This window comes from Apteryx mantelli, chromosome 1, assembly GCF_036417845.1.
Source record: "Apteryx mantelli isolate bAptMan1 chromosome 1, bAptMan1.hap1, whole genome shotgun sequence".
In the NCBI taxonomy this organism is placed as follows: Eukaryota; Metazoa; Chordata; class Aves; order Apterygiformes; family Apterygidae; genus Apteryx; species Apteryx mantelli.
This window is the reverse complement of record NC_089978.1, coordinates 186,660,111-186,804,289: the sequence shown is the minus strand read 5'-3', so window position 1 is coordinate 186,804,289 and position 144,179 is coordinate 186,660,111. Positions and strand designations below refer to the sequence as shown.

At 36.9% G+C, this 144,179-nt stretch overlaps 1 protein-coding gene and 1 long non-coding RNA gene across 4 annotated transcripts; one reads left to right on the top strand and one right to left on the bottom strand.

Annotated features, from left to right (window-relative positions):
* Window positions 1-48,262: 48,262 nt before the first annotated feature.
* On the bottom strand, window positions 48,263-57,478 carry LOC136994869 (uncharacterized). Of its 3 annotated transcripts, XR_010886697.1 has the most exons (4): window positions 57,220-57,478; window positions 55,732-55,910; window positions 52,649-52,764; window positions 48,263-48,709 (listed from the first exon to the last, which is right to left on the bottom strand). It is a non-coding gene; the product is annotated as an uncharacterized lncRNA (long non-coding RNA). The 3 variants fall into 3 exon arrangements; XR_010886698.1 differs by lacking the exon at window positions 52,649-52,764; XR_010886696.1 differs by lacking the exon at window positions 52,649-52,764 and having other exon boundaries at window positions 55,813-55,910.
* On the top strand, window positions 56,982-139,588 carry SLC16A7 (solute carrier family 16 member 7). The gene is made up of 5 exons (XM_067314258.1): window positions 56,982-57,205; window positions 109,336-109,578; window positions 133,685-133,828; window positions 135,412-136,224; window positions 138,880-139,588. The coding sequence occupies exons 2-5, from the start codon at window positions 109,365-109,367 to the stop codon at window positions 139,149-139,151; spliced, it is 1,443 nt and encodes a 480-aa protein (XP_067170359.1). The 5' UTR covers window positions 56,982-57,205; window positions 109,336-109,364; the 3' UTR covers window positions 139,152-139,588.
* The last annotated feature ends 4,591 nt before the right edge of the window (window positions 139,589-144,179 follow it).

Here is a 144,179-nt window from a genome sequence, read left to right as displayed (position 1 = left end):
CACCATGTTAGCCCGGAGAAAGCACTGTTCCCATTCTGGGATTTTTTTGTCCTTTGGCCAAGAATCGTGCTGTTGTCCAGTAAAAACCTAATTCATTTCAAATCCTATGGGACAGATTTTTTAAAATGTGTTTAAGACCTTGAGTCATTTTGTTGCCTCAGCCTCTGTCATGGCCTCTGAGTTTGTGGCCCAAAGTTCACAGGCTTCAGGCTTCTCGCCCACATTTCAGTGTCAGCACAGGGCAGTCTGGGTCAGTGAGGGCTTAAGAAAGGAAAAAAAAAAAAAGAAGAAGAAGAAGAAGAAGAAGAAAAATAAATGCCAGGAGTAAAAAAGGCCTGAAAGGAGGGATTAAATCGGTGCCAAATTGTACACAGCGTCAGGGCGCCGCGGCTGGGCCGGGCCGGGCCGGTCCTGGCCGCCAGATCGGTCCCCCCGCCCGAGGGAGCAGGGCCCAGGGCAGCCGGGGCAGCCCCAGCCCGGGGGGCAGCGGGCACCGCCGCGGGGCCGGGGCCGGGGGGTCCCGCGCCAGGGCCGGGGCCGGAACCGCGGCGGCGTCCCGGGGCAGCGGCTGATGGCCCCCGGCTGGGCCGGGCTGAGCCGGGCCGGGCCGGGCCGGGCCGGGCCGGGCGGGCAGGGGGGGCTGGCAGCGCCCTCGAGGCCGGGACAGCTAACAGCTCAGCGTTTGTGAAGAAAATATTAGTAAAAGTCTGTAGCTTGGGATGGGTGTATCAGGGCTTCTGAGATTTGCCATTCCTAGACCTGTTCAAAAGGAGAAAGGCCTGAAGTCTGGTGCATTCCTCAATTAATGGAATAATTGAGAGGGCAGCCGCAGATCAGTCCGAAATTTAGAGCAAGTCACCTACTGCTGGACCTGGGAGTAGTGTTCTCTTGAAAATGAGCCTTTGTTCCTCATAATTATCAATAAAACATATTCTATATTTTGTTTATTTTTGGTGAACAGTTTGAGAAATGGAGGCCTGGTTTCTATATACTTCTCCAGGAAAATTTTTGAATACCTCAGTGTATAAATCAGAGACTCCAAATATGCATCAATGCCAAGATTATTTTATAACATAGATCTGACAAATTCTTCTTTTGGAAAGAAACTGAAAAAAGCTAGAAGTGCTTGTAAACCACTTGCTCATATTCAAAATCAGCAGGTTAACTGATACTAAGAGAAGGACTCATCTCAAAAAAATCAGTTTCCTAACAAAGTTTCTTGTTAGGTTTAAGGTCACCTATATTCCCTTTGTGGTCAGTGGTATGGGATAGGCACCTGGTAGAGATACTTTTCTGGTCCAGATGATTGTCTTATAACTAGAATTTCTCTAGGTTGCCCACTTTTTGACTACAGAGGGAACCTAGACAGTCAGCTTAAATAGACTCTGAACTCTCTCTGCAGTAGCTGAAGAGACATGAGATTAATTCCCTTCCTCAGCATGGGGCTGACCACAACTCAATCCTTTCTCAGCATGCAGCGGCTGGGCTCTCTAGTTATTGCTAGGCTCTCCAGTTATCTGCTGTTCTCCAAGCATCTCAACTAACGTATGGTTTGTCAAACTCACAATTTAATTCTTTATCACCCTAAGGTACACCAAGCACTTTTCCTTTGCTCTAAAAAACAGTCATATGCTTACCTTTAAGCATGTGTATAGTTCTACACATTTGAATGGGATTCCTCAGGTTCTTGATGAATTATGAATGTGAAAAGATAAGGACAAGCTTAAGTGCTCAGAGATACTACATTGCTAAGCATACTGCAGAACTGGAATACACGATGCAGTGAAGAGCAGCTTTTTCTTTAAATTTTACAAAGGAGAAACTAACTGTGGCCAAAATGATTAGGCCATACGTTCAGACAAACAAAAAACATCATCAGGTTAACAACAAAGGTTTAGATGACACCTTGACCTCTTTCTACGTCTTCCACCATCTTGCTTATACACTACATACTTTAGAACATTGGTCCCACCATGAGATCTCTGCAGCATTGCACAGGATGCGTTCATGTTTTGTTTGTTTTTTCTCCTTTTGCAGAAAAAGGAGTGTTTAGTGTTTAAATTCTTTGGAGATGGGATAAACTCCTTGCATATGATGGAAAACACTGATTCTAGTTTCAATTTCAGTACAAATTAGAAATATTAGTATAAGTGGCCCTATCTCATTTCATTGTCCAAAATCAGGAAGCTGATGTTTGTTGTTAAATCAAATAATTTATCAGCCAATAGGTGGCACTGAAAGTATTTAACATTTATCTGTATCTTTGATTTTCTTATAGGAGACTTCACATTTCTCTCAAGTAAATGATATATTATGCACACAACTTAAAAGCCAAGACACATGTTGAATTCTGCCATTAAAAATATTACATACTTTTAAATAGTTTGAGAACTATTGAGAGTTTAAACAATTCCCTTGAAACATGAACAAGTGCATCATACTATTTCTATTTTTATCATAACCAATTGTAAGGCAGGATATCTTATTAGCATCCTGGCACTAATGACTTTCCAGGGAGTACCTTACTATGAAGTTTAAACTGTAAATACCTGGGAAAACTCTAACATTCCAGCAATTGGCATCTACCATAGCTTTTGCAGGCTATATATCAATTTGTAATTTTTTTTTCAAATTGTAAGTTTTTTCCAGCTGCTTTCATTGTTGCAATCCTGTGAGGAAAGAAAGAAGATTCTGTAGCTAATATAATGTAAACTTTCATCAGTAGTGTTCACCTGAATTTTATTAGGACAAACTTTACAAGCAACCTCTTCATTCCTTGTGGTAAACAAGCTCATAAACTATTCTACGAATAGAGTTAATGAGACATTTCAGATCAGATTTAAAAAGAAATGTACCTTAACATATTCATAAGGAAGCAAGCTTTCCTCAGTAAGTTTTTGCTAAATTTAAATGTTCTTTGACCAAATGTGATTCCAAAGATATTAAGCATCAGTGTTTTTGTTTATACTGAATGTGATGCATTACTTCTCTGCATTACTTCATTTGGTGTTTCATACATATACACACACTTCCTCAAAGCTTTTTTATTGGAAGATATGCCAAGATGGAGAAATGGGAGTCACTTCTTCTGAAAAAAGGAATGTTATGGTACAACATAGAATATAAATGTTATTCAATTTTCAGACTGCATCTCTACCACCTTTAAATAATGATCTGTCTTAAAGCCAATGTAGGCATCACAATTTTCGACTACATGAACCCAAATGCAGGAATATTCACTGTAGTGGCATCCACTACAGTGTTACATAGGACAAGAAGCAAATGGCATTGACATGTTAATATGTTCAAAAGAGGGTAAAAATAAGGTAAATAGTAATTTCTATGGTAGTTCATTAGCGTTACCTTGCTTGGAACTTCAGTACATTATGAATAGTGTTAACATTGGCATCAAAGCAGAAAACCCATTGTGCATCAAAATAACAACTATATTTTGCTAACTGTAAGAGCTCTATTTATGAGAGATTCTAATTTACTCAGCTGTACCAGTGTACCTTAATTACAAGCAACTAGGAGCTCTTCATATATTCCTGCCTTCTTCATTCCCTGCTAGCAGGAAAATTAAAGTGTCTTCAGATCACAGAGCAGTAGAACACAATAATTTACTGTTACAGCACAGGCCTAGGCAAGGTTTAAGACTTTCCAACTTTACCTGAATTGATTCAGGAGAGTTATGACACCACAGTTGGCTCATGGGAATGAAAGTATCGTATCAGAAAATATTTCAAGTTAAAAACATGAACCACTAATTTAAGGCTAGCCATTCTGTGTTCAGGGAACAAAGGGAGCCACTAAATCCAAGCCAAAGATGATTAAGTAAGGATGTAGTCTCCATTAACAATACTACTAAAAACATCATCATTCTCAGGTCACGTGGAATATGAATGGATATGAAAAAAAAAAAAGACCGACCAACATTCTGGCTATGAAGGTTTGCCTGGGTTATTTCTATTACATCACTTCTCTACCCTAAAATTAACCTGAGTTTCTTTAAAGTATAAACAAAAAGCGTGAGAACTTAGATTTTTCAGAAATCAGGATGCAGTACTGGAAGCTAAGCAGTGAATATTATGGGAAAGAAAAACAGGGAATTTTGCTCACATTTGTGTTTATGAATATCTATGTAACCACATTCTAGTCATGAAAGATAAATTAAAAAATTGCATTTCTTGAAAATTCCATATGATTTTTTAATGAACAATTTGCCACTAAAAACACTGCTGATTCTTTGCACATATATACTCAAAAATTCTACAAAGTGAAACATTTTGATCAGCCTTCAGATGAATGAACAGCTATTTATTATTTTGTTTATTATAAAGTCATGGATCCAATTTTATGAGAACCACATGTATTTCCAGTTATTGTAACACCTGAATATTTGAACGAGAACATTAATCTATTTTCCTCACAAGTTGTCTGGATCGTAAAGACATGTAATTTTCAAATGAAAAATTCTTTATCAAATGAAGAACTGCTGTGGATAGACACTTGAGGAAAGACTCAGACTACTTAATTTCTACCTAAGTTTTTTGCTAGCTTCCAAACCTCTCTCCAGCATTACTTACTTCTGGAAATCCTATACTCACGGTGAGCCTGAAAGTTCAATAGCTGCCTATGCCTAATTTTTCACTCATGCCCAAAAGTTCTGTCTGAAAAGACAAGAGTTTATCCCCAGCACAGTCCTGGCAATCAAGATGTAAGTATTTTTGTATCAAAATCCCATTACCACCCTGATCCAGATAGATGCCTAGCTCATCCAAAAAGCACTGAATTAAAAAATGAACAAAACAAGCACAGCTTATAAATACAGAATTAAAGTACCTGCCTTTTACATAATGGTTAATCAGCTCACTACAAACACATTCACCTAGGGTGTTGAAGAAATGAGTTCACCACTCTCTTCAGACTCAGAGACTGATCCTATAATACCCAGTACAGAGATGAGTGTAGGATTCTCCCATAATGTGCTCCATTTGCTCTCCTTTGAAGCAGAGCTTCTGTGCAGACAAGATTGGAGGGAAAAAAAAAAGTAAAAAAAAAAAAGTCAGGGCAATATAGTAAAAAAATGTGAAGTATAAACCAGTGATAAGTGCACTCACCTGGGAGAGGGAAAACGTGTTTATCTTCTCTTGGCAATTTCTCCTCAGCCTATTTAGTAATCATGAGATGGTAAGGCATCCTGTAATCACGTAATTTTTGTGTAATTTTTTTAATAGATGAAAAAAACTTACATTATACTTTTATATTATAAATGATTTGTGAATTTGCTTATGTGGGTATATATGTGTATATGCATACGCAAGCAAAGGACAATAGCACTCTTTTGAAATAAAATTCACTACATTTTTCTGGCAATAACAGTCAGGAATAAAATATTATGAATTATGGGTGCCCTGCTCTTAAAACAGGAAAAGGGAGAAGAGATTAATGTCATAATGTCTCTGTCAAGGTTATGAGATAGGTGTGATACAGCATTACGTAGGAATACGTTCAAGAGAATATCCAAAGTCCTGAGCTCTCAGTGAAAAACTGTGAATCGTGTTCTTTAAACTATTAAAAATAATTTTTATGGGAGAGCTGCAATAAGCCAGAGACCACCACACTAACAGAAGGATCAACTGTCAGCTGTGGCTGATACAGTCACTGATTTTTGTAAGTACAAATATCCACAAGTATATCAATAAAAAGAAGGGAATGATTTTTGTCCTTCATTTATTATTAAATTATATAATTCTATGCAAGAAAAGATCAGTGTTTCATTCAAAAGCCTAAATTTACAACACAACCTTATAATTTAGACATAGTCATTGGAGCTGTTTAACCATTTTCAACAACATTAAATCTAATTAGTACATGCTGCTTTTGCAATCCTCCCTAGCCATCCATATTTCTTGCAGGATTTACAAATTTTATTGTTTTTCCTATAACATGAATGCATGTGCACTAACGGCACCCTATGGAGCTTTCACTGGAGTAATGTGTTGGTTTTCTGTGAGTAAAGTTCAGTGATAACCACCAGCAGTGCAACTACCAGCTCAGAGTATTCCCTCTTAACATCACAGACTATCAAACATGCAACAGCCTCCTAAACTCCCTTTGGTCCTCTTGGTGGACATCAGGATAAGACTTCATAAAGCATGGGTAATATGAAATCACAATTGACACAGATATGCTGTGGATGGAAGACTGTCAAGAAATTGATGTGTAGACTTGCCCAGGTCCATACAGGCAATATTTATGGAACTCACTGCATTGTTCACTCTTCCCAGACATCCTCTTTCCAGGAATAACTCCCGGACATCTATAAGCACCTGAACAACAATGGAGTAATATTCTGATTGTATACTAGGATGTGCTGGGAATGGTGGTCATTCACTGAATATATTTCTACAACTGACTGCACCTCAATATATAGTCACCTTCTCAGATGACATCTTCATATCTGACATTCTGGCAGGTCTTGGAGATACTTTCAAGAGTTATTCTTTGTTTACATGGAATCCATGATAGCATCCCAGTACATCTGAGGCACACTGTAAGCAGTGATTTCTTGAAGATGAAAATCCATTATTGAACTTCTTATCCGATGCCATTTAAGTACTAAATTAAACTTTGTCTCCATATTTATTTCCTTCTTCATAGAAAAGATCTAATTCCAGAGCTGATATCCTATGCTTAACTGTAGCATGTGACCCTTGTCCAAAACAAATTGTCTTCTAGTATCATCTCTCATTAAACCTGTTCTTTCTGGTCTTCTCCTTGTCCATGCTAATGCAAAACAGTAGGATACAAAACTATAAATCAGAAGGTACAAACTCAGGATCTGGAACACTTGTCATAGCTACAAAGAGCACCACAAGAAAACTCAAGGTGGGACAGCAGCCTGCTTACGTTGATCGTGGATCTATGCAAAAGGAATCAGCTTATCATAAACTGGTAGAAAGTGATTGGATTTTTTTTTGGTAGAGACCACAATAGTAAATGAAAAATCAAGTCCTGGATTTAAATTAATAGTTTTCTCAGTAAGTAATTTAACCAGCTCTAATTGGTCTTACATACTGGTTTAGAAAGTCTAAAGTCATTACAAGTTCTTGGATATTTGTACCACAAATACAACTCTTCTAACTAGTGGAGGAAATAAGATCTTGCTATAATGAACAAACCATCAGGATGCTGTCTAATGGGGAGACTTGTTAAACTCTCGTTGAAACATCGCCTGCTGTGAAGTGAACAGGCTTGGCAGGCATGAATTACAGAGAGTAGCTATTGTAACCTGCCAGGGCTCTTTAGGATAGGATGATCATGCTGATACAGAGAACTACTAAGGAGAACTATTGAGAGTCTCCAAGTAACTGCCAGAGATGAGATTTCACCTTATGCTTCAGTGCATCCACTTTCTAATTAGTTATGGGAAATATTCATAGCAATTTGGGAATCAGCTGAAACACAGATGAGTAATAAACAACAACAGATCAGTTGTTTACACAAAGTGAGACAAGTTAAGCAGATAGCAAGGCCAGGGCCACCCTAGGCTACAACTCTCCATTTTTCAAAAAGAAGAGCCAACAATTGGGAAATTAGGGTGCTGACTAGGACTGCAGTATTCCACTGAGCCCAACACATCTGCCTGGGCTCTACTGCAGTTACTGCCAGTCACACTGAGAAGGACCCAGCCTGAGGCAGACACCAGTTGTCTCCACTCTCTTCTGTGCCATTCCAATGAGAAAGTGACTACTGCAGCTGTTGAAAGGGTTGGAGGGAGAAAGGGTGGAAGACCAGCTATGAAAGAGACCTAATAAGTATAAAAAAGGAGATCCAAAATGGCATCTAAAGCTGAATGGGAAGATAGGCAAAAGAAGGTGAAAGAAAGGAAAAGAAAAAAATATTTTCTTAGTTAATACATTGCAGAAAAAAATCTGTTCTATAAAATATTACAGATTACAAAATTATTCACTGAAATATATGCTTTAGCTTTATATTATAAAGCTCCATACTATTTCTCCATTTCACAATGCTAACAGAATGCAGAGGTGGCAAAATTAAGCACTGAGAAGCTGGGAAATGCCAGAATCAGTCTCCTACTGGAAGCACATTAAGATATACATTCTTTCATGCCATGATCCTACTTTAGACAAGACTCCTCTGAGGGCACAGTGCTCCATTCTTCAATATACGGTATTCTACTCTTTGTTCAAGGTGGACAAGCAAACTGAGAAGCCAGGTAATGAGTGAGTCAACACCTGATCTCAAGTTCATCCTCAGCAGTCCCTTCTGTGAAATTTCCAGGAAATGGTAAAGGTGCTTTGAAAAAAAGATCTCATAGGTCTCTGTGGGCTTGGATGCAGGCTCAGACCTTTTCTTGACTGAGAGTCTAGATACTTCCAGTGATCACAACTAAAAAAGCATGCTTTGACTTGTCTAAAATCACATTACAGTTCTAAGGCTAGCAGGATTAAATATTTTTCCTGCCCCCACATACCTTCTAAGTTCAGTAGTAAGTGATGCAGGAGTAGCCTACTGTATTTTATCGTTCTGAGTCATCCCGATACAGCTTACAAGGAGCACTGAATGAAAGAGATATCCACCTACCCTCCCCCCACCCAAAGCACACAAAACCAACACTAACTATAACAAAAAATAACCCTATAAAACTTAAAGTTGCATCCTAATATGTACACTTCAGGTTAACGTTACAAAAACAACATGAAACCTGTTATTTCCTAACTTTTCAGCACTTAACTTTGCTGCCTTAACAATAGACATTTTCTGATTTAGAAACAAAACAAAAATTCAGGAATCATTAGACATACTTCTGCCATTTGAGAGAATCAACAAAAGACTGGAAACACATCCATGGCAGAGATGTCTGCTCTTGGACATAATAGTACAACTGATAAAGAGTAATACAGATTTTTCATCCACCATGTTGATCTACACTACAAATTCAAGTTATGCCAGTGGGTTTCACAGATATTTGCTGGCAAATGGCACACTTAACACACAGACTTGCTTCAGTCCCAAATCTCAAGTCCCTGTTCTATACAGAGTTACTAGAGCTGCTCAGTAACACTGCTGCAGTGGATTATTTGTTTTTAGCTTGAAAGAGCGATGTAGTTTTCTTTAGTCTTATTCTAGGAAATGGCCATACAGTATTCACTGATGCTTTCCAGAGAAATTCAGCCTAAGGCAAATCTCTCAGATGGAACATTTCACTCCAAATGCTTAGAACCTGGCAAAGTTATGAGAAATCAAAGGCAAGCTCTTAAAATGCTAGTTAAAGTTCATTTCAGAAAATGCTTCCAGACCAATAAAAACTTGTTGGCACTGAAGTCATTTAGAACCAGAATTTTGTTATGATCCATGTTTCAGCAGATTTTGGGTTTTGGGGAATGTGTTTTTAATGCACATTTATAGCAGACCCCAGATTTTTCACACTATTGTATGCCAATGGAAACAAGTAGCCCCTCTTTCTTGCCAGTCTAGAAAGAAATTGGCACATAGCAGCATCCATCATAAATAATGAAAGAACCAATTTCAAAGTGTAATATTACATCAATATTCACACTTTTGGAATATTGATGTAAATTGGTTTAAATTGACCAGATGCTCTGAAGATGGCATAGACAGGTGCACATTACTTCTTTCCTGTCGGCAAATCCCATTAGTCTTTAGAAGATATTCACTATAAGGGAAAGCAGCTGATTGTTCCCCTTAGGGATTGTAGAGGAAGGCACCTCTAGTGTCCCCTGGGAATTTCACAGAAGTGCTGAAAAATGCAGAACATACTTGGGATCAGGTCTCTAATCAACCCTTTACCTTGACTGCCTACACTTTTTGCTACCCATTTCTCGGTACAATGACCCTGTCACAGGATTATCTGTGCTCTGACTCCTTTCTTAGGCCTATGATTAGGTCTGCAGAAGTAAATATAGGAGACTGGGGCCATTTTCTGACCCTGAGGCCAACTGATGCCCTAGTTCATATTCACCTGCCTGAATACAGGAGAAGCCAAACTACTTCCTGAGAATGAACGGTACCTGGCGTGTATTGTCTCCTGAATTGTGTCCCAGAAATGTCTGAAATATTTCTGTTTGGTTCAAAATCATGCCAGGTATTAACTGTGCTAACAAATTATACATATATTCACACACTAGTGCTTGAGTCCGCATGGTAATTCTGTCTTATTTACTGGTATGAGCAAAGCCTCTGACCACAGTAAAGATTTCCTCTTGAAGTCTGATCACTTACCATTACTTTTTCTGGTTTGCAGCTGCATATCCATCCCAAGGCTCTTCACCCTCTCTTTGTGAATCAGTGACCAATTTTCCAAAACAGGGTTCTTCTCTTTCCTCTTATTTTACAGGACCGTAGATGAACCTGAGTAGGAAGCAGTCTTCTCCCTTATATTTCAGGATCCTGGTTTCCCTCAAGAGAGTTTGTGCCCTTTTGTCAGCCCTCTCCTTGTCCTCTCCAGAGGAAAAGTGTATGTTTTCTGGGTGTACTTGAGTCTTAACTATAAACTTAGCATAAAAACATAACTAAATTGTGGTGTGAATAGAGCTGCAATTTAGTTATGTTTTTTATGCTTATTTATGTTTTTTATGCAATATTCTTAAGTTACAGTAAGGACAATTAGTGTACGTGGATAGTTAGCCTTGAAAATACATGTATGTAAGATAATACATGGGGCAAGGGAGTGCAGGAAATGCTGGAACAAGAAAACAATAATGGTTCAGAGTGAAACACAGCCACGGTCCAGGTTTGAAAGGGAAGGGGGAGGAGTGAGGCCACATTAAGGAGCTGTGGTATGCCATATCAGAGCTCTGGTGCTGACAGTGAGAATTAAAGCTCTTCCCCCCACCCCCCAAACCCATTTCCCCCTTCACCCAATCCTATCCTTGGTAAAGTATCATTTGTAATTTACATAATCTTGTAATTTCTTATACTATTTTTGCACCCTCCTCTCCACCTCAGCATGTACATAACAACTGTTTTACCAGATTACACAGATATCATTAATGTAAATTACCCCTTTCTGACTCTGTAACTGAATACACATTTTCAATATTAGTTTCTAGGTCAGTTTTAATCCTGTTTTGTATGCAGGGTTTGTTAGATAGGCTTTTTTGATTCCTTTCTGAAAATCCTTGAATACATCATACAGTAAATGATCGATTCATCTTTTCTTCTCTTTACTCCCAGCTGTGCCCGTTCTTAACAAAATTATTGCTTTACTTTCCCTCCAAAATCAAGGTTGTTCTTAATTGTTAAATGAATGCTCCTGTTGCTAATAGGAGGTGGTTGTATATTGTTTGCCTGCATGCATACAACATATACACATGGAAATTAGCTCTTAACAATGATCATACCGTTTGCATCAGATTGCTAAGCCTTTTGAAGCTTTTCCAATTTGCATAACTTAGTGGAAATAGGGCATAACTCATTTCTTCCAGTTTGTGTTGCTGTTCCTGTGTGTTATGGGAACAGCAACTTCCCTTCTGCTTTCCATACCAAAAAATAGGTCAATAAATGAAGGAGTCTATACGGCTGTATTTGCACCCTGTTGTAAATAATCAGGGTAGATTCACCCACCCGCCATGCTAAGTGTGACTCTTCTGTATGACTGTCTGATAGTCAGACAAATTCAAATAGAAACTGCTGCTGTTACAGAAGCCACGCAACCTCACGTAAGCACTCTATTTACATGGCAGCTTTGGCAAAGACATGGGCCAGGCTCAGAGGAGTTTTACAGAGGAGCAGAAATTGCCAGATATGGCAGTGTCAATAGAAATAGCAGGAGGAAGTAATATTATGAAAATAAATATTAGATAGGAACACAACCAGGAAACTGGATGGGGCAACTAATTTCAAATCTTTTCTCCTCTGCAAATATAAAAGCTTGGAGTCACATGTCTGTAATGTACATAGTGTAAACCTTCCCAGTCACTGATACAGCTGCCACTGAAAAAGGCACTGTGAAAAACAGTTGATTCAGAGCAAACTCGTGAAATTAAAGTAAATAGTTCAGGATTTACTTTTTTTGGCAAGTCCAGATGTAATGGAAAATGCAGATGCAAGAATGCTAGTTAACTGGCATCCCATCCAGTATTGTAGTAAAGTTTCAAGTTCCCAGTCTTTTTACTACTGTCACTAGGATGCACTGAGATCCTTCAGTGAACTCTATTATCACTTACCCTTTCCTGGGATTTATGATCTGCTAGACTGGTGTGATATATCCACTTGGAGTTAACTGCAACACTGAAGTCATTTCCAGAGTCCACACTAAGGGAACCCTGGAATTAAAATGTTAATATAGTTATTTATCAAATGATTTACTGTTTTTGCAAATAACTGATCTGTCCTGAATCTGATGCTGCAGTAGCCCAGTGTGATGAAAACACTTTCATGTTTCATAGACAACAGACTACAAAAAAGCCTGCATTGCATTCAGCTATATTCAACTTCCCTTTCCCAAAAATCAGATACTTCTTTGCGGCTAGGTTTATGGACAGTATGATTGTGGAATAGGGCTCAGACCCAGAATGGGAACAAACCATTGTGAATCACTAGGATTTCTAAGTAAAATAGATCAATTTTCTTCTGGATTATTTGGATTAGTTAATCTTCTGCTCATATGTAAAACAGTGTAAATAAAAGGTAAAGTAAAGCAAATAAAACAAAGCTATTCAACAATATCTTTAGAAAAAAACATGTACTCAGATTAATTGCAGGTTGATAAGGCTGGTGATTCCCCCCACCCACAATATAATCATTCATACCCAGTCGTTAGCAAAGGCACTTCTTATTGTCTGCAAGTATTTCACTGAGATCTGCTAAAACCACTCCCTACGTGTGAGATGATAGGTTTTATACTGGATCAGAACTCCATTGCTGTCATCTTCCACTCAAGAACATTTTAAACTGAGACTGAATCCCACATCAGGTAGTGATTAAATCAGGATCCCATACTGACTTCCTTTGAATTTCATCTTAATTCAGTTCAGCTGGTAAACAAGATAAAAAACTGCTCAGACCTTTGAGAAATTCAGATATAAATACTGCAGACTCAATCCATCTTTAATTATGAAGAGGAAAATGTGGAAAGATACATTTATTCTTTGGTAGCAACATCAGTGTGAAAACCTGGCCATAAAAACTAAAATGAAAACAAGCCTCATTTTTAAAATGGTAAAAGAAGAACGTATCCGGCCAAAGGAAAAACAAATACTTTTCTTAAGTAAAACTCATTTGTTAGATGGTAACTAGAAACTGCACACAGCTATTCTTGTTTTTATGGAGAAACTGATCACAGATTCATGAGAAACTAAACTAGTCATATGACTGGACATGAAATATAGTCAGATGATCAGAATGATTAGCTGATATAATTAGCAAACCAGAAAAAACAGATATCTAAAATAGAAGAAATCGGGGGAAGAAAAAAAACCAACAAAACAAACCTTCATTGAAATCTCATACTCTAGAAACAATACACTAATACCCTCCTACTCAAAACAATCAGGCAAAACAATGATCAGGTAACAAAGAATAAGATCACAATAATCAGAGTAGGAAGTGTGAGGGAAGAAAATTTTGCAGCTGTTAAAAGGCAAGGGCCTTCAGATATTAACTCATTCAGCCTTTCAGACAATCCATAGTTATACAGTGTAATAGATGTAAAAGATGTACTGCACACAGTCTTAAACAGAGATGCTCCTATATTCAGTATGCAGTAAGTGCTACTGTAGCTCAGTTACAAAACCAGTATGAATAGGAGCACTTCAGCAGTGACATTCAGGGACTCTGTTCATACGCCAGAAAAGCTACAGCTGAAGGAGAATTACAATTTGAAGGCATGTCCCCCTGCTCCCTGAGCTCCAGCTCCATGATCCAAGCTATAAGGGAAGAATCGAATTAAATGAAAAGCCCAAAAGCCAAAGGTCCAAAGGCTTCATTTTTTCAGGCAAACCCAAAAGTCATGTATTAATCTCAAACATTTTCTGTGAGAGAAATGATCCTGAACTGGCTAAAGAATTTAAAAGTACAACAACAGATTTTTTTGGAAGCCTGCACCTATTATCCATAAAAGGGAGTGTATAATTGAGGTCAGGACCCAAGTAAAGGGCTAGAAGGGTCAGTGCACTACAGGAAGTAGTACAACATTAGAAAGAAATCTGTCATGAAGACAAATACGTACTAGAGATATCCAACATATAGAGGAACTGCATAAGCAGCTAAATCTTCTAAGGGATGGAATTTTCTTTTCCCTCCCTCACCTACAGTTCCTTCCATAAATAACTTTCTCATAGTGTTAAAGCTACAGTGAATCTACATGTAATGAAACTCTGCAGGGAAAAAATATACCCGAAGATAAAACTGTATTATTTGTTATTGTTATAACAGTCTTTTGTTTTTGTTTCCCAGTTTTAACACTGGCATTCAATATTGTTCTCTTTTAACCTTCAGACTGGCCAAACTACATCTATGAGAACCAAATTGGTGTCACAGCACAGTGAGGGTCGGTTGAGGGAGCCCTCAGGGAAGGGGAGGTGGAAATTGAGGGACCAGCTCACCAGCTAGGACCCCCCTCACCGACAGGGGAAGAGCCAGGAGCTCCTAACAGGGTCTGTCAACAGCCCCGAACAGGGCCAGCAATAAACCAGGTCCAGGGTCCATCCAGGGGCAAAAGAAGACAGGGCTGGAGACAGGACTTGCAACAGGTACAGATACAGCATGCTTTAGGCTAAGACCAATGGCCCAGACTGAGCCTAAATGAAGGTCCAAAACCAATGGGCAGAGGTGTGGGTGAGGTCCCAGGAGTGGTTGGTCATGGCAGTGAAGGCCCATTAGGGCACTCGTGGCCCTAACAGTTAGAATTAATGTATGCTTAATAAAAACTTGCTAGAGAAATGACTAAGATCTCTAACGGTCTTGCTGACATTTGGCATGTTTGAGTTTCTTACAGCTCCTGTCCATCCAGCACAAGCACCATTTCTGCAGGGCAACTCACTGTGTTCAATCCCCTCATATCTTCTAAGTGCTTCTAGATTGTACATTCTTTCATAGCTTTTGCAGTAAGTCACAGGCTAGGCAGTGAGACCATATAGCCCTGCTGTAAACTAAAGCTATAGAGTCATTATATGTAAAGTCAGACTTTTCTTACAACAGGCTTTGCAGATTTTTCATGTTAGTCAGGAAAGTAGAGTGGGAGTGCACAGGTGCTAGAACTGAAAGCAGGGAATCTGTCTCTTCTTAGTTGTCTGTGGTAACTCCCACTTTTCAGAGTTGCAAGCAAAATGCAGAAGGAAGCCTAAGGACTGACTTAAAGTGGACACAGGAGACAAATCTGAGATTCAGCAGGGAAAAATGGGAACAAATGAGTGGATGGGGGAGGAGATTACGGTATAGACCTTGTAGAGAAGAAGGAAACAGGACTGGAGAATATCTCAGATGGGAAAGAAGTGAACAAGGAGAAAAGGACTGGTAATTAGCAGGGCTTCAGGGAATGGAGCTGGTTAGTCGAGAACAGTATATTTGATACTGAAGGAGGAAAAGAGGTAAGATGCAGGGAACAGTTATATTAGTTTGACTAAAACCAAATTAAAAGGCAAGGAGAAGACATACTATCAGGCTAAGAAGACAGAAGCTGGCAGCCCCAAGAGCAATGTCGTGTTCTGAGGTGGCTGTCAAGGACTGTCAACCAAGCAGCGATGCTGAAGGGCTGGTGGTGCCCCATTGCTCACCCAGGGTCCCATTCCCACCAGTCTGGATCCAGGACAAGACCTGGGTGCACACCATAAGCTGACACATGCTGGTTTCCTTGGAAGGAGAGGAAAGCCAGGTGAGCCAGCAGGGCGGGAGCTGTTGTGCTCACGCATGTGCCACTGCCTTGGCGATCCAGGAGCCAGGACTGTGGCCTGCGCTTGCAGCTATCCCGCATGCGAAGAAATTTCTGTTCCTGGCCTCATTTCTAAGGCAGGCCTTTGTTATTTATCAAGGAACTGCAAATATTATTCTAAGATCTAAAAAAGGAGGAGGCAAGGTCTGCATCTCTCCTATACAAACGGTTTCTGCTTGTGTACGGACATCCAGATTGGCTCTGCTTGTGTGCAAACGTCAAACCAGTTTTACAGGAATGTTCCAGAAGTGTTGCCTTGCAACACACAGTTACACATTACTTGCCCTTGCAACAGCCCTTTCCTAAGGAAAAATATGCACTACTACATATTTGCTCTGTGTTACGTTGCTCAGCACTTCCTTTAGGTGTGCTCTGATCCTTTTGCACTCTGCAGTTCATTCTTTCTAAAGAAAGACATGCAGCATACATCTCTTTCACATCTCCTCCTCATCTCCTCCTGTTGAAGACTCTGAAAATATGTTTTATATTCTGTATATGGGTGTTTTTGTTTAGCTACTATCTCCCCAGGATATGGCAAAATTCTACAATGACCACTATCTTCTGTGCCCATATTCTTACTTTTTAAATGTATTTAAGTAGCATATACATATGCCCCATTATACTTGTCCATCTATCTTTATTCCTCCCCTCCATATATATGTATATATATATATACATATACATACATGCACATACACAGAATCTCTTATAGTATTTACAGGAGTACACAATACCCTTATTTTTGGCTAAGTAATTGATTGGTCTGCTTTCTGCTTTATGTTGAACAACATTTGAGCAGGTGAAATGGTCAGATTCAAGGATAATACTATGTAAATTAACTACATATTACCACATTTGGAAAATAACAAATAATAATCTGGATTCGATGCAGAATACAATCAAGTGATCTTAAATGGAGTATCATCTGTGTCACAGAGATCTGCTTCAAAGTTATTATAAGGACAAGATATTAATAGCCATCACTATCTTTGGCAGTTTGATTTTATGCTGCAACTTCTGCAGTGACAGACCACATCCTGTGAAAGAGGACTGTCATACCTTGTGAAAAAGTTTCTGAGCAGGTTCATCTAGCTTCAATATCAGATTTCTGTGTCATCCTACTTCACTTCTACCCCAAGCAGAAAACAGGTTTTCAGTTATCAGTCTTTTCCTAGTTCATTTCTGCTTGTAAAACATACAATTGAAACTGAAAAAGAAAAGTTTCTGAAATCAAGAAGTCTTTTCTAACTTATTTTTTGTAGTTGTTGTTCAAAGCTCATGACCTTTTTCCTGATCTGCCTTAAAAAACAAACAAAAAACAAAAAAACCCCTTTCCTCACATACAGTACTGCTAGAGATTTTTTTTTTTTTCTATTTCTGCACACTGACGCTCAGTTGCAGCCTCACCTTTGGAAGCACACACTGCAGTTCTCAAGTGATCACTCTGTCTTTCTACAAGTGTGCTCCCAAGATGCTGCTTACAGGCATCAGGTGACAACTTTGTCTGGCACCTATTGTACTAGAATTTCAGGACAGGTGCCTTCTTTAAGAACCCTGTAAGGATTTCAAACTCCATTTTTTGATTGGTATCTCCTACATGTTCTGCATTTTTACAGATTAAGAAAAGCCTTAAGATAGCAGCTGGACTAGGTAAAAAACTTTCCCCAAAACATACCATTCCCATAAATTTTTGTACAGGTTTTTCTATTGGTCACGGATCCACCTCTATCCTATTGAGACTTTTATGTAACCCATAATAAGTTATTTTTTCTCCTTATTCTGTGATTTCTTTAACCCTAACTTTTCATTTATTGTTTGTGCTTTAAATCTGCAACATAAGACATTTTCAGAGCTTTTCTGGCTATGTTCCTGCATTGTTTCACCTTACATTAGAATATCCTCTGTGTAATATCTTAATGATTTCAACTGCATCAACTATTTAGATCTTTTGGGAATATTCTTCAGGTACAAAGTATAATTCAAACTGTAATCCAGCAGAACTATATGTCCCCAAACAAAGCATTAAAAGCATACAGATACAAATTTATTTTTAAGGAAAAAAGATGGTCATTATCCAGGTAACACAACCAATGCAGAAGAATATCAGGCACCTGTTGTTTGTCACAAGGTTTCTTCATTGATTCCTAGGGGTTGATTTTTTTTTTTTTTTCTCCCACCACACTGATTCAACTTATTTGTGACCATCTCATCCCATTCAAATCTAACTATTAAATAGTGAACCCATTCAGCATACTCTTGAATTTTCTCTAGAATATCTAACTTAACTGGTCTACCTAATTTCTCCTTAAGGTTGAAGGGTTTCTTTGGAGCATATTAAAAGGTTGTTATTATATGTAGTACAGGATAATTGGGTTCTCTCATCTGTTTCATATTTGCTGGCATATTACCTCTTCTATTAAAGACATCTTGGAAGATGTTTTATAACTCTATGACCTCTATGGATTTCTTTCCCACAGAATAGTCTCTTTAAAAAATATATATATATCTGTTTTTATACCATTTCCTGCATATTACTTTTTCTTAAACAATTATGAAATCTATCTTATCAAGATCTGATTTATCTTTACACCAAACTAAAATCACCCAAAGTAGGAATGATTCCCTGGCTGCCCAGTCTGAACCTTCTCTGTGTTGCACAAGAACAAGTTTGCTCTTCAAATTTTTTACTGTGACTTCAGACAGAGCATTATGTTGTGCCCCAGTGTTCATGTATGCTCAATATAAACAGTCAATTTTGGGGATGTAGCTCTCTATTGAACAATCTCCATTAATAAAATTGCTATGTTTTCTCCTGCTGGTGCTCTTTCTGTGTAAAAAAGGTATGTTTCATTACTTTATAGGCACATTGTGTGTTCTACTAAAACTTACCTACCTCTCAGCTGACAGCCCAATCTTCTAGCTCCCTGCTGGACAGAGCTAGGATCATCTCCCTCACTCCCAGCGGAGTGCCCTAATAACACACTGCAGTCAGGCTTCCCCTTCTCTTTTCCCTTTTATGTTCTCAAGCTGTTGAATGGCTCAGTTTTAAGAGAAGGGATGAAGAGCCTATTCACCCAGGATACTTTAGCATCTGCTCTGTAGGTGATACACCCTGTGTTTCAGTCCACACAGCCACCAGTATCTACTTCCTCAGATGGGCTAAATGACAAGTGAATAGAAGCATCTGCCATTTCCTGTTAGTTTTCTATACTCTCAAGAGAAAAGGCAGGCAGGCATCTAACTTAGGAGCTTAAGAGTGGATCTTCCTGGGGGAAGGCTGTTTTTTATGTTTGATAGAGAAAAACAAACAAACAAAAACAACAAAGAGTGGCTAAAGATAAGCTGATCTCAGAGCTTCCAGGGTGGAACTCCCAATGCTGCTGCATGGCTTTTACCAGCTCTGGAGTGTTTGGTGCCCTATAATATGCCTGTTTTGTGATAAAAATGTTAGGGAAAAAGTACTCTAACCCACAAAAATGTAAAAAGCTTTCTACCAGTATAGTTCCCTGAACTACTGCTGCAAAAAAACCCTCTAGAGCTAGCAGCAAAATGGAGATGGGACATAGAGGCCAAAGACAGGAAGCAGGATATAAGTCAGCTTACTTACACTATTAAATTCCACCCTCAGTAAACTTGGCTTTTGCAGATATGTTTCTCCCCCCACTGACAATATGTGAAATTGAAAGGGTTACTTTATCACTGTATCAGCATATACTGGGTCTCGTATACAACTTGCTCTATTTACCAGGTAAGACAGAAAATTGGATAGCAATTATATAATTAAAGACTATCCCAAAATCCATATAGTAGCCAAATTAAGGTTAGACAGTCAAACAGCTCTGGCATTTCTTAATTTTTGAAAGACTGGCTTCACAATCCTTAAAAGGTTCTCTTAAGTAACTGTCCATGGGTAATAAATGAGTAAATACAATATATTCATTTTCTTTCTCAAGAAATCTCTCAAGAAAGTTGGAGAAAGATTCTTCAAGAAAGAAAAAAAATGAATAAAATATTTAATGTTTGTGGGTTGTTTTAAATAAATAATGAAGCTTTAAAATATCAGTTACTTATCTGGTTTTGTCAAAATAGAAGTAAAGGTACCCTGAAGAATCCTGTAGCATCAAGAAATCTCTTTCAATATCTTGCACTGCAATGAGTAGATACCAAGATATTGAACCTAAAAGCTTTATATGTTAATAGATTGTTCTCTCATTTTGGTAGCAGCCAATCTCTCTTTTTCTTTTCACATTCACCGAAAAATCTTAGGTTATACTTCATATTCTATTTCTGACATTTCTTACATCCCCATTTCTGTGAGTCCTACATTTTCTTCAGGAGACCCTAAAGATTAATATCTCTTATGACCGTGCTCCTTCCCTGTTAAGGAGAATTAGATACTGTTAAAGAGTTATCGATGTCACCCCTCTTCTGGCTGGAATAGCTGTTGAATAAGCAAAGAAACTTGCTTGCATTATTATAGATGCACAAACAACTATCTGGATAAGCAATTAGAATCAGAATTCACTATCTCCTTTCAGCTATATAAAAAAGCAGTGTAGGAGAAGTGTCAATAAGGCCCTGTTCCTCTCTTCCCCTCATTCCTCTTTCTTCAGGGGAGGAATAGGTGCTCTCACAGCCCAGAATTCAAAATGCAATGCAAAATTCACAGGCCAGGAGAAGAGATGAGGGGGTATTTGGGGTTTAAAAGTGAAATTCACCTTAAAAACTTGGATATTCCTTTGTGGTCAAGTCACAGGTGGTCTAGTGTGGCCATTCCTGTTCGTTATAGTTAATCTCTTGAAAATGTGTAACTACTGACAAGATGATATTTCCAAAATGTTTTCATTTTCCCTTTTATAGGAAATCTGTCTTCTGAGAGGGCTGCAACTTGTCAATATGCACAGGTTGACTGAGCTAAAATGTGTGTATGCAAGGTCAGTTTTATAATGGTATAGTATATCTTGATTAGAAGTTTGCACTTATGTAGATAAGCATTCCACCATAGATACCTATCCCTGACAAATCCTTCATTTCCTGAAAGGGCTTTTTTGATATAAACCTTTCATTGTTCAGTACAGAAAAATGTGATTTGCCAAGTAGACTGAGCCATGGATCCCATTCTATCCACCTCTTTAATGCAGCACTGGTTACATTTTATTTTGATTACTTGATACAGATCACAGATGATGCACAACCACAGCAAACAGGTTACCTGAGCTTTGATTACCTCTAAAAATAGCTCCTACACTAAATGAGCAAAAGCTAAATCAAAGGAGCAACTTACACTTTCTCTCAGCACTCTTTCTTTTGCTTGAGGTTGCAGCAGTAAGCCTCAGTTAGGTAACTTCAAAGTATTCCTACAAGTCCCCATACAACCATGATCCATTTCCTTTTAGTAGCTGTTATCACTCTATTGTCCCTGATGATACACTCAATTCTGAAGACTGATAGTCTGTGGCTAATTGTGAAAAGAAATTTGTTTTCAGTGGGTTCCTGGCATTTAATTTCTGTTTCTCCTTCCGTGACTTAGGATATTTGGGTTCATTTCTTTCTTTGACATGAATCATAAATACTATTTGTTTATTTTCATTAACAGAATCTTAATATTAGAACTCTCTGAGATAACAGTAAGCACCTTATCTCAGCAGCATTTTCTCCACATATACATGTTCATTATGAAAGTTTAAATTTGTTTTATGTTGCTAGGTTTTCTTTAATAGAATGCATTAAAATCTGCTATTTCAGAATTTTAAAATAGTCACTAGTTTTATCATGAAGATTTTGTTCCTTAGATGCTCTTATAATATATGTGAAATGTAAATAAAGAACTGAAAGGAAATAACTTCATATTTTTAAGGTACTGGTTACATAATTTAGAACCTAAGACAGAAATACTTCATAAAATTTATGAAGGCACACTCAATTCCTTCTGCTCCTACTTGTTAATGACTAGGAACATTAATAATGTGTTATATGTTAATGATTTTACAGCCAGCCTTACCTGCTATATGATTTGATGAAACTTAAGCATTGGCTGAAATTTCTAGATGGAAGAGTAAACAAAGTTAATACAAGCTGTATGCACTCAAAGCTTCTTTTTTTTTTTTCTGTATGAAACTTTGAACTTTACTTGTGTATGTTATCTAAAAATAAACAGAACATTTTTTTTTCCTTTGTTAACATCACTGAAAAACACCATTAAGGAGATATATCAGATTAAAAGAAGGTAAAGAACAAATAAAACTAATTTCAACATGGAACACAAAGTATCAGCACAAAGTATCCATGTTGATAAATGGATACCGTGAACTCAGGGCTCTGCATTTGAGGTTGCGCATGTTCTTTCTTTGTTTTGTTCAGAATCTAAAGGAAAGAAGAGGTTACAAACTGAAGCTGAAAAAAAGTATATTGACATGCTGGTGAGATATTTTTATTCAGTGGCCACTATTCAAAACAAGAATCAAAAAAAAATCAATATTAAGGCTAATCTGATCTCCTTGTATTGCAGGTGAGGAAAGACTTACTTAAATACAGATAATGCTGATAATGCACCACTAAATAATAAATTAAATCATGGGAAAGATATTTTATATGAGAAAGAATAAATACATAGACTACATTATGAAAACTGCATTCCAAAGACGTAAGTTGTTGAAAACCCAAACTTCATGAGTTCACCTGGGACAGTGGGCTATTTATTATGGTGCATATCCAGTGTCATCCAGATCTGAAATAACTGTGTTACCCAGAAATTCTGAATATCCACAGGAGAAACCAGACACTGAGTTGGTAACACTTTTTCTGGGTAGCACCAATATTCCAGCCACACAATTAAATGTTCATAACACCAATCTAGTCCTACAGTCAGTTCCCTAACAGCAGCTGTAAAATTATTGTATTCACATGCAACCTGTGTGTTACAATAATAAAGGCTCCATAAAAAAATCCTATACTGGGGTATTTTTACTATTTTTTCAGATTCACAGTATTGTCCAACATCCACATCTAAAGCTGTGTTACTACAAAACAGTATTTAGAGGCACGATAGGGTTGTTGTGTAGGATCTAGAACTCTAAAGTTTTGTGCACAGTAAAATTAATCTCTAAAAGACATCCGCATCTTTTTCCTTTTTCTCCTCACAGTCAAAAGGTTTGGCAATTATTCTGTTAATTACAGCTGTGCAATTTCAGTTGCTGCTCCTTCAGGTAGAAACTGGAGATGTAGCTGTGATTAACCTACAGCATGAAAACACCTATCTCGTGTGTTAGGATCCAGACATTCATTTTCTTAATGTTATAAACTTTGAAAACTTGAACAATGTTGTCGTTGTGTCTTTTAAAAACATGTTTTTTCACTGTATAGTCCCTTTTCAAGGTGAAAATTGAAGTGGGAATTAGAATATTTATTATTGTTAATAGAAGAGAACTGGGAACTGGTTCAATTCCACGCTCCAGATATCTCAAATTTCCCCAAAAGGAAGCCTTGCACAAGTTTTAAAACTGAAATGTTTTCAAGGAGTTTCAGTTTTGATGAATCATGTATTTATGGCCTTTCTTACATATCTTTATCCATGGCTCCCTCCTGCCTTTTATCACTTCATCAGTAATCATCCCTTATACAATGTCACCGCATCAGTGCGGCCATACCAGAAATAAATGATGTTTCCTCTAACATGTATTCTATTTGTGCTTCTTTGAGATTTCTCTTGAAGGTCCTACCATTTCCTTGATATTAGAGTTATCTTACTCTTTTTTCATGTTTAGTTGGGTGACTGGTGGTTTGGCAATATGTTTCTCTGCCTGATCCCAAGCTTCTCTCTTAGGACAATTTGAGAACAGAGTATTCACTTACCTATACAAAATGCCATGGACATCTTCAAGTTCAAAAGAATTCTGTAAAACTGTATTTTATTTTTTGGGCTAAAATGTCAGCTGAAATTCCTGCAGATTCTGTTCCTGACCTCATTCTCTCTGGTATTCACAATGTTTTCTACTTCTTAGTGCCAGGATAGCTATGACCTCTCTTCCAGCAGAATTAGGCCCTTTGTGCCTGCCATCTACTTCAGATCTCAATCCCGGTGCTTTAAATCATTAAAAGATTTTCTGACCTTATCTTTCTTACTGAATCCCATGCACTCTTCTGACTCTCCTGTATTCCCTCAACTTTTGTTTGCATACTCCCACATATGCACAGAACCTCCAAGTATCCATGTAACCTCCCACATCCCAACTGTGTAAAATGTTTCTTGGCAACTTACCTTGGCATGCAGCGATTTTTTATTTGTTTGGATCTGGAGCATGCGGTACATAATATATACCTGACAAAAATGTCCTTTAATGAGGACTTAAAATGTCAGTACAGTCATGTTCCTTATCAGAATGTTTAATACAGTGTCCTTCAGATGTCTGAAAACCATGAAACAAGCAGTTAATGTGTATGTAACTTAAACTTGTGAATACCAGGAAATATAGTACTAAAATATATGTCAGCCCAGCATTAACTCTACTTTCCTTTCCCTCTGGCAAAAATCCCTGTGCACTACAGCTGGATTCACTGTGCTAGGTATAGTTGTATTGAATAGTGAAGGGATTAGCTGGAACAGTTTGGCAATATGAGGAGATCTGGGTCTGAGCCAGTACTTGGTGTGTTCAAGGAGATAGAAGCATATGTGTATCTTAATCCAGTTTGCCCTATAACAATGCAAGGAAAAGCAAGGCTTTTCTTTTCATGGAGTTTTTAGTGGTGTGAGAGTGGTTTGTGTACAACTATGATAAAAACTTGGAAATCTGGCAGAGAAATTAGCTTAATTTATGAAAGAGTATAATGAGATTGCAAAATAGAATAAGTTTCAGTTTACTTCTAGGGAGTAACACACATGGAGATAGCTTCAACTCATTGTAGTTCACCTAGCCACATGTTTTACCTTCACGAAGTGTGAGCCTGTATGTTGTTGACATGTAAGGACATTGCTCAAAAATAGCAGATTAACAGCTTCATATCCTGTTATTCAGAATTTTCTGGTTTTAAGAGGTTGAACATCACCGACCCTAACCCTAAGGCAGAGCACAAACCCACAAGCAGCCTTAACTCTGCATTAATGAAGCACATTGTCAGAGAATTTCTGTATTAATTTGAAAGAGCAATGTCTTTTTAAAAGACAAAAAATAGTAACTGTTACATAATAACTGCAATACCTATGAAATTGTACATGTAATTGCATATATACACCTGTATATAAGTTGCATATATAATTGCACCTGCACCACAAATGTGGCTAGGTAATCATTCTAATTCTTTCCATCATTCAAACAAAGCTTTCCTTCAGGAAAACTCACAGTAACTTTACAACAGAAGTAAAGATCATTATTTAAACTTTAAGACCAAAGGAAAATGAGATAGACAGCTGTAAAAGGCTATTAGCAGAACTGTGAATAGAGTCCAGATCTCTACAGTCATTGTCCAATATTTCCATTGATAAATTCCATATTAAATTGTGCTTGTCTTTCTGTTACATCTGGCTACTTATCAGGTACTAGGGTAGAGTCCCCACATTTGGAGAGTAGTATCTGAAAGGGCCTGTGACAAACACCTATATCACCTATATTCCTGGGATACAAGTCATATAGACATTACATAATGGGTCCAAGGAAAATGTGCAACAGGATAAGCTTATAATGTATAATTTCTATCCAGTTTCCCAGCTGGTCCTAGCCTATCTTTCACATTAAGAACACTATATGCAAAATGTGTTGGACTCCACACTTTGTCCAGAAGAGTAGACATCCCCTGTAAAACATTTTTCTGAAATCAAGGGAAGACCAATATATATTTTAAAGTAAAACACATGGAAGTTTCACAGTCACTTACCACAGATGCTTTCACAATCTCATCATCATGTGTCCCAGAGAGAGCACTTACATATGTTTCTTCCACAGGACAGTTTTTAATTTCAAAGGTATGCCAAGACTATCTTCTGCGTAAATCAAATCATTCCAAAAATAGTCTAAGAATATTTCCTGAGACCCTTTAAAACAGTATTTTCCTTAATTGTGGACCTCAATGCTAGAATGTCTCAACCTGAATTTTCCAGTAAAAATGCAACTTAAGATATACATAAGAAAGGTCATATTTAGATGGCAAATGCACTGTCATGCAAAGAAACAGAAGTACAGTGATCTGAGGAACAAGATATGTTAGCCTGGGCTGAGCAATGCACTAAAGTGATTATACTGCTTTCAATAAGCAAGCTAGCTCTTTCAGAATGCACTTGGGGACATTGCATGACATTGCATCATGCTTTTAAAGTTATCAAACAGTCTAGTCTGCAGGGAAGAAAACATCTTTATGGAGACTCTCTAGCATATTTCCAGTGGTACTAGAAAATGAGTGGTCCGTCACTTCTGACTACAACTAGATATAAAAACTGAAAAAAAAAAAAAAATAAAATCAGCATACCCTGAAATGTCAGGTGAAGTATGCCTCTCCTCACTATATTATTTTGACTGCCCTGGAGTACTGAAATATGTAACCCTACAGCTTAAGCGGCTGTATAAACATAGGTAAGAAGCACAATGACAACAAAAAATATTTCAATTAAGATAACCTTTTCTGCAAGTGTTAGTGTCCATCTTTTCCACATCATCACCCTCGTCAGAAGATAAGTCACTACTTTCAGTTCAACTTGAGTACAAAAATACCACAAAACACCAACCCTGAAGTGTTGTTTTCTCCATATAGGACTGTCACAATCTGTAAATCCTCTAGCAGAACAAGAACGCAACCTAAAATTTCCTACCTACAAAGGCTTGTTCTTATCATGTTGGTCACTGCTCAAGCTGAATAATTGTTCAAGAGTTTAAAATGTCTTATCTTCTTTGCTCACCACAGGTATTGATATATTTTCCCTGTAAATGAAAAGTGTACTAACACTGAAATTCATCTCCTTTCTCTCATCTATCTCTGTGTTTAAAACCTGAACTGGCACCACTGAACATTGCCCAACCCAAAGGAGCACGAGAAAAATGTAACAATAAACTTGGTAAATATCCTTGCTTTATATGGGATGCTCTCTCCCTCCTCAGTTTTTCAAAAAGCTGTAGAGAGAGCATTGGCATACAAGACCTACAAGTCATTAACAAGCTGCAGACAACGCAAGACTGAAGCCAACCATTAATAGGTTTCATTCTATCAAAAGCTCTGACCTGACACAAAACCCTAACTTACCTTTTCTGCTACTCTTGCTGACCAAATTAATACAAATCCATACACATCCATATCTCTTTCCTTGTCAGCACTGTCTCTTGTCCTGTATTGGTCCAGTATGATCACTATGGAAATAAATGGTTACAGACTACACTTTCCAAAATTACTCCAGCTGTTGTGGGACGACTGACTATCTTACAGTCCCGGCCCGTGTGGGTTTTGTGTGGCATGAGGGAGGGGAGGAAGGGGAGAGGAGATTTACTGCATGACTCCACAACTTGCTTCAAAGACCAAAATTTACTACAGAAGCTGCAATGGTACAAAGCAAGAATTCTTGTTAACAGAAACTCAGCTCAACTAGAATAGTTATTTCTAATTACACTAAAAGTTATGCTAACAGTAACTACTTAGTAAACAGAAAAAGATAGCTAATTTATACTAACTGTAAATACCCAAATGAATGAACTAGGCAAACCAATTCTGATCAATCTTACCCACACGTTGCCTCAGCGGCCAGCGCACACTCAATCCCAGGGAAGTAACTGCAGGGGGGCGTCCCCGTCCCGAGGGGTTCCACAAGCTGGCAGACCCGCTGTCACCCGCAAAGAGCCAAAGACGGCCTCTGGGGCCAACCTGTTTATACCCTTCGGGGGAAGGTGGAGGTGGAGTCGCTAGGCCTGTTACAATTCTCTTCACGCAGGCGCAGTCGCTGGCTCTTGGCTGCTGCAGGGTTCAACCCTCCTCCATCGTTGTTATGACCATTGCACCCACAGTCATGGGTTGGGGGGGGGGGGTGGCCGAACACCCCCAAGGGCAGGCTAGCTGCCTCGCACACTCTTCAGCACTGAAGAGAGGAGTTTGAGTGACTGCGAATGACTGCTTGACTCTTGCAGTGGGGGTCCCAAGGAGAGATCCCATAGCTGGGCTAAGGAGGAGTTAATTCCAGTCCGCAATAGGGTCCCAGCGGTGAAAGCAGGTGTTATCTCTCAGGGTCCTGATGAGGAGGAGACAGTCCTGACCACAGCAATTAGCGCTGCCCCAGCAGTGAGAGGAGGCTTTTGTTTCTCAAGGTCCAGGTGCCCAAGCAGGCCTTATCTCAAAGTCTTGACATCCTCCCTTTTGGAGTGTAAAACACAGGAATTCAGGCTACTTGTAACTGGCACCAAATGCGTATGGTGGGGGGGGGAAGCTGGGAGCATCCCCCCCACACCAGCATATCTACTCTTTTGCAATCTCCTAGGAGGCAACATTTCATCTCCTGTTAAAGGGGCAATATCATTATATTTCTTATTTATTTATTTATTTATTTAAACTCATCTCTGCAACAAATATCAAAAGGCTTCCTACAGAGGGGGCATTTGATGGAAGCATCACTGAAAACTAATGAAAAATGCATAGAAAGCTTTGATAAGTTTTTAGTCAACTTATCAGTCTAGGAAGGTTTCTTTTTCACTGCCAAGACAGCTTGGCAATGATTTTCCAGACTGTATAGATTCATAGTAAATTTATAACAATTCCATAATGTATGAACATAATCACTTAAGGTAAATACTTTTATTTTCTTTTATGGCTTTTTTCTTTTATGGCTTTTATTCTTTAAATAAATAAATAAATATAAATATACACACACACACACACACGTAACAGAAATACTTCCTCAGATGCTCCTCAATTTCCCCTTTGCTCTCTCAATATCTCCTGGCAATACCATTATTTTCCAGTCATTCTGGTTGTCTCTGTACTTGTGCAGCTCATCTCTCTTGATCATCTAAGACAATAACAGTACTATAGTGCTTAAGACAATATTTTACCAGTGTCTTTAATATTACTCTGCCTCTACAAGAAACATCTCCCCTGATTTCTCCTATTAGATTTTCTTTTCGCCCCCCAAAAAAATCATTTTGGTGACCTGATATTTGATTAAAGTACTCGTAGTCTTTTCTTTTGCCTATGTGCTCCACTGTGTAACAGAAATTATATGACCTACCTCCAGCTGCATCATCTGGTGTTTACAGAGCTAAATTCCATGTTTACTAACAGTTATATACAAATGCCCTGAAAAGAAGTGTAGAAAGACCAGACCTCTGCTTGGTCAATTCCCACCATCCCATCTGGGATGTATAGCATTCCTGAATTGGTTATCATTCCACAGTGACACTTTCAACCTTTCTAACTACAAGTGCATTATCAAGTAAACAAGTCTTTAGTTTCCAACAAGTCAAGCCGATAGCTACTATTCAGTATTTCCAGATTTCAGTTTGGGCCAGTCGATGGCTGGAGAATGCTGAAAGCTGTACGCTCATCATCTGATTATTGCAGCAACCTTCACACACTCTCTAGCCTATTGACCACTTGTTTCCTTGTTTAACACGAACATCTCTTTATATAAGGGTACCCCCAAGCATATTGTAACATGATGTATTGCTTTTAAATGCATTTCAAAAGCTTCCAAATTTATTTTTTGTTTCATTTTGTTTTGGGAATCTTTTAAGCTAAATAATTAACTGTGAAATAGAAACTGTCAAGTCATCAGCTTCAATAAGGTTTTTCCCAAATATGTAATCCTGGATAATATATCAGAGATGCCATTAAAAATTCATTATCATTCAGGTAAGTTCCACCACCCAAGATCTAGGAGCATAAGCAGTTCACTTATTCCAATTAGAAGTATTGGGCCCAAAAGATCAAACAGCTTTTTAACCTCCTACAATTTCTCTGATTCCCAAATTGTCAGGCTTACAATAGTTTTGTTTTATGATTTGTTCCTATATCCAAAGCCTTCCCCTTCTTAAGAATCTACTTGCCTCATGTAAGGCTGTTGATTATAAATGTCTGTGCATGAATGAATTATTGCCATGCCTTGAGTTTCTTGAGGAATATAGATTTATTCTTCAATTAAAGGGGGGGAAAAAAAGAAAGAAAAAGAAAGAAAAAGAAAGGAAAAACAAACTTAGGCAAAATGTTAAACAAAACCATTCCTCTATCCATCTTATGTTATCCTGATAATCCTGATGGCCTACTACAAGATCTTTGCATAACTGAAATGTTTCCCTATTGTTCCATTCTTGCAGACATCTATAAACATGCCTGTTATTCTACACACACTGCATCTAATGAAGTCCCTGTAGTCCTCAGTACTTTCAGCAGGAAACCTCACAGACAGCCTTGAAATTCTCAGCTGAAACACAGAGTCAAACGTTTGGCTGAATCTGGTCAAATAGATATAAAAAACAGTTGCTTCGAAATCTGCAAATACAAATCTCTATACAAGTACTGCATTCAGAATCTCAAACGGGAAAACAAAAGAATGTACTTTCATGATGGCAGAAGACTAAATATTCTTTGAGGGATGGTTTATCCCTCTGAATTTACACCTGCAAGCTTCCACTGGCAGACTATCCTCTGATTTTATAGAAATTCTGTTCATCTGCAGTAGATATTCTTTAAATAACAATAAATCTTCTAATCATTCCAGATTTTCTTATTCATTCAAAATATGCTCCCTAGGGTCTTGCACATAATTTTACAATGGAAAGACCATAAGGATTTCCTTCCTCTTTAAAATCTATAGCTCTCCTTTGATCTGTTTCTGAGCTCTAAACATGGTGATTCCAGAATACCTAGTAACATACTGCATTTATTTCTTTAGCAGTATTTTATGGCCTAAATATTCAACCATAATATTCACAGAAAAGTGATATTCCAAAAAATTAAAAAAGTATATGAAGACATATTGCAAAGGGGATTTTGTCTCTTGCCTGTAATAACATGGTTAAAATGTTAGTTTTTGCTGTCATGAAAGTTTATGATCATTGTAGTTTGCATATTGATTATTTTTTGATGCAATAAGAATCGCTTGCACTTTTTGGAGAAGTTGTATGATTCTATAATTCAAATTGACAGATTCAAAATTATATAAGATATATATGAATATAGGTCTATACCTGTATGAATGTATATGTGAGTGCATAAAAGAAAAAAAAATTGTAACATAAAGACTAGGTAACACTTGTAATTCACATTCTGGTTCAATGTTTTTAATGAAAAATGAAAAAACATTACTTGGAATGGAAATAGATCTCTTTATAATATGAACTATGTATTCACAGAAATATTATAATAGCCATAACAGTGATACCAGCATACTAAGAGCAAATTGTACATAGGAGTGAGGCTGACCTAACTTGTCACAGATTTATTTTTCATTTTCATTTTTGCTAATAATAGATTTTCCAAAAAACAGAAGAAAAACTGTCAAACTGATATTGTTGCTAATCAAACACTAGAGAACCAAACAATCTGTAAGGGGGTATTCCTTCTTATTGACACTACCCGAGTGTCTGAATTAGGAAATATGCAACAGAAACAAAGGTGTTCAAAGCAGGCACTCTTCTTTGGGGAGGGACACGGACAAAAAAATCTTGACAGACAGCGTTCTGGACTAAATGCCCCTCAGCATAAATGGCTGGTTTCTGGGAGACTAGGGCTGTAAACTCCATTCTGAAGATGGGCATTGCAAATTAACCTTCTTTGTCCTGTCCATTGAAAGGGAAAGAGAATATCTATGTACAAGCTTTTGCTCACAGCCATGCTTGTGAAGCATAGGTATTTCATTATAATGTAGAGATGGAGCATTCTGCCAAGGAAGAAAATAAATTATTAGAGCTCAATTTGTAGGGCTAATCTGCTCTTTAAGAAAGGACTTGGGAGAAAACTGTTTTTTATTGGGATGTTTGTACAGTTTGCATTATGGGAGGATGAAGAATGGAGCAAAAAGAACCAAGCTGGACAGGTCACGTGCATATCAAAGAAAATGCTTGAAAAGTAAGTGGAAATGTCAGGTGTTCAGAGAAAACTCCTGTTGCACAAAGAAAAAGTTTAGAAAATAAAGCTGTAAAGATCTCAGATAATGTTTAAGCACCATGAACATAAAAGATGAGGAAACACAGCACAGGGTGTACGGCAGCTCATTTTATGTTCCCTATGACAGATTCTCTTGTTTGATCATGGCTGACAAAATCTCCAAGTTCCGACAGCCCAGTCTATGCTGGCTTCACAGTACAGCTAAAATTATAAAACCTTGTTCGTTAATCAGTTACGTGCTATCTCCCAGTTTATTTGAGCTTCTAAACAGAAATAAAATACTTCCCCCTCCTCCATAATTTCTCAGATTGTTGTGTAGCCACGGATTTCTCTCAATAACACATTATACATTGCTCCATAGGTTACTTTTCCATGCTTTCAGCACTATTTTGGCTATATCCAGCCATGTTATGGCCTCTTGACAAAGCAATGAATTTTTGGCGATCCTAGGTAATACGACCAAAAGGGATCAGATAGCTTTCAGAATGAGTCCATTCCCAAACTGGCCAGTTTTCCTGAACTGGAAGCCATAGTTAACTATGTAAAACTGTAAGTTTTTCTTTCAGTTCTTATAAATAAATGTCTACTTATCTTTTTCAGTTCAGTATAACTTTTTAGGAGAAAAAAATAACATAGTGTGAGGATATTAATGTTCTGAAATATGATCTGTGCTAAAAAAACATTTTCTACATTATGGTCTCATGCATTTATAGCAGTTATCTATGATTTGCTTTTAATAAAATTGTAGAAAGAATTGTCTCTTCCACAATTTCCTTCCAAAACAGATTTTCATAAAGGATTTTCCAAAATTTCATTTTCAAAAAATGTACAATATTAATACAGGCCTGATCCTAGAAGCAATCTTTATTGAGAGTCTCACTGAAGGCAGCAAACTTCCATCTACAGGGCAGTGGACTTCAACTGCTCACAAATATGTCTATTTAAAGGGTTAAATCAACAGCCCACAAAACCTTGCTACTTTTACAATTTCATTTAATATTTCATCCCCGACTTCACAGTAATGTCCCGTGCCGCCTGCCCTCCCCCACCGCGCCCGGGCTCCCCCCGCCCGGCCCGGCCCCGTCTCGGCCCAGCCCGGGGCCGTCAGTCGCTGCCCCGCGACGCCGCCGCGGTGCCGGCTCCAGCCCCGCCCCGGGCCCAATCCCAATCCCAATCCCAATCCCAATCCTGATCCCGGCCCCGCGGCGGTGCCCGACGGCCCTCGGGCTGCGGCTGCCCCGGCTGCCCCGGGGCCCTGCTCCCTCGGGGCGTTAATGGGTATTTCTATTAGATTTGTTATGTTTTGTGAATGCTAAACTGTAAACGGTGGTCTTTCCAGCGCATGGGCATAAAGCACTTATTCAAATTCCTCTCCAGAGCACAACTGCAAAATCCAAAGAGCAGATCCATTTTCTTTTAGTCTGGGTATGACATTGCTTGTGTATGCACATAAGTGTTTACTGAAAATGGGAATGAGAAAAGTCTTGACTCCTTGTTACAACTGTGGAAAAAAAATAAAAAAATCCAGATTCAACCTGTTTCCTAGGAGGTACATTTCAGTGTTTTTCATGAAAAGGTAGATATGTCACTCCAGAATGGGCAAGTCCCTATAGTTATGGAAGTCACCTAATATATGAAGGGTGTGTTTCAAATTCCCTGATATTCTTCACTCAGTGCAAAGTCTAGCCTGCCCTTTGCACATGCCAAACACTAATCTTTCTGTGCAGTTGCTCCTCTTTATAGTAGAAAGGGGGAAGCTGAGAGATTATTCTGTAACCAGAATTCATTCCTTTGTGATATGAGAGACCCATGTCCATCTCTTTTCTTCAGTTATTATTTCTGTATGGAAAATGATACACTTGCAGCAAGAGAATTGGAGACAGACCTTTTTTGACTGTACAGCTGTCTTATGTTTGGGTATTCACTTGAGAAAAGTGGCAGTCAGGCTCAAAAAATATTAGTTAGAGGAGGATGGAGAGGTGTCACTTTGGAAAGGAAAACATTTTCAATAGGAAAAATCTGGAATATATGTTATTTTGGAGTATTTTGATTCATTTGAACTTTGCAATAAACTTTCCCTCAGGAGGATCCTCTCCTGTTCCACTGTCTGCCCAAAAATTTAGTTCTGAATTCATGAGAGTTTACTCCCTCCCAGAAACAATTAGGAGACAAAACAGCATTTTTGCTTCCTCTAGATAACTCCAGAGCTGATGTATATCTTGACACCAAATTAATAATATCACCAAAAAAAAAATCACAAAAATACCAAAGATATCCTGTAATTACCTGAACACAGAAAAGTCTAGAAAAGAACTATGTTAAATAGGGCAAGCTTCGACTGACAAAATATACACAATGCTGTGGAAGGCATTTTTTTCTCATTAGCAGGTAAAAGAGTGAGACATTTGTTAAGATGAAAGATAATCTTTCTTGCTTAATAAAGAACAAATGGAATGGTTGCCATAACAAAAGGGACGCTCCAAGAATGAAATTACCACATATTTCATATTTCTGATTCTAGCATAAACATAACTTCTTTTCTGTGTACTACAAATCACAGTAAATTTTTCCTAGTTCTTACTAGATATAGAAAAGAATCATGGCTTGGAATAAAATAAATTTTATATTCACTACTTAGGAATAAAAAGGATTATGTTCATTAATTCTACTGAACATTCCTCCATATCTAAGCCCACGCTCACTCCTGATACTTTTATTTTTCTCCTTTAACAGTCCTTTCTCCTGTGCTTTCACTTGATCTGATCAAACTCCTATATTTGAAAGGTTCAGGTTCATAACCTTAGTATGTTGTGCAGAAATATGCAATTAAAGGCATGTTTATATGCCTCATTTCACATCAGTTTCACAAACTCAGTTTAAGATGCATGGTAATGCCAAGCTAAAAAAGGCCAAAATTAAAAACGTGATAAGGGAATATAGGAAAAAAGTCTCTCTGTTGAAATGTTATAAGGTGATAGTTATGATTGATAAATGGCTGACAAAGGAACACCACACTTTTTCTTCATCCCTTAGGAATACGATTGATTGATTAATTGATTAAATTAATACAAAAGTTCCAAACCATTAAGCAGTCTAAGGTCAACAATAATTTCATTAAACCACTTCAAAACCTGACATGAAGGCAATGAAGTATCTAAAGAACAAACCTTATGTATTTACAAAGGATTAGTAGCATCATAAACACACCACACACTAGAATCTGATTTCTCAGGTAACATAAATACTACAGCCTTAAACTGATGAACCATATTGCAAAATCCTATCTACATATACAATGCAATATTCTGGCTATAACTGGCTCTTACTAAAACTGATTTTTAATTTTAATTACAATCTTTACAACCAAATTAACACCCAGATTTTAACACTGATTTTTTTTTAAAAAAGTAAGAGAAAAAACACCATAACTTGCAAGGAAACTGTAGCAGAAACTATTTTTTTGACTCATAACCTGCTAGCCTTATTACTACTTCATATATTACTACTTCATATCTTCATATTCCATTCAATCACATTCCACTGAAAGCATGTTTTCCGTTGCAGCTATTGTTATCTACTGAAACAGCAGATCTTCTTTGAAATAAGCAAATTACTATGTTAAAATGAGATGAAAATCTTCTGTAGTGGCTAATTTTCCCAACTGATTAGATAGCATGGCTAAGGTGACTAGCTTAGATTTAGGTGTCTAATTTTTAAACACTTAATTTAGAGCAGATACATCCAATCCTGAAATGCAGCATCGAATATGCTAAATTACATGTCCTTTCCATAAGGAAACATGCCAAGCATGCATTCTGGAAACCATTTATCTGAAGGGAAAGCAAATAGAATTTTGAAAACCCAGGGTCTTTATTTCAATTTTCATTTGTCCTGAAGCAATTCCATACCTCTCGTCATGTCACACATCCTTCTCCATACTTTTTCCAGGTTTGTGGGGTTTTGAGTGTTTGCATTTCCAGAAATTCATGAAATATTTAAGCTTTGCAAGCACTTCAGTTTTATACAATGCTATAATTATGTTTTCTGTTTTGCTCTCCATTCCTTTCCTAATAATTCCTATTATTGCAATTGGGTTTTGACCACTACTGAGCATCAAATTCAGGTTGTCAGAGAACTAACCAAAAAGCCGCCAAGATCTCTTTCCAAGTAGAAACAGTCACACTGAAGCATGTCATTGTGTCTGTATAACTAGGGTTGTTTTTCTTTCCATGTGCATTACTTTGCAATTATTGGTGTTGATTTTCATCTGCCATTTTATCAACCAGTCACCTAGATCCTTCTGCGACTGCTCAGAGTCAACTTCAAAAATATTTTGGTACAGTGTTCATGAGTACACTCACATACTTTTCTTGTTCTTTTGAGTTTTTGATCTGTGCAAATAATTCACAAACAGAAAAATAAAAAATGGTTCTGGAATTGTTTGTTCAAATTCTTTGCTTGTCAGCAAGGTAAAAATGTATTTTATAAATTTTTCTATTCAAGTATCTGCCCTTCTGTCCTTTTATTGTTTTTATTACCCATCTGGTATAATGTTATTTTTACTATAGCCAGGCTCCATTATCATATTAGTGAGTTCAGAGATAAAAAGGTGTGGTCATAAAATACACTGATGTTTAATATGAAGTTTTGCATTCACAGCATTATGAAATATACTAACATCTTGTTAATATAGGTTAGAGTGATAGAAATTCAATTCTTAGCAATAGGAATTGTCAACCTGTTAACCAGAATAATTAGCTCTTTTCGCATTAATTACTGTTTCTGTAGCTTTCACAGATTTATTAAATAAATAGGAAGGGGAGAGTTATAGGGGTCACACAATCAACAAAACAGGGTTTAAGTGGGGGTACCTCAAGCATTTGCATGCAGGCAAGGAAGTGCCTACAGGACAAAACTATAGGGAAACTTCCTGCATCCCTTCTGGGAAATCAGCACCCCTCTCTGAAGTGCCTGTACACCAATGCGCGCAGCATGGGGAACAAATAGGAGGAATTAGGGATCTGTGTGCAGTTGCAGGGCCATGATCTCATTGTGATTATGGAGACTTGGTGGGATAACTCACATGACTGGAATGTTGCCGTGGATGACTAGAGGCTCTTTAGGAAGGACAGGCCAGAAAGGGGAGGAGGGGGAGTCGCTCTTTATGTGAGAGAGCAATTGGAATGTATTGAGCTCTGCCTAGGGGTGGATGATGAGCGGGTTGAGAGCTTATAGGTAAGGATTAAGGGGCAAACTAACATGGGTGACACTGTTGTGGGTATTTGCTACAGGCCACCTGATCAGCAAGAGGAATTCGATGAGGCCTTCTACAGACAGCTGGAAGTAGCCTTATGTTTGCAGGCCCTGGTCCTAATGGGGGACTTTAAGCACCCTCACATCTTCTGGAGGGACAACACAGCAAGGCATAAGCAATCAGGGAGGTTCCTGGAGAGCAATGATAACAAATTTCTGATACAGGTAATAGAGGAGCCAATGAGGAGAGGTGCTCTGCTCCTCTCCACCTTATACTTACAGACAAGGAAGGGCTGACTGGAGATGTGAAGGTTGGGGGCAACCTTGGCTGCTGTGACCATGAGATGGTGGAGTTCAGTTCATCCCTGACAGGAGGGAGAAACCAAAGAGCAGGATCACAACCCTGAACTTCAGGAGAGCAGACTTTGGCCTCTTCAGGCCAAAGCTTTGGCCACCTTTTGGGAAGAATCCCATTGGTTAGGGTCCTAGAAGGAAGAGGGGTCCAAGAAAGCTGGTTGATATTCAAGGATCACTTTCTCCAAGCTCAAGAATGGTCCATCCCAGTGAGCAAGAACTCAGGCAAAGGTGGCAGGAGACCTTCATGAATGAAGGACTTGGGGGTCCTGGAGGACAACAAGTTGATCATGAGACATCAATGTGCCCTTGTGGCCAAAAAGACCAGTGGTATCCTGGGGTGCATTAGGAAGAGCATTGCCAGCAGGTGGAGGGAGGTGATCCTTCCCATCTACTGTGGCCTGGTGAGGCCACACCTGGAGTACTATGTCCAGTTCTGGGCTCCCCAGTACAAGAGAGACATGGAGCTAGTGCAGTGAGTCCAGCGAAGGGCTACTAAGATGATTAGGGGACTGGAGCATCTCCCCTATGAGGAAAGGCTGAGAGAGCTGGGCCTGTGCAGCCTCAAGAAGAGAAGACTGAGATGAATATCTGAAGGGAAGGCATAAAGAGGATGGGGCCAGACTCTTTTCAGTGGTGCCCAGTGACAGGACGCGAGGCAACGGACACACACAGAAGCACAGGCACTTCCATCTGAACATACAGAAAAACTTTTTTACTGTGAGGGTGACAGAGCACTGGAACAGGTTACCCAGAGAGGTTTTGGAGTCTCCATCCTTGGAGATATTCAAAAGCCACCTGAACACAGCCCTTTGCAACGTGCTCTAGGTGACCCTGCCTGAGCAGGGGGGTTGGACTAGATGATCTTTCAAGGTCCCTTCCAATCTCAAGTGTTCTGTGATTCTGTGATTCTGTGAAATGTGGGTTCAACTGTTACTGTTCCTTTCCACTTTTTTCCTTAAAGAGTAAATTCTAATTCAAATTTCAAAATAAAGAGTGTTTAGAAAATAATTCTATATTTAATATCCATGAGAAGAAAGGTCAAAGCCATTTGTAGAATGTAATTATCTTGCTGAGGAAGCAAACAAAAGCTTCCTTATAAATTTCGGAAGTCAGGAGGGCCACTCCTTTGTTTAGTGAGAGACAACCCCTGAAATGTTTTCCTGAGTTGTGACCATAACATTAAAAAAAAAAAAAAAAAAGTTTTGTCTGACACTTCAACTGATTTATCAGCTATAATAAAAATGTTGTGGGTATATAGCTGCATAAGGAGGAAAAATGCCAGAATGATTACCACAGCTAGTTAGAAACTAGGTATGAGGCATTTATGTAATCAAAGAAAATATCTGTAGACAGATATTCATTCCCAGTTACTTGGAAATATGGCAGCTATTCAAATCATATTTTGGGCCAAATTCAGCTAGAGCATAACAAGGCTTATTTGCACAATTACACATACAATATTCATCTCTTCATCAGAGCTTCTCAAAATGGAATTTCTACTCTTGAAGCCAGAATGAGACCAATGTTCTAATTTCTGGCCTAAATCACCCAGAGTAAGAGTTTGAATGTGGCGCTCTCTCTCTCAGATAAATGTCTCTCTGGTATTGAGTACTGTCCATCCCTTTCTTTTTTATTAATCTGTTCTTTCTCTCTCCTCCCCCAAATGATTCAAACTTGTCCTGACAAAGGATTCAAAAAGAACCTCCCAAACATCTTGAGTGAAGTTATATGTTGTGTGAAATGTATTCTGTCCCTGATGAAGAGGCTATATGAAGGAAATTTCATTACTAAGTCTCATAGAAACCCTGTCTAATTTTAGTCAGCGTATTTTGGCCTTCTTTATTCACCCACTTTATCTGGACATGTTCACTGCCTTTTAAGATGCAAGGACAAAGGAGGGCTTTCCCAGTTTTACTCTCAGACTACAACACCTGGAGACAGTGCCTGATGACAGATTAAGGCTACCTGATAAGTACACACCAGTCTCTTTTGCTATCAGTGCGCTAAAAAAACATGCTAGCACCTCTGCCACAAGTACATATGATGTAGGGATAGTCAAAGGAATTAAATGTGTTGAAGTTATATCTCATCCCTCCCTCCCAGCTTGGGTTCTTGATATCTCAGCAATCATTTCTCACAGATTTGCCCATCCCCTTGAAAAATTAGAAAGAATAGTTCTCACAGTCGCACTATAAAACCATGTCCATGAGATTCTAAACATGGCAGGGTGACAATTTGCTTTGCAATGACAATAGGCTTGATCAGCAGTTTTCCACTTCAGGCCATTATTCTGTGAAGCACCTTTCACACTAACATTCAAAAACCGTAACTGAATTGAAAGGCAAAAACACTGCATGGAGAAAGAACTACCAGTACAAATCTTTATATATATATGCAGTTCCACTGCTGTCAATGTGCCTGTTTCAGGGGGTATTCTCAGCACTACGTTTGTCTTATTGAGATAAATAACATAAGAATGTAACTGGTAATCATCTATAATGTTTTAAAAAAGTGACTTAACATCCATTTAGATAGACATAGTACAAACCCAACAATATGGAGTGTTTTAAGGAAGATGACATGAAAAGAGCTCTTTTTTAAAGGAGTAACAATGATGTTCTGTATTTTTACAATATTATTGCAACTGAATTTTAAAATAACTAAGGCTATTTTACTTTTCTTTAGGTATCACTTTATGCAATATATACTGTTACTTTGTTTTGCAAATCTGCCACTGCCAACTGCAAATTCTCTTGCCATTTCTGCTGCCATTAGTGAATTGTCTACAGTCATTTTCAGCCATAGATCTACAAATAATAATAATAATAACTACAACAAGAACACAACAACAATATATTTTGGCAATTATCCGCAAAAACCTCATTTAGAATAAAGTGCTAATTTTAAAACCCTTAGAGTCAATAAGAAATAATTAAATTGTCATCTTTCCATGTTTACATTTTGAATGAATATAGTTAGATATTATTTTATTGTACTTTACAGAGATGTTATCTAAAGAAGAATTTTCAAAGAAAAAGGATGGCATTTATTTTCATAATTTCTAAGACAAATAGATTTGGCACCAGAATTGGCCAAAGATATGTCTTGTTGATTTACTGTTTCATCTCTGGACTCATTTATTCTTTTCACTTTCTATTAAAAACAAACACCTGAATAAAATGTTATGTCATAGTATTAACATCAACAGTCTTTCTTCTTAAAGATCTATTGTGTGACTAGGATCAAGGTGTCATTGCAACCTTTACTGTATTTGTGAAATTCCTATTTAAGACTCTGCAATCCCCTTTTCTGCTCTACTTTCTATTTCTGACCTGGTTTCCCTACAGTATTCCTATTTCTAATAAATTCCACTAAACTTGTATGTGCATCAGAGGCTAAAATCACAGTTTATTTCAACTGTGAGTGGGAAAAGCAAATATTTTCTGCTACCTTTGTTCATTCCTTGTTATTGGAGCTAGCCTGATGTTATCTGCCTCTGTCCCCTTATCTAGTCATGTTTGAACATTTTTTTGGATTAGGAAAAAACGAGCCCAGCAGTAAAACCTTATCTCACCTGGCTATGTCTACACTGCTAAATAAAATAGGACTAGGGAATAAGCTCAAGCCCTGAACCTCCCAACCATTCATACTACTTAATTATTAACATACTGTCTGGCACAGTTTTTACCTGTACCATCCAGCACTCTCCTTGAAAATGCTCAGGTTTGCATGAGCCAAGAGCCACTCCCATACTCAAGGCTTTCCCCATGCTACTGTTCCTTACTAATTTACTATCTATCTCACCAACTATCTCCAGCAGCATTCCTGCAGGTTTTGTACTTCAAATACACCCACATGCCTTGTCCATGACACCCCAGATCATGTAACAGATGCCCTCAGTTTTGTGCTTGAAAACTATGGGCTGCATACATCCTTTCAGCAGTACAAACATTTTCACTGAAAAAAAATACAAATAAAAAGAGACTATTATATCTGGAGATAAAATGATACCATCCCAGGCACAGACCCAAGATCAAGAATATTGTGTGGATGTGGCCAATCTACACCAGTTGGCTTTAGAGGTAGAGTGTTTCCTGGCTCTGAGCTGTTTTCAAGTTTTCAAGTACAGGTGTCATCAACTGTTGCCAGGGACTGTAAGTTAGTGCTAATGGTGATCTCGAAGCTCACTGAACTTCAGAGCAAGGTTTAGCCATTCATGGCTCACATATTCTGAGTATGCAGCAGTCTAGAGGCAGGTTAATAGGATATGCTAAGGGAAGGTATCTCTGAGCTAAACTATCATCCTTTTGAGCCTTGGCATCTAAAGTGGCTTCTCTAACTATTTTAGATTCAGGTGCTAATTACTTTCCTGGGGTTATATACTTAAGTAAGCAGGGCTCACCATTTTTTAAATGCATCTGATGCTCCCTACTTTTTGCATGTAGCCCATTTTGTAAGTATATTCCAGAGAAGAATTTATTTCCCTTCAAATCCAAGAAACTTAAATCCACAACTTCCATATCTCAGATAGTGTCCCACACCTAACCACAAGGCTATAGGTTGGCTTGGGGCTGACAGTGGTACCCAAAGAATCCAGAAAGAAAAGTTAGTTTTGCATCTAGTCCATACTAGGTGGATAATTTATGTTATTGATATTATTTTTTGTTTAATTCAAGATTAGTCTAATTTACACAAATCATCTAGGGAGCAATGATCAACACCCATGTATAGTGCCTTTCATCAGAATGCTGCAACCTATAAACAATGTGCAAAATGCACACACCACAATAATCATGTCTCTTTCCTTGACCATGTCTTCTGAAGGAAGTGATTGTGGTTTGATATATGTTGAACTCTATGCTGCCAGTTCATGATACTGTCCAAAGTACAGTTATTAGATTGGATCCTTTGGAAAACATTCTTTAGATCTCTAAATCATAATGGAATTTAGACACAAAGAAGGCAACCTGCTGCTCAAGACAAAGTAATTCTACAGGCATATATTTATGAACAAATCTTTAGACCCAAAGAGAGGTGCTAATTGAATACAGACACCTGCAGAGTTAAAAGTCAGTGAAGAGTGTGCCTTCTGAGATTTAGGTACCTTAATCTATTTTAAATGACTAAAGCAGGGAACCTGAACTTCATCTGAAGAGCAACGTAGAAAATTATTTCTAAAAGCCGTAGCAGAAAGCCACTGCTCTATTAAAATGATGTAAAGGCTACTATCTATATTAGAATAGGTGCAGGGAGTGGAGAACCTATCACTGGAAGAGATCAGAAGTACTTGCTTGGTTAGTATAGGAAGCAAGGGGAAGAAAGGGCTGTAGGAGAATCTGCCTGGCCTCTGCAAATGCAGCAAGTAGTTAACAACTTGGGAGGGAAGAACTGTTTGGTTTGGGGGGTAATTTTTTTTATGATATGCTTAAAAAGTAGTCTTGTGCATGAACCACCCCAAGTCTATTATTATTTCAGTGTCTGACTTCCATTGTGAATGGTCTTGGTCAAGAACCAGTATAAAAAACATACATTAACAAAGATATTTATATTAGTACACTGAACTTGATTGCCAAAGATGTCCTTTCAAATCCTGTTTCTAAGATCTAAAACAACAAACTCTGGTGGTCCTGTGTATGCACACTTCCTCTCATGTTAACAAAATTTTAGGTTGCCACTAAGACACTTTTTATGACTTCCCTAGAAACTTTGAAACTGCATAATCAAGAGTTCCTTTAGTTTAAACAAATATAATTTACATAATTCATGTGCTTCTTTCTGTTCTTTCTTTCAAAAGCAAGTTTATATAACATACTTTATAGGTTAGAATGACCTCTTGGTGCCTATTACTCACTTTAACTTAAGTCAGGCTCTAATTCCATCTAAAGAATTCTAAACCTTGAGGTTATTCAAAAACAATGTCTCTTAATTTTCTGTGTGCATGTGTAGGTGGGACAGAGGTAAGGAAGATTTTTATATTAAGTAGATACTAATGCTGCTTTATGATGAAAATATAACCTATTGTAATTCTGACTGATGTCCCTTAGATCAGACCAAGAAATTATGAGAGACATTTTAAATTAATGCTTTCTCCCAAGGCTATCGATATTTTGAGGTTGCAGTGAAGAGAGATGAGGCTTCTGTCACTTTTGCTAGAATTGTTCCTCTCTTTATAAAACCATTTACAGCTTGGCAGTTAAGATTAGAGAAGTAGGACTTAATTCCTCTGAGGCAAAATGAAAACTAAACCCATGCTCCACAACACAGGTGGCCTTTCTAACACTCTAAAAGAGAGACAGACATGACTTCCTCCAGCAGCTTTATCTGGATCTGGTCTGTCTTCTCTTTGCTTTTTCTTACCTATGTTCCAGGAAAATTGCTTATGGAAGGCTACACAGTATTTTGATCTCAAACTAATTGACAGACTTTTTTTTTTTTTTTTTTTTTCCAATTGGTCTGGATCCTAAAGTAAAACAAAAAAAGAAAAACAAAAAATCAGTTGCTTCTCAAAATAAAAATTATTTCTATTTAATTCAGAAGCTAGATCAAAAATCAATTCTTTACACAGCCTTAAAACATAATCAGTTTCATTGACTTAAATGTGGTGAAGTACACAAGTAAATTGAAAACTATATTCCTCTATTATTGCTGAGATTTGTCACAAGTAATTTTAGAATCACTTATTGACCGCTCATTATTAAGAGTTGGAAAAGAACTCATTTGCTAGTGTGAGCACTTCTGACTTCATTCACAATAAAACATTACCATAATACCACCAACATGAAACCCTCAGAAAAACACCAATAAGTTACCCAAAATATTACCCGAATATAGGAAGATTTTTTCCCCATTAGAACTTACTTTTTTTTTTTTTAACTTTTTAAGCTCTCTCTTTTTCTAACTTTTTAAGCTTCTTCTCTTCTCTTTAGCTCTTTCCTCAACTCTTCTGTTCAGGATATGCCAAAGAACTGAACAAACACAGTTCCGAAGATGCAAATTTCATCATATAGTCATGTATATAAAACAGAACGTGAGTCTTGGTTTATAAACAACAAATTAATCTCACTGTGCTTATAGGTGTCTATATCTTTTCCATCTTTTTTTTTCCTTTAAAAATTCCCACAAAGAAATAAATGGAAATTGAGTTTATTATATGTATATTCAATTTGGCCCTCTGAAAATCATGCCTTATTTTATCTGATAATTCTAAATTATCAGTATCACTACCAGAAGACTGATAATTAGGCTTTTTAAATACATATTACTTTTACTTAGGAAATACAATTTTATTCACACTGAAAAACTCTAAATAAAATTTTCTTTTTCCATCCAAGAACTTTAAGGGCTGATCATTTGAAATCAATAAGACAGACACAGATTTCACTGGTGTGTAAGAAGTAGCTAAAGCTAGCGTACCCTGCAAAGCAATTTTTGAGCTAAGTCTGGTTAGCTAAGTATTCGATGAAGGCTGTAAGGAACAGAGAACATAGTTTTAATATGTGAGAGAAAAAAAAAGTTTCCTATCAAAACAGAAAATAGCTGAGCATCAAATATTTCTACCTGTGCCAAATATGAATATACTTGGCAAAGAGATGTTGTATATAGGAGAAAAATATCTTTTCCATGAATATCAAAGATCAGCTGCCAGCTATGTGCAGGTCTATGGTAGCTGCATTGCCAGCCTAGGTTCATTAGCCATATCTTCAAGCTTGCCAATGCATAAAACACTCCTGATGCTGCAGAGCTTTATGGGAGTTCAAGCCATCTGTGGGTAGATTCGTTGTGTGAATGCAGCAAAATTTTGTTTTTGCTTTTTCTTCCTGTTGGCCATTACATCCGCAGTAGAGGATCTACTCAAAGCATGCTCTTCAAGTAGTCGTTGATATAGAGCAGATGAAAGTAAGAATCAGCAGTTATTGCACATTTAAGTGAATAACTTAAGAAGTTTTAAGTCTTTATGTTTAGGGGCATATGTTGATGGACAGGTAGCATCAGGATGAAATTTCTCTCACAACATCAAAAGTAAAAACAGGAAAGACAATAAAATCAATGTCTTCTCAGTCCTTGTCATTGTTCAGTATTGGAGAGTACAGCAGAAAAGACCAGTAGTCTGAAAATTCTTATGTTCTCATCTGTTACTTAATGGCTTTCTGTTTTCATTTTCTTCAGCTTAATTAATAATATAACAGAACTATCAGCCCAAATTGGATGCTTGTGGTAAGTCATTGTACTACAGGACAGAATAGAGTGGATGTAATGAACTATTGAGCTGTCAAAAATCAGCAAAAAGCAGTATGATAAATCTGTTATGAGTCCACTGATCAATTTTCGCTGAGAAAGGATGGGAATATGCAGACAGGGAAGATGTTAGGATGGGAGTCATTTCACTTAAATTTAGATATTTAGCTTGTAGATGTTTACATCCGTACTATCACCCCTGGGTTGTCTTTATAGTCAATGGAGACAATTGTTCAGTTCCAGAACACAGTTCATCTTACCCATTTTAGACCTTTTCAATAAGTTTAACTCTGCCCTTCAGGTGCCTATTTCCTTCCAAAGAGAAGAAGGGCAGCCTAGATGACTAGCTCAGAATTAGCTGTTACATTATAAAAGCTGCATTTGGTCATATGAATCTCACATAAAGTAATTGAAATCCAAAGTGTGCCTGTCACTGTTAACCCTCCAGTTGAAATCTTTAATGCATAGTGTTTGGAACCTAGCTGACCTTTCCTGTGAGCTTCCTGCATACACAGAGCACTACAAGCCTTTTGGAAGGGACTGTTGTAGCTCATTCTATCGGTCATTGCAACTGATCCATGTTTAAAAAATAAAGAGTAGGAACAGTGGCTTACAATCATAGATGACAGGTCATCTTATCCATTTTTTTGCCCTCAGGCAAGATAAAATATTTTCTATCAGATATATCAAAACACATTTTTACATGAAAGTTGTTAAATGTTTTCATGAATTATTTCTGAGAAAAAAAAACATATTAGAAAACCTAACTTTGTGATGTTCAGCTACCTTAGATTTGTGAATAGTTAGGCTCTTGCAGAACAAAAATCCTGACAAAGCTGTACTCAAAAGCTTTGGTCATTCTAACTGCAGTAATTGGAAAATGTGCCTACAATCCTTTTTATAGTCATGCTGATTTTATGTAAAACCTATATCTATTGTTTCAGTTATTTGTATAGGACAGAAGTATCTGTAGATCTATCTGGCCAATGTGCAGGCTAATGGGAACTACAGGGTAATAGTCTGCCCTTAAATCACTGAATTCTTTCAGAGTTCCAGTTCTCTGTGCATCTTATTACTCCACTAATGAGTCAAAGCAGTTCTGAAACATACAGGCTCTTCCAGGCTTGTTGGAATTTGTTTGAGTCTCCCTGGTTTTCATCAATGTCAATGTATTGTCCACAGAAGTACTTTGAGAGTGGATGCCCTTATCAGGAAAGATTTTGGGGTTTAATAGGAAATATTAATAGGAATATCATACCTGATACTATAGTGCTTTGGCATATTTCCATAAGGGAAAATACAAAAGATTTAGAAGACTGATCCTGACATGATCTGATCCATGGCTAATCCCAACTAATTAAGCATGTCCTACAAAGAAAACTAAAGGGTTTAAAACTATAGATAGCTATAGGTTCTATGAAGAGATCTTTGTGTACTACATTTCTTCTCCTCCCTTTTGAGCTATTTATTTGTCTGTTTTCCAATTGCCAGGCCTCTGTGGTAGAGTCTGCAACTGTGTTGTAAAGGATTACAATGCTTTACAAATAAGATGGAAAAGTAACCTTTTCAGCGAGTGTGGATGTGCACAGTTTATAGATTATATCTGAAAATGTACTTTCAGAAAGAAACAGGGCTTTCATAAATAGTTTTTGTTTGTTCAAAGGACGATTAACTTACACAAAATACAGCGTACCATTATGAAGAGTGGGCTAGTTTGGATACAAAAACGATACACCTGGGCTCACATATCTCAGTTCCCCGCTTGGGATAGCTTGAATTATCTTTGCATAAACTGAAATGTGCCTATGAAGACGTGGTCTTTCTTTAACAGCTCAGTATATGACATATTGGATGACAAAGACTGCTTATTCTGTAGCTAGTATATGGAATTTTTAAAAATAAATATGTCTCAAAAGCTAGTATTTCTTTAAATACTTTGGTTATGAGAATTTCTATATTAAAAGTTACTCTAGAAACTTCAAGAACTTTGTTTCAACGAACTGCTGTAACTCTTGCCATGGTATTTAAGGTTCTTATATAGCTTGTTTTTTCTGTATTAGAGCAGCTTATGTCTGAGATTTAAGTCCTCCTCTTTTGGGCTCATCTTCATCTGTTTAACAACACTGGCTGGCTGCCACTGCTCTGCAGCTGTCTAGGCTCTGTTTCTGTAGCTGTGCTGGGTCAGTAGCCACCCTATGTAACCTTAGTCCTACCATAAGTTGGATTGTGCTCTTTGTTATTGCATTCCATTTTTGTTTGATGGTTGCATCCAAACCCGCTCTCTGCTATATTAGCTGTTGATCCTTCAGATCAACCCTGCACTCTAAAATGAAACAGACTGGAGGTGCTACAGAAAGTGCCTTTAGACTAAGGGAGAAATGCTTTCCCTTCCTCTGATTCACACAATCACTACCAAAGTAAATAAACACCATGTTTACAGGAAAGTATTTTATTCACAGGGGACAGATCAGTAAGACCCTCAAACAGAATTCAGAAGAACCATCTGCAACAACAAATGCAGTTTCCCATTGTTACAGGCTACCAACTCAAATAATTCTGTTAATATCATAAATGTATCAAAAAAGCCCAAGAAATTCAAGAACTGACATCATTACACTGATACACATTTTCAGGATAAACTCATGCACAAGATTACCTAGAGATTGCATTTACTTGGCCAGATATGTGTATCTAGTTTAGAGTATACAAGTGTGTGATTTGCACAAAACACAGAAAATGACAAGAGATTTGATAACTTCATGACATGCCAGTTTAATTTTGGGAAATATTCAAGATAGATTTTTTTATTATTTTTGTCAGAAACTTCATGATTACAGGGGAAAATTCTTCCAGTTTCTAGGAGCTGCATCCTTTAGAGAACTGCAAAACACAGAAGATGATAGTACATTTTACAAATGTCATGTTTTTTCAGTGTTCAGATGGCACCTACAGAACAACCTAGCTCATTCTGAAATATATGCATAGTAGCTCATCAACTGATGGGTCACTGACTAGGTTCCACTGATTGTACTGACTCTGTTGTCCATAATGGGAATTTCCATGCACGGCTTACATTTGAGCACTTCTATATGTAGATGCCTAAGGTGTCTTAATCTCCACTGGAATCCCATCCTACACCACAATGAATTGCTGCAGAATTCAAGTTATTTGATGGCATGTGGATATTACAATACAAGACATCATACTTGTGTATCCAAAAAACATTACTGGCAGTGAAACAAAGACTGATAGTAAAATAGAAACATGAAAAAAAGAATTTTTTATTATTAATTTTGTGACAGTGGTACAGTCCCTCAGATTTTATGTAATGGCTCAGTACAAAGTCTCATTACCTATAGAAAAAGGAAATTTCTGCTTCCTATATAGGATGATCTACTGTATTTCTACAAGGGAATGACCAGCAGTACCTAGAGGCAGTAAAAAGAACAGAACACTCAGAAAACAATTTACTAAAACTAAGTAAAGGCCAAGGACTGAAACCTTTTCTAGGATGCTATAAAGAGTGGAATAACCAAAGCAGAAATGGGTTCCCAGGAGATCAGAGGAATCTTCAGCAGAGCTTAGTTTTTAGAGAATAAGAGAGTCACCAAAAAGAAATAAGAGCACATATAAGAACACCTGCAAACACACAGCTCTGCCATGCCATGTAGGTCTTAGGAGAAACAAGGTTTGGATTAGCAGTCTGAGGCCTTCTCCAAAGGAGAGTGAAATTCTACTGCTAATACCTTCCTGCAGAACCACAGAAATAAATATCTTGTGCTTTCTTCAGAATTCTCCCAGTGCTGATTTGCTGGTCAGGAGAATGCATGTAGCCCCCTCTTCCCCGCCAACACACACACACTGATTTTTTATTTATTATTTATTTATCTATATTACTACATCTGAAATCTCTTTTATAATTCCTTAAAATTGCAAGACTATATTTTTGACCTAATCAGTCAAGAAAGCAAATACACGATATACTGAGGATTATACTGAGGAAAAAAAGTGTCTATCCCAAAGGACAGTTGTAAAGAAAACTACAGCTTTAACAAGACACAGAGGCAAGAAGTAAAAGTTCTTCCTGAATGATTTTGATTATACAGTCTAGTGTTTTCAACACAATGAATAACAAATGAAAGTATTGAAGAACAATTGTACATGTCAGATATTCAAGATATTCAGTAAACCAAGTTACATTCAACTCAGGAGCTGGCTTTTCATGTTAACTTGAGTGAAGAGTGTGATCCCATCAAAGCAGAGTATGCTTATTTAAGTTTAAGGCTTCTGCAAAGCAGTCTTTTTAAACTTTAGGTCATGTTCAGACTGTTGCCACTGCCAGTGTTGTAACATCTGTCTGACAGGATGATTCAGAATTGTTATCTTGAGCATCCCAGCTCTCATCCAGCCAGTGAGTTAAGTGCCTCCAAGAGGAAATTCAGAAAGCTTAAGTAGGAAGCCTTTCTCTTTCCCCTGGCTGTACAGGAAGTGTCTTTGGGAATGCTAAATCATGTGTTTGTTTGAACAGTTATCTAACTCACCTATGTATGTAGAACAGACACCTTCATCTCTTTGAGATTCAGAACAAAGAATTCACTTTTGAGCACAATTAGATGACGAAAGATGCCTTCTTTCATGCACAGATTAGGGAACTTGACCAGCAAGAGATTCTTAGGCATCCCTCTGTTTATACCTTCTAAGGAAGTGCCTAAACCTCAGACAGTTAGATAGCCTGAGCCTGAGCTGAAGTATTTATTCTCCATTTTTCCCAGATTTCTGTTGAATCTGGATCACAGTGTAGAAAAAGAATGAAACATTCAAAGGATTCGTGAGAGAGAAAAAAGTAGACAAGACCTGTTTCTATCCAAATGGTAAGGATGATTGCCTGGGAGTGATGCCTTCTTACTTCTGGCTCCATATACTCTCTATGTACTTTTTGTACTGTTTAGGACAACAATTTGTCAACTTCTTGTCAACTGATAATTACTGATATACTGCAATCTAACACAGTAAATATTCAGACACACTCTAAAATTTTATCTAATAAGGTGTCTATATTTTGGTTATTTCTCTGTCATCTTCTTTTACTGTTTTTTTTCCCCTTAAAAACAAATAAAAATGCTTAAGTTAGAAAGAAAATTCTCCTGCTACCTAAAATGCTCTTTAACCTAATGAAGTTAGGTGTATCTTATAACAGCAGGGTAGAAACTTACAGTTCCATAACATCCGAACTGAGAGATTGTTATAAAAAAATGGATCTAGACTGGGCAGAGTCTATCACTAGAATTGTACTGGTACAACTGAAAGACCAATTAGGCATCAAAATAAGATGATACAATCATTTTAGACTTCTAATCTAGGTCAGCTTTGAAAATTTGGATTTTTAGTACTTAAGTGGTCATACAATGAAATATGAAAGGAAAAATACCCCAAGCAATCGCTATTTGGAGCTGGAATGTACAGGGGCACTTAATTATTATTCAGTAGCATACTAAAGTACATATTGTAACAGTACATAATAAAAATAAAAACACATACATCAGTTATTTTTTTATTCACTTCATACTCTTAAGAATTAGAGAGGTCTGTTCAAAGGACACACATTACTTACATAAACAGTAACATGGACACCCCTAAATGCTGTCAGTGGGTTTTGTGCACATAATGCGTAACTTTGTTGGTTAAGTTTTCTTTAATAGTGACAGCTAATATTCTAAAAATATTTGATGGGTGTATCTTGGGGTTATACTCTTTCAGTATAAACGTGCAGAGTGATTTTTAACTCCTGTGGTACAGACAGATTTTTTTTTAAAGCACCTTTCAAAGCAAATTGAGCAGAAGTCTTTTTTATTGCTGTTGTTCACCTCCATGGAATTCTGCTATCAAGAATTCACATTTCACTGACTTCAGCTACTTTGTGGGGTCCATCTGATTGGGTTAACATAATAAAACCAGATGTCAGTGGAGTAATTCTAGCACTTCTAGGTGCCATTTACAGACTTCTTTTCTGTGCTTACTCTCACAAAAAATCTCCTGACACTATCTCTCTACTACCAATAGTCCTACAACATCTCAAAGCTGGGCAAGAAGAGTTATCAAACATTATCAGTTTCCTAACAAGCTTGTGCAAGATTCCACACTCTTCATAGGTAGGAATTTGGGAAATATAAGAATGACTTGAATAGAAAGATATTTTGTAGGACTGTTTTAATATACAGCTACTAAAATCACCACATTCTTCTCCTATTCATAGACATGCGTCTTTCTCATTTCTGTGGCTAATGCTAGGGAAAATGGAATGGTTCAGCTGTTTTAAGACAACTAGCAATTATACAAAACAAAACAAAACAACAAACAAAAACATGCTCCAGTGAGGACCATGATAAATATGTCAAGAATATTATTTAATGGCTTCATGGACAGTATACATACAGTAGCATGTAGAATAAGAAGGGGGTGTAAGCCATTTTTTATTCTGGCAACTGTAATTTAACAGAGGGTCAAGCTGTCCCTGAGATTTTGGTTGTCTGTCTTTCAGTAGTATGATTCTTCTTCACTTTACTGTGATAGTGATTTCTATAACTGAATACATCAAACTGCATTTCCCACAGCCTGAATACTACTTCAGAGCTGACAGGCATGAAGAGTAAAACTGTTGTATTTTCAGTAGTATTAGACGCACAACTGGTCTGGGAGTTGAGTTGATCAGTGACCTACCTGAGTTGTTACCTCCCTTCTAGAAGAGAGGTTTATAATCTTTCCCAGGTTTTCAGATTGCTTTTCTATTATCTATTTATCTTCTACACCTCTACTGACTACCTGCTTCAGCTGATAACTGCCAGCTGCTTCAAATTCTCTGTGATGCCTGATAGAGATCTTTCGCAGTTGAGTCTATTGCTGTAATTACAATGTGCTGTGCTCTGTGTCCCCAGGAGCTGTAAAATAAAATAATTTTACTGGGTCTGGAATAGGCTTGGTTGTTGCTTATAGAGAAAACTGAGCTCAATAGAAAAACATCCTTAAGCTATTTTTTATCATTAGAATTCTGCAGTCTAGTAATATTTATATGAATTTTATCACAAAAATTGAAGTATACGTATCTGTTGTGCTAGCAGAACTAGGATTAAAGTTTTTTGTTAGAAACAGAATTATCTGTGTGCATGAATGAAGGTGGAGTGAGACACACACTGACAATGATTAGTTGTTGATACAAAGCTTACAGAAAGTGGCTTAGGTTATTTACCAATATAATGTTAATGACAGTATCCTGTATATTTGCTAGAGATGAGGAACACCCACACCACCTTGCATATGTACATGAGAGAAGTCTGAGTTACATTTTAAAGGAACAGAAATCATTAAAGAAAAAAAAATCAGAATATAATCTTATGTACAATGGAGGCCAGAATGACATGCAATCATAAATGCAGCCCATTTAGATCCAGACATTAGAAGACATAACATGTGACTTAGCAGAGAAAAATGTGAACATTAGCTTAGACAAGGACCTTTAAAATTTTGTGTTCAAATGAAGCTGCATGACGAGCGGTAAGTGGTGGAAATGGACTAATCCAGTAGAAGACTTACCCAAGCAATTAACACATAGACTCAAAGAAAATACCACTGGACATTCAACATTTACGGCATTTTCTTTTTCTCTAGTGAAAAATGATACTTACGAACCTTTTCCATTAGTATCATTCGAATGACCTCAAGCTGTTATCAACCCAAACAGGAGGACACATGCAACCTCCCAAGGGTCTAATCACACTAGAGAATGAACGTGAAATGAATAACCAGATGTGTGACTTGTTTTCACACATACACTAATTAGGTATCAAATTTCTTCTTTACAATTTGATCTCTGAAAAATACAGTGACCCCGCCCCCCAACATGTGACATACGTTCATACATGCTTGTATACACAGCTCTGAACTTTTGCCTCTTGAAATTCATACATAAATTATTCATCACTATTACTGATACATTTTTAATTCCTACTCTTGAGTAGTGTGGCTATGAATATTTATACTTTGAATAATGGAGTCCCCACATTCAAGGTGTTCAGAGAGACTGGAAGGATGTAGACCAGTGACTTTTTTTTTTTTTTTTTTTAATCTGCATCAGGGAACTAAATCACTTCAGAGTTGTCATTATGCAGTACTTGCAAAGGAGTGTATTCACTTTAAAACCCTAATGCCACAGCAAAAGTAGAAAGAGGTCTGCATAAAGAATAAAATTATCCATCAACTTCTAGTCTGAAGGTTCATGATATCTTTTGTAAGTTGAAGCAAGGCATAGACACGAAACTGCATCCAAACTTGTGCACACTGTAGGCCAGAATCACATACCATTATAATTGCAGCTAGCTTATGTTCAGTTTCTGTCTCTGACTAGAAAACACAAAATGTGATGAAGCACACAGCAACATGAAGCCCATTAAGATGCATGGACATTTCCTAGAGAGATTGTTCTGAAAGAAGATGTAGAAAGAAGCTGTATGGGGCATATATGTATATAGAGAGTATGTATATGTCTATATAATGTTTAACATATATTAATATAATCTACTATTTCTATACAGACACATTAATGTATCTGGTAATAATATAAATACAAATATACACACACAGAATACATCAGTATTGTACTACTGTATATAGTATATATAATATTTATCATATTACTATATAAAACTTACTATCTATAATGTATATTTATAAAAAAGAAAATCTATATATTTATACAACTATGTATTTATTCTATTTAGGGCACATCAGTGGAGGAAATAATACTATATAATGAAAAATGATTAACATATATCTTCCTGTATTTATTATTTCAACTCTCTTTGAAAAATCACTTTCTTGACATTCTACAAAACAGTATACCGACTCTGTTAATTCACTGTGAAAGACAATGTACCCATGTTTTGCATTTTACAGGAACTGTCTGAGGTTCTATACTGCCTAAGATTTTCCTGAGAGCATACAAAGTGAATAGTTTTCTATGGAAGACAGCTTAATACAGCTGTAATGACAAGTAAACAACTTTGTTTTCAGCATAAGCAGCTTCTCTAAGAAAGATCTTGCATCAGATTCTATTAGAATTTACACAGCCATAACCCCATCAGTAGGACCTGCCTGGAGGTGACAATGAGTTTGACCATGGGCATCTTTGCCTAAATCTTCACTTGTACTCCCAACAGTCCCTGCTTAATATTTCTTCTTCGCTCTGCTTGGTTTAGCTGGTCTCTCTTGTGTGCTTGTTGGTCTTTCGAAAACTGCAATGTGACCTCCTGCCAGAGCTGATACTGCAACTGTGGGGATTCTGGACAGAGGCTCCCTGCACCACTTGCACAATGGAATACTTGCACTGCACTGCTGCCTAAATTAATGAAATTGGGATTGCCATGAGTTGCCCTGGCAGCTGGCATGCATGTTTGCTTCTAAAAATGTCCCTGGATTCAGGTAAGTAACTCAAGTATGATTAAGCTTACATGACGTCACAATAATTATTCCAAATTGTTCAGTCTGTTTCAGGAATAAAAGCTAGTTTGCTGTGTCTGCTAGTGAACTGTTTACTGCTGCTTATGTAGTCCAGTGTCAGGATCTGTTTCGAGGCTCTAGTGAACCAGCTGCTCTAGAAACACGTGACAAAGTACTGTCTCCTTCTGAATCTGAAGAACTTGCAGTGGAAGAAGACGATACACAATAGCACATTATAACAATAAGCAGAGTGAAATGGAGGTTAGAGAAAGAAGGAACAATACAGTGTTACATTACTGAGATTTCTGCGTCTGTATCTTCTGCTTTAACAATGTTAGTCTAAAAGACAAAATAATTCCTAACATTTCTCACATAAGAACAAGTAGTTTCATAAGCAATGGAACCAAAGAAACCTGATTTCTATTAATTTGCGCTTCAAGATGACAGTCCTCTGTGAATAGATTCTTTGATGTCTCATAGGTATTGCCACTCACGCTGCAGCCTTTCTGTGGGGCGTCATGCTCCTTGCCAGATCACTTTTCAATCTTCTCTGTCCGTTCTGGCTGGTGCTAGCCAAGGAATTCAAATGTTGCTAACGGAAAATAAACAGACAGGCATATGAAGTCCTTCCCCCTTTCATTAACAGCTCAGCAACCTAGAATATTCCCAACTATAACACACGATCTATCTCCTCACATCTACACAAAGCAGTTTTAGTTCCTGAAATGTCTGTAAAGATCCTATTCATACTAAATGAAGTGAGTGCAATAAAGTTAGGACAAAAACATTCACACAATAACTACATTTACTTTTGTACATATTTTGCAACATAATTTCAACAACTGTAATTGGTCCAGTTTCCTCACACTACATTAAATGTTGCTCATATATGTGCAACCTTTACCCATGACTACAGGCATTATGATAAAAGCTTTAATTACATAATTATATGGTTATGTTCTTTTTCCCCACACAATTTCAGCCTAAGGGCAGATTTTTTTTTTTTTGAGAATTCAGCAGCCGTTCTCACAAGCTTGTTCAGGGCACGTATACAATAGTTCTTGGAACAAATTATGGGACTTTCTTTTTTTTGGGGGGGGGGGGGGCAGCCAAGTTTTGTCAGGTGTTAATCAAGAACTCATTTGTGACCCGGTACATTTCATTTCCTGCTTCAGAAAACGGCGTTCCTGCGTTTTGAAGAAAAAGATCCGTGTGTGTCAGTGTTTTTTTTCTTCCCTAACATGAGCAAACCTACGCACCTTTCCGTGGCCTCTTCGCAAAAGCAAGTGAGTGAAAATGGTCTTGCGGTGCGAAATATTTGGCACACTCGATCTCGCAGCGGAGCGGGGCCAGGGGAGGGGAGCGAACACGACATGTACTTGCCCGAGGTGCCCGAAACGCGCGACACGCGGCGAGACCCGCCGCGCCCTCCCCTTCCGACGGGACCGCGCGCGGCCCCGGGCCCGGGCCCGGCAGCACCCCCGTGCCCGGCGGGGAGGGCGGGGGCGCGGCCCCGGGCCCGCCTCCCTCGCCGGCTCCGTCCTCCCCGCCGGGCTGGGCCGGGCCGGGCCGGGCCGGGTCGGGCGCCGCGCCCCTGCCGGCCCGGCGGAGCCGGGTTGGGCAGCCCGGGAGGCGTCTCCGCCGCAGCCCCCGCCCCGCCGCGCCGGTGCCGAAGCGCCTCCGCCGCTCCCCGGCAGCACCCCCGGGACAGCGGCGCCCCGTCGGCCCCGCAGCAGCAGCCGGGCCTCCCGCCCGGCCCGCACTCTCTCTGCCGCCGAGGACACCTCATGGGAAATAAATAAATTAGTAAGCCCACTCACCCCCCCGTGGCAGTGAGAGGAGCCGGCGGCGGCCGCGGCATTAGATCCAGCCCGAGCTAGAGACCAGGTAAAGTAACCTACCCGCCAGCACAGGAGGGAGGAGGAGAAGCGAGGCCGCCGTGTTGCCCCTGCCGGGGAGGGCTCGGGGCGGAGGAGGGGTTGCTGCCGCCGGGGCGTGCCAGGAGCCCCCGTGGCTGCGTGGCGGGGGCCGGCAGCCCGGCTCGTGTGCGCCGCAGCGTCAGTCACACACACACACGCACAAGGAGGAGCCGCTGCCCACGCACGGGTGGATGGATGGAGGGTGCGTGGGGTGCAGCCGCCTCTCCCCCCGTGCGCTCCCCCCCCCCCCCCCCGGTACAGAACCAGCGCCCAGCCATTGCGGGGCGAGGAGCAGAGACCCCGGCCCGGCCGCCGCCGCCCCTGAGAGCGTGGGAGGCGTCGGGGGAGGCGGCGGCCGCCGCGGCATCCCGCCCCCGCCGCCGGCTGCGCGCAGCCCCGCGGGGGCGGCTGCCGCGGGCCCCGGCTGCGGCGGCAGCGCCCGCGCCTGCGCCGGTGCGCAAAAACCGTGCTCGCCGCCCCAGAAACGGGCCTGAAGGATGCGCTGATGTCACATGATGTGACCTTGGGGAAGGAGGGTCTGGACGGGACCCTCTGCTCCCGCGCCAGCTGTAGCCCGTGTTACTGTGGGCCGAGCTGCTCTGAGTCCCCCAGCGCTGACGTTATTATTCCCAAACACTGCTGGCCTTAGCTAGTCATTGTTTGCTGACCTCCTGGTGTACCTGGTACCACAGAGGAGAAGATACTTCTTCTCTATTGCTATTTTTACTTGATCTCTGCTAGCATGCAGTGGACTCAAGGTCCTTGAAGGAAACGGGCCCTGTCTAAGCCTCCATGGCAAGGGGCAAACACAGGCTGGTCCCCAGGTAGAAAAGGGGTTCTGCACGTCCAAGGAGATGTCTCTGTGCCTTGGGACTCTGGTTGCTGAAGTGACCTCTACAAGATACTGGAGCAGGGAAACAATCTTAGAAGAGGCCAAGAGGTTGCCCTTATTACCACCTGGGAGACCAGACTCTCCCCGGTGCTTCTGGGAGGACATGTTATCTCGCAGTCCTGCAGGCACACAGAACCGACACAGGTTCTCCACAACTTTTCAAATCAAAGATGGACAGGAAAACAAAACAAAACAAGAGTAACGTTTAGAGATAGCAGGTTTTTCAGATGCCAGCCTGAGCTTTCAGTGAAGAAGAAATCTTACTGCAATTATTATTGAAAATGGATTTGGGAAAAAAGAAACTGAAGGAGGCTGGTGCTTCATGGAGGATTCCATTCCTGTTTCATTGGTCTCTATAATAATCACTCATGTTTCCATAGTGACATCCATCTGTGGCTCTCAAGTTACTTATCAAATAGTAATGAAATAGGTGCTTGCAGCTTTCACTGCAGGAATGGGGCCATAGACTTAACAGCGCACCTGTCAAGCCAGCAAAATATTGCCTTGACTATGTCTAGGTGAATCATGATACCAAAGTTACTTTTAAAGACGGGGGTGAAGAGTCATAGTTAAAGGAAGCAGAAAACTGACAAGCAGTTCAATAAATATGGAAAATACTTTTATGTGTAAGTATTTGGAATTTTGGAAATTTGGGAATAATACATAAGTGATTCCCTTCTCATTTTTAAAGACAGGTCTCTCCCCTCTCCTCCCGTTATCGTCTGATAAAGTTGAATATTATACTTGAGAATGAGTGCTGAATACCTACTTTTTTCACAAAGTGTGTAAATTGAGAAAAGAAATTATATTTCAGATATTTCTGTTATTTGTGTAATTTATTACTGATGTGTAACTTCACTTATCTGTAAAGGCACTGCTAGCTTAATTTAGAACATAGTGTTTACAAAATAAGAGGCTTCAGAGCAAAATGGATGATCATTTGGCATAAGGCAAACAGTGGTGCCTGGAGGTTATATATTTTTTTACTGTAACAGTGAGTGATTTTGGTTCATGAAGTCAGCCTGATTTCATTCATATCATAGGGATGTGGGATAGATAGCCTAAGTCTCCACTATGATCTTCATGGAAGGTCTTCATGAAATGCAGAAAAATAAATTCACGCATTTTATGTAGGAAGACTTTCTGCATTATCTAATAATACGACTGACCTGAGCACAGGTATTTCACACACAAAATGGTGAAGGAGGGAACAGTAGATGTAAACTTTTAGTGGAACTTAGAAATATTTCAGAAGGAAATATCAGAGCCACAGAGTATGGTTAAACATTGTGTCTCTGAAGCTGCAGTGAAGAGAGGTTGAATTCTGTTTCAGAAATTTTCAGTGTAAGTTAATACATCATTAATAGTAAAAAATGTGTCTTTCCAGCTCTTTAACCTAATTCCATTGATCACTTCTCTAGGGTTATATTTGATTTAAACTTACTCGGCTCTTGCTATTGCTAAATCCTCATTCTAGAATCAGGGTTCTGTGGAGGCAGGAGAGCCCGTGGCAGCCTTAGAGGAGATGCGGTTCTTTAAGGACAGGCAAATTAAGGGAGAAAAAAGCACTTCTCCTTGCATCCCAAGTCCTTTTTTTTTGTGTTCTTCTTTCATTACTCTACCCCCTTGGATTTTGTTCACTATTTCATTCTTTTTCACTGTCTTAAAAAATATAATTCTGGTACCCAGAGATTTTAGTTTCCTTCATTTTTTGAAAAAAAAGTCCCCTTCAGTATACTTTGTTTCTTAAGTAAAGTGTCCTGTCCTCTTTGTACAATGAACAAGTGTTTTTTTGCTTCCAGTATCTCAAGTTATGTTGGGCGCCTTTCCAGTACAATAAAAGACACAGCTCACCTGATTTTTCTCCTTTTGCAAAATCACAGAATGCTTGTGAAGAGCTGAGTTTTTCTTGAGTAGATTCCTGTTCAGGAAAAATGTTCTCTAAGTATAATTCTGAACTAATTGTATCCCTTACAACATTTGCTGGAATAAAATCTGTCCATATTCTTATGCTATTTTTAAATGATAGTGGGTTAAAGAAAAAAGTTCTTTGGCTATGTTAATAATCAGTGCTATTAAATGAATTTTGCATGATTCAAGGTCAATATGGCTACAAAAACATAATTTTCTTAAATAAAGGTTAGGTTTATAATCTTACTAGTTTCTGTTTCTTTTCATTTAATATATATGGCCTAATGTGTGCCAAGAGAAGGGTACATAGGAAAATGGGACCTCACTGAGGCACTGTTGCATATGCCAACTGAAAGTTAGAAACAGGCTGTGTTCTGCATATGCATCTTTGAGCAAAGTATTGTAAGTACAAACCTGCATTCCATGACTTGCATGTATTTGTGAGCTGTTGTGCCAACTTTTGTAATTTTATTGTGAACCTTGGAACATTCTAAGAAGAGTTTGCAGTATTCAAACAAAAGTAATTGGCATCAATATAGGAGTAATGGGATAATATTCCATGAGGAATACAGGATGTCAGACTAACTGACCAGCCTACTTGGCTTTACAATCTATCAAATATTTCCCACATTTCTCATATCTCTGGTTTGTTCAGTCAAACAGTCAAAAGAGTCTTAAGCTTTTATTAAAGAATAAATTTTAGCTCACTATGTCAACAGTGGTTGATAAACTAGAAAGTGTCTTAGTTTGTTTGCTTTTTTTTCCTTGTAATCTCAAGATTGTTAATTCATAATATTTGGGGGGAGAGTGTGACTCATCATCATAATCTGGTTCTTTTGCTGATTAATTTTTTTTTTGGTTTTAGTTTCCACAGTGGTTTTAAGTACTTCCTTTATTTGCTATCTTTAGGGTCAAGCACTGAGTTACCTGATAATATATATTTTTTATTTTCAGAATAAAATATATATTTTTATTTTTTTATATATATTTTTATATTTTTTTATTTTATTTTTTATTTTCAGTGCTTTCCTGTCTCATGACACTTTCAGAAGCATGTAATCAGAGGTGTGCATTTAAGAGCATTTGCTGGGGAAAAGAGAATGAGCATTTCCAGAAAGATATTAACATAATTGAGATAATCAAAAAAGACAGTTCCCAAAAACGAAGGAGGAAAACTTAATGGAAAAGAACAGTGCCTTAGCTTAACACTTTTCATTATGTACTCTTTTCCTTGATTGGACTAAATTAAGATCTTATGAACTGGAATTGGTGTTAATACACAAAATCAGGTATTACTAGTGAGCAAACTTAAGCCTGAAATGCGTTTTTTTTTTTTTTTTTTTAATTTCTTTTAACTTGACGTCATGGCTATTGAGTACATTTGAGTCCCACCCCATGAGAAAGCAGCGTTCTAAAACAACAGTAGAAATTATACTGAATTGGCAAATAACTATACTATAGGAAGCTTGTACTTTAAGCCAGTTATTGACAAAACTGCAGCAAGCCCAAATATGTTCTAGAAGCTGGAATATTCCAGAATAGGTGGATTTGACAGTTTCTTCATTTATCCATATGGTTGCCATGAAAGACAAGGGAAGTGTGTGACTGTAAAAAGCACAAACCTCTGTGGACTAGAGTCACTCAGAGGTGTGCAGGATTGTTTAAGCTGTGCTTCCTTTGCTCCAACCTGAACACTTGTACCCCAAACAAGAGCACTTTCCAGTTGTTTTGACACAAGAGTTTGGTAGTTCTTTTATCTATTCCAAGTTTTCCAATGGAGGAATAAGCTGTAGGGGGTGATCCAAGTGCTGTGAGAATATTCAGAAAGCACATGCTCTACAAAAAATAGCACAGGACGTCTCCTGTATTTCATGGCTTTTCACATCTTCTCCTACATTTTTTAAGAAGTTCTGGTCCTTAGGAATACCTCATCTTCCCATACCTGCTAGCAGACTCCTGTTGCTGCTTCAGACATGTCCATGGCCTAGTGCCCTCCCATCATATGGCCTCAGTGATAACAAACTGCGGGCAGCACTCCCATGTTTGGCACTTAGGGTTAGCACATACGACAAAGAGCTGTAAAATTTTGCTGTATAAAATCTATTTGACATCAAAGAACTTTAACCACTTGCTGTCACTACAGTGGTGGCAATGAACGTGGAATGATGCATGTTGCCTTATCTTGCATGTGTTCTATGCAATAGAAATTAGTAGAATCAGTCACAAAACAGTATTACAAAATGCATAAGTATATTTTTCATAGAAATAGATTTTTAATTTATGTTTTGGCGTTCGTGCTTATCAACATATAAGAAGTGTAAGAAGTCACCCATCATTTAGACACTCTTGCAGTCCATGGTGCAGGCACAAAAGAGACAGTAAAAGGCAAAAGATTAAATTGTCTCTTGTATTAGTTTCAGACTTGCGCTTCTCACTTCTTGTTTTCTGGTTTCACAGGAAATACAAACTTGTACATTCCATCACTAAAATCACGTGAAGAAACAAACCAAAAAATGTTTACCATTTCAGTGCTGACAAAATTGGAAAAGTGTACGTGCAAAATGCATATTTGACTTTTTTTTTTAAGAGATCCTATGGTAAAGTATGTGATTAATAGTGCAGGTAGAGAAATGTGCTTATTTTTGAGAAATGCTTTTTAAATCAATTGCATTAGAGCACTTTTAATGTAAAAATGAAGTGTTTTGTGGCATTTTTTCAGTTCTATGGGATAATTATATAAATATTTGTGGATGAAGATTAGAACTTTCAAAGTGACTTAGGAGTGTGTTGAAACTACCAACAATATAAGGTTGGCTTCCTGGACACAACTACTTGTCTTTGCTGACCATACTGAGAGACAGAAATTGGAAACCTTAAAATGTAGGTCGTCTCAATAGTTTACCATGCTACTGAATTAAGATGCCATAGGAGTTGCAGTTACTAAATTGGGTTCCTATAGTTTGTATTCTTAATATGGCCCTCAGGCAGATTCAAAAAAGACAGGAAAAAAAGACTAACTTAATGATGCAGATAAGCTCCCCATGGGAATGCAGGTATCTGATTTCTCAACAACTGGAATTTTACTTGTTCAGTTCCTTGAAGATTCTGTCTTTGCTGAATATGCTCTGCCCTGAACAAGTTTTTCAAGCAATTACTGCTTTTGTGTTCCGTGCCAGGGCTGAATGTGGGTCTGAACCTGGGCGGTGGACCCTGGCTTCCCAGCTCTGCCTTCTGCTGATGTTAGAAATGGAAATCAGGGAGACATGAAGTGGAGCCTGGCACTGGAGCCTGGTGTAGGAGACAGAAAAAAATAGGCCTAGGACAGACTCAGGCTGACTGAGCAAGGGGATTGTATGTGGGAGCAGATGGAGATGAGAGAATAGATCATGAAAGGAAATTGGCACTGGAAGCTGAAGAAGGCAATGGGCCTATCATCCCATTACCAAACACTTTTGAAGAGGTACATCTTTATAATTATTTGTACATAGTGCTAAAATAAGGGCTTCCTTTCTGCCCTAAGGAATTTGTAGGATTGCTGCTCGTTGTATCACACGGGAGTCCTAACTCCCTGCCTTCCATTAGGCAGCCTGTTTCTCTCCTTACCAGTGCTATAAAAGGCTAATCAGGGGACTCAATAGCCCAAGATTAGAAGTCACAAAACCAGACTTCAGCAAGGAGTGACAAAAGCTTGCGTATTTTGAGAGATCCAGGTTGTATATTTAAGGAAAAAAGGTAGAGAAAATATGCCATAATAGCCAGTATTTGCAAAGCATGAAGTATGCATTGTGTTTGTGAAGAATAAGGAAAAAGGAGATCCTTTTTTCTTGTTTTTGTGCAGATATAAATATATTGGCTAGAGGCATAAGGATTTTTGTTCTCTTGTTTTTCTGATATAGTTATCTGGAGAGAGATGTTTTGAGGTAGTTACGCTGGATGCAAAGGTGCCTTATTTCAGTTTAGCTTACTTCCCTTCTCATACGTAACAACACTACAGCATTATGAGTGCCATACATGGCCTATTTCAGTTTTAGCTATATCAGTATAGTGAAAGACGTTTATAAGCAAAGCTAATAAATATAAGAGCCAAACTCGCATCAGGTTGCGAAATCCAGGAAGGGCATTTAAAATGGACACCTAAAAATCTTCTAAGAACACTGTGGTGTTTTCTCTCAAAAATGTTCAGAGATACACTCAGAGAATATGATAGTGTTGCTTAATTGGCATTTCCTCTGTGTTTGTGACTCCAGTTCTGAACTTTATCTCACTGACTCTAGTGCAATTGTATTGGATTAAAAAGGAAGTTAATCTTGATTTACACACAGTACTGGCTGAAGAGGCTCTTTTGATTGCTTCTCAAGGCTCAGTTGTTAGCCTTTTGGATCACTAGCTTTGACTTATCTTATTAAAGTTTAAACAAAAAAAAAGTCTATAATGATTATCAAAATGATTCTCTCTTTCCAAACAAATATTTTCACGTGTATCTTCTTTGTCCTTCTACTCCCCTCTTGCTTTGAGAGCATTTTTTCTCTCCCCACTTATTAGAATAAAAATACTGCTTAAGATAAAAGATCAAGTTTGTATTCTGCTCTGCTCCTCTTACTGCCATTCTGTGTGTTTTCTACAATAAAACTGGAAACTCTCAGAGGCATGCTCACTTTTAAGGTAGTTTGTATATTGTATAAATGATGCTTCTCCAAAGTAACCAGTATTTATGTTTGTTCATTCTATTTTTATCATTAGAGTTACATATGTTCACAGTTTTTACCCTTTTGTTTTTTAATTCTACTTTTCAGGTGTTATGATTAAGGTAAAAAAAGAATATAGCCTTAAAAGAAGAATGACAAATATAAGAGATGTAAACAAAATAGAAGGGCAAGAAACATTAACCTGAGGAAATATTATTTTCAGGAATTTCACAGGCTCAAATATCTTCAAGCTAGCAGAAATGGAATAATAGATTGTATTTTAGTCAGAGTGGGTTTTATTTGTCTTCAGGTTTCTTTTTTATCCTTTTATCCCGGAAAGAAATAGGATGTTGACTTTTGCTATTATTACTTCTGTGTGCTACATCTAGGCCATAGTAAGGTTTTTGCTGTTGATGTGTGGTTGTGTCTAAATGGACATGCAGTCTTGGCTGTGCTGTCTTGTATACCGATATATCTGTCAAACAAGATGTTAATAAAGAAAAGCATATCAAATATGATATGAGAAAAATTAGTACACAATTGATAGTACAGTTCTCAAACATTAACATTACAGTCTTGAAAATAAAAGACAAGTATTGAGTTTTACAATCATCACTTAGCCTGGTGTTTGAAAATATATTGAATTCCAGAAGTACTTTACAAATAATATAAAAGATATCTAAAGCCATTACACTGCAAAACTATGTAATTTAATAAGGGCTAGATCCATCATTTAGATTTGCTTGAGTAATGATGGCCAGTGGCTTCAGTGGGAAACAAATGGATGCTCCAGGAGGAATTTGTTTAGGTGCTTTAGCAATGAGTGGGTGAAAAGGGCATCGCTCCTTACTTAGTGCTTGGGCAGTGCCCTGAAGCCACACGCCAACGTGCTGTCTGTTAAGTCGCCCTGCTATGCGTGTTTGTTAAGTTGATCTGTACATGCACAGGTGACTCCCTCTCAGGTGTGCAATGAAAAATGAGCTCTCACATGTGAAATGAAACTGTGTTATGTGCACACTGCTGTGTCCAGAAAGTCCCAACTGCATAAAAGAGTGTGGATCCAGTGGAAGGATTCCAACTCCAAATTATTTTTGTGGTTAAAAAAAATAATAGTGACTTACAACATTATACCTAATAGTAAAGTTGATTGTTTCATGCAACCTGGAAAATAGTCATATTGCATTTATAATGTAGTGGGATCCAAAAGCCTGTCCTTTCCATGCTTAAAATAGATTCTCCTGAATCTGATAGCATAGAAAGCTGTTAATGTAACAAGACAGTCTTGCTTAACTGGGTAATCAGCTTGCACTTCTGCATATGTTTTAGTATTGCTGAAATGCTGTATATCTTGATTGGCAACGTAAGTTGTATTGTTCTCACTCACTACTGTGTTTTAGCTACTGAGGCCATGATTTTTCTTTTTTTTTGCTTTTTCTTGTACCTATTTCCTGAAAAATTAGCATAGCTATAGTAGTTGTCATGTACAAGCTTATTTTTAAATTATTATACTCAAATTGCTAGTCTAATAGAATAAGATTCTCACAGAATACTGGATGATATTTTTTATCAAGGGTCCACAATATGTTTTTAGCTTTAATAAGGTAGTTATAAAATTTATTTTTATTTTTTGCATTTACCAGCCTTGTCACAGATGCATTTATACAATATTTTTTTCTTGTAGTTAGCACAACAGTCTAGTCAAACCTAAATTATCCTTCTAAATTAGGATCTTTAATTCCAGTGTTACTGCATCCTGGATAAGTAGGTTGTTATATCTTAATAACTGAAGCTTAAATCCTACTTTCAAACCAATACTTTCTTCTAACTAACACAATTACAGGATGAAATCAGTAGTTATAACTGTGTGCTGAACAGCTTATTTTATAAGTACTTTAAATGGCAGGTATGGTTGTCTTGCAAGCTGAGAATCTTACGTTCTAGTGTAGTCTCACTGGAGCATCTACTTGCTTTTCAGTATGAAAACTGAACATATGTAAGTGAGGAGATCGTTTTCCAACAGAAATAATTATATGTAGATATACAAACATAGAGCAGTTGATACAAAAATAAGGAAGAAATATGCAGCAAATGCATACTGGGAGATGGAGGGGAAAAAGCACTGGAAAAAGAACTGCTGGTGTATTGGTATGAAGTTTCAGGAGGTGCTAGTGTTGAATTGTGGTCTTAACAGCCTGTATTGATCCACTGTTAGTACCATATATACATGTGGATGTATTTTCAGCAAGATCAACTGTAACAGTGAAATTATTTGTCTAGAGCTTTATGCATTTTATAGTGTTGTAGTGTAATGTGTGAAAATAATGCAGCATAAATGTATGGTTATTTAAGAGCTGGTGGTCATTTGTGCTGCATATCTAGGATTTTCATAGTAACATGAGACTGGTGTTTCGTTTCATAAAGTGTATTGATACACCCAGAGTGTGTTTAAAACAGGTGGAAGACTTCAGTCCCCTTATACATCACCGAGACAGAAGGCATCTCGGTGAACACTGTAGACTAGAAATCAAACTTTTTCATGACTAAAATTAGTGAATCTGTGTGAATCTTGCTCAAAATAACCAGAACTGGAATGTTCCATTCGTGAAGCAGTGAAGAAAGGGCTCCTTTCTTCTTCTGACTCTAATTTATGGATTATCATTGATTTATCAGAATAAGCATGTTATAATGAGATGTGTGAATGGTAGGAGAGGAACACGGCCGGTGAATATACAGAATTGTCCGTTCTATGAATAGGATCCAATCACAGCACACTGAAAAGATTCCAGGCTTTGGAGAAATTAGGCGATGTTACTTCTACCGTTCACAAAGTGAGCACTACCAGGAGATGCCTGACAGCAATAAGGTATTTTTACTGATATTCCATAGCCAAGATAGAAGGTTTCCTTTTGACTGTTTTGGAACGTTTCTATGAACAGTTGCATAGAAGGAATACTGGGTATTGATGGATTAAAAAAAGAAGACTTTCATATGAGAACAGTGTGAAAGAAAGTGTGAAAATTATATATTAAGAGTATAGGAATGGAAGGAGATATAAATTCTGGACCCAGTAAGAAATCAAAGGGATCAAATGGTTGGAGGAGACATTTCAGTGTCATTGCTTAGACCTACCCCATGAACTGTCAGAACTGAATGGATGATTCCTTGGTCAGGATAGTAATAGTAAATTTAATAGTAAATTAAGCCCCTTAAAGAATGAGGGACCCCTGTAATCAAGCGGTATTTGATAGGAAGGAAAGTTTTTATCCATCCAACCAGAGTTTTCCACCGTCAAGTGGCTAAGGTTTTTGGCTTCGTAAATATTCTCGCTGCTCGAAAGGGGAATTTGCACTCTGTGGTCAATCCCTGCCAGGTTCATTAAGCTTGTGTGTTTGTTTCTGTTACCCCATTGAGAAGGGAATGGTTTGTATTTGTGTTCCTAAAAAGTTGGACGTGAATCATTTAGCTAAACCCCACTGAGCAAGGAACGTTTTGTATTTGGTTGAACTCGTGATCCTGGGATCATTTTCATCTGCTCCTCTGACCCTGCCAGAAGGGAATCCCTCTGATTATTTCATCTTTTGGTAGAACTGTTTATTTGGGCCCTGCTGAGGAGAGAAATGGGCTCCCTTCTTTCTGCTGGAAAAGGGAACCGCGAGGAACCATTGTTTGTAGTAAAGAGAGAAAAGCTTATGTAAGCTGTTTTTTGATTTCTTTTTTTTTTTCTTCAGATAATTGGTAATTTCTTGTTTTGGAGATTGGTGCAATGATTCTTCAAGCAGCAGTAGGAAGGTTGGTGACAACAGTGAGAATATGCAAGGTCTTGAAAGTAGAGAAAGGAAGGAAGGGTATATTATATAATCCATCAGGCAGTTTGGCTTTCAGTCTAAGGCAGTCCAGCAAAGCACAGACTCATTTTCTGCCCTGCTTTAAAGGAAGGACACAGTAGTACAAGCTACCTAAAAAGCTCCGTGCTTCAAAATGAAGGGATATACAGTACTGTCAGAGCACTGGCTTTAGTTTAAATCCGAAGATGCAGCAGCATAACTTATTATATCAGACCGAACAGCTCTGTTGCAGACCATGGGTTGACTTTAGAGAGGCTTTTTTTGCTACCACACAATTACCATCTTTAAAAACACACATGTGCACAAAATGGCTATTGTAGAGCTGTAGCAAATCTGTACGTTGATCTGAATATTTTACCTGTGGTAGTTAAAAGAGCAATATTTGACTCAAACAGACTTAGTAAGAGTGACTTGAAAGGAGCTGATTAGTTCAGAGAGCAGAAAACAGCTGTAAAGGAAAGATGCTGCCGTAGCTGTATTCAGGCCAGCTGGGAGTTGCATAAAATTTGTCTGTCTCCTGAGGAGTCTCTGTTGGCAGGGCATATGTTGATTTCTGCCCATAAAAATGAACCTGCTTTACTCTGTTAAAAACTACAGCCAAGAATTGATCCCTCAGGGTGAAAGCTTCTGCCAGCCCAGCTGCCCCTCTAGGCAAAGTAGAGAGAAGTTAAACTCCACCTTTAATCACTAAGTGTTATATCTGTTTCTTGTCTTTAAACCAAATTACTTCATCAATTGCCAAATATTCTTGACACCGTACTTATATGTTAAAATAATATATACCCAAGTACCATTTTCATGTTCCCTCTATAATATACACCTACATCTTTTTCTTGCTTGTTTTAAATATTTCCCTTAATCATGGTCCAAATTTGGCTGAACGATTGATCCTACCTGTAACAAATATAGCACATATTTAGACACCTGTATGTGTATCATAAGCTTCTGGGCTGGAGACTGTCTTCTATTTTCTTACAGGCTGGAAACAAATATTTTTGCTTAACAGATAATAATTATGCAACTACAAAGCTTTGTTAACTGAAAGCTAAGGGTCACAGATGGCTTTCACAAGACTAATACCTTTAAAAATTAAGATGCTAGAAAAGGCAATACTGGCATTCAACCTCATCTTCCTTATCTTCTATATATCACAATATCTTCACAGCATCCTCTCCTCTCTGAAGAACACTTTCTTTTCTGATACTCAGCAAGTCCATGTACACATTCAGTTTCATGGAATTTAACTCACATACGTTATCTGACCTGGCTATGAAAAGATATTTTTCTATTCTAAAAAATACACTTTCCCACAAAAAAAAAATTGTGAAAGGGACATGAAGGGATTCAGTATAAGAATCTAAACTGATCTGAATATAACAGAAAAATTGCAGACATATATTACTGATTTGAGTATATTTTGTCTTTCATGAGCTGCAGTGTTTTTAAAAGGTAAGAAAGGTAGTGCTAAGTTTATACTGCTTTATTTAAGACATTAGGTGATATTCAAATAAGCACAGCTGTTAACTCTGCCCAGTAGAGTTAAAACCACCTGTAGTCTTAAAAGTAATTTTGAAGGTATTGCATTCTTTTACTGTGTGTGTGTAGTTAGGAAGATTATTTATTCATATAGATAAATTTAAATGCAAGATAACAAAGAGGATTAAAGGAAAATCAGGGCACTAGGGGAAACATGAAACATCAGTCCTGTAGTGAACAGGTCCTGTGGTGAACAAGCCTTAAGACAATTGTAGAGTAGTCTTTACTTACCTTGGACTTTGTATGCTGGTGTGTTTTTGAGATATTAGAGCTATTAAAATAAGAGGGGTAAGACTGTCAGCGTTTGAGGTAGGTGAATAAGGGAACTAGAGTGGACAGAAGTTATGCAGCAAGTATTCCTTGGAACAGGCTAAAGCAGAGTTTGGCCATTGCGGACGGCTGGTGGGGAGTAGTGATACAGAAACTACTGATATTTCTCTTTAGCCTGAGCTTTTGCAGCTTGGGCACAGATGCACAGAGCCCTCTGCGTGCTTGGAGGGTCGTGTAGAAGAGGAGAGTCATTACCGGTGTCCCTTTCAAAACCCTCCTCATGGAGGCAGGTGAGAAAATCACTGTGTTCTTCATAGGCTTGGTGCAGCAATTCTGCCTGGTCCTGTTGCAGTCCCTTCGTGATTCCTCATGGTCTTCCCCCTTCACCCCTTGCTATTCCTTGATGTTAATCACTGCAAGTGAGAACTTATGGAACAATCAAGCAACAACCAGCTCAAAGGTATAGATGCCTGTTCACACAGTGTTGGGCAATGTGACATACAATGTAACTTTCAGACTTGCATTTTCTTCATACCTAACACACTCAAACTTGTTTTCATTAAGTGCTGGCACACCCTATGGCATTTCTTACTCAAGCTGTTATGTATCTGCAGTTATCTAGGCCAATAGAACTTCAGGCCTGAATGATAATGCTTTTTAAATAATGCACAACTAATATTTTTAAATGAATTTTGACTTTTTTTCTGCAAACAGATCTACTAGGCAATTCTTGAGCTTATTCAAAAAGCCTTGCCAATTTCTCTGGCAAACAGTTGCTGTTTTTCTGGTCAGTAGTGAATTGTCCCTGATGAAAATTCCACATCTGTATCATCAGGGACAGCCAAAGCTATTTTGTTTTCTTGAGTAAAATATATTCTGCTGCCTCTGCTCCAACTTTCACAGGAAAGCATATTTAATACAAGGCATTTTTGTAGCCTTTCAGAATGCCACATATTCAGCTATTACAAAACAATCTCACAAAAAAACCCAGAGAAATAGAAAACAAAGTATTATACACTATAACAATTAATATCTTATTAGCTATTTAATGAGGGAAGTCATAAACTGGCTCCAAAATGCTTCCTCTCCAATTCTGCAGCTCTAGGCAACCATCCAATCTTTCCATATGGTAAGCTGCCCTCTGCGTTCTTCTATAAGGCATTGCACATTGTTTCAGTTTTTAATTGGCATTTATTTGGATGATTTGTGCAATGAGTTGTTTGGACAAATTATGAATTAAAATTGCATATATGGAATTTGAAATTGTCACTGTTGTTTGACTAACTAAACAACTAGGTATGTGCTTTTGCTATATAAAACTTGACTATCAAAAAAGGTAATATTAATTGGCTATAGTATGTGTGTAAAGCATGACATTGTTTATCTGTACCTTCCATAAATTTTCTTCTATGCAGCCACTATAGCCACAAAAATGTGCATAATGCAGCATTCCTGAGTTGCACTTTTTACAAACATAGCAAAATAAAATCCTGCACAAAATATGAGTATTGCAGCCCATGCTTTTCAGAGATTCATTCCTCAGCCAAACTGAACTTATTTTTCTCAGCACTACAGAAGAGATTGCAAAACTTCAGATTTCAACACTGTACTGTGTAGTCATGGATTTGTTTCAAAGAAGGTCACAAGAATATTTGTAGAATCCAAAACATTTATTTTTCAGTTTCCTGTTTCGTTGTTTAAAAACAAACAAGAAAAACAAGCCCTTACCCCAACAAAACTAAGATATAAAAATGTTAGACTGGAAAGAGCAACTGGGTTGCTACTTCCAATCCCCTGCAATACCAGGAAACCATATTATGGACGTTTAAGGCCTGGATTCATCTGATCAAATGGAGAGTTAAGCAGCATAGATATCTGTAACTGAGCTAGTTATCTAGACTCACTTTATATCTAATGAAGAGATATGGGCACTTTTAGACTATGAATCATTTCATTGTAACTTAGATATCTAACATGTCAGTGACATATGTCCCAGAAGTCCATTGACGATGTCAATTTCTGTCCATTGACTATAAATGGAATCTAGATATCCTGATCACATATAGATGTCAGCACTGTGGATGTCTAAAGATGGCTGTGAGGAATCCCTTCCTTAAATCAAAAAGAGTCACAAAGCGTGTGTAAGCCAAACAATATCTTCCAGGCCCCATTGCAAACTTAGATCTGTCCTAAAATGTGAACAGCTCCAGGTATATACTAGTGAAAAGCAGGAGAAATATAGACTCTTACTCAATATCTGAGATCTTTCAGAGGATTAAACTAAAAAAAATCACACCAACAGAAAACACTGGCCAAAATGCCATTCTTAGCACAAACCACTATATAGCTTTAAGTACTATCGTCACTGCTAGCAGAAAGTGTTCTTTCAAGAAAACCAACGTCCTTGGATTGTGATTGAAGGAAAAATTAAGCTGTGATATTAAAGACTTGGCTTTGTGAAAAAGAGATTAATTTTTAAATGTCTGCAAATAAATAGTGTATTGTACTGGAACAAACATTAGTGAGCAAGAAACCTGTTCCTGAAAAAGTTCAGATGAGCATCCAAATCAAATGATTATTGTGAACTTGCTTCAGCTTTTACAGTTTAAGCTCATGATCTCAGAAGATAATCTCAGCCTCTTTCTAGTGTCTGGCTCTATTCCAGAAACGAAGGGTTAAAATTAATGGACGTGTGTCAGTGGGCAGCAAGGTGCAGTAAAGCAACTACATCTAGGCATCTATCTCAAGGAGCTCTCGAGTAGCTGGATTCTTATGTTTAAAAATCCACTGCTGTTATTATTAAAACACACTCCTGCATTAGTCTTGTATGGTGAGTTGAGTAATAGCCCTACTGGTATCTATACATTTTTACAGGCAAGAGTCCATGACAGTATTAACTTTTAACTTTGCCGCGTCAAGCTCAAGCTGGCAATGAACTGCAAGGCAACCAACTGCCACTAGCGTGCCCTGCGCCAATTAGCTCTGTCACTCAGGAGCACACTTTAACATTAGCCCTGACCTCCTACCTCATGCTCAGTTTCCTGAAGAAGATTAGCCTTGGTATAGGCAGGGATTTAAGCCCTTCTGCTTGCTCTCTGAAGGCAATGGACAGAAGCTGGCCATGATCTGCAGCCGTGGTGCCAAGTCAGAGCTCTGCCGTGCTGGCCGCTGTTGACCCTGCAGTCGGTATCCCCTGCGGACGGCTGTGGATTCACGTAGAGGCATCGAAAGGATGCCCGTCCTCATTCCCTCTTTCCGTGCCTGCATTTTACGGATGCAGGGATCTCGAGGTCAGAGTGGGTTTTGCCTGCCCCTGCCCTGGCTCTGCCGAGCAGGACGGGAACAGGGATCGTGCGGCAGGAAGGGCCTGCTGCTGGCGGCCGCAGCATGGGGTCGTGTTTGCTGACACAAGTAAGAAGCTGTACCTCGAACTCAATGCGGGTTGTCGCAGTCTAACAGAGGGTGTCTAGCACGAAAAATTGCTCACTTCCCCTTTCTTTCCAATAATAGGAAACACACTATTGTTCTTACCACATGCTTTCTATCAGAGTTCAACAACCTACGTTTACTTCCTTTTTGTCCTCTTCTTATGTGCGTATGTCAGCAAACATGTTCCCTTCCTGCAGTTGTCTTCAGTGCTGAGATGAAGACCCTTTCAAAGAGTCCTTGCTGCAATTTTGTGTCAGAGGTTTACCTATCACTGCTACTTTTTATCTCCAATATATTTCATCCTTCTTGAAGGGACCATTCAGATTCAAATTAAAATTTTAGACAGTATGAAGATCAATTAAATGATAATATTTTCTCATGATTAGGCTAGTCTTTTTATTTAAAACACTCTCTTTGGGTGTGCTCATAGTAGTTCTAAAACTCATCTCACTTTTTATGTGAGATAGCCACAAGTCTTAGAAATGCTGATCATCATTAGCATCACTATTTTCAGATAAATTAAAAATTCTTCACTGTAAGAATTGCTTCTTCCCCTGTGAACATTCAGAATACTGGGCAGTGAAAATAGCAGCAGTTTTCTTACAAGATTTGTCCCAGAGACTGCTTAAAATTCCCAAGTAAAGTACTTGTAAGAGCTTTGAGGCTTTAATATCAGTTGCACAGTGAATATTTAGGACAAGTATAAGTTTCAACTTTTTTTTTTTAACCTGAGAATTCTTTTTTTTTTTTTTTTCCATTTCATTTGGACGTGTAATTTCATCCCTTGCAGCACTTATTCATCCTTATTGTATACTGAGTCAACACAAGTATGGTAAGTGAGATTGGTGAAAAATAACTATTGTAACAACACATACACGTTTGTTTGTTTGTTTGTTCCTCCAGGAAGACAGTCAAGGTCATTTTTGCAATTATGAAGGAAAATGTTTTGATATGAACTTGTAAATGAATTTTGCTCAGAATTAATGAATGAAGTTATGCTTTGTTCTAAGATACAATTTGTGTTTTATGTATTCATTTATTCTGTCATCAGTATTGCAGATGATTAGATTTTGCCCTATATAAAAATGGTAAGTTTGTGTAAAATTAAGGAAATAACATAAAATAAATTCTGCATCTCTGAAGTAAATTCTGCATTATCTCCAGCAAAATACAGCTTTTTTATTAATGTAGCAGCCAGCATTGCTTATTAATACAAAGAAGTTTCTAATTACTCTATAAAACCTAAAATGGAATTTTACTATGCCTTCAAATGGAGCAGTCTAAAAAAGTCTAAGTTAATTGCATATTTATAGTTAATTGCTGGACAATTTTGTTCAAATGAGAAAAAGCATTAGACTTCTGCAACACGTTAGCTGCACTGAATAGATGCATTTTGTTTTTACATTTCTGCCGATGATCTTTAGAACATTTTTATTGTATTTTTTTAGTTGAACAAAATCATGTTAATGCCAATTTTAACTTACTATATGTTTTAAAAGGCAGGTTAACACCCAGCATCTGAACTCTTGTAGTTGTAGGCATAATCCATGTTCAGATGTCCTCACATATTAGCACTCATTTTAGAGGCTACAGCATCTAAATATACTTTTAAATGTGTGCCTTTCTACAGAGGATGGTAAGGAAATGTCCTGTATGTCAGACAAAGAAACTGTGAAAGAAATCCTAAACAGGCAGTGTAATGTTCCTAAACCAACGTCCTTCTATGGGATCATGTTCTAAACATTGAGAATCATCATAAACTCTTGTGCCTCGGTAATTTGAGATGCTTGTTGATTTGGCAATTGGTCACACAAAATAAACCATACAAACATCATGTGTGTTCATCAGCCAATCAGGTCTCCAAAGAGTCTTTAAATGTTCAAACTGAACAAAGGCTCAGTGTCTTATCAAGTTCAGATTATTGTCTTGGACAACAGCTCTCTGCCAGGTAATGTGCTGTTTTTCTGTTTTCTTTTAGCTTTACTTGGTGGTAATAGGTAGTTTCAGATTACTGTGGTAATCCATGCAGAACTAATTGCCTAATTAAATGTAAGACAAGTCAATGCGCTAATACACATTGCACAATATTTGCTATCATCTTTTTAATGACTATATGGCATATATTGACAAAAGCATATTAAGCACATTACAGAAGAAATATTCTGACCCTCTTTCTACTTCTAAAGAGTTATAACAAGCATTAATATGACTGAGTGGTGACACTCTCCAGTCTTGTCAGGTTTTATAGATTTGGTTAACATTTTTTCATCATATATTTTGCTAACATTCTGAGGAAATAAAGATTTCAAAGATGAGTCTTCTAAAGAGGAGCTTTAAAAAGAGGGAAGCATCAGTGTAGCTCAGGTCAGATTTCAGAACTGATGGATGTGAAATGTAAATCAGAGTTTGAGTGAAGGATATGAGGAAGTGGTTATGTGGCTGTGTGACTTGGCTTGAGTTAGGAGAATGATAGGACAGTGATAAAGAGCACAAGCAGAATGTCTGGTAGAAACACGGCCACGAAGAAGCTCAAGAAGCTCACAACTAATATGGAAACATGAATGAGGTCAGGAAGAAGATTTGAAGATGAGTTGGACATGGCCGAGCCAACAGGCAAGGTAGATGATTTCCATAGCAGCATGTGGGAAGGAAGACTATAGCCTGGGCTGACAGGGGGAATTAATTCCATGTATCCTGAAGTAGCATGTAATTTATAAATGCAATACCAATTCTACTTACAGGTTTAAGAAAAGCCTTCATGGTAAACATCTTATTTTCATAAGGATTTTGGGAGGGCAGCAATAAGAAAATCCCCCTGTGTGAAACCAAGCAATGGAATGAAGACTATTTGGCCTCACTGAGCAGTTACACAGTTGGTTCTTCTGCAGTGCCAGAGATTTTTAAAATAAGGAGTGATAGGCTTCTTCAAAGCAAGCAATCAGGGTGTATATTTCACTGACACAAGTAGCTTATTTTGGTCTTTTGCAATGTCAAAACTCAATGTCCTATGACTAGTTTTAGCTGTAGACACTTTAAAATTGTTAGATTGCTTTGACTGAAGTACACGCAAAACTAATTTCCGATTCTATTTTTCATATATAACAAGAAACAAAAAACCCTCCAACCAACCCAAGCAGCTTTGCTAATGGTGAATGCATTAGTAATTTTACAGTGGCTGTTTATACATTATTTGGGGCTGAGTTTATTTCATGGAAATAACCTGCTGATTTTTGGTGCTGTTTTCTTGTCATCCTTGTTATCACAGTTTAAAGTCTCAGTGTCTAATTCTTTGCTTACTGAGCTCAAAACTCAGCCAAATTGTCTTTGATTTCTCTAGAGTAGGCTGACAGCTTAAAGGCCAGAATTTTAGCTGTCATCTTCACAGCTCTTCTGACGTCAGTAGAGCTCTGACGACTTACCACCTACTAAGGCTATGGACTTAAAATATGTCAAACTACAAAACTGAGAATGCCAAACCTTGTCAATAGCAACAGTTTTCACAATTATTTCCTATGAGTATTTTTAGACCTCTTTTTATATTCATTTTTGATTTGTATTTGCTTGTATTTGTTCGTTACATGCTTCTCCTTAAATCTAGAAAAAGTGTTATTCATAAATTATTTATGAAGCAAGCAAATACTTGGGACATAGATCAATAAATGAATGTTTTGTTTTTTCACTAGTGGCTGGAACCACAGTGGTTTTTTTGTATAGTCCCATCCTTAGGTGGAACTGGTGTATGATAGTTCTTCCACAATAAAAACAGTCACTTGCCTGTTCAAAAAAAATAGAAGACAACAGACAGGTATTACTACAGGATTAAGGTAGAGAGGCCCCCAAATCCTTGCAAAACCTCCATAAAGGAGGCCTGTTTGGACAAGCAATTTTTCATCAGGCTGCATGCAACCTTAGTGAAGTTTCCATATGATTAGAATTCCTTTTGCTTTTACTTACCTCCTGAAAAGCTATTTTTCAGATTGTCACACAAAGTTGACTTACCAGTATACCTCCCTATCCCCTCAAACAATTAGAAGGTGGAAAGAAAAGGAGGAGAAAAAACAAACAAAACAAAAAAAAACACCCAACAAATCAGCCTGTCCCTTCCCCCAAAAGTCAAAGAGAAAGGAAGCACTGTTCCTGACCCACATAACAGAAGAAAACAGGAGAGGGATAAGTGAGAGAAATGCGTGCAGTGTAGCTACAGAGATTATAAAATAATCACGGCACGATGTTTAAACAGTGCTTTATGATGTTTCCACTGAGATATTCCATTAGTATGTGATGATAATGAATCATGATCATACTTCAGTGACAGCTCTTGCCATGACTGCATACTTTTCTGATTTTTATTTTCTTTTTCTTCCTGTGGGTTGCACATAGAAGCAAGGGAGAGAATTACTTGAGGAACATGATAAAATAGAAGAAGAAAAATTATAGTGGTACTTAGAAGCAGACAAACTTTTCAACACTGTTTTATTTCATTTTGCCAATATTATTTTATTTGATCAGGACTGCAGCTTTAAGTACAGTTTCGTAGGTAGTGTGTGCCTTTAGAAAAAATGTCCCTGGGCAGTGCCTATGTTTTTGCAAATGTGGGTTTTTTTCTTCTTTTTTTCCACTTCTGTAGGCATAGCTTGTCTACAGCAACTAATTTAAGAAAGAATATTCTCAACTAAAGATAGAGATTAAAACAAAACAAACTTTTTACTGGTAATGTACTCTATAACATCTATACATGTGTACATCTATAAAGAATCTCAGTTCAGCTGACTGTTTCTCCCAGATCCAACTCCTACACACTCAGATGGTAAGTCTTTATGGCAGTGAAAAGTGCCATCTGGTGATTCAAAATAATACAAAGCTGATGGATTCAAATTCATGCACATGACAAGTGGAACTGGTCATCAACCTCAGATAAAATTGCCATATGTGATGTATGGTCTGTCATGTTCTTTGCAGTATATGGAATCCACTCTGAAAATTCTGGCAAAATTCAGTTATCTCCCTCATCAGATTTCCACTTAAAATTCTGTATTTTTATTATACTGCGACAAATTAGTACTATGGGTTAAGCAGCAGTAAAGTGTAATTGGATTTCTTTAATCAGAAAAATATCAGTGTATATGATGTACAATGATACAAAGGCTATATACCTTATATATGTCACTTACATAAATTCTGAAAATTATAAACTGTGTATACTTATATTTGTCCTCTTGCATTTTAAACTCTTGTTTAAACTCTTGATTGTGATTTACTATAAAAGTGGATATTATATAGTTCATTTTGTGTTTAAAACAGTAGCAATAATATTTATTGTATGAAGAAACTAGAGAAGCAATAGTAGGCTAGAGTAATAACCTATAATAATAGGTTAAAAAAGAAAAGAAAAAGTTTTGATAGCAATGTAACATATGAGCTGATGATATCCCTTTAACTGTAGACCTCAAGTTTAAGTCTACAAAGATCATAAAAAAGGTAAAGGGGTGGACTGTGACTTTGCAGAGAAAAAGAAGGCATTAAAATTTCAGTATTTTATTCTGCAACATCAACTCCTTTTTCTGTATAGAACCCTATCTGATTTATTTTCTAGGGTTTTGGGGGGGGTAAGAGACACTGGAGTAAGGTAAATTCAGTTCTGACTCACTGGATTCTGTTTACAGGCTCACATCTGTAAATACTTAGTCCCAATATTAATTCTATTCATATGAGTGCTGTGAGTATCCTGATGTTTTTTATAGAGCATATTATGCAAGGTTGTTTTCTTTTTTCAGCAAGACTCCCTTCAGAGGCTTGTCAGAGTGAAACTTGATAATGCTCTAGGGTCTAGTAAGAATATGCACAAGTACTAAAATGCTGTATAAGCATTCACAAGAATCGATCCTTTAGTTCGAATACTTAAATATTTATTGATATTGAGGCAGAAGCTTTAAAACACTCCCGTTCTCAGACAGATTCCCTTTGAAATCAGTAGGTATTTCAGTGAATCAAAGGGTCATACTGTATATGTATTTCTGCAAAGCTGGTCCTTCAGTTTACAAAATAAAAAAACCAAAAATAGTGTTTAATGAATATTAGGATTGTGTTTATACTTCACTCTTAATATATCTCTTTTTTACATATTAGCCATTTTAAAAGAGAAAAAAATGCATAAAGAAAAAAACTAACTGTCCTACTGAGCACTTACAGATCTGTATGGGATTGTATAGGTATCTTTTGCATAACTTTTATAATAATCTGCCACGTATGAGCCTTGGGTGTCTAGTCATACACTGAGAGTTAGAACACTTTTTGTCCAAAGCCTTAGCGGCACAGACAGTAGTGCAACTAAGCATTTCTTGGCCCGATCCTGTTTTGCAATCCCCTTTAACTTGTTTCTTGCATTTTGTGCGTTCAGGTGCAGGTTCAACTTTTTCTTTAATTTATATTGGGATCTTGTAATTTAAACCCTGATGTAAATCCATCACTACAAAGGATGAGTGTACTCTGATATTATGTGTATGACATGGTAAAGATAACTTTATCAATAGTAGACAGTATCTATATTTTAAGATGTAAGACAAGTTGGTAATTCTTTTAATTAGCAGACAATCACCCATGGAGTCAGAGAGAGTGTGGAAGAAATGAGGACCCTACAATTGCATCCAGCCACCTTGATAATGAGAACTGGCATAAATGTTTAATTTATTCATTTCTTTCCACTTGGAAGGTCAAAATGAACTGATATATTCATTTCTGTTTCTAAAAATTTTCAAACAAATTTTACTTTTTGGTTTTCAAGCAATATATAATTTGAAGTATCAAAAGAACATAGTTAAACTCTAGGTATCTATACAAAGTTTGAGAATGAATGAAAAATAAATTCTGTTCATTGTAACTTTCAAGAAAAAAACAGTTTAATCTTAAAGCAGTTTAACTATTTCAAAGTCAATTGACAGTCAAAGCCAGCATTACAGTAAGCAGAATGAGGAAGAGCAATCTTCCCAGTGGTAACTGGGACGGGTGATGACCTTTTTGCGTTTATCATGTGATTAGAAAAGCAAATAACTTCAAGGTTCTTCTCCTTCAAGGACAAGAAATCTTAATAAGCTGTCAACAGTTGTATCAAATTCTGTTCAACAAACCAGAGAACATTATGGCATGCTTCCACCTGGTCTTAAACAAAAAGGCTTTTAAGGAACTGACTAATTAATTTCCAGCACAAACAAGTGATCTGAACTGTAAACAACTGAACTATTTAAGGGATATATATTGGCTGTTTAAGAAGCACTTTGAATTCTAGGACTAGACTGTGGCTTAAAGCCAGGCCCCCTTTGGAAGAGTGGTGCTGCATTGAGTTCGGATTCCTTGTGGACAGCATGTGCTGCAACAGGAGCTGCACCAACCTGGGAGGAGGAACAGCCATCCCCATCTGGTGCTGTATATCCAGCTGTCCTTTATACCCTCCTCCTTTTCATGAGACTGGTGTGACAGCAGTAGTTATGCTCTCTAGCCATCATGCAACTGGTCTGCAAACAGGAAGCAAAAGGGGAACACGCACTTCTTAGCAGTGATTTTTCCTGTCTAGAATTCAGTCCGTTGTTGTGCTGGGCTTTCTAGTTTTGATCCAGAAAAAAATACTTAATATTAGGGTTAGGGTTAGAATTAGAGTTAGGGTTAGAGATATGCTTACCATTAAGAGACTGTCACATTGAACTGTTATTGTATCTTGTGCCACAGAATCACTGAAAAGTTTTTGGGGGGTTATTTTTCTAGAGGGAAGCCTACAGTCCTTGTTGGGTGAGATAATTAGATTGTTTGTTGAATTTATTTAGAGGAAATACTGTCTTTAGAAATGAGTATTTTCCTAGTAACTACTGTGTTACAATGCTTAATAGTGAAAAAAATTTTACATTTCATTAAATTTATGCCTTGTGCCAAAAAAGCACATATCACTTAGTCTCTAAAAACAAAATCCTGCATTTGGGAATAATAATAATTAATCTCCCTTTTTCAAAAGAGTTCATTTTGCAAGATGTTCAGGAAATAGATAAACCTCTGACAGTGGTAACCTTTCCATCTCTCCCTTGCTCAGACAGTCTCACCCTTCTTAAGGTACTGGGAAGTTCAAATAAAACATTATTTGGGAAGGACACTCTTCTAACTGTGCATAGATTTATCTCCTATCTAGGGACCATTATTCCTTTCTTTCCTGGACCATTATTATCCTTTCTGTAGGGGGAGGTTCTTGATCTTATCTAAATTCTAGTCAGGGAATCCTGCGTTAAGCAACTAAGTCATTGCTTTCCTGAGCTGCTTCCTGTTTTATAAACTTCTCTCGCTACATTTCTCTTTCTGCACATTCCCTTTCTCTACCTGCTGCTTCCATTTCACCTAGGTTACAGCCTGTCATAACAGACATTTCAAATTGTCTCCTTTGGTTACACTTTCAGGCCTGCGGTAATGTTGCATCACTGCATCACTTCTTCCAGCACTGACTGGCACATATGCAGAAGATATTTACCCCATAAGTAGCACAATGTACATGGTAATCATTAACCACATGTTATTATTAGATTTTATAAAATTTGTCACTCATTTATAAGGTCATTGATTCTCTCCGGACTAATACTGTGAATTCAAGATTGGGCTTGTTTAGGTATACTAAATTTATCTCTTTAAAGCTGCAAAGAGCAATTTAATCTGCCTGTAAAGCACAACTATTATTAATAACAAAATCCAGACAATGAAATGACCTTTGAATAATTCCATGGTGGGATGTCAGTTTGAGTGTGATGCTCATTTTTTCCTAGGTTTTAGGCAAGGTTCAAAGTGTATTTTAGGAAAGTAGAATAGGATACACTTCACCCTTTGTGGATTTCTTAAAAACATGCATCATTAAAGAAAAGAAGAAACCCTAGATAGTTTGACAGGAAAGAAAGAATTCAAATGTAGTAGGACATTCTTCTAAATTATCTACAAAAAGAAATTATTGTTCATTTCTATGTCTTTATTTTTTCCCTCCAAATCTTTTCAAAGGAGCACAAATAATTAGTAATAAGTAGTTCATTATTATCCTTAAAAATGTATACAAGAATAATTAAAAGAAACCTTTTACTAAAACTCTAATAACCAATAGGTTATTCAATCAAGAATCCTTTGGTTTATAGAAGTAGATAATAGAAGTCTATATGAGTACAACTGTTTTATTGAAACAGTTTGAGGCTAGTTTAGTGAAACTAAAATTAGTATGATAACATTTTGTGTAGTCTGTGACCCTTGCAAGAATGTGAAAGTTGCCATATGATGTCATATTAAAGTTCCAATTAATTCAGCATCCTATTTCCAGAAATAATGAGCTGGGTATGCATAGACTGTAAGAAACAGGGAATGTGTAGTATGATCTTGTAATACACACTTGGTTGTTTGACATCCACCATCTCCTGTGGCAATGAGTTCCACTGTGTGAAATGGAAAAGGGTTTTTATGGAAAAAATTCTTCTTTTTATTTTTTTTCATCTACTTGATCATTTCAGTGAAGGCCTCCTCATCCTTGTATTACATGAAATAGCAGATAGTTGTTACCTACTATCCTTCTCTGTATCATTCAAATTTTATAAATTTACAAACATAAAACAGCAACCATGTGTGATTAATACGATCACATCATCTTTAGATTCATTGGGAAGAGCTGTCCCACGTATTCCATTTTACCCCTTATCCTGGGTAGCTATGTGTGGTGGCTTTATGAAGTGTTAATTTGTTTTTCCATTTCCCCCCATTGCTTTCAGATTTGTTAAAGCTGAAGCACTTGCCCTGACTGAAAGTAAACCTCAGGTGTTTGTGAAAGTGGAATAAGATACAAGTAAATTTTAGAAAAAAGGAAATACACAGTAGGTAACACAGTGTGAACGTTTTTGGCTTGGTCTTTATGTTTGTTTTGCAGCCTGCATTTCCTTGGGAAGGCAGACATGGAGAAATGGTGGTGCAGCCTTGGTATGCAGGTTGCCATTGGAAGGGGGGGCCTCACTGGCAGGCTGCACGCAGCAAGCCAATGGTCCCAGAAGAACAGTTGGAGGTAACTCTCACATGTGATTATGCTGCTGGCTGGCCTTGTCTGAAGACATCTGAATTAGGGCTCCAGTAGAAGAAAAACGTAATCTACACTGTAAAGGGTGTAAAAATTGTTGATTCAGCCTGAGGTCACTGTAACTTCAGCTGATAGCATCATGGTGGTGTAGAGCTCAAACAGTCAGCATTGTTGGTGAGCTAAGTCAAGAAGAGGAGTTAGAAAAGCTAAAATAGTGCAATTGGTCTGTGAGAAACTCTCTTTGAGCTGCTTGTGCTTTTGTCAAATTGTATTATCCAGTGTAAAGGGAATGGTGGCAGGCATGAAATGATGTGAGACCTTAAGACATGCAGTAGAAAAGCAAAAGGACTGAGGAAATAGCTGTGATGAAGTAGTATGTTGTAGATGACAGCTGACCATACAGCATGCAGAAGACTCCATGAGAGGCAGCCAAAAATAAAACTTCTTGTTGGTGTTTTCTGAGTTAGGACAATCGAAATGGGGCTATAAGAAAGAGAATCTGCGCTTCTTGGGCATGGTTACCTTAGATTAGAAACCTAAATGCAGAAATCTTCTCTAAGTTCTGAGAGGGAAAGCCATCCCCATTCTTTCCGGATAGTTTTATACCAGCCATCCATTTAAGAGTAGGTGCCTTTAAGGTGTGTTTGAGTGAGGGCAAAATTATGCCTTCTGCAAATCAGAAGACTAAACATAGTTTCAGGAGGAAGCAATTTTTCATTTTATGCACCTTCATCCCTACAAAACAGGCAGCTCAGGTATATATTGAAGTAAAATAAAGAATGAAGGAAGAAGAAGAAAACTCACTTAGCAACAAATTAAGAACCTTTAAAAAACATTTTAACTAAATTTGGCGCTACAGTGCTCTTACTCAGTAGTCATAAGTAGGCCATCATTGGTAATGTGCTAAAATGAATGGTGTAATGAAAGAAACATTTAAGTGTCTTGAATAATTATTTCTGTATTATAATTGGCTTGGATTCCTTTCCTTTCCTTTCCTTTCCTTTCCTTTCCTTTCCTTTCCTTTCCTTTCCTTTCCTTTCCTTTCCTTTCCTTTCCTTTCCTTTCCTTTCCTTTCCTTTTCTTTTCTTGTAAGATGGACTTTTAAGAGAGTATGAGTTGTGTTTTAATATCACTGCAATGTACAAAATTACTGACATGCCCTCGATCTTCAGTTCAAAATGACTCATTTAACTTCAATATAAGGAACAAGGTAATCATGAATGTATCTCCATAGATTAGGAATTATGCAGTAATCATGAACTCTCTTTTCAAATTACTGGGAAACTCATTTTTATCAATCAATATGACATATACCACTAGGCCAAATATTAACATTTAAGATTTTCTCTTAGTAGAAGAGGTTTGGGTTAGGGATCACTTACCCAAATTGGACATACACAAGTCCATGGGCCCTGATGGGATACACCCATGAGTGCTGAGGAAGTTGGAGGATGTCATTGCAAGGCCACTCTCCATCATCTTTGAAAGGTCATGGTGATCAGAAGAGGTGCCTGAGGACTGGAAGAAGGCAGTGTCACTCCAGTCTTCAAGAAGGGCAAGAAGGAGGACCCAGGAAACTACAGGCCAGTCAGCCTCACCTCCATCCCTGGAAAGGTGATGGAGCAGCTCATCCTGGATACCATTTCCAGGCACATGAAAGGATAAGAAGGTGATCAGGAGTAGTCAGCATGGATTCACAAAGGGGAAATCGTACTTAACCAATCTGATATCCTTCTATGATGGAATGACTGGCTGGGTGGAGGAGGGGAGAGCAGTGAATGTTGTCTACCTAGACTTCAGGAAGGCTTTCAGCACTGTCTCCCATAACATCCTCATAGGCAAGCTGATGAAGTGCGGGCTAGATGAACAGACAGTGAGGTGAATGGAAAAGTGGCTGAATGGCAGGGCTCAGAGGGTTGTGATCAGTAGTGCAAAGTCTAGTTGGAGGCCTGTAGCTAGCCATCTACCCTTAGCTAGTGGGTCAATACAGGGCGCAATCTTGTTCAACTTATTCATCAGTGACCTGGACGAAGGCACAGAGTGCACCCTCAGCAGGTTTGTTGGTGATACAAAACTGTGAGGAGTGGCTGACACACCAGAGAGCTGTGCTGCCATTCAGAGGGACCTGGACAGGCTGGAGAGATGGGCAGAGAGGAACCTCATGAACTTCAACAAAGGGAAGTGCAGAGTCCTGCACCTGGGGAGGAATAACCCCATGTACCAGTACAGGCTGGGGGCTGACCTGCTGGAAGGCAGCTCTGTGGAGAAGGACCTGGGAGTGCTGGCAGACACCAAGTTAAGCATGAGGCAGCAATGTGCCCTTGTGGCCAAGAAGACCAGTGGTATCCTGGGGTGCCTTAGGAAGAGTGTTACCAGCAGGTGGAGGGAGGTGATTCTCCCCCTCTACTCAGCCCTGGTGAGGCCACATCTGGAGTAGTGTGTCCAGTTCTGGGCTCCCCAGTACAAGAGAGACATGGAGCTAGTGGAGCGAGTCCAGCGAAGGGCTACACAGATGATTAGGGGACTGGAGCATCTCCCCTATGAGGAAAGGCTGAGAGAGCTGGGCCTGTTCAGCCTCAAGAAGAGAAGACTGAGATGAATATCTGAAGGGAAGGCATAAAGAGGATGGGGCCAGACTCTTTTCAGTGGTGCCCAGTGACAGGACGCGAGGCAACGGACACACACAGAAGCACAGGCACTTCCATCTGAACATACAGAAAAACTTTTTTACTGTGAGGGTGACAGAGCACTGGAACAGGTTACCCAGAGAGGTTTTGGAGTCTCCATCCTTGGAGATATTCAAAAGCCACCTGAACACAGCCCTTTGCAACGTGCTCTAGGTGACCCTGCCTGAGCAGGGGGGTTGGACTAGATGATCTTTCAAGGTCCCTTCCAATCTCAAGTGTTCTGTGATTCTGTGATTTATTTATTTATTTATTTAGTAATTCATCTCTGACGTATGAGGAAGATCTTCTGTAATGTAAGGAAATATAAGAGTTAATTACCCTTTAATAATAATATAAGTAATAATACAAATAATAATAGTAATTTTAAAGAGTTTTATGAACAAAAACTTGTGGAATGTTTTGCATCTTTCACGCAAGACACATTGTTTTCTGTCCCTTGGTAACTACTTTATTTGTTCAAAATGGTCCCATGGTATTCATTTCTAACTTTGCAAGGATAATTTATATCAGCACTATGTACTAACATCTGGCTGCATAGTGCAGCTGAATTAGTTTTGCAATCACTGCAAGAGAAGAAAATGGCAAGCAAGTGTACATAATTTTAGGCTCAAGGGCCCAGTATTCTTGTGCAATGCTGGTTAAGCAGACTGACAAAGCAGAGTCAGTCTGACGTGTTAATATGGGAAAATGTAATTAATTCCAAAATAAAAGTTACTGTAATACAAGCTGCAGATATAAACTGTCTGAGGAAAATAGTGCTAGCCTTGTGTAATCAAATCATACTGTAAGCCTGATGATTTGCTGGGGATTGTATAGTTAAAATCCAAGATTTGAAGAGAAATTGTAGAAGCGAATCTTTCACAAATACAAGTTTTACACATAATACAATGCAAAATATCAATGACAGAAATGCAACTTCATTAGTTGTTGCAACTGTCTATCAGCTGATTCACAAAATTGGATCTAAGGATTGGGGTAACTGTTGGTATCCATTCTCAAGGAGCCTTTAATTTCACATGTAGAGGTGTCTGAAGGGCAATTTAACCTTAAGTTCATAAAAATGTAGGTATGCCTTAATTTCCTTATCTCACTAGAGAAACATATTTCTTTAGCTGAATATAAATTCTTTGCCTCTCCTTCCCTGCATAATAGTCCAAAAGTTAAAACTGTTTTTCCTTGTCTGTCAATACTCAGTGAAGGGCAATTAATTTCCTTCTTTTTCGAGTATTGCTTTATCCATCTCTCACTCTGTTTTTCTCCCTCTCTCTCTCTTGCTTTTTTTTTTCTCCCTACCCTTTCTTTCTCCACCCTCATCTAAATACACACATTCATGATGTCCTTATCCAAACAAGATTTAATACTAAGGATCTATAGGTTTATTTTGTCTGGCTGTCTGTCTGCCATTTGGGGATTTCTTTTTAAGCATTCATACAGGGAAATCAAGAACCTCTACCCAGGGAGATCTTACCTGTTTTGGAGGCCCTGGGCAAATTTTTGTTTGGAGGCATCTGTGATTCGAGACAGATGAGCTGGGGGTGTGACAAGTGGTTCTGTATCGCGCATGCAGTAAGAGAATCCAGCAAGAGTCAAGTTTATGTTGGATGTATGGTGTGTTCACATATAATAACTATTTTTCTAGATGCGTGACAGCCCAGTGTGTGGGTATCTGATAAAGCAGATATGAAAAGAGGTATGTAATTTGCTTTTTCTACAAAACATGAGATTTTAGCATAAAGCACAGAATATCCTGATGTCCATATCCTCATGTCCACATATATGGCATATCAGACAAAATAAAGCATTGGCTGATGAATCTATGGGTAATTTCAAACTGGTGAGCTACACCTTGGCCTCTAAAATAGCTCAGTGTCTAAAATGGCAGGTTAGGGAGAGATATTCACAGGAAGGCTTGTTTCCATTATTTCCTCATTTTTTAGGAGGATAGTATTTGAATATAACCTTGTTCACCTTCTGAGCATTACTTATTCTGTCACTGTGAGTACTACAGTTTCTGAAATATATTGAATATGGGATGAACTGGAAAGAATATTTTTCTTAACCTGTCGCATGAGTCAAAAGTGCCTAGCTTTTTTAGCAACTTAGCCGTTTAGCCACTAGCCATTTAGCCACTTCTTGGTCTTTTCTGTTGCACTACTTGAGCAGTATAGATATGTGATTGAGCTTAATCAGAGCTGAAAAGGCTTCTCCATCATTCCAGATTTCCAGAAAATCCTCATATTTCCATAGACAGCACTTCTGGGAAGAGATGCTGGGGAAAAATCTTATAATGTTATAATTAAAAAAGAATACATTGCATTACTTTCATATTGCTCCAGAACTTACCTGTTGTTATATCAGCACATTTCCTCCATTTTTTTATTGCTGAATTTCATCTTTTAAAATCCTATGCTTTATTTTTCCCCTTCATATCTCCTTCTTCCCATGAGTTCACATTCTTCATATTAATAACCAGAAGTGCCTTACTTATTTAAACAATAGGGAAATCTCAAAGACACATCCACCTTTTTGCTGCTTTTCAGCATCCTAACATCTTTGTGAATAGAGAACCAACTTTGTTTCTTTCCTATGTCCTGTAAATATGGATGGAGTTCATTAAAGGTAATGGATTGATGCTATCACAATATAATAGTCAAAGATCAATACATTATTCTAGTCTAAAGCCTGCTTTACAAAATTCTCATTTCGTCATCTACCATCCTGTGCATACACCTGTAATACTAATAAAAAAATATTTTTTGCTGCGGAACCTATAGATTCAGAAACAGTCATGGAAATATTTGAAAGACTCATAGTAGGCCCAACTTCTGGAAAGCAGTTAAGCACCATGTTTTTCCTTTCAACTTTTGTCATCTGTGACTTTAACAAGGTTTCTTTTATTACTATGTACAGTTGCCATAATAACAGCATGTCTGTTGTTGGAAACCTCAAGTTGTATTTGTCACAGGCATACCATGCAAGTAGGAAAACTGTGCTTTAGCTTTGACATAGTATGGAATGACTTGGTTCATTTATTTGGATTCAGCTAGCTGAGGGTGATTCAGCAAGTTACTCTGTTCGTATAAAATGTACTTCCTTGTCAGTTTTTATGGACCATTAGTCACTCATTTCAAGTAGTAGCAGAGGGTTTTGTAGCTTGAGTCCAGAAACAAGTTTTGTAAAACATAAGATTATTTCTGAGGGGGAGTGGAATAAAACTTTAAGTAAGTACTGCTTGGTCCTCAGACCTGTAAGGTTTGACAGGATAAACTTTGAAGGATCTGAAACTATTGTCTGTTTCTTTTTCTAGCTCATCAGCTGATTGTTCTCAGTTATTTCCATTTATTCCTAGTATAGCTAGAACTTTCTTTTAACATTTTGGGGAAAAGATGTGCCATTGGGATTTGAAATGTTTATGGAAAATATGCTCTATTATTGCCTAATGAACTCTGTAATAATAGATAATTTCTAAATAAGATTCTTTTGCGGCTCCAGAAAAAGAAATTGTAAGAAATGTAAACTTATATAAGTGCAAAAATGGTTCTTTCTAGATGCTATTTATAATGTATATCATCATGCAGACAGTTATGTGACTGAGGAAGTAAGGATGAGTGAGGGTAAATGGGATTACCAAAAGAAAATAAAAACTCAGCTGATAACATGAAACATGTAAATATTATACAGGATATTAGAATAGACAGAGGAAAAGTTCATTTGTGTATTTTGTCCCAGCTGTGTTACGACTTAGTTGAGTACATCTATCAGATATTTATATTCTGATGGACAGGTCCTTGTTTCTCATCTGGAAAACTTTTTGAGTCATAATTTTAGGACTTTTAACAATTATCCAGAAATCTCAAATATGTCTATCGTGGATGCACAGTGATCTCTTGCAGTTCAGTTGTTTAGGCTTGCTGTTTCTTTGTCACATAAAACAGATGCTGATATTTCTGCCCGGAAAATCTCAGGCAGAAATATGCCAGGTCTAGGCAGCATTAATTCACAGTCTGGATAACCAACACGTAAATAATCAGAAGTCCCTCATAAGCCCTACAGCTCACATAATGTTTGGGATCAGATGATGCTGGGAGCTATTGAGATGCAAATGTCTGTATCCCAGTTTCTGCTTTCAAAATACACTGAATTTTGTTAGTATAAGTTTCTGCATGAGAGACTTGCTTGATGCCTTGCATACACAGAACCAGATTCCCTTTGCCTTACATCATAATTATTATACTGTGTTACTCTGCACAGCGTAAGCTTTCTACGGTTTCTGAAAGTGAGGCCTTTGTGTCGTGGCATGAGTTGATTATTAAGGAACTGAGATGCATAAAATCACTGGTCACATTTAAAAGTCTTCTTCTCCGAGTCCTAATTTAAAACTGAACTATTGAGAATATTCTCTTTTTCTAGAACTGCTTTCTTTTTTATTTGCATGCACAGGTGAGACTGACATGCCTCAAAGAGAGAATGAGTCTGGAAAACTAATTTTTAGGGTTTTAGTAACACAATTTTTTTTTTCAACTACATCAATCGATATCTTTAACTACTTTGGCATCAACATTAATATTTCATATGACTTTTGTCTCAGAGACACAATGGGGGAAAAACAAACCAAAAAAAACAATTTAATTTTCATTTAGTCATTGGAAACTGCTATTAAAGAGACCTGTGGAAATTTTTACATAATTTTGTTCCAAGAATAGAGAGTCATTATTTTTTTTCTATGTGTAAAACCTCAAAAATTGAGGGGAAGACAAAGGTTTACAGAAGTTATCCCTATCCCCTGAGTGCTAGTTAGAAAACTCCTCTGTCCTCCCCCTGTAGTTTGATTCAGGATTTGAATGTCTTTTCTAAGATAAAAGCCTTTTTTGCTGCTGAGTTTTCTTCATTGTACCTGATCTTCGCTGTGCTGACAGTACTCTTTATGGGCTAGCAGTGATCTTTAAAGGGGAACCTATGTAGGATCAAGCCCATGCAACCGTATCTGTTTCAGGAAATAATGAATCTGATCACTGCAAAGAGACAACTGCGTATGTGCTGGGTGCAGGGAACAAGCTAAAGAGTTAGAAGACAGTGACAAAAAATAGAAATTATGTTGCATGCTCCTTAAAATATTGTTTAATCAGACACCCTGATGAAGAACAAAACTGCAACAGCTCTGTGAAATTCTTTGTTGATAAGTTCTGTCAAATAGAAACCAGCAGTTTGGCCCAGATATACGTCCTTTCCAAAATCTGTTGAATGATTTCACAGTTGAAAATTGTGCAGTGTGCTAGTGCTTTCCCAGAACCACGGAAGCATGCTACATTGGTCATGTGAGGGGAGAATGGCTATCGGAAAAAGAGCAGGGTGATACTCTCTGCACTCTAAGTATATCCATCTATTCACTACCAGAGCTAAATAAAGATCTTTTGAAATATTTGTTTGTACTTTTAGAAAGTGTGAACAAGTAGTTCTGTAAGTATAGTTATACTTATTTACTTATTACTAATAATTATAAACTGAAGTTCCATAATTGCAGCTGTTTATTTCAAGGTGCTTTTCTGACTTCTATTGAAATCACTGCAAATATAGCTATTGGATCAGCCTCAGCCAGTCAGAACAACTCAAAAAAAATCTGGAATTTTTGGATTAATTTGCAATTTTATTAATTTATATTCATTTGTAATTTTTGTGTTTTAAAAATGTATTTTCAAAAGCTCAAACATTAGGAAGTGTTCTGTTCTGCCATCAGTCTCATTAAGGATAAATAGCAGCTCCTATCTTTCCAGAAGAGATTCAGAACACATTCAATTTGGAAGTGTTAAAGTTTTCAAGGATTCCTGGTTGTCACAGTGTACTAATTTTTTGTTGATAGTAAGCCATGGATAGTTTATTAAAATACCTGTGGTTGTGCTATACTGTGCAAAAGAAACATACCTTATTTTTTGTGTGAAAATGCAGATTTTTTTTTTTCTGAATTGACTGAAAAAGAACAAAAGGGAAGAGGAAACTAAATGGCCATAAAGTGAAGCAAATCCCACTGAGAAGGGAGAGCTGATTGCTTATTTTATAACAGGTGTATGTGGTTAACGTGAGTGTGCCTACATTTTCTTGCATAATAGTCGTCCCCATATTCTTGCATGGCTTAACACAGAGTATAAGTGCAGGCAGGGTCAATGAGGGTGAACCAAAACCTCTAGTCACAAGGCTAAAAGGTGACCTTTTTCTGCTGTGATGCCAAATATTTTCTCTGAAATCTCAATTAAGTCCTCCTGCTATATCGTTTGGTGTGAGCACAGATATTACATTATTAGAAAAATAGAGGACAAAGAAGAAGATGAGTGTGACGAGTACAGAAGGTAGAATAGATGACAAATACGACTGAGGCTTCAAGAAATATTATGCATGGCATTGTGATTCTTCAGTATGCTTTCCTGCATTGTTAGGGCAGCTTTTTCGTTCTTACGAGGGAATTATACTTTGGCATGGAAAATAGGCTGTTTGCCCTCCTCTTCCTGTTTCTTTTAACAAACACTCGTGTGTGCTGCAGAATACAAATAGATAATAATTTGGCTAGAGCACAATGTATGGAATTTGTGTATGTATATGATTTCAGCTAAGTGATGTATAACACCAAAGTTGTCATTGACCTTAATTTCTCCTCTAAATCCTTATGTTGGCGGGTGAATAGTGAGTGTTTTACAGATCACCTCTTTCATCTGCAACAACTAAAAGGAGGAAGTTACTGCTACATAATGATTTAGAATTTTCAAAATCAAGATATCATACTTTTTCAGTAGAAGAGTTTGGACATTGGATTCCCACTTGGCCTCCTGAAGATGGAATCTGTGGACTTCAGAATAATAAAAAAAAGATACATCTCTTTGTCTTGGTTAGAGAAATAACTGGGATGAACTGTAGAGAGACTGTTGCTATCACATAATTAACACTACTACTAGGCTTCATTCACTCTTAGTAAAAAATGTGACTGGCATTGAAATTGCCAAGTTTATACTGAATACAAAGCAGAATATTTTTGTAAAGTCTGAAACATTGGCTTTAATCTTTTATGAGATCTATATCACTAAAAATTCAGCTCAACTGAAATTTTTTTAATGCTTTTTGTCTCTTTTCTTGCTAAAAAAGACTCATTATTGTTTCTTCTGCAAAATATATGCATCCATAAATCTCAAATGAGAGTGCTAGACCAAATCAGAAAGTTGCAATTAAAGATCTATTAATGATTTTTTTTTTTTTTTTGGAAAGAGAGAAAGAAAGGAGGAAGAATGTTTCTGAATGAACCTTTCTCTCATTGCATTCAGGTTTTTTTCCCCACTTTTTATTGTATGGAATGTTTTTGGACATTATGACCTAAATTACTAAAAAGCACCAGGATATTTTTATAATTTAATTTTAAGTTTACTTGCATAAAAGAGCCTTTGATGCTTTCCCACAGTTTGTAGTTTAAAATCATATTGAACTTATTATGAATTAAAAATTAAATAAATATCTTTTTTGAAATTTGGGGTTCAACCTGTACTACCACTCTCATTTTAGAAAGTTTTGTGCAGTTGCCTAATCTTTTTTGTCTCTCTTGATTGTTCCAGAGATACTTCATGGTATCACAGTACTCAAAGCACATAAATTTTACTGCCTACCTGCAGGCAGCCTGCCTGTTGCTTTTTAATCTTTACACCACTCAAGTACAGCACCACAGTGATAAACACTTGAAAATGCAGATAGATTAAATAGATTTTGACATTGACTTGTGCAAAAGGCAGTTTTCAAGGGCGAAAATAATACAGTGTTAAAGACCTTGCCATTGAGAAACATACCTAGTTCTCTCACACTGAAGACTGAAAGAGAATAGAAGAAGCCAATAGACAATACAGTCTACAAAAGCCCCACTCATCATTGAATTCTTTTAATGGATAAAGTAAAGCTAACAGAATTGATTGTATATAAGCAGTTAAACTGAGAGCTTTTCATGACCCTAAAAAATGGCCTTGATTGCTATTTGCCTTGTAGACTGAACTTTCCATGATAGATTCTTTCCACTATTTGTAAATGAAGGAAAATATATTTGGCCAGTTCTTATCATCCCTTAATCTAATACAATAAAATTTGATGCAGAAAGGAATATAAGCCTCTAAATCCCAAACTTCAGTAGTTAGAATCTCAGACGGCTGCTGCCTGATCTTGAAGGCCATTAAATTTATTTTCCTAATTGTTTCAAGATTCTAAAATTCTGGGTTTTGGCCTGCTCAGAAATGTCTCAGTCTTGATTGTTCTAGATAACTCGAGTTTTACTCCCATTAGGATCCTTTAAGTAGACAAGATGAGGTCTTTGGCAGGTCTGAACAACTGGTTGTTATAGTTAAATTAATCATATGTAGTATTCTTCGTGAAGTCTAATATCTAAGAATGGATATAATAATACTATAAATATTTTGAATAGTGGTTTGTTGATATTTATAAGGGTAAAAACTCCATCTGGGATTGTATAGCAGCTATTTTATGTCAGTTCCCCAGTGCCTGTGTGCCCTAGAGCAATCACTGCTTTGCTTTGCTTTCCTCAAGTAAGCGCTCTATTTCAAGTGCGTTATTGGTGATTAACAATGCTTTTGTAGTTACATGGCAGCATATGTTAGAGTAATATTACATTGTTTCACATCAGAGCAGGTATGTATGATATATCAGAGCAAATCAATGAGTGCTTTGCTGTGTTAACAGGCAAAAGAAAGCATTTTCTTAAAGTAAGGTGCAACTACACATATATCAGCATTATAAAGTTTTGTAGATATATACTGCGTGTGAGATATGTGAGTTATCTTCCCCTATGTAATTATGGAGGTGGCAGAAGTACAACCTTATTATCTAGCTCATATCAACATCATTACTATTTCTAAGTCAGTTCACAATTTTGAATGATCTTTTGGCATTTTATTCTATTATTTTTCTGCTGTTTTATTGAATTGGCAGACTGTAATGTACAGAATCACCACTCCATCTCTTCCAGAATTATGACTGAAATAGCATACATCAGAAGATATTTGATTCTTTTTCATAGAGAATTTGTACATCATCTTTGCATTACAATGTCATTTTCATTTAAATAATTGTCAAGATATCTGAAATAGCATATGAAAATATTCTACAATATTCTTATTTAGGAATGTTGCTAGAAAAGTTCAAGATTTTGTTTAGATTAATGGAGAATTAAACAGTTATTTGTGTTAAGTTAGCATTAACAATATTCATAGCATTGTAGATAACAATAATAGCTGTTTTATTGTGTACATGTTTTTAGCACTATAAATGTATTCATGAATTTATAGAATGCAGCTAAATTTCTAAGGCAGCTTCAGGTCTGATACGTAACAGATAGAAGCCAGAGACAATTGAATAACTCATAAATCTCCAGAGCTAGACAGTGTCTCATGTGCTCCTCCTCAAAATCACATTTTATTTTGCAAAGATGAGTCATAGCTTCACTTAAGCTTTAGAGATGAAAACAGCACTATTTGCTTCATCCTTTTGCACTCTGGTATTTGCTCAAGAAACCTGAACAGGTACAGGCATACCTTGTTTTATTGCGCTTTGCTTTATTGCGCTTCGCAGATGTTGCTTTTTTTACAAATTGAAGGTTTGGGGCAACCCTGCATCAAACAAGTCTATCAGCGCCATTTTTCCAACAGCGTGTGCTCACTTCGTGTCTCTGTGTCACATTTTGTACATTGGTTTTTTTAGACTTAATGCTATTGCACACTTAACAGACTACAATATGGTGTAAACATAACTTTTATATGCACTGGGAAACCAAAAAATTCATGTGACTCACTTTATTGCGATATTTGCTTTATGACGGTGATCTGGAACTGAACCCGCAATATTTCTGAGGTATGCCTGTACATTCAGTCACTCTGTCCTTTCTCATTTCCCCATCGTGTTGGCAAAGTAAGGCCCAAAAAATCAAAGTTTATCAGTGTTGCATTTTTCCACATTCAGTTCTATTCTGTAGACCAGTCACACATTTCTCCACAATGGGCAAGTGAAAAATTCTGTACATTCAAATTGCATTTTGTAGACACTATCACCTACATAACATACATACATAACAGCATTTTCTGAGATGCACAAGTACAAAAATGCAGCTTAGGTTTGTTTTTTCATCATATGAGTTCTTTTGTCATGTAAATGTTGCAGTAAGTGTATGTAGCATTTTAGAGAGGAAGCTTTTGAGGCAATTAATTATTTCTACATGTGAAGGCCATTCAAATTTATTTGGGGTTAGTTAGGGCAGAGTTTGTTTTACCCAAACTTTGTCACTTAGTATAAACATTTTGTTGACTGAAAAGATGAATCTCACCCTACATAACTTACAAAAAAGAAAAAGAAAAAGAAAAAGAAAAAGAAAAAGAAAAACAAGCAAATCTGATGCTTAATATACAAAATACAAAATTTCATGAAAAGGGAAGCATAAAACTAAGGTTGAACAGAACAAAAATGCTGTGCTTGAATCAAACAGATCAAAATAAGTATAATCTCCACTGAGGAAGACCAAACAGTATATCTGGTAATATTTTGAGAGTGAAAGGAGATACTGAAAGTGTGTTAGGAAAAGAATCTGTGAAGAAAAAATGCTTACTAAAATCCAGTCATCCCAGAAGGCTATCGTCGTTTCATCTGCAGCTATTGACTGAGGAAGGCTCTAGTTAAATGACAATTAGAAATATGGATTTGTAGTTCAGGCCCTCAAACTGAGCCCCACTGAAATCAGTTGGGCTGTATGTGAAAGCAAAAGTCTGTGCATACTTATGTAGGATTATGGTTTAAGACTTCAACACAAATAAGTCAACAGTATGTCTTTAATGGTTTTATGAAAAGATACATACTCCAAAGTTGGGAGTTTTGTGTATAAAAAAAAGTGCTATTGCCTTGAAGACAGAAAGAATAATTTTCAGTGGTCTATAATGCTCTTAGGCTGTGAATCCCAGCATTGTATTTCATTCTCAAGAAAAAACCTTGAGAATTGTAAAACTCCACTGCTGCCTCTTTGTTTTGTTATCAAGACAAAAAACAGCTATGTGGAGTGCACTGTACATATTTTTATACATTATGAACAATTTTACATGTAAAAAATTCTGCTGAACTCTTATTTTTGTGTATAAGGTGACCTTCAGAGGAAATTATAAAGCAATAAAGCAAATACACAGCCCACTGTGTGTATGTATCTTGTTTGTCACTAGGAAAAACGTGACTCATGACTTTTTGCTTCTGAACTGATTAAACTTCTATCCTGAAAGTGACAACAGAGTCATTGCATAGATTGATGTGCCTAGTGCCCTACATTCAATATGGTTTGCTCTTGATTTATTAAGCTTCCAGGTAAATATGATTTACCTGGTTTCTTGTGTGAATATTTTCACAGTGCCCTTTTGCTAATTAGAAGCATGCAAATACTAGAGATATCTTTATATTTCATGTCTCATTTCCTACACATTTATGTAACCTGTACTGCTGTTTCTCCTGCAGCTATTATAGTGGAAGTTTGAGGATTTGAAGTTTTTGATCTGCAGTCTCAATAATGATGAGAGAGACTTGCTTTACAATATGTTATCACATGGAACAGGAGAACAATCTAAAGTATAAAGCTTTTCTTGTAATGATATAGAAAAATAAAAGCTAATATTCATGATCCTCTGCTTTTGCTTTTGGCAAGGAAGGGTTGTGCAGAGCAAAGCACTTTGGTACTTGAGATAAGTTCTAAAGTCTAGCATATGTCAACAAATGTTCATCTCATTGTGGGTTTGTCGTGTTGCTTTTGATAATAAAGCAGTGTTATTCCCTGATCATATTCTCTGCCAAAAATCAGTAATTTATCAGATAAAACAGAACAATTGCAATAGCAAGTTCATATCACATAATTACCAGGCTGCTGCACTTCAGGAATTCAATTTGCGGGTCTGCTTTTTGGGTACAAATTACAGTTATAGCCAGTGGTCTGTTTTAGGTGTCCATTTGTACTAAGAAAAGGAGCTCCTTTTGTCCGAATGTTTGAAAGGACCACTTTCATAACAGGCTAATAAAGTTGATAAATTCTAATCGAAAGACTTGCACTCTGGAAAAGAAAAAGTTGCAAAGAGCACACCACTCTAAGGTAGGGAAATAGGCTGTTATATAAGATAAACACACAGTGCTGGGCTAAATGGAAAATCTATAATGGGAGATTCAAATATGGAAGAATAAATATTTGATTTCTAGAGTCTTCAACAGTTCCTTATGTCAGTGTGAGAGGGGAGGAATTTCAGAATTATTTAGCCCTTCTCTTGCATCCTTCAGTGGCTGGCCACCTCCCAATGTCTCTTTGTGTCTACTAGCATCCAACAACTTTTCAATGACACTATGCTAGATCAGGACCACAGTCTTCACGCATATATTCTGGGCATTCTATCAGGATTTAACAAATTGCAGAATAAAATGTTAAAAATGATACAACTATAAACAGTATGATTAATATTAGACTCCTGATGAATTCTAGAGTTTGTGGCAAATTATTCAAAGATTATTTTAGTTGCAGCACTGTAGAACTACAGCAAGACTCTTCTTCTCTAAGAGAGGTACAGCAGTGTGATATGCTTTTTGGGAGGAATGTACTGTGATAGCAAAAAATGTCCTCCATAATAGACAAGAGAGGTTTTTGATCTCCCCATGTCCAGTTTCTCACAATGGGTGGTGGAATACACATTAGAATTTGATTAAACTGTCTTGGTCTTTAAAGTTTCTTTGTATATATATCAGTAGGTCAGCTTATTAACACTTGGACAAAGTACATAGTAAGGTTGCAATTAAACATCCCCTTCCTTCCCACGAAAATCAAATACAATCATAAGTTCTTCCTTCCCTGTATTTGTTTATGCTAAAACCTTGTCATTGCCTAAATTATATTAGTTTTGGTACATACTTCAAATAGATTTTTTTATCATCATGTTCCAGACTGGACAAATAAACATCATACATGTACTTATTTTACATAGCACAGAGCAGTGATACCTGAGTAGAATTAAGTTGCCTAGGTGGGATACTGAGCTAACATGGCTCCTGCGCTCCTGCTAGCCATCAAGAGCTGTGCCACACTGTGCCATGCAAATATGTACCTCCCCGTTTGTGTAGCTGTCTGTTTCAAGTCTTGTGCTATCAAATAAAAATCAAACTTCTTTTACAATCTTTCGTCAGTATAAATACCAACAGAAGAAAGGCTAAAACTTAAATGAGCTCCATATATGTCTACTTTAGTACTGCTAGGTGGTAGGAGATGTTACCTACCCCTGCAGAGTCCTCAAGATGCTCTGAAAAATCTGATTTCTGTACAAAAGAAATGCCAAGAAATGCGTCTTGAAGGATGGCCCCTGCATGGCCCCAAACGTGAGCGATGTGTTAGCGTGCTATTTGTGTGTTTGCAAGCATAGTCTTCAGGAGATCAAGGGGCATTCCTGTTGCCTTCCAGGGAACCAGAGGCACTTGTAGTGAGCAGTGTACCTTGCTCTAGAGTTTTGCTTTTTCAGAGCCGTTGGAGTGACTGGTTGTAAGATTTTTTTAAATGGCAGTTAATGTCTCCAGCTCGAGCAAACTCTCAGGTAAACTATGACTGTAAGAAAATGTGTTGACATTTTTAGAGTTCTTGCACTTAGTTTTATGAGGCCACACTGACTGAGCTCTCAAATCAATTCTTTATAAATGTATACAAAGTTTCCATCTCTGCTAAGTTCTGTTAAGGCACATGGATGAAATACTTATTTTCATTCTTTTTTGCTGGACTAATATGTTTTAGTAATTTTTGAATGATCTCTGGATTAATTTTTCTTTTGGCTGTATTGTGCTGGGAATCAGTGGCTCACATTTTAACCTTCACAGACAGAAAGAACTCACAGATCAAGCCTTTATGGGCACAGCTGTATTGATTTGATTTTTCATTTTGTATTATCTGTACGTTTTTAATTCTATTTTCATACAAATAGATGGCTCACACTCTCAGCTCTCACAAAGCATTTAAAATCTACATTAATCAAACAGCTTCTGACTTATGACTTCTCCGGCTTTTCCAAGCTATAATAGTTTCAAAGTAATTTCTTCTAAAAGGTATTTTCCTCATTGTAAGTTTTGATGGTTCTGTTCATTTTGTTTTTGCCTAGTTCTTTCTTTCTTTTTTTTTTTTTAATATAGTGCACAACTTACTGTAGTTTTGCTGACACTTTAAGGCACATAATTCTTTAGATCTCCCAGCTCATACTTTTAAAAGTTTCTATATCATCAGAAGCATTACCAACTTTTCCCATTTTATTAATAATATAGAAAATATTTCTTAAACCAGTAATAGTTTCCAAACTGGCAGGAATATTTGAAGTATCAACCCTGGATAAGGTTTTGTAGCTTGGAATTATTTTCCAGCCTTGACTTGTTATTTGATTCCAGTCATATGTTCTTAGGAACAGAATCTAGATCAGTTTACTTCCTATTATATAATCTAAGTAGTTTTCACTGAGACTTAAACATTAGTAACTATTTCCACCCATGGGAGCCATATGCTGCATGAGCACAGAAGAAAAATATTTTCTCAGTATGTGTGAGATAATACTTCCATGCCCGGGTTTAGGCCACTGGTAGGACATATGCAGAAAGCTCACTGAGTCATAAGTGCTGAAGCACAGAAGACAGCCAGGGGTTGGATTCTAATCTCAGAGCACTGCTATGAGGACAGAGTATCTTCAGTAGCATTTACGGAAATTTATGTCAGCAGATTTTGAATTGGAATCTAATGCATCTTCATAGAAACAAACACTAAACTGATAGACAGATGTGAATATTATCTGCAGCAATAAATAGATTAAATATTGCCACTTTCAAATTACAGTTGTATGTAGAAAGATATGAATTCTGATTCTGAAACATGAAATTTCTGCTTTGTGAAAACTGTAGCTAATTGCACAAAGAATAGACTAGCTTTTTCTGGAGCTTAGTATTGAGAGAGTGATATTAAAATGAATATCTGTTATTATTGATAATGGAAAATCTGCTGCTTTGGAAAGATTATGTTATTTATTTCTTGAGCAACATGCAGCAACTGTGCAGATAGCTCCATTAACACTGACTAGAAACCTTAGCTCTTCCATTTATAAAATATTATAAATAAATGAAAATATAATTTCCCTCCCTCCAAACATCGGAACTCTTAAAAGTATATATCAAACATATAACTCCAGATTACTTGAAGTCATTTCAGTTACTCTGGATATTCTTCTTTGTTATTAACATTCATACAGTGTGAGTGTCAAAGAAGCTGAATGCTGAGAAGGCTTATACTGTCAGTAGTTCAAAACTGGTCCGTAAAGGGTTGCAGTGGTAAGCTTATAGAACAGGTAATAAAGCTGGTAACTATAATAATTAAAGGTGATGGAGTACTCCTAGAAATTAAAGTATGGTAGCAGTGGTTGAAAATAAATAAGTGTATCAGTATTCTTGCAGTGCAGGCAGTCAACACTTTGAGCTATAAAGAATGAGGTTGGCTGAGCTTATTAAAACTAGTTTGGGGTTTGGGTTTGGGGGTTTTTTTTGGAAAGGTTGATTAGTTTGAGGGTTTTTTTTCAAGTGTAGGGAATTTGTAATCAACCTCGATCAACTTATTATTAAAACTGGCTAATTCTTCAGACTGGATCACTGACATTTTCAATTTAGCCAACAACATTTCATTTCAGTGCACTCCAATTTGTGTGGGGTGCCAAATTCTCTGGACTAGATATTCTATTGACTGCTTTCTTGAAGTAATTGAAACAGAATTGCAATCACCTTGGTTGGAATTCATTTCACTTAGATTTAGTCATCTAGGCCTTTAGTCATCCAGAGTAAGCTAGGCATTTAGATTTCTCTTAAAGTCAGGAACCATAAGGCCAGAAGACAGGATGAATGGAAGTCCAACCCTTGGCTGTGACTGAGAAGACAGAACAGTTTTCAAAAGTTTCAATTATGGTTTCCCAGGAGAATGCGTCACCACAACATGTGAAGTTAAAAACAAACAAACAAGCAAACAAAAACCAGACAAAATTCCAAGGAATTATAAATGATGCATTAGCATTAGTTCTGACAAGTTATTGTATTAGTCATCTGACTCCTGAATCAGCAGTCACTGAAAGTGAGTAAACCAGTAAGCCAGGTCAACATCGAGTCTAATGCCCCAAATGTGATTTCAATGGCATCACAACACTAGTTTCAATATCATTTTTTTCAGATGGAGGTTACAGTTCTGTAAAAAATATGACTTTAGTGGCTTACTTAATGGTAATAATCTTCAGCCTCTGTTTAAACACTGATGAAATGGGACCTTAGTGTGCACAGGATTTTAATTACACTCTCAGAGTGAATTTTTGCTTTTTATAGTCAATATCTTACAGCGCAGGACTCACTTCGGTCTCAGTAATCCTATTTTGTGTCCTTAAGGAATAAGTAATAACTTGAAATGAGCCTTTACGCCAGTCTTCTTGGTAAAGGTGAATTACACCTTTTGTTATTCCCACAGATATCAGGAACTCACATTTGTAATCATCCGTGTTTAACTCAGCAAACAGTTTTTGCTTTTACACCCAATTATCTACACAGCTGATGCTGTGACTAAGCATCAGCCAATTACAGCACCAAACCGTAAGAAGAAAGGGATTTTCATTGTTCATTTATTTTTATTTTACAGCATGTGCCTTTCCCTTCCTCCTGCCTCCCTCTACAGAGCCTGCCTCTGCTAATCTTCGAGGCGTTTGGAAGAATGTTGTTAATATGCCTGCTTTGGATGCGTGAGGAGATATTAATTTCCCACACGGTTTTCAAGCACATACTTGTCTTGTTACTGCTTCAGTGGAATGAGAAGCATATTACAATATTGATTCTTAACTATAAATTATTGATGGGTTGAATAATTTCATGTTTGTTTCATAGATGTGAGTTTTAGAAAGAGTCCCTTCATTCCCTCTTCAAGACAAAAAAAAACAAAAAACTTTTATCTTTGTTTTTTCTCAATAAGATATAACTTTATACTTAAAATACCTGTGGGAAAATATTTCAGTAGTGTTTGATGTTTTGCTATGAAAGACTGAAGTGAAATAGACTTTAAAATCAAGTAAAGCTAATGAACGTTTTTGTTGGGGGTTTTTTTAGATTTGCTTAGACTTTTATCAAAAATAATAAATTGTAACATAAGCCCCATAAACATAAATTAATATAGTATACTATATATGTCATATAGTATATTTTATTGTCACGTACATGTCTGGAAAGTATTCACAGACACAGCCCTGTCAGTCCAGAGCAAGTTGGAGAAACTTTACAAAGACCAGTGGCTTTCTGAAATGCTAGATAGCCTGGGCACATTTTGCCGATTTTGTTCTCAGAGAGGGTATGTTTATCCTGCAGGTTAGACCCTGGTGGCAAAGATGAAATAAAATCAGATTCTGAGTATTTCTTTAATACGCCTGTGTTTCACTTACCACAGTCTCCACCTCAGTCTGCGAATACAGACATTCAGACAAAATGTAGCCAGTCATCCTGTTTCAGGAAAATTAGCCGGTTCCTTAAGGCTGGATACTGGTGCTCATTAGGAGCTACTTTGCCTCACAACTGAGTAGTTAGAGATCAGAGCAGAGAACGAGCTCTCTTGAGCCCTTCAGTCAGAGTCTTTCTGCATCCTCTCTTTCCCCACAACAAAATCCCTAGCCACAGCAAGCCCATCTCACAAAACTAATAAGACATTTTTTTCTTTAAATACTGACTGCTGCTTAGAAGATAATGAGAATAGCTTGTAAGAGTACAAGAGGCAATACTATTTGGTGATATCTACTATAAGGATATCCTGCCTGGAACCTGTTAAAGAGCTGTTTATAAAAAATAAGAAAATTTAAATTTTTGCAGCTTTTAAGGAAGGCTCTTTTTCTTCTGTATTTCAAGAAGTTTAATTCTTATATAGCTCATTGTTTTGCTAATGCTATCACACAGTCATTGCTTTCAAAGATAGCAATGTAATTAATATTCATTAGGGTTAAGGTAGAGCAGCAGAACTATTCAAACCTATAAAGCAAAAAGTTCTACCCCACCTGTGCTTCTAACTCCAGTATTAAGCAGTACAATTAATCTGTATTTGTTAGTTAATGAGCTCCTAAATCCCACATGTACTTAAAAATCTCAGTAATAACTCACAGTTTACTTAGACACTAGTCCACATCCCAACTCTGCCACTGATTTGCTACAAGACTTAGTCAAGTTATTTAACCTGTTATTATATTTATTTCCCATGTCTGAAAGTGGATGATAATTCTGAATCATCTTACAGGGATATTATGAAACTAAATTTGTTCAAATTTGCCAAGCTCTTTGTCTCCTTGACTTACGATGTGGATCTGGAATACAGTGCACACATGCCAAATATTCCTACTATTCTAAAGCAACTACAGACAGATTTTTCACATACCAGCTATTTTATGCTGTAGACTAATGGCTGCTGAGTCAAGGGTTCATGGGGTATATTGAGGACAAGGCAGATGCAATGCAAGTAGGAAAGGAAATGTTTACTCTAATGTTTGCAGAGAAACAAAAATAAAACTCCTGGTAAAATCAGAGTATCTGTAAACATGAGACCTACCCCCTTTTCAGAATATTCTTTGACAAGCTGTTGTATTTGTAGCTGATTTTGGCAGCTGGCAACTCCAGAATATTAATGGAGCACTGGTACGAGAGCAATCTGAACAGGTTGATCATGACTGACTGAAGTCTACAGTGCATGTTATCAAGATACATTATTTGTCTATAGCATTTGCTCTTAGTTTGACCTTGTTGCTTCAGTCTCTCTCTCTTTCTTTCACTCTTTTTCTTTCCTTTTTCTTTTTATCTTTCCTTTTCCTTTTTTCTTTCTTTTTTCTTTGCTTCTTTTTTCTTCTTTCCTCTCTTTCAGTCCAGTGTGCAAACAGAAACCTATATAATAAAAATATTGCATATTAGATTTTTCAAAGTGTCCTCTTACCATCTTTCTCTCCTACTCTTCATTAGTAGATACATGCAGTTCCCAGTACAGCAAGCTGTGTTCTTGCTCACTGCTTACATAAATGAGATTTATACAGGGGAACTAGAAGGAACTTAGGAGAAAGAATCCTTGTGCACAGGCTGATGCAGGGTATGGAAAAGCTGAGCAACCTCTCTGTAGCGACAGAGAGAAGTGAGATTGATGGGATCACTCAGGAAGAGCTTCAGTCGCTATTCCTCTGTTTCTTCTCTGTGTGGATGGCAAGCAGCATTCTTCACCCATTACTTGCCTATAAAAGCATAGGTATGAGTAGTACTCACTTTCTAGCTCTAAGCACATGATGGAGCTCACATGACTGTTTAAACACACTGGTGGTGACCTTTATTTACGCAAGTGCTGCTTGCATTTTTTTTTTTCCCCCTCTGGCACTATGCCCTTCAAATGAAAAAAAGAGGCAATTAGACCCTTGCTCACATATGCCTGTTTTTGTATCTTTTACTATATTCCTTTCTTTCTTCAAAGATCATAAAATGCTCTGAGAGCTCTGAAAAGACATTTTGCTTGTCAGTGCTTCATTCCTCTCTCTTCCATCTCTTCCCTTGTCAGCATTTATATCCACTCATTCAAAATGCTATTTTATTTTGGCTGCTAGTAGTTTTTGCCCTTGTCTGTATACTCCCCCTACTATCCAAATCCTACCAGTTAGGCTCAAACTAGAGCTAGGGATATTATTGTGCTAGACTGCTCTGGGAGGAGTTCAGTTTCAGGGAGATTAAGTGAAGATTTAATAGGAGAAAGTTGCTTTTAGCTCCTGAGCAGGTGTGGGATGTTTGAGATGTTGGACTTGACATTTATGACATAATGAATATTTAGTTCCTCTCAGTGCAAACATGTATTTATTTTTTTTCCTTTTCACCTTTTATTAACTGGAGCTAAAATTGGCTATCCAGATCATAAAGGAATATCATGGAAGCTATTATTAACTGTACTCTGTAGGATCAACAGGAGGTGTGAGATGTGATGATCCAGACTCTGCTTTGTGACAATGTAATGTCTAGTGTAAGTTAACACACAATCTTTTACTGTAGCAGTGCTACAAGCTGGTTATGCAGTGAGCTTTGCAGCAGTTTGTAGATGCTAAAGCATAGGAGCAGCCAATGCTCCTTTTCTGTTTTCCCTAACACACCCTGAGTTAACTGTGAAGCTTTTAAAGAGAGGAAAGTGTTAACTGTCACAGCCTGTTCTACGCCCATAAAGAAACAATTGTAATGGGGTCTTCCCAAAGAAGTGATGTTTTAGTCCTTCAAGAACAATTTTCTGACTAATGTGGTGGTAGCGATTTTTCAAAATGGTTGTATATTATTTTTTTGGAAATGGAGTACTTTTTCAGTAAATTGATAGTCACTTTCCATTTTTATGGAAAGCAATACTTTGATATTGTGTGGCATTAATTAAACTTATAGTAAGGATAAAAGTATTGTCATATGACTATGCAAAACTTTATGCTTGAATCTTTGAAATATAGGAAAATAATAGTTAACATTTTTAGGAGATAACCAAAAGTTTTCTTAGATCAGCAAAGCAACTGTTTTCTGGATCAATAGAAATCTTTGTTGTTCACCATCACTTGATTAACCCACAGAAAAAGTGTTCCACTTTTCATGCCAATTTGTATAGTTGTGTTTGTGAAAGCAATCAATATTTGGTATGTGTGTTATAAGGTACAACAGGCTTTTTGAGATTCTCTTCTTTCAAATGTGTCCTTGTTCAGCAAAGATCAACCAAGATTTAACTGCTTTGCCAAAGTTAAGTCTCAGCAACCAGAATTATCTCTTCTTGTTCATCTTCTTCCAGTGACAGGCCCAGATTTTCCCTCACTGATGTAAATCAATGGACTAATATTAAGCTGAGAGCAGGATTAGCAGGAACAGAAAACAGGCCAGAGGTTTTTTTCTGGACATGGATATGAAAAGAGTTATGTTCTCTATGTACTGAGCAAGAGATACCTATTCCTGCCAGCAGCAGATCTGTATGATATCATACAGAAGCCAAATTTTCTGGGATTTTTTTAACCTTGCATAGAAGCCAGTTGTCTTTGTGGTTTATTTACCCACCTGGCAGAGGTCTGCCATTATAAGGGTGATGTTTACAATCAGCTTCAGTAAAGTGGAGAATCCGAAATACAGTGGATTTCTATCACAGGGTTAACCTAATGATAGTTAATCTTAAAAGCAACACTTTGCTAGTTTTGTGGTATATATTATATGCAGTACTACATGCCATTTACCCTGAGAGTACTCCAGGCACTCTCCTGAGAGATTAATATAAGCTGACACAGTTAATTTTTTAGTTTTTGTTAAGGCAATCATATCACTCCCACCACTCATGCAGTTTGCTATTGCAAACTGGAATGTGCCATAAGTGGCATGGAAAAATCACACGGAGACTCACTGGTAAGCATAAGCATAATGGAAACCCACATACTGTTATGGTCCACAGATTTGGATACTGGTATAGCAGGAGACCAGTCGAGTGTAATAAGTTGCCAAAAATGCCCAGGAAAGAAACAGAGAGGAGGGTGGAATTTTCAGTTCATGCTGCCTGTGTAGGCTGGAACACGCAGAAGAAAACACAGGTGGACTCCAGCTTTGTGTTTTAAGAATAAGAGGATTTTATAGTGGAAAAATCTCAGAATTGCAAAGCAGTTTCTCACTACTACAGGTTTTTTAAAAAGGTAATGCAGAATGTAGTAAGCTTAAGTTTTTAGATGTCAGAATGATAATATAAAACTCATTTCAGGAGTTCAGGAGTTTTATGTGAATTACCTATGGTTTCTTGAGCTCCCTGAATTTCTTGGTTGCACCTCTCAGCAGGTCTGTAAGATATCACTTTGGAGGCCTCTGCTGTAGCAAATTATAAATAAGGAGAGAGCTGTGGAAAGTCTGTGAGGTAATCAGTGAATGATTTCCTGACATCATTTAATGTGTGAAAATAGAGTAAAAATATACTATCAGCATCCACCCTGTTCCTATAAGCAAAAACAACATAAGCTAATATGCAGACTGAAATTTTAAAAATATGTGTACAGTAAGGAATTGTAATATTTTTTATATATTTTATTATGGATTAACAGGGGATTTTAAATCTCAGTTTAAAACTTGCTTTTTAAATGTTCTCATGAGAAAAGGAAGAGCTTTCAACAATGATCAACAATTGGATACTGATAGCATGTGATAAAACGCTGTCAGGAACTCCTTGCTGATGATTTTGCTGCAGTATTTGTAAATGTTGCAAGTAAAATGGCATTTAGGAATAGTACATTGTAACTTTTTGTCACTGTTTGCTGCAAGGCTGATTTCCAGCTTTATTCTGTTTCATACCTGTGCTAAATCCACATTGAAGACAATACAGCTACATAAATTTACACACACAGATGTGTCACTTCCCAGTAAGTGACTAATTGCAAAATACAACTTCAGTGACTGAGATCAGTGATATGTAATAGTTATAACGTACAGAATAAGACTCTTGAAGGATTCTTGCCACATAAGCTTTTTTTGCCGCCAAATTTTGTTTCTAAACAAAAAGTATTTACACTCTGTGGTCCCGTGTAAGCTGGGAGTTGGTTCTGTGCCCTGAGGACACTTTGTAATCCATGAGGTTGGTGACTGAATACAGCAGTTTGATAAAGACAAAAGGGAAATTATTTGAAACACTGTTTCTGCTCTTCTTTTTCAGCCTCTTTGGGAAGGAGTCCTAGACCGAAAATGCCACCAGCAGTAACAGCGCCACAGTACCCACCTCCAGATGGAGGCTGGGGATGGGTTGTGGTCTTTGGGGCTTTTATCTCCATTGGATTTTCCTATGCATTCCCCAAAGCCATCACAGTGTTCTTCAAAGAAATACAGGAAATCTTCCACACATCATATAGTGAGATAGCTTGGATATCATCGATAATGTTGGCTGTCATGTATGCAGGAGGTAAGACATTTGTGAAATTGGCAAAATCTATAACTTTTTTGAATGGTCTTAAAGCACTAAAAGTTAATTATTACTTGATTTTTTTCATTATTGCCTGATGGATTTACCAAACTACACACTTTCTTACTGTATCATCATTAGTGTTTACTTTCCCTTTCAAAACTGTGTTGATATTCTCTTCCTCTTCATTTTCCCCTTAGGTCTTTCTGTTTGTTCTACCTAATTCTATTTAGCAATTTTGACCTTAATTCACAGTTTCTGAGAACCACATTTTCCAACAAAGTAATGTCCAGGTAACTTCTCCTAGGACTACGGGCACATTTGCTCAGTTTCCGCTGCCTCAGTCAGGTCTTTCAATAGATCATATGATGGAATTTAAATACATAAAATTAGTATTATGACAGTGAGGGTCCTGCAGTCTGCCACAGATAATCCTCTATAGGCAAGTGTTTCATATCTTGTCCTTATTTGTCCTAAAATAAAATCCTATGGTTACTTTCTGTTTAGGTTGAGAGCCACATTTCATGTATGCCATCTGTATGACAACTGAGCATAGTATATAGTCCTCTTTTTGGGCCCGAAATGAACAGTGAGCAAATATTCTCAGACAATTTTCTTCTTGGAGGAAGATCAAGACAGATGGAAAAGGATTTTAAAGCATAAAACTAGTTTAAAGTACTAAGTGTAATAAACCTACCACAGCAGCTTTTGTGTTTCTCAGCCTCGAGGACTAACTGTTAAATTCTGCTTTGTTTCTTCATTCATTTGGGATATTTTGTAAAGTATTAGTAGGAGCTAGCTGCTACTTAGGCAAACCAGTTTTGCAGGCGGTCCAGAGGTCTGGATAGGAGGTTATTTCAGGCAATAGATCTGACATTGTAGTTTAATGACCTTTCTTTGAAAGTTATGAGATACCCACTTGGAACATCTCAGGACACTGGCAATGATGGAGCCATTAAATACACAGACACACATACACGTACACACATATATATATTCTGAAAACACTGTGGCAGTAGCACATCCAGGTACAGTATCTTTAATCTGTATAATAATGAAGTACAATGTTGTCAGGTCCAGTAAACTTAATCTATTAAATGAAGCATGAAGTCTTTAGCATAGAAAACGCTTACCCTGATTTCAACTTACCTAAGTTTTGGCACCTGAATGACCCTCACTCCTTTAGCTGTAAGTGAAGAGACGTAGGTGCATAAAGAAGGGGATTCAGGCTGCCTGAGTTGCTCCCTGTAAGTACCTGTTGCTGTTATTATTTATATAGAATAAAGTTTCAAAATCTTGTTATAAAATCTTGTTATCAGTGATACTAGAAGCAAACTAATGAAAACTCTTTGTGATTATATCAGCTGATAAAGTCACTTATGCTGGCAGAGACAGAGACCCTATAAAGAGAACATGAGAAGTGGTGTCAATTTCAGTTAGAGCTTGCTGTTCAGATATTTTGATCCCATTTTATTTTCATATGCTAGTAGAGAATCATAAAGGAGTTTACAGAAGCAGCAACAGTCATGAGAAAATTCACCAAATGAAGAGGTAACCTGGAATGATACATTCAAGAGTGGAGTAAAAGAGCAGGTGCATTTGTACTATATGTTATGGGCATGTCACCCTCAAACCAGACTTGCTTTTTTGGATACCATGAGCTTGGAAATGTGTGTCCCTTTGGAATATGTGGCACTTCATGTGCTCAAGTGTCCTTCACTAGCACCCTGCCAGGCACTTCTGGACTGCCTATCTGCAAGCCCTCCAAAGGCAGTCCGCATGACAGTCGTGCACACGGAAAGCATGTCACATTCATGTCCTCTCTTCGGGAGCTGCTTCTTCAGGACACATACATAGTGCCCATGCTTGTACTGTAAAGCAAACACGGGTACCTATGGAGGCCCCAGAACGAGTGCTGGACCTGTTTGGAATAAAGAAGGAGTACGGATGTTAAAAAATGTCATTTTAATTCACCATTTCTTGTTCTATGACTTTTGACCTTGACTTTTTAACTGCTTTTTCTAATCATAGCTTAATTTTGTAAAAGAAGATTTTCTTTGTAACACAGCTGCTGTTCTTTAATTTTCATCTTTGAATAACATGCAATTTATGCCATTTCTGTAATCTCAAAGTTCACCCCAGTTTTATTAACAATATAGATGATAACAAGAGGGTGTTCAGCTGTGATCATTTTTATATACTGGTTTCAATGTGCACAACATTTAATGTAAAATACAAAGCACTCAGCACTTCTGCCTGTTCTCTAATACTTCTTTCACTATTATGAATGCTAGCTTACTAACTTCATCTGTACATTGACATTAAAATTACAAAATGGTTTACTATTCATTCTTGATATACTAACACCTATCCCATTGACTGTAAAGACTGTCAGCACAGGAACAATAGGCAGAGTTGTCTGAATATCTTGTTATAGAATCATGGCTTTAAAATGCTGAGAATGAGCGACTCTGGCCTATATAAACATTCTTTGAAGCCATAGCTTCTCTAGAACCACTTCCTAAAAAATAGGCCTTTTAGACAATCACTGGCAGAATATGAAATACCTATCAGGAAGAACATTTCTGAAGGAAATCACTCCATTGTTTTTACTGTCTGAAGGTGGTTTGATTCCTTAGCATTTGATGTACTGCAGTGTGAAATATGCTTTAAGAACATGAGTACAAGGTGCATTGTTTACAATGAAGTGTGATACGTATGTCTGTGATGAACACTCTGTTCATCATACTACTAATTAAGGTAACCTGAAAACATCTAAGATCTGTCACCCTCATTAGAGCTTAGCATTCAGCCTATTAATCATTGCAGTGGGGTCAGTGAATAAGTTAGAATCTGTGCAGGTGCTCTTTGCTTTGGAGGCTGCAGCCTCTTGCAGTAATTAGCTGGCATCTGTGTTTCAGTAACAAGGTATTAACTTACCTTTCAAGGCCTGAAAAAAAAAAAGAAAGAAAGAAAAAGGGAACTAATAAAAGACATCCAGTAAGGAGCTAAAAGAATGTTAATTATGTTTATCACTTACTTCATACTTAGAATAAATGGCATTAGATTGTAGCAGACCATCTGGCAATCCATATGGTCTCCTGGAATCCTGGTTAATTCCAGCAAATAGGTCAAGCACAGCATACTCCCTGTTAGGAAAGCATAAGCAGAGGTGACAAATCTGATAAATCAAATCAATATGAAACTCTTTTCCCCTCTCAATCTGGTGTAATATGCACTTTCATACTGTTTTTTTTTTTTTTTTTTTTTTTTTTTTTGTGGTGGTAGTGGTGTTTTTTGTTTTCTCAAGCAGTAAGCCCAGATTATCTCTTTTTTCCCCCTCTGGTCTCCTATATGTTTGTTAGAGTTTACTTAAAAGCCATCCCAAAAAGCAAAATCCTGTGATGTGATCAAGGTTACAGGTATTGGACAGCCTCTCCTGTTCAGCAGGTGCTTGAAGGAATCATCCTCTGGAGAAGAGCAGTAGTTCAGTCTCCGTGGCAACTCAGTCTTCTGCCTCTCTTGAGCAGAGACTGACAATTTTTTTAAATTAAGGGTGATGATTTTGTGGCGGACTTCTACACGCAAGGAACTGTGACTGAGACCACCAAACTTTTGTTTCTGGAGGACAGAATTTGTGATAAGATGGAAATAGCTGAGTTAAATGGACAGGGCAGCTTTCGTTTGCATGTGTGTATGTACACATATGTATCTAAAATGTGTGTGCATATATGTACTTTTATATATATATTTAATATATGCATACATATACTTATAGAGCACATATATGCAACACCCAAAGAATTAAAGAATTTAAGAAAAAGACCAAATATATTTGACTTTAAGTTCTTTCAGTTCATTCTTCTCTTTTTCCTTCGCTTTTCACTTTGCACAGCATTAACAAGCCAAGGGTGATTAGAAAGATTCCTATCCAAGCTCAATCTATTTCTAGTAAAAACATTTTCATTGCTTTCAGTTTAAGTTTGATAGGGCCCTTAGTGGCAGCCGTGAAAGCCATGTGACAGGTCTGTTCATTTCAGACACGGATCACCTGTGTTGTAGATTCCTTAGGGGAGAAAAAAAAACAACAAAAAACAAAAAACTTGGCTTTCTTACCCATGTTTAACTCTTTTCTATCATTTTTCCAAGGGCAATTTCAGTTGATTTTGTTTTATTTCAAAAATAACTTTTTGGGTGTGATATTGGGTTACAGATTAGCTTGAGAGCTTTTAAATCCTTTGGGAAATACCCAGCTGTGAGATGTGGGACGGTCTTGCTGGTCTGAATCTCAAAAGAGAAATTCTGGATGATCTTTCTAAATAAATCATTTGAAAACACTTTGGGACATTTTTTGATGAAAGCTGCTATATAAGTGTAAATAGTGACTGTTTTTCAAAATACTCTTACAGTTAAAAATACAATATTTAGTAGCTTCCTCCCTCTTTTTCTATATTTTTTAAGTTATTCAAGTTTCAGATGAACTATTTTCATATAGTAGCAGGCCCTTAAAGGATTTTTCAGGTGACAACTCAAAAGTAATCTACAGACAAGTTCTCCTTGTGACTTTGTCAAATATTAATTTGGAAAATAACATATCATATGGTATGTTCAAAATATTTGTGATTTTATCTCAGTGGGTGTTTCAGTGATATTGCTGTGAAGACGAAATGGTGTGCACAGTGGAAATGACAGTTGCAAAATCCATGTAACACAAACAACAGATGGCTATGGTTTTTTACTTTTGGACAGGACTTAGGCTCCTACACTTTCTCCCTCCCCAGTAACTTTTTTTTTTTTTTTTTGATTTTGCAAATACTGGCACAAGGAATTGAGTGGACATGGGTAAGGAGATTGAGAAGCTTTCTTGAATTGACCTGTGTCCTTTGTTGTCAGGGACAAACGTTTTTTCTCCATCGGAATATGCAATGTGTTGAATTTTAATAACCTCATTTAGAGTGTCCTTGAGAGCAGAACTTATCAACTTTCCAAATGCCTCATGGGCATGAGGGAATACTTCACATTTAGCTTAAAATATATGTAAAACATCTATGTCAGTTAATTTGAGACTTGCAGATAAAGAAAAAGAAGTCATAATGAGGTGACATAAGAACAGAACATTTTGAGTCTTACTAACAAATGGAGATAAGTACAAGAAAAGAAGTATCAAGAGTAACAAAAATACTATAAATTTACAATAGTTCCATTTTTAAAAGAAGACCTGAATGTTAAGGAAGCCTCATAAAGCCTCTGAAGTGTAATACAGCCACTTCTTACATTATTTAGTAACCTTTCAGTTTTAGTAAAACTGTACCTTGCAGGGCAGTGTTCTGTAGCAGCAATGATTGTTTTAAACACTCAGGCCTACCCTAAAATTATTCAGAAAATACTCTTAAAATGAACATGGGAAGAAAGTTGCAAAAAACACCCTTATTGTAGATGTTTTTATAATTTGTTTTCAAATAGTCCTTTTAGGTATGTAGGGCCAGGTTGCTTTTATAGTTAGGCATTTCTGTAAGTAATCAATATCAACAGCTTCTTCATCCTCAAATAAGATTCTTTTTTTTCTCTCCCACTTAGTTTCAAGTAATGGGTCAAAGACAAACAATAATAAATAGAATGCATCATAAAATATATTTTCTAAGGGACTAAAGCTTTGGGTTTGTTTAAGATAAATATCAAGGGACAAACTTAAGCCTTTGATATGTTCATTCAGCTTGTAAAACTTTGACAAAAGAATGCTTATTTTGTGTGTACTAATAAAGTTGGATTAGTTCCCATACGGTTTTTCATATCACTGGATCATACAATGGTTATATTCGTGATGTGTGTTGCAGAATTCAAAGGTAATGAAACAATGGTCTAGCACAACTGGGAAGCATGAGATACTTAGGCAGATACCAGAGAAGCACTGTGGGGAAGGAAAAGTCTATCTACTCATGCTGTGTATACCATTGTAATCATACCAGCACTTTAAATGAAATAATAAACCTAGCACTTTTCAAAGAACTTATTATAGGATTTTACTGGTTCATTGTTTTGGAATCTCTAAGAAATATTCCCTTGTTTATTTTGAAGGGTATATTCAATGGAAATAGAGCTGAACTAAGATAGTTATAAGATATTTCCAAACTGGAATCAAATGGCAACAGCTGAGATTTTTAAGGTGATTCATAAAGATACATAGATGCATATCTGTTTACATAGCACTGTGGACCATGGACTTAGAGGCAGGTTTGTGCTGATGCCAGTGGAACTACAGAATTCAAAGAATGAGATTGTTTTAAATTGTCTGTTGTAATTACTTTAAATGCTCTTTTAAGTAATTAACAGGTTTTCAAGATTTTTGCGGAGATCACATATGACGTGCATAGATAGACATATATATCATACAAAGACCTTTTTGATCAATCACAACCTTTTAATCTAACCGTCTAGCATTCATATTCTATTAAGATCACTGATGTCAAAAGATCAAATACAAATGCAGCTTTAGTAGGTGTATCTATGATTGAAAATTTAATTTAATATTTATCCATGTCCTTGAAAATTTTAGTGTAGTAGAAAAGTTTGCTTTTCTTTTCCACAAATTTTGGCAGTTTTTTTTTTAATAGTCAAGAAACAGTTAATCATTTTCACTGCAGTTTCACCTGACTTGTTCAGATGAGCGTCTACTATAGCTAGACAGCCAAACCAAAGAATGTGATTAAACTAGGAGACTGTATTGTGAAATAAGATGTTGATTTCCTGACCTAGTTCAAACACTTCTTGCAACACTTTTCCACTGAGAGCTTCTACATCTGATGTGCCCTGTTTTTCTGTGTGTACTGCTTTGAAACACTTACCATTACGTATTTTGACTCTTACAAAATTTTGAATGACGTAATGCTAACCTTGCAGCTTTTTAACAATAGTACATAGAGATTATATGGATGGGATTCATCTGTTTAGTTTTCTGCAGCATAGGTACCTACATCCGAACTAGTTGTCTGGACATCATCTTCTGTTGTCACTCAAGAAAAATAGGCATTTCTCATTCCTTCCTTCCTGAGTTAAATATCCAGAATGTATCAGATAAATCATGTTTTAGAAAGGCTCCTCTGTCTTTTGACTGCTAAAGGAACCTAGAAGAAGAGTTCTGATGTATGTTTTGTATACTTCTTAAGTAATGACACCCTACATGATTGTTTCCCTATACTAATGCAGTATATATTTCTCCCTTGAGATCTTGAAATCTGAGATCAAAGGATGGATAAAAAGTATTAGAAAAGAAGTCCTGTCTTTAGAGGTGCAGAAAGATTAAGGGAAACTCCTAAAGTTATGCTGTACTTTATTCCTGTTTAGGTGCTTAAATTTCCTTTGAAATCAGTGGGAACTTGGGCATACAGAGACAAATGAAACCTCTAAAAACCTCTGATTTTGAGCTTGTACTGGTAAAGGTTTGATTTTCTTTTTTAGCCTTCCCAGTTCTTTTATGCTGCACAGGTCATAATTCCATCACGTTTCAGCAACATTGTCTCAGTTGTACAAATTTTGGTATCATTAGAACTTCCTGGTAATCTTAAAACTATCTATTAGTTTATAAACCTTCCCTAATCTTGCAGTAACTTTTCTCGTACCCATAATTCCTCCTAATTCCATCACTAGATAAGAAGAAAACACAACTGGGAGAATAGCTGGTTTGTCTAATAATTAACAAAGTTTAAATTCTTTTGTAGCTGATTATGAACTGATAGAAATCTATGGATCTGTTATATTTTCTTCTGCTCTGTGAATGATTTGAAAGTTGAATACACTTCAAGCTCTTTTTAACAGAATCCCCAAACATTTCTCTATCAGTATCGGCTGGCAGTACCAGTTCTGTCATGGTGCAGATCTTACTTATGCTGCCATCCTGTGAGAGTACTCCTTTGCCTTTCCAGGAACAGGAATTATGTGACTGAAAATTTGTCTTCTTTTACAAGAATGAACTTCTCTGTCCTACACCTGCCACTTACAGAACTGCAGATCCATCCTCGCTTTGATCTTCTTGCTGTTTTCTACATAGTAGAAAATAATTTATTCTTAGGAATGGCTTAGCCTCAGGATTCTTTGCAATGACCATCAGGGTAGGGCTGGCACCGCAAAGGCAGGCAGGTGTCCTAGGTGGCCTTCCTTGGAAGACGAAGTAATGTTGTGTCCTTGGCAGTCAAATTTTATTCAGAAAAGCTTCAAGACCAGTTCTGTTCTAAATCATTTGAACTGTTGGCTTACACCCAACAGGCAGAATTAATCCTTTCCTATTGTGATGTTATTAAGCTTTGCATATCTCAAATTAGGTGACTGAATATTTGTCTAATGAGAATAGTTCTGTTCTCCAGAACAGCAAGTAAATCAGCAAAGTGCTGGAGGTTTTACTTCTAGATATTCTACCTGAAGACTCTCTTTACAAGAACTATTCAGTCCGTAAGAAAGCAAGACTCTATAACTGTTATCACGAAACATTTAATTAAGCAATATAAAGCTTTAAAGCTGGTGAGAAGCAGCATGACATTACTTATGGCAAGAATAAGGATCTTTCTTTTTTCCCCTGGACATCTGCCCAGCAGAATGCAGTAAAAGAAATGAACGCACAAGCACATAAATACTTTATTGATAAAGAAGTTCAGGTCATGTGCAACATACGGTGAATCTTAGGTCTTATTTGAATTTATAGCCAAGTATTCCAGGGTTGTAGTTTGGCTAGTGGCACTGGAAAAAATAAAAGATGACAGTAGGAAAATTTGCAACAGATCTATTCATATACATAGTGATGAACAACACTTTTCATTGGCAATGTTATGCTCTTATCAAAGACATATAAAATAACTGCCTGCAACTCACCTCCAAGAATGACCACTATGGTGCTAATCCTGGAATATATGTTTAATTTTAAATATGTAAGCGATCCCATCAAGTTCAAAGTTAAGGTAAATTTCTCACCTGTTTAAAGCAAACATATAAACATATGTTTATGTTTGTATACATATACATATGTTTATTTATATATATGCATATGTTTATACACAAGCATTTGTAATATCAAGGTCTTGTGACAATATATCTTCAGTGACTTAAGTACTTCCAGAGGTACTCATGAAAATCCCATTTTTCTTTATATCAACCTTAAAATGACATATCTATAAATGATTCATATCTTTTCCCCATAAGAAAATATAAATGAAGTAAACATTAGCTGTGAGGATGTATTTGAGCAAAACTGGAGCTATTCACTTTATTTAGATAATCATTTGATTAAGCTTTTTGATATGACTTTTTTGTCAGTAAGTTTATCTCTGCTTCATATTTCATTTTTCACTTGTGTCTTGAAAGGATTTTTTTTCCAATAAAAGGTATTTATTGAAAAAAAGCCTTCACCTTATCTAATGAGGTTTATGCATGTTGTTTTCTTGTTTATTTGTTTAGCATGGTGCTCTAAAACCATTTGATTTTTTATTATTATATTAAGGAAGGGAAAAGGAAATTTCTACCTTCTTTAAAAACCACACCGTTTTAGGAGACATATATAAAGAAATGAGAGGAGTACTGAAGGAGTATTTACTTAAATAAAAAGTCTCCCTCTAAAGAAGCTTTTGGAGACTTGCTTCTTAAGATGGCACTTAAAATAAATATGTTTTCCTGACCTTGTTAACAACAGTTAATCAGTTAATCAGTTGCTGGAATCCAGTTTATTTCTAACCTTTTTTTCAGAGACCTTAAAATGTGAAGTTTTAAAATAAAAATCTAAGGACACAGTACAATTTGACTCTAATTATGGGTCTTTCTCCTAACTTAAATTTGGTGCAAGTGAAAAGTTAATTTATTGTATTCCACAGAATTCCAGTACTGCAAAGTGGGCTGAGTAGAGTAGAATAAGAGACCCTGACTGTATGGCTTCTTCTAAATAATTATTGAAGCAACACACTACATAGCAAAACATTCACTGGTATTGACCTGAAATTGTATGATTCTCACATGAAAAGACAATGAAGACAATGTAATCAACATTACAGATGGCTGTAAGGGGCTGATGGACTCAGCAATCATTTTGATTAACATATTCTGATTTTTCTATAAATTTATGGAAAAATATAATGAGCTTGGGAATAAAATGGATGTTAAAGTATAAGAATGTTTCATGTAGTCCTGGTTCCAATTTTACATATTGTTCCTTAAAAATCAAATAGAACATCATGAAGTTAATATATGTGTGAGAGATTCTCTTGTCTTTCACAGTGTACCATAATTTATACTTGTGCAAAGAGTGTGCAAACACACATGAATCACTGCCATTCTGACTTAGATGCTTTTTCTATTTACTTCCTCAAACATAAGCAGTAAGCTGAGTGCAAAGCATTTGACTCTATGCTCACAGAAAGATTGAGCTGAAGTGGGATGTGGGATTAATACAAAAGAATAAATTTGTATCATATATTTTTGATCATTTCTCCTTGTGTTATAAAAAATTTACTTGACAAAGTGCTCAGATATACATATTGCCTAGATCAGTCAACTTTCTAACCAACTGCTTCTCAGTCAGATGTATTAAATCTTACCAGAGAAACATAGTTCCTCCTGTGGGAAGAAAATAATTCTTTTACTAGTAAACCTAAGTAATATTCTCATCACAAGCACACATGTTAAATCCTCACAGAGACGAGTATATTTCACTGGATGATTTTAATATGTTCTGGCTGAAGAATATCAACATAACTTCTCAGATGAAAGGTGGCTCCAGGAGTGCATGGTGTCTAGGCAGCATCTGTATTACAAATCATAAGAAGCCTGTATTTTAATGGCGACTAATTTATTTTGAATTTATGATGCATTGCAACCATTAGAAGTAAGCTGCTTTACATTAGTTCATGGAGAATAAGGTTTCTGTCAGTGGTGGCTTGTTTTATTTCTTGATGTCAGGTAAGAAAATATGCCTGTTTCAATAGCCATAAAAATAATGCCTGCAAGTGCAATAAGATGGCATTAGGTCACTAAGCCACTGATTGTTGCTTTTTTCAGCAGGGCTCAAATATTTTCCTATTCATTTGAGCAAACTTGATCTAGACTTTTTTTTTCTTTCTTTCTTTTTCTCCTCATATTCTGAAGTCATTGTCTGTGGGGATAAATCCTCTGCTGCTACAAAGGAAGGAACTATGGAGAGAATGTTTTGCATGTCGTTTCCTTTCTAGTCCATGCCATAAATACCTTTGTCCAGCTCTGTGGTAATATCTTTTTTCCACTGGTGAATCCCAGGCTTCCTCTACTGATTTTTCGTGACTCTTCCTTACTTGGCTGTATTTTATGAAATATTCTTTTTATAGGGGAAAGCATACTTTCCCTCTCATTAGAGGAAGTCATAATTTTTTCGTTGATTCCAATCTGCGGAAAGTGCATGTGTTGAAGAAGCAGCCCACAGAAGAAATAGCATATTAATATACATAGGAAATGGCTAAAAGTTTGAAAAACTCATCATGTGAAGCTCCTTTCATACTTGGAAATCTGAAAGTGTGTCTTTAACAATATTTTTACTAAAGTCATATATTTTGAAGAGATATGTTTGTGGGTCTCTAAAAAGACTCCAATGATGAAAAGTTTGTGAGATGGGTATGGGAAAATGCAAAGATAACTGACATCTACTCACTTACCATATGGATAATAAATATGATATATTCTGTAATGTTTTCTCTTTCAACTCTCTCTCCATTGGTTAGAATGTTACTCTCAGACGTGTATTTTGATGTAAAAGGTTTGAATAACCTTGAGAAGTTAAGGAGAAGCAGGTAAAATAGGACTAGGATCAAAAGGAATAGAATTTGTTCTTAAATTATTAATTAATTAATTGATTAATTAATTTGTCAATAATCCTTATCTTTTGTTCAGAAAACAGAGCTATTGATAAAAATTCTCCTAAAGATTAAAATTTTAAAAGAATTAGTTAAATTTTAGGGTCTAAAGTTTAAATAAATTGGAAAAATATTCTGTTTTGAAACCTGTAGAACACTTCCAAAATTCTGAAATTGTTCACTAAGTTGTCTCCAATCCTTCTACTTCCTCAAGGATATAATCAAGGCTACTGATTCAGTCACAACTGAAATAAATAACCTGAAAGATGGAAAACATCACATAAATATCGTTACTGGTGCTGATTCAGAGGATGATCTTTTGATAAATTCTGTCTTCTCATCATTCTATTTTTGATTTTTTTCTTCACATTTCTAACTATTTAACAGTTTATATTGCTTTTAGTCTTTTTGACTCAGAAGGGAAAATATTCAGTATCACCTTTACATATCATTCTGTAATTAAAAGAGATTTTCTCAGTATCCATACATCTCACTTTTTCACTTGTCTGAAAAGAGAAAACAATAAACAAAGAAACAAAACAGGTAAGGATTCTTGCTTTGAGTTGACAGCTGAATTTACTTGTGTCTTTCCTCCTCCTCCTCCCCCTCTGTATCCCCTTTTACAAATACTGGGAAAAATTAAAGTTCTGCACCTGGCATTATCCCATTAATATACTATTATTGCCTGCATTTACACTCTGAATAATTTAGGTGACAAAACCTAATGAATATGTTCAGTTCCCATTTTAAATGATATCTTTGAACCTCAAATAACAGAATTTAAATTAAAGGACAAAAATCACATCCCCAACTTGTATAAAATGGTTTAACTTCACTGAATTCAAAGAATAGTCAATGATTTACATCATGTGCAAATCTGGCTCTGTATTTTTGTTTTATGGGTAGAGTGTTTTTTTCCCCCCTTTCCCTTCCCCTTCCCCTTCCCCTTTCCTTTTTGCTTTCCCCCTTCTCCTTCGTTAAATACTCTTTGAACTCCCACAGATGACAACATTAAAATGTAGCCTCCTGTTTTGAATTTTATTATTATTTTAGCAATGTTTTCTTCAGGCAGGTAAGAGAAAAATAATCTTGTTGACAGAATCTTTTAATTCTTTGTGAGCCAGCTAAATTCATAATAGTTTTAAAAGGGGAAATATCAAAACACTGTTTCCTACTTTGAGCAATTGCAGGATCTCCCAAGTAATGCTGCAATTGTCAGATACGTTATTTAGATGTAGGCACTGTATCACCATATGAACAGCTTTATGCATTTTGCCTGTAATAATGAGGCAAATCTGTGACTCACTGCTAAGCTAACATTTACAGTCCAAGAGTATGCCTCTCTAAGCACTACATGTGCTTTGCTTAGGTAGTGAATCTTGTGGACAAAATATTTAATATCTCATTCTTCTTTCAAGTCTTAATAACACACCCAGTCTTTTGGAGGATGATGTCTTTCTCATACAGATAGCTATCTGCAAGAAGTGGTAGACTTCATTTGGAAATAATCTAACAATGTTATTGGCAGTGATCTAAATATGATGACTTTTCAGGACACTTTAAAATTATAAATACATCCAGATTTATACTTCTAGTTTCATATTCTGAATATGCAGATGAGATGTAATGATCCACTTATGGTCCATAATTCACAGTAATTGGTCCATGGAAACATCATAGGTAGACTGAGTGTTTTCAATTTGAAGTTTAATTAAATGATGTGAAATTAAGACTAGAAGAGGACTATAATAAAGTAGGGAATGGGAAGAGGAAAACAAAAATAATAAAGAAGCAAATAACTAAACAATGGACATATATAATTCCATATGTCTTGTGCTTTCTCTGAAATTACATATTGTTACCTGTAGCAATATAAAAGGAATCATTTCCAAGTTAAGTCAGATATAATATTATTTTGGGGAAAAAAAATGCCTGTAAGATGGTGTGCAGGGTAAAAAGGGGATATTTGTTTTGAGAACATTAATATGACGGGCAATTTGTAGAAGACAGAGAAATTCAAATGGTGATATTAACCTTAACTAGAATTGATTGAATTTTTCGCAGTGAATGCATTATCTGAAGGATGGGGGGTTTTTTTTTGCAAATTATTAGTGAACTGATCTGATTTGCAGAGAATATGTCTTATATTCATAAGAACTACTAATCTGTGCAAGATATTCATAAAATGTTTGCTTTGACTTTTTGCTCTCTGTGATGTCTGCTTGGTGTCCAAATGACAAAGTATTGTTCTGCTTCCAGGCAAAGTAGCCAGAGGTTTTTAAGAAGGTGTATAAAAGTCATGAATAATAATAGGGAATAATAAATAGGAAGCAATGAGCAGTGAACACTTATGAATATTGTGTTCACATGCGCACACGTATATTCATGCAAAAGACAGTCACTGCCCAAAGAGGAAGAAAGAAAAAATCAAGGGAAACATTCGTAACTAACAAATAACATGGCTTAGAAAAATGGCCGTGAAGAAATAATATTAGCTAGCTTTGTTTGGTTTTCCAATGATTAGTTCTGAAATTAACACCATATTTCTTACTTTCAAGTTGCTATAATTATAGCTGTGACAGTGCTATACTGTAATCTCTCTTTTTCCTTTCAGTATCATGAACTGCAACAATAATGAAAATTGTCCTTCCTTTGTAACAGCGGAATGTACAAAACTTGTTTGGCAATCATCTGGTTCACACAGTTAGCAAAATGTAAAGGCAAGTTTTATAGCTAAAAACTGTTGTGGCAAGGCACAATGTACCAAAACCTAAGTCTTCTGTATATTGACCTTTAGTTGCAAATTTTGAGGTCATTTGAACTCACTAGTGAGTTCAGACATTTCCAAGTATATATATCCATATATATATGTGCTCTATATTATTTCAGAAAAAGAAATCCATTTATGTCATGAGAAGTTCCACAGCCAAATGAGAAAAAAGGTTATAAATGTTATCATAAACAAACATTTAGATTTGTTTGTTTATATTATAGTGAATACCTCTCAATAAATATTGCTATCTCGGCCATGTTTATCTTTCTATTGCATGAATGTACAGTATCTAAGTCTGGGTCTAGCAGGTCCAGGCTTTTGGTAAGATTGTTTTGGAGATAAAAGAATGACTATAAATACTTGCTAGCTATAAATTACGCTTTAATTTCAGGATAGTATTAATTTTCATTCATTCCCTGAAAGCAGACAAATTAGGATTAATTTTAAGCTTTTCAGAAATATGATGCTTCTTTCAGGACAAGTGCCCAGACACAGATATTACCACACTGAACTAAATTTTTCACCTGGGGAGCACCCACAGAGGAAGAAGGAGCACTTACTGGAATGGATAATATTTCAAGATGAGACGTCTGCAATAAAACTGCTAAATGTTTTTGTTGGGGCATTTCTATACTTAGAGTTATGCCTCCTGAACCCCCGGTGGAATCCTTAAAACACATAAATTTAATGCAGTTTATTTTTAATATAACCTTCCTGTATTTTTGACTGTATAGAGGTGAAATTAGAGGATCTTTTTTTGATTTTTCATTTAAAGGAGAAGTAATCTTTTGTGGCAGAGGTTCATTGTGCATGTCACCAGTAATAATATTTAGCTGAAATCTCTAACACACTTTTGGGTTTGGAAAAAAATATGTTAACTTTATATTCACACAAGCACATGAACTCTAAAGGAGTTAAATTAGTTGCTGTTAAATTATAAGCAGGATAAAATTGATGTATTTTCTTCTGCAGGAACTTTCATTAATTTTTCAAAGTACTTACGTTTGCCATTGAATTTTCTAATGATCACATTGATGCATTTATTGCTTAAGTTGCAAGCTTATAACAACAATTTTCTCAGAAGAAAACAGCAGTTTTCCAAGAAACGCATTTGTGATTCATGTATCATGTGCTGATTCTATTTCTGGCGATGCCCCTTACAGAAGCATGCAGGCCACTTTGTGAAAAATATGTGCCTGGTGTTACATTGTGTCTATTTATACGCATCTCTTTTATAGGTGCTTTGGTTCCACCTCATCATTAACTTGTTCCCTCCTTTCCTCTTCCTTCTTTCTTTCTTTTTTCCAAGTGTAAAGACTATTTTTTGCAAATAGCTATTCATGTGCCCCACTTTACTAAGTGATACTGATATTAAAGTGAATACAAACATAAGTGCAGTTTAAAAAATGCTGTGGTGTTTTGTGGCATCTGACTTCTCTCACAATAGATGTGGCAATACCAAATTTGAACAACTAAGTTTGAAGCAGAACTCTTTTTCTGTTTTCTTTTCTTTTTCTTTTTTTCTTTTTTATCAATGAGCATAAATGGAACCTGATTCTGAGAACTGTTGAGTATTTAGCAACTTGTAGAATTACAGTTATTTCTGATTAAATATTATGAAGTATTGTATTGCTATCTTGAAAAGAAATGTTATAAATCAACTTAAAATCTTCTGCTTTGTGACTAACTGTTTTAGCTTTTCATGAAAAAAAGCTTCCATAGCAGAACATGCAAAACTTAATTAATATCCAGCATCAACATGTACTGATGCATATAACAATCGGCATGGATACACCTTGATTAAAAACTGGGCAATTTTCACACTTTTAAAGTTTGATATATATGCAGAAACTCACTAACCTGAAGTTAAGTTTTCTAAATTACATGGTCCATAACTCCATACACATTCACAGAACAGCCAACAAACAAACTAATAACCTGTAAACCAGTCAACAGCTTTAGTCGAAGTACATATTGCCCTTGGTTCATATCTCTGGTGTATCAATGCGGAAAACACCAAGACTGTAATTTCTCCATGAAGCAACACATTTAGAGCAAGAATCAGCACCACTGATCACTTATTTATGTTTCTTCTGAACATTTCAGGAGAAAAGACATCACTCAGCTCATACTTGCAGCCTGACATATATATTAGTGACTTGAGCATCTTACTGACATCAGTTTAAAATTATAAACTGTAACCTTTGGGGGGAAGAAGCTTTAGAGAAGCAGCCAGTGTGCTGAGGCAGTCTACCATGACCCAGGCTCCTGTGGGCTATCACACACACGGTTATTTTCTTTCTTATGAAACTCCTAAGAAATATCTGAAAATCAAAATAACCCTCATTAGTAATCAAAAGTTAAAAATGTAATAGAATTCATGGACAAAAGTGAGGATATGTGTATCCCAGGTAATGAAACTGAGAAAATGCAGTTTGAGAAGGAGAAGTGATGAGCAGGGGGTGATGGACTGTTTAACGACTGAGTGCTTCCCCCCAGCATGCTGCGCTTTCGGCTGCTGAGCTACCTTAACTCACAGTGTAGCTACCCTACCTCAGTGTTAGCCATTGCCTTTTGGTGATATTTATTGCAGAAGCTTTTTTTTTTTTCCTCTTTGCTTTCTGTCAAGGTTACTATATTATCTGATTTTATGAAATCAGTGCAGCCAGTTGTAAATGTTACATGAAATGGGGAAGGGAGGGGGGGAGGAATACTGCCAATTGCACGGAGGAAATAGAGAATTCTTTACAGCTGTTGTTGAACTATGTCACTTTTGTTGCTGCTGTACAAACACACAGAGTGTGTCAGAAGTGCAGACAGCCATTCCTAGAAATGTTATGAAAAGTATAATACAAAAATAGCTGTATGACATTTTAATATTTACCAATTCATACATACTTTTTGTTTGTTTGGTCTTTTTTCTGTTCCCTGCAGACTTCTTTAAAAGTACATACAAGACTATTAATACTATTTATCTAAAGGTTTTTGAACTAGAGGTAAAACTGTCAGAGAACACTCAGTGTTTTGACTTAGGCCTGCTTGAGAAAAACAGATTTTTTTTTAACAAATTTAAAACTTTATCAGAATCAGTTTTGATTTGCTTTTCTTCTGGATGCCAGAAAAGACATTCTACTAGCAGTACTGGGTACTTGTATAAAGCATTTGTAGTAAAAGGAGTAATTTAAAAATGAAAGATAAGGCTCTACTTCAGCAAAATCTTGGGGACTCTTTGCTAAAAAAGTGAATCAGCTCCTGTAAATGGATTTTGTATTTTTTAAAAGAAAAAAAAAATCTGACCATTATTAGCAAGTGGTTTATTATAATTTTAATGCTTAGAGTTCCTCTGGCTTTTACAGTCCAGTGGGAAACAGAAATAAAACTAAAGCAAGACTGGATGGATAGCTGCATTGACTCTGCTGAGCAGATGGCCAAAATTGTGAAATTGTACTTGTGCTTAAATCATTTGACTTGCAGGATACAATCTAAAACTTCATTAGTATAACTTGCACTAATGCAACTTCAAATATTATTATTGCATTTATTTTCATCTTCTTTCAAGATTTCACTTTATATAAAATGTCATATTGTTCAGATTGAGTCACTTCAGGTTGCTTTTGATTAGTGACACTGTATGAAGTACTAATTTTTAATATAGGTTTAGAAAATTACATTTATATTTTAAGCTAGCTCTTGTCTAGTTCCATACTATAGATAATGCAGATAGGAAAATATAAAGCATAAGTGGGCTGGCTGTATGTGAATAAAAATACAGAGATGAAGGGGGTTTAATTGCATCATGTATTATAGCAGTGAGAAATCAAACTAAGAATACATTAAATACGTGTAACCTAGTTTATGTACTTCTTAAAGAAACTGTAACTCCTTCAGTGAATATAAATGTAGAATAGACCTGAAGATGATCTCATTACAGAAATGAAAGACATTTTATGGCAGCTTGATGCTGCTACAAACCAATCCCTACTGTTATAACCATTCTGACTAGTTATTATACGTTTAAGTTGCAGAGCATTTTTCATCTGTTATACAAAACACTCCCTATTTAGGCGAGAACTGTCTAAGAGAAATATTTTTCTTCGGTGTTCGTATGAAAAAAAATGAGAGAAGGCAGCAAGAATTCTAGTGTCCTAGATTCTCTTCCTCTTATAAATTAATGGAGCGTACCTAATACATTTGGACTGATAAATGTTATTCTACCTGAGAGATGAGCAAGATATAGATTATATGCCAGATAAATCTTTATTCTATTTTGTGGCCTTAAAACTGATCTGCCGGTATTAATACCTCTAGGTATTATGAAATGGAAATATTGCTATCTGGTTTGCATCGTTTAAGCTTTTAGAGACGTTAGATATAGAGTTGCTGCATTGTTTCCAAAGTCAGAGCATTTTTTGAAGTGTATATTTTCTTAGGGCTGAAAAAAAAACCCAAATAAATGTATAGATATGTGTACTTGAGTGTATGTGTGTCTCTGTGAATGTAACTGCATGAGAAAAAATATTAAATATATTAAATATACTGTATTTGTAGTATTTAGTTTGAGCTCTGCATCTGTTTCCACAAAAATAGCAAGCCACACATTTCTTTAGAAAGAACTTTATTGTTCAAATTCTGTTTAGACAATATTAGCACAATAAGCCTATTTTAAGGGGAAAAAAAGTGATTATTTCTTCAAAATAAATCTACTTATTATTCAGTTATGTAGTCTTTTTATTGCTTTTCATTTGCAACAGCATGGCTTAGCAGAAGGAGGAAGATTTAAATGCTGATCAGAAAGTTAAACTTGCGAGAGGAAAACATAGATTATTGCTGCCTTAGTTATTTTAAGAAATAATAACTTTAATTTGTAAGAAATATATTATATTTTTACCCAGAGGTCTTGGTATTCACCAAAGACTAGTCAAAGCAGCTTTGTCCTTACATTTTTCACAGTACAGATGTACAAGTAAATGTTTTGCTTAGCCATCAAAATAGAATTTAATCAAAATAGGTGTTATAGGCTTTGTATAAAGCATCATAATCATCTCCCAGATGAATGAAGCAGTGTCTGCTCACATAGCTGAAACGACTTTTGCCATCCTCCCCTTGAAGTGTGATGAAGGACATGAAAAGCTTCTATTGTCTGTTGCCTTCTTCTAAACTATTTGTGTTGTGCTGTATAACCCCTCCCGAAACTGTTCTTCAGTGGCACCATTTACAGCTGCTATCTGACTCCTTTTCTGGAAGTCTGTTCATTACCTCATACAGAAAGATATGAAACAAAAATACAGCCAGGAGACTGTTAGCATATTATGGTAGTGGTCTTAAATTTGGTTTAGGGAGTGGATAGTCTTTGTGGCTAGTGGTTTGTAGGTGCTAAGGGAGAAATCAGAGTAAATATTCTTGTGAGCCCTTCCTGACTTAACATCTGTTATGTAGTTACTTTAGGCTTCAGGAGAGTAGACACACATATCCAGCAGGCCTTTAGTGCATTAACTTGAATTAATGTATAGCATGATTTTGCCAGTGATACATTACCTAAACAACTTAATTTTGCTTTGTCTAAAAAGAAGAAAAAATGCAAGGAATATAGATACATACTGGCATGTGAGCATGGCTTAAATAATTGTAGAAGCTGTTCAATGCCAAAAGAAAATTGTGCATGGCTATAAAAGGCATGATGACATGCAAACAACTGCAATTTATATAGATTCATATATGCTGAAGTATGAATGTGCATCACTTTAGGAGATTGCAAATCCAAGAATATACACAGATGTCACAAGGAAATGTTTAACATAGTCATCAGGTCTGAAGGGTTCCTAGATAACTTATGGAGTTGTCTTAATCTAACTTTATGGTTTATATAACAATTAATATTCTCCAAATGCATGAATTTTAAATAAAAATACTGAAATATACTCAAAAAAAAAAGGGGGGGGAGGAATGGAGTGGTGGTAGTAAATATGCATCACTAACTTGAAGAAAGCATCTCAAAGAGAATATTAGCGTTAAAAGAATGTTCAATTCATTTTCAGCTTATAATCCATTCCAGTTTTAGGTCATTTGTAAATGCAGAGCTTGGACCCATCAGACAGCTTTGACTTTCCTCTGGTATCTTCACCTACTATCTACCTCAATCAATACATCCATGTTTGACCTCTAGTTAACTGGTTACAATGTAGGTGAGGCTAGCATTATGTGTTTTGACCTGAAAAGCTGTATCTTATGGTCCTGGCCTAACTGCTATAGTTAAGATCAGCAGAGCAATTTTCTTGTTTCTGAGAAGGAACTGTTTGCAAAGCAATCTCCCTGAAAGAATTATACTAGTAAACTTGCCATTTCTGGAAAAAACAACAACAACAACAAACAAACAAACAACCCCCCAAATGCCCATCCCCAAATCTCTAAACAAACAAAAAAAAAAGGATAATTTTCCTGCCCTATCTTCTTTACTTTCTAGGAGAAGGAATTAAGGTTTGATGAAACTGTATTAAAGAATAAGGATATTTTCATTATAGTTAGTATTTCTTTGGGGGGACTATTACAACAGAACTTACTTCTGAGCTTGGTTATCATTTGAAATATTTGTCAGTGCTGTACAATGCTGTCTTTTTGATCCATAGTTTTATTTAAAATAAGTCAACAATATAGCAATATTGTACAATACTGTTTTATAATGGTTTTCCTCTCTTTCCAATACCTGATAATCTGCAATGTGTGTATTTACCCTCATCTTTTTCACACAGTCTCACACCCATCCTTCTGGCTTTTCCACACTATCATTGCTTAATGAGAAAAGAAACAGTTTGCTAGCAGGCCTTTCAATATCTGGATTATTACTTAAGTCTTCACATAAGAGCACAATTCAAGGTGCTGCTTCTAGTGAATAAATCTGTAAATAATATAGCCAAATTTTTCTCTATTATGATTCCTCTTTCCTAGATTTTTTTCCTAAGGATCAGGAAAAAAATATTTTCAGTGTCACTACAGAAAGGCAACATTTATTACTCCAGTAATTTTTTTGTTAACAAATGCTAAACAAACCTTTATGAGTTCAGATCACTTTTTCAAATACTTCCATCTCATCACATTCTAGCATTTTGGAAGTGAAATATTGTTATTGTGGATTTTTTTAGTAATGTTAATAATCAAAAATTTTTTTCAGAAAGTTGTCTTAAATTTAATTTACAAGATTTTTGCTTTGAATCAGACAAAGCATTCAAGGAACCTTTTTTTTTTTCTGATTCAAAAGAAATATTTTGTATAGTTCACACATTTCAAACATGTCTTTCTTTCTAATTCAAACATGAGCCAAACTGTTGATTGTTCAAACTTATTTATATAAAAGAAGTCATGATTGAAACTATGCTTCAGCACAAGTTTATTAAGACTGGAGAAGGAGGCATGATATATTTGGACAGTGCTTTGAGCATAATGTGTCAGTCTTTCGTATCTCATTGCCTCCTCCTATGGCCTCAAAGGAGGGGAATACCCCCCCTTATCACTGTTCTTCTACTCAGTGGTTCCCCCCAAATAGAAATAAAGAAGTGTTAGGTATCTCCTAACACAGGCCATCGGCTAAATGTTTTAGTGTTTCATATGTGTCTTAAAGTCTGTTAATAAATCTCTGTGTTGTTGTATATTTGGTAGGCCATCCCATGTCATCGATTTTTAAGGGAAAGTCATGTTGATTTTCAATATACAGTTGTGCTTAAACTGCAGCAGAACTAATAGAGCCTGGTTTCTTGCATTTATGTGTTTCCAACCTGAGCGATACTCACTTCAGTGTGAGCAGCCTTTACCTTCCCAGGATAATAGCTGCACTGTTTTCCTCCAGGTCTCCTATCTACTTTAGACTGCACAGCTGCTTGGACAAGAAGATACAGTGGTTTTGCTAGTGCAAAGCTGTGCATATTTGTCTGTGATCAGTGGCCAGGGAGTCCCCCTTTTTTTAAAAACAGGTGCTTCCCTCCACTGCTTGGGACCCAAGCTATTTAATGAAGACACAAGCTGTAAGATCTAAATATCACTGAAATCTTTGCTTTTCCAACAGGTTCATTTGGAACAAAACTCTGAATTCAAGAGTTATAGGGAAGATGGGCAGGCAGAGGGCAACACTGTCATATAAACTTATTTCTCTAAGGAAGTAGGCTAAAAATTGATCCTTTTGCATACGTTTAAGACTTGCTGTTGATATGGAAATAATAATTTAACAATTACAGCACATCCGTAATAATACTTTAGTACCTTTGAGGTAACTCAAACAGTGGGGCCTAAATAATGCCACATCTATAAAACATACACTTTTAAATTTGGTTGGATTTGGTTTTTTCTCATCATGGAAATTCTGGCATTTATTCCTTTAGATATTTATTGTGAGAGACTTAAACTGTAATCAGTACAGTGAATAATTTGCAGTAAAATCAGATGCAGTGCTTGACATTTCATTTTATGTCAGGTGCCTATTTTATCTTCATTTTGAAATTTATTACTTTTTATTGTGAGTGTTTTTATATTTGTATTAGATAAGTTTAGTTATTGCAAAAGTAAGACTACTCATAATGGTTTGGGCCAAATATAGTGTAATCAGATGGTGTGCAAGTTTACCTAAAGAGCTTTGACAACCTCTTAATCTTGATATGCAACGCACCATCTATTCTAGTCACGGTCGTTTAAAAAACATATAATGCATGTCATGCTAAATTGCACACTAGCTGTTTGTTTAGTATGGACCTAATTACACTATAAACTGAACTGCAGTTGAAACTGAAAATCAGACTTGTAAGCAATATTTTCAAAGCTTATACCATAGGTCTTTATGCTAAACCACATCTTAGATTTTCCCAGACAATCTATAGTCATCTTACTACCCATTAACACTCCTTTCTAGATCAGGTAAGGGAAAATGAGCCTCAGAGGCCAGAGATTTGTACTCTGATTTGACAATGTTCTTAAGCCCATGCATAGGTTTAAGTCAGGGTGCTGGATGTGCTGCAGTATTAAAAAGGTTAGTTATTAGTTGGCCTGCCTGGAGATTCCTCCTCCTCTGTTAACTAGAGTTTTGATGTCTTCCTGATACTTGAAATTCTTCAGTGCTTGCACTTCCAAAACTTCCATTGACTGAAATCGGTACTGATTCTTTGTGAACTGTAACAATCCCTCTTGCTTGTCTCATGTCTTTAATCTGTTGATCCATCTCCATGACTAAATATGTGTCTAAATATATATGTACATATACATACACATATATATACACATATATATGTACATGTACATACATACATACATAGTCAAGGAGGCAATATATCCACATCCAGGTTCATGTGTCTGCATATTCACAGAGTATGTTTGTTAGACAAATCAGTATGGAAGCATCTAAGCTTTTTCAAGGACTGAATAGTAATGGATTATAACCAGTCCTAAATACAAATACATATATGATTGAATACCTCTTAATGTATTTTCTCTGTACCAACAGGTCCCATAAGCAGCATTTTAGTGAATAAGTATGGTAGCCGGCCCGTGATGATAGCAGGAGGTATATTGTGTTCATTTGGAATGATTGCTTCCTCTTTCTGCAATAGTGTCCTGGAACTTTATCTATGTATTGGCGTTGTTGGAGGTAAGAGTCCTGTTTAAAATGTATTATTTATATTATATTATTTCTAATACTGTTGTACTGATGAGCTTTACTGACCAGGAACCTATTGTGCAAAGCATTGTACAAATGCAAAACAAGAGGGTAGCAAGACCAGTTCATTTCAGCTACCTGAACTATCTAATCCTTTAAATTAGCTGGTATGATGTTAAATTATTTCTTAGGATATTTCAGGAACAGATGATTATTTTATTCAGTAAATGCTATATGTATGTACTGTTCCACACTGCACTGTAATTATGGTATAAAAATTGATTGGCTCGTGACAGCACTTATTACAGTCGTTTGTATAGAATTTCACATTCATTGTTTTAGCCTTCAGTCATGCTACACTTCAAACGGGGTGGCAGAGGCTAGAAGAATTCTAGAAAAATGCTAAACCTGGTAGCAGCTTTCTGGAGGTTTGTACATACATACAATCTCATAGAAAAGTACGACAATTTTCAGTTTAATAGCTTTCTGTTTAAAATTCAAGTCAACCTCAAAATAAAATTATTCATGTATCATCAAAGGCCTGAAAATTACCTAAGGCAATGAATTAAAGTGATAATAAGGCCAGTAAATTAAATAACCTCTTCACCATTTTTTTTAAACCATCTCCTCAGAATAAGGAAGGCAAGTGAGATTAGAGGTCAAATAATGGCAGGCAATAAACGAATGAGATAATACTTGTTCCTATATGCAAGCTTATCTTTCTTTATACTGGGGCTATGTAGAAGTGAAAATAGGAGTCACTCTTTATTCAGGGTCTATTCTTTAAAGCTCCATTTTTTTACATCCTAAAATAATCTCAGGGCTGAGGAATGGATTTATCAGAGAAGACAACTTCTCTCCTGTGCAGATGCATAGCTACTTATGCTGTATTGCCTAGATGTCTTACTACAGAGAGGAGGTCTAGAGGTGTAGATCGTACACTTGGCTGACTTGTGGCGTGTCCTTCAGTTCTGCTCCTATGTACGTCCTCTTCTTCTACAACATTTCCACCTATAGTGGTGACTTCCGCAACTGGAGAAGCGGAGCCGGATATGCTGCAAAATTAGTAGCCATTTTAATATCCACTTTTGTACACAAGTTCTATTTTAAATTGGGCTGGAAATAAAAAGTGAGGAGATTTTTGCATTTAAATACACTCTGCGTTCTTTGTAGCTGAGGTGACATTTAATAACTTTTGTGAAATGAGCCAAGAGAGAATTATATTACAGCTTAGTAAAAACAAAAATGGTGTAGTCAAGGTTTTGATATCATCATTCCTCTGTCATTTCACTGTCTCTGTCACTGCTGAAACAGAGCGATGAGTTTCAGCTTTTATTGTAATGCTGCAGAGGGAAATGACAGAATGCTACCATGACATAGCCTTGGCATTAACTCCCATAGAAAGCAGTGAAGCTATATTTCATTCTCAAATGCTGGTTGCTTTTCATCTTCATTATCACTGGATTCAAAATCACTGGGTTGTATACTGATCATTTTAAAAATAATTTGACTACTGTGTGGTATGTTTTTTAGTGCATGACATGCAGTAATACTGTGTTCTATGTGTTGTTTAGGTCTGGGTTTAGCATTCAACTTGCAGCCTGCCTTGACCATGATTGGCAAGTATTTCTATAAGAAGCGTCCCATTGCTAATGGATTGGCCATGGCTGGAAGTCCAGTGTTTCTAAGCACATTGGCACCTCTCAATCAATTCCTCTTTAATGCATTTGGCTGGAAAGGAAGCTTTCTCATTCTGGGAGGACTTCTTTTGAACTGCTGTGTGGCAGGGTCACTGATGAGACCTGTTGGACCAAAACCAGTCCCCCCTGTGAAAAAAGATGTTGAGAAAGGCGCAGGAGATTCTACCTTGCACAAAAACAACAAGAAGTCTTTTTGGCAAACTATGAATAAATACCTAGATTTGTCCCTCTTCAAACACAGAGGTTTTCTGATTTATTTGTCAGGAAATGTTATTATGTTTGTTGGTTTCTTCGCTCCAATCGTATTCTTGGCTCCTTATGCCAAGCATAAGGGAATTGATGAATATTCTGCTGCTTTTCTGCTCTCTATCTTAGCCTTTGTAGACATGTTTGCTAGGCCTTCAATGGGACTTGTAGCAAACTCCAAATTTATCCGGCCAAAGATCCAGTACTTTTTTAGCTTTGCTGTCTTGTACAATGGTGTCTGCCATATCTTGTGCCCTCTGGCAACAAATTACACTGGCTTGGTGATATATTCTGTATTTTTTGGGTTTGCATTTGGAATGGTTAGCAGTGTTCTTTTTGAGACATTGATGGACCTCGTTGGTGCTGCCAGATTTTCCAGTGCTGTTGGACTTGTCACTATAGTGGAATGTTGCCCTGTTCTCATAGGTCCTCCTCTAGGAGGTAAGAATCTCTTTTATTTTCTTTTTTCAGACATCACAGTGTAAATTTGCAATTTAATATTGAATTAATCTAAAAATTGTTCTTAATGTTATTTAATGTTTTCTCTGTGATTTTGCATATACCATAGCACTGCACTACACTGACTATCTTAGCACTTTACAGCTTCAGATCCACTTGAAGCTCTGAAGGTGTACATTGTATGCATGAGTAATAGAGAGATTTATAGCATATCTCTCCTGGCCAATAAATCCAGGTGATAAATGTATATTTTCCTAGTACCACTTAGAGCTAACTTTGCAGCCTTAATCTGCATGTACTCACTTCCACTTTGCTCTTTGCCAACACAGCTCTTACTTTCCTGAATAGGCTGAATCCATTAGGTCAGTTTTCATGAAGATCTCACAGAAAGGCTTATAATTTCTCTAACTTAAGGGCAGTTAAAGAGGCACCCACTTAAATTAAAAATTTCAACTTGAGTTTGTCTAAACAGAGAGTATTTGCATGTCTAGTCACAAGAACTCAATCGAGCAGTGCCAGAAAGGAGAGGGGCCCTCAGCAGCCTCTGCCATGCTGCGCCGTGGAGCGCTGTGCCCTGCCACACATTTCATGCTGCATGTCTGAGCCAGCTGTTCAGCCTGTTTTTATAGCCGCTAGATAGGTGTAAGGGAATTCAGAGAGTAAATCACCCTGCATAGATTGAATGGTGATATTGCCTATTTCTCTCCTCTGAATGTAAGGGGAGTTTAAAGAGAGCCTAGGTGAATAGCTTGGACTATATCCATAACTTTTGGGCTTCTAGAGCCAAAAATGATGAAAATAGTCCTGAAGGATTTTCTGTTGGTTTTCAGTAAGTATCTAGTAATGCTATTAGTAAGATTACAGCCTTAAGGTTTTTTAGGACATAAGAGACTGAAGAAAATAGGTATTCAAATCTTATTGAAAAGCATAGGCTAAGTGTGTGTGTGTGTGTGTGTGTGTGTGTGTGTGTGTGTAATGTGAGCCCTACAATACAAAAATACCAATACATTTTCTCCATAAAAATACTGAGAAAATGACCAGTCCTGTGAACATACACTTGTTCCCCTACATTCAAACAAGCAGAGCCACAGAAGTCAACAGGATTAAAGTAATCACATATGTCCAAGTATTTTTAGAATTATGATCAGAATTTGTGTCAAAGTAGCATTCTTGAATGAAACTAAATAAAGCAAAATAATTCTCCTCATTTCAATAGGATAATATTTTTGCAATAAATGTTTAATAGTCCTCAAGATATTCCATATTTCCATGATCTTTTAATATGTGAATTCATTTTGGTAATGGCAGAACAAAATGTATTCTTCTAACACAGGCTCTTCCTATGCCACCTAGTGGGGGGCCAGGCTGGTGACTGAATCTAGCCTTCTCAATCAGGCTCTGAAATAGATATTAATATTAACTCTAAAGATATTAAATCTAATATTAATGGATCAATAGAGTATGCAACTATTTATTTTTCAATTTATTAGTTTTTCAGAAGTTTTGAAAAGCATGTTTATAGTATAACTGTATGAATAATTGACTTCTCTTGTTAAACAGAGACAACAGGGAATGAACACACAAAAAAAGTTAAATTGCATTTTTGACTAGTTCATATCTTTTAAATGTTATGCTGAAGTAATGTAAATGGAGAATTTCATTTTTTTAATCAGTTTTACCAGAGTGCTTGTGTATAAAACCCAGTAAATTTTGCTCTACACTAATAGACGAATTATACACTTTCAGTGCTATAGTAATATCATTCGAATTTTTCCTAATACAAGGCTTGTGAAATAAAGCAAAGACTAAAATAATTTGATGGTTTGTAAATGTGCATCAGGTGAATGTGTTGGCATTAGGGCTCCAATTCAGTAAAAGCATCTAAATACGCACTAAATTGATGTGTTCAAGTTACCCTGTGAATTTCAATGATAGTGTAGCTGGGTTCAGAGCTAAGTACTTGGATATGTACAAATGTTGATTTGGGAGCTGAGAAAATTCATAAAGAATGGCTCATAAAGTGGAAGAACAGTTATATTTTATTTTCCTTGCCATAACCAAATTAATCTCAGAAGTGTGCACATAATTTTTAGGTACAGGCTTCAGAGTTCAGAACTCAGCAGCTGCTTGTGATGGCTGAAGGGATAAGCCTTTCTATTTCTTTCACCAGGCACAGAAAAGTAAAAGTGAAAGGCAAGCAGTTGATGCACAGTGACAGCCGCCAGAGAAGGCACATACCTCTTCATCCTATTGTCTGTATGCAGCCTCCATGAGTGTCAGTCACTCCAAAACAATAGGAAACAAAATTAGGAGGTGAATAAAATAATAAGACAATGAAGGAATGAAAATGAAAGAACTAAGAACTGTCTGTCATTGCTCGTTAGGCTTTACTTACTTTGTTCTTCAATATTTTATTGTTGTCAGTGATTCCAATGGCAATTGCTAGTTTGACTAATATAAGTTTTGTTAGAGGTCCACTATATATGTTAGACAAATTTAATTTGTTGAAAATACTTTTCTGTTCCAACTTCAAAAGCATGCAATATATAGATATTTCTCCTAGGGAAAGATCTGGAATGTAATGCATATTCTATTCTCAAGTCTCTCTTTTTTTTTCCCTTTGTCTTTGTCTTTCAGGTTGGTTAGTGGATGTTACTGGAGAATATCAGTACATGTATTTTGTCTGTGGAGTGATCGTGATTGTGGCCAGCATCTGGTTGTTCATTGGCAATGCCATTAACTACAGGCTTTTGGCAAGAGAAAGGAAGTTAGAAGATGAGAAGCAGAAAGCACAGAAGAACGCCGACCCAAAAGAAGCCGAACCATTAACAAACAATGAGAATGAAGATGCTTCCAGCAGGGCCAACAAAGCTCTAGAAGATCCTTCAGAAAGAGAAACCAATATTTAATTTGCAGTGTAGCTCAGAAGTCAACATTTATGACTTCCATTAGAAATATCTTTTTCAAGACACAGGCCAGGTTTTGTAGTAACAATTATCAGTCACAATATTGGATGGGAACAGATTTTTGCCCCATGGCAAGACTCCAAGTTAAATTACCATTTGCAGTTTATTTACTTCAGTGATACAAAATTGAGGTTACAGAGGTAGTGATTCCATGCAAACGAGTCCATCCAAACTCTGGACAATCAGAGTCAGGTAAGCCAGATTATAAAGCCTTCCAAAGACAAACAGCTTTGTTTCAAAAGAACTTCTAATATAAAAGCATCTCTTAATCTTATTTGGGAAGACACTTTAAGTTCATCTTTAGAGTATTAGTAAAATCTGTTGAAATAATCTGCCCACACTGTATTTACAACTAATATTAAAAAAGAATATAAGCTCAAGGATTTGTTTCTAAAATCACAGAATCACAGAATGGTTGAGGTTGGAAGGGACCTCTGGAGATCATCTACTCCAACTCCCCTGCTCAAGCAGGGTCACCTAGAGCACGTTGCACAGGATCGCATCCAGGCAGGTTTTGAACATCTCCAGAGAAGGAGACTCCACAACCTCTCTGGGCAACCTGGTCCAGTGCTCTGACACCCTCACGGTGAAGAAGTTTTTCCTCATGTTCAGATGGAAGTGTCTGTGTTTCAGTTTGTGCCTGTTGCCTCGCATCCTGTCGCTGGGCACCACTGAAAAGAGTCTGGCCCCATCCTCTTGACACCCTCCCTTCAGATATTTGTAGATGTTAATAAGATCTCCTCTCAGTCTTCTCTTCTCTAGGCTAAATAGGCCCAGAGAGGCCCAAAGAGACAGAATAACTGAGTGAAGCACACTGGAAACACTTTTTCTTTTTGTATGCCCACTAGATTAAAAACATATATTATGTCTGTATAAAAATTTACAATATGGATGCAAAAGTTAGTGTTAGAAGGCAAACAGTTGGTGGGCTCTATATCTAAAATGCAGTAAATAGTTGAATTAAGATATATGCCGGAGGTTGTTTCCTCCAGTGATAGCTGACTACATTATACTTCAACATACACATTTGAACACAAACTACGTTCAGACCTCACTAATTGAAACTAAGCTAAAATCTGCCTGTACGTTAAAGGGTTTTAAACCAAGATTTACATTGCTAACAAGAGTGGCAATCAGTTTGTTCAGTTTTGTATTCCTGCATGGTTGAAGGAACTGCATTGGTCTGTGAAGCCTTCTTTCTCTAGGGATTTGATTCAGAAGCCACTGATGTTAAAAGGATATTTACCCCTGACTTTTGTGGCCTGAATCAGTTTCATGGCAATTACTTCAAATCAGATGTTTGGGTATATTGACAAGAAGTCATTAGTTCTTTGACAGTTTATGGAAGGGCGATTTAAGGTCTAACTTCAGGTCCTTGCAGACAGGTAGCTTCATACCAGTTCTCACCTGCCTTTCTCATGTACTTAGTGAAAACCCACTTCTTTTTTTCTTGCTGGTTTGAGCAAAAATGCTGCAAGGCACATCAACAGTGCCAGTCTGGGAGCCTTGTATTGATATATCATTTTTGTGCAGAATATTTGGTCTTGTGTCTACAATTTTACACAGACACTCATATTAAATAGCAATTAAAATGTACACTGCTGTTTTTCTTCCTTTAGGCAAAAGAAAACATAAGCCTACAATTTTACTTTACAAAAAATATCTAGCATTGCACTTGAAAGTCAAAAGTGAAAGCTCCTGAAAGTATTAAAAGAAAATATTTCTGTTTTATTTGTAGGTGAGGATAGGTGCTATTCATTTTGGAGAGATACATGTAAATGCCTCTGAAATTGTGAAAATTAAGGGTCTGATTCATAAAACATTTATGTACTGGTTATGCAGGATACACGCACATTCAGTTCAGGAAAATGAATATCTAATTTGAGCCCTTTTTTAAATCTCAAAAAAGTGTCAATATATGAACAGAAAGCTTTGTTAAACTCATCATGGAGTGCCAATATCAAAAGAAAAAAATGAAATGGTAAAGTATAGCAGGTGTGTGAGTGCTTTTAAGAAAGCCATGTCCTAATGGTAGTGTTCAATATGATTATTTATTATTATTTTTTTTTAATTTGGTAGTGCTTGCCTCTGTTTTGCTGGGTTATCACCTTATATACTATGAACTTCCACAGTAATATTGAACCTTTTCATTACCTTAGCACTGTTTTGGGGAAGCAGCATCATTAATCTACTATTAGCATGGTACAGAAAGTAATGTCTACATTTCACCTAATTATCTTCAGGAACACCAAACAATGTTTAAATTCAGAGTTTTGGGAGAAAATTTGAGTTTGAGCAGTGAACTCCGTAAGGGAGAATGATTGGCTTTGTAGCCCTGGTAAAATTGCAGCTCCTCTTCCAGCCCTCTGCTTTGGAGAAGAAATAAATACACTGCATTTCTTTCCAAGATGTAGGCACACCAGCACCCCATGAGGTAAAGGCGTTGTTCTCTTTTTCACTCTACAAATATACAGGGTTAGCTCCAGAATCCACAGTCTGTGAAGGCCCCACATGCCCAGAGAGAGAAAGAGGTGAGGAGTTTCATAAACACTAAGCTTTCACAGAGTTAGGAGTATCAGTTATAAATACTGGATTGTGAAAGATGAACTAAAACTTTAGCTAAAGAGTATTCATCAGGAACATCACTCTGCTTTTGACAGCAAGTGGTAGGAAGGCACAGATTATTTGAAAAGACATGAATACAGAGGCTGAACCAAAATGACTGAGACAAAATTTTAGGTGCTTATTATCTCTTTGCAAAAAACAGCGTGATTAAAAATACAGGGTAGAAGACAACTGGCATCAACTTTTGACTTTGTCTGTTAAATGTCTCTGTCAAGTAAATAAGGGACTCAGAAAAAAGAGGATAAAAAAAAAATGTTCTCAGGAACCACTCAGGCAATTTACCTGTTCAGTGCAGGATCACAGAATCAGAATACAATACAACATATCTTTGAGGGATTGAGGGAAAAAAAACCAGTTCCTTGTGCCATAGGCACGACTGGCCACAAATACCAAAAATTATGTTACTATCTTAGAAGAAATCAAAATTTATATAAACACAACCCTCTGAAGAGTTACTACTCTTTCATCTCCAGTCAATTACGTTAAAAAAAGTAATAGTAATGAAAGAGCTGGTTTACCACCACTGACCAATGTGCAATTTTTAATCACATGATAAGGTAGAATGGTATAGCAGGCACCTGAAACAATATAAAGTGTGAACTATCTGAAACATTTCTTTACACCTCTTTCATTATTTTGCTCTTAAATGTAGCAACAAAGAAAAAAATACTCTTGATATTACTGAATGTTGAGGAAGTTCAAATACAGAGCTGAATGAGAAAGATTGGGACCATATCTATGCAAAACTGCTTGGGATTAAAAAAGCTGTGTCTTCCAAATAACAGGTCCTGAAGGGGCAGTTGCTTTGTATATGTAGCTCTTATTTCTAAAAGTAATAATAATAATAAATTGCCTTGAATTCAATCAATATTGAGCAGCAAACTAGCTAAAAGCATATAACATACCCCTGTATATCATTCTTACTTGCACTGAGCTGCACCTTGTGCTGCAAGTCTTTTCATCATCACATTTCTGTTTTCAGGCTAAGACCTGGGTATACACCATCTCTCTATATCGCCCAGGTTTCTTTTAATTGTCCCAGGCAGCCCTCAGCCTGGACCACTGGGGCTACAGGACCAAGGGATGACCCTGCCCTGCAATCAGGGAAACTCTCAAACTTCAAGACATACCGCATGCATCTGTTATGCAGTATAGGGTCTTTGTCAGTCAGTGCCAGCACATCCTTAATTGGTCTTAATCTCATTTTTACTCATTTATCCTTCATCGTCTTCATTCCTCTGCCGTATTATCACTGAGCCTAATCATCATCTTGCTCTTATTTGATCAATCAAGAAAAATAATACTGAAATTTTAAAGCTAATATCAGATGGGATAATTAGCCTACATCAGTAATGTTTTTTCGTGTTCAACGTCAAGGTTAAATTTCAAATAGTTTCAGAGTACACATACATGTACAGTCACTTTTATGTCTTTAAGGTTTTGTGATAACTTACCTCTCTAGTAGCTGGAGAGTTCTTCTGTATTGCCCTTTTCCAACTCTGAAGACAGACTTATCACCAATAATTCTCAATTCTCTCAGTTTTCCTATAAAAGTTCACCCCTCCCACCTCTCACCACTGAATTGTTTGCAATCGGTGCCAATTCTGCATTTCTGCCAAGTTCACAAAAGCACATTTTGATATTAAATCATGAAGCATAAGTAGTCAGGCTGCAATTCTTTTATGTTGGGGGCATGAGTTGTGAGCTTTTTTGACAGAGTTGGGGAAAGTCTTATTTTACCTCCAGATAGGGTGGGCTTTTTTTGGGGGGGGGGGGTAATGATGCTCTCCCTTCTTGTTTTCTGCTGAAGTTAATGGCAGCAATTTCACTGACTTCATCATCCAAAATTCACATTGATTTTAATGGTCCTTTTGCATAACAGTGTGCTTAAAAACATTGGGCCATGTGTACCTAATTGGTCAAAACTTGGAGAAACCTATGGGAGTTTCACAAGCTCTCGTGGCAAATGACCAGTTTCAAATGTTTTTGTACAACTGTCCCTAAAGATTCCATGAAGTAACAGTATATAATATACTGACTCAAGAGGAAGAATTAATCTAATTTAGCTTACCCATGTAGAAATTATATTCACTTTATTATCCTTTAAATAAGCATACTTAATTACTGTTTTTTCTAATTTCATTTCCCCTCTCATTCCTCTTAAAGTTTTGTTTTTGTTTTTGTTTTTGTTTTTGTTTTCTGTTTTCCATTCTGATGTAACACAAAGGATTAGGCCCTGGCATACAGTGACTTTTGTTAAGTGATTTCAGATCTTTATCTTTCCTCAGATGAGTATGTGACCTTTTTTCAGTTGTTACTCCCAGGTCTGGATAGTTGCGAGTATTA

Coding starts and splice junctions, on each gene's coding strand:
- SLC16A7 (XM_067314258.1), top strand. CDS start 109,365: ATGCCACCAGCAGTAACAGCGCCACAGTACCCACCTCCAGATGGAGGC. Junction 109,579..133,684: donor GGCTGTCATGTATGCAGGAG/GTAAGACATTTG, acceptor CTGTACCAACAG/GTCCCATAAGCAGCATTTTA. Junction 133,829..135,411: donor ATGTATTGGCGTTGTTGGAG/GTAAGAGTCCTG, acceptor TGTGTTGTTTAG/GTCTGGGTTTAGCATTCAAC.